This window comes from Henckelia pumila, chromosome 4, assembly GCF_033568475.1.
Source record: "Henckelia pumila isolate YLH828 chromosome 4, ASM3356847v2, whole genome shotgun sequence".
NCBI classification, from domain to species: domain Eukaryota; kingdom Viridiplantae; phylum Streptophyta; class Magnoliopsida; order Lamiales; family Gesneriaceae; genus Henckelia; species Henckelia pumila.
The window spans coordinates 3,342,889-3,470,707 of record NC_133123.1 but is presented as its reverse complement, the minus strand read 5'-3'; the positions used below and the strand labels follow the sequence as shown (position 1 = coordinate 3,470,707).

General features: G+C 33.6%; 18 protein-coding genes and 1 long non-coding RNA gene across 32 annotated transcripts; 9 read left to right on the top strand and 10 right to left on the bottom strand.

Annotated features, from left to right (window-relative positions):
- Positions 1-21,460: 21,460 nt before the first annotated feature.
- On the top strand, positions 21,461-23,441 carry LOC140865288 (GDSL esterase/lipase At4g26790). The gene is made up of 3 exons (XM_073269882.1): positions 21,461-22,124; positions 22,289-22,778; positions 23,031-23,441. The coding sequence occupies exons 1-3, from the start codon at positions 21,765-21,767 to the stop codon at positions 23,222-23,224; spliced, it is 1,044 nt and encodes a 347-aa protein (XP_073125983.1). The 5' UTR covers positions 21,461-21,764; the 3' UTR covers positions 23,225-23,441.
- Positions 23,442-23,726: 285 nt separating this feature from the next.
- On the bottom strand, positions 23,727-24,864 carry LOC140865289 (upstream activation factor subunit UAF30). Its single transcript, XM_073269883.1, has 2 exons — positions 24,669-24,864; positions 23,727-24,145 (listed from the first exon to the last, which is right to left on the bottom strand). Exons 1-2 carry the CDS (start codon positions 24,840-24,842, stop codon positions 24,017-24,019), a joined length of 303 nt encoding a protein of 100 aa, XP_073125984.1. The 5' UTR covers positions 24,843-24,864; the 3' UTR covers positions 23,727-24,016.
- Positions 24,865-25,480: 616 nt separating this feature from the next.
- On the bottom strand, positions 25,481-29,094 carry LOC140864515 (EH domain-containing protein 1-like). The gene is made up of 16 exons (XM_073268746.1): positions 28,884-29,094; positions 28,698-28,777; positions 28,495-28,563; positions 28,367-28,424; positions 28,229-28,284; positions 28,117-28,147; positions 27,988-28,049; positions 27,606-27,719; positions 27,379-27,481; positions 27,238-27,287; positions 26,901-27,029; positions 26,573-26,824; positions 26,382-26,461; positions 26,110-26,236; positions 25,875-26,018; positions 25,481-25,794 (listed from the first exon to the last, which is right to left on the bottom strand). Exons 1-16 carry the CDS (start codon positions 28,966-28,968, stop codon positions 25,609-25,611), a joined length of 1,626 nt encoding a protein of 541 aa, XP_073124847.1. The 5' UTR covers positions 28,969-29,094; the 3' UTR covers positions 25,481-25,608.
- A 413-nt stretch (positions 29,095-29,507) lies between these two features.
- On the bottom strand, positions 29,508-30,068 carry LOC140894463 (uncharacterized). The gene has a single exon (XM_073302968.1). The coding sequence runs from the start codon at positions 30,066-30,068 to the stop codon at positions 29,508-29,510; it is 561 nt and encodes a 186-aa protein (XP_073159069.1).
- Positions 30,069-36,524: 6,456 nt separating this feature from the next.
- Positions 36,525-39,738, top strand: LOC140865979 (uncharacterized). Its single transcript, XM_073270831.1, has 6 exons — positions 36,525-37,141; positions 37,699-37,810; positions 37,880-38,051; positions 38,138-38,325; positions 38,826-38,977; positions 39,486-39,738. The coding sequence occupies exons 1-5, from the start codon at positions 36,705-36,707 to the stop codon at positions 38,949-38,951; spliced, it is 1,035 nt and encodes a 344-aa protein (XP_073126932.1). The 5' UTR covers positions 36,525-36,704; the 3' UTR covers positions 38,952-38,977; positions 39,486-39,738.
- A 1,437-nt stretch (positions 39,739-41,175) lies between these two features.
- On the top strand, positions 41,176-44,679 carry LOC140864391 (glycerophosphodiester phosphodiesterase GDPDL3-like). Of its 2 annotated transcripts, none has more exons than XM_073268548.1 (10): positions 41,176-41,284; positions 41,465-41,650; positions 41,732-42,025; positions 42,119-42,231; positions 42,351-42,855; positions 42,923-42,961; positions 43,040-43,321; positions 43,407-43,564; positions 43,635-44,115; positions 44,228-44,679. In XM_073268548.1, exons 2-10 carry the CDS (start codon positions 41,512-41,514, stop codon positions 44,521-44,523), a joined length of 2,307 nt encoding a protein of 768 aa, XP_073124649.1. In that variant the 5' UTR covers positions 41,176-41,284; positions 41,465-41,511; the 3' UTR covers positions 44,524-44,679. The 2 variants fall into 2 exon arrangements, with proteins under 2 accessions (XP_073124649.1, XP_073124650.1); XM_073268549.1 differs by lacking the exon at positions 41,176-41,284 and having other exon boundaries at positions 41,297-41,650; positions 43,635-43,786; positions 43,953-44,115; positions 44,228-44,435.
- Positions 44,680-44,745: 66 nt separating this feature from the next.
- Positions 44,746-45,348, top strand: LOC140864392 (uncharacterized). Its single transcript, XM_073268550.1, has one exon. It carries the CDS (start codon positions 44,773-44,775, stop codon positions 45,232-45,234), a length of 462 nt encoding a protein of 153 aa, XP_073124651.1. The 5' UTR covers positions 44,746-44,772; the 3' UTR covers positions 45,235-45,348.
- A 3,666-nt stretch (positions 45,349-49,014) lies between these two features.
- LOC140865806 (pirin-like protein) lies at positions 49,015-50,800 on the top strand. The gene is made up of 6 exons (XM_073270580.1): positions 49,015-49,206; positions 49,304-49,353; positions 49,462-49,500; positions 49,582-49,610; positions 49,758-49,924; positions 50,132-50,800. The coding sequence occupies exons 1-6, from the start codon at positions 49,103-49,105 to the stop codon at positions 50,634-50,636; spliced, it is 894 nt and encodes a 297-aa protein (XP_073126681.1). The 5' UTR covers positions 49,015-49,102; the 3' UTR covers positions 50,637-50,800.
- Positions 50,801-52,225: 1,425 nt separating this feature from the next.
- Positions 52,226-54,623, top strand: LOC140861562 (putative MO25-like protein At5g47540). Its single transcript, XM_073264585.1, has 11 exons — positions 52,226-52,543; positions 52,657-52,818; positions 52,933-53,051; positions 53,160-53,234; positions 53,313-53,406; positions 53,509-53,568; positions 53,661-53,729; positions 53,825-53,923; positions 54,015-54,059; positions 54,136-54,238; positions 54,357-54,623. Exons 1-11 carry the CDS (start codon positions 52,286-52,288, stop codon positions 54,467-54,469), a joined length of 1,197 nt encoding a protein of 398 aa, XP_073120686.1. The 5' UTR covers positions 52,226-52,285; the 3' UTR covers positions 54,470-54,623.
- Positions 54,624-54,704: 81 nt separating this feature from the next.
- Positions 54,705-56,483, bottom strand: LOC140861563 (small ribosomal subunit protein eS8y-like). The gene is made up of 5 exons (XM_073264586.1): positions 56,402-56,483; positions 56,218-56,290; positions 55,511-55,844; positions 55,164-55,336; positions 54,705-54,976 (listed from the first exon to the last, which is right to left on the bottom strand). The coding sequence occupies exons 1-5, from the start codon at positions 56,403-56,405 to the stop codon at positions 54,895-54,897; spliced, it is 666 nt and encodes a 221-aa protein (XP_073120687.1). The 5' UTR covers positions 56,406-56,483; the 3' UTR covers positions 54,705-54,894.
- Positions 56,484-57,423: 940 nt separating this feature from the next.
- On the bottom strand, positions 57,424-63,162 carry LOC140864455 (kinesin-like protein KIN-12F). The gene is made up of 16 exons (XM_073268647.1): positions 62,793-63,162; positions 62,487-62,621; positions 62,229-62,312; positions 62,004-62,129; positions 61,870-61,929; positions 61,740-61,793; positions 61,542-61,634; positions 61,352-61,447; positions 61,022-61,170; positions 60,535-60,684; positions 60,272-60,401; positions 59,178-60,191; positions 58,981-59,079; positions 58,770-58,898; positions 57,895-58,692; positions 57,424-57,812 (listed from the first exon to the last, which is right to left on the bottom strand). The coding sequence occupies exons 1-16, from the start codon at positions 63,075-63,077 to the stop codon at positions 57,552-57,554; spliced, it is 3,663 nt and encodes a 1,220-aa protein (XP_073124748.1). The 5' UTR covers positions 63,078-63,162; the 3' UTR covers positions 57,424-57,551.
- A 16,843-nt stretch (positions 63,163-80,005) lies between these two features.
- On the top strand, positions 80,006-82,639 carry LOC140863961 (uncharacterized). Of its 6 annotated transcripts, none has more exons than XM_073267784.1 (2): positions 80,006-80,025; positions 81,100-82,639. In XM_073267784.1, exon 2 carries the CDS (start codon positions 81,116-81,118, stop codon positions 82,430-82,432), a length of 1,317 nt encoding a protein of 438 aa, XP_073123885.1. In that variant the 5' UTR covers positions 80,006-80,025; positions 81,100-81,115; the 3' UTR covers positions 82,433-82,639. The 6 variants fall into 6 exon arrangements, with proteins under 6 accessions (XP_073123885.1, XP_073123881.1, XP_073123880.1 ...); XM_073267780.1 differs by lacking the exon at positions 80,006-80,025 and adding an exon at positions 80,097-80,239; XM_073267779.1 differs by lacking the exon at positions 80,006-80,025 and adding an exon at positions 80,246-80,407.
- Positions 82,640-85,083: 2,444 nt separating this feature from the next.
- On the bottom strand, positions 85,084-88,479 carry LOC140860160 (heterogeneous nuclear ribonucleoprotein 1-like). Of its 5 annotated transcripts, none has more exons than XR_012143613.1 (7): positions 88,279-88,479; positions 87,979-88,098; positions 87,448-87,674; positions 86,025-87,201; positions 85,863-85,946; positions 85,607-85,649; positions 85,084-85,508 (listed from the first exon to the last, which is right to left on the bottom strand). XR_012143613.1 is itself a non-coding variant. In XM_073263003.1 (6 exons), the coding sequence occupies exons 3-5, from the start codon at positions 87,667-87,669 to the stop codon at positions 85,636-85,638; spliced, it is 1,413 nt and encodes a 470-aa protein (XP_073119104.1). In that variant the 5' UTR covers positions 87,670-87,674; positions 87,960-88,098; positions 88,279-88,479; the 3' UTR covers positions 85,084-85,508; positions 85,607-85,635. The 5 variants fall into 5 exon arrangements, 3 of the variants coding, with proteins under 3 accessions (XP_073119104.1, XP_073119103.1, XP_073119105.1); XR_012143614.1 differs by having other exon boundaries at positions 85,611-85,649; XM_073263003.1 differs by lacking the exon at positions 85,863-85,946 and having other exon boundaries at positions 87,960-88,098.
- A 2,369-nt stretch (positions 88,480-90,848) lies between these two features.
- On the bottom strand, positions 90,849-92,537 carry LOC140863245 (probable serine/threonine-protein kinase WNK11). 2 transcript variants are annotated; one of them, XM_073266534.1, is made up of 3 exons: positions 92,370-92,537; positions 92,174-92,209; positions 90,849-91,916 (listed from the first exon to the last, which is right to left on the bottom strand). In XM_073266534.1, exon 3 carries the CDS (start codon positions 91,900-91,902, stop codon positions 91,024-91,026), a length of 879 nt encoding a protein of 292 aa, XP_073122635.1. In that variant the 5' UTR covers positions 91,903-91,916; positions 92,174-92,209; positions 92,370-92,537; the 3' UTR covers positions 90,849-91,023. The 2 variants fall into 2 exon arrangements, with proteins under 2 accessions (XP_073122635.1, XP_073122634.1); XM_073266533.1 differs by having other exon boundaries at positions 92,178-92,209.
- A 1,032-nt stretch (positions 92,538-93,569) lies between these two features.
- On the bottom strand, positions 93,570-99,624 carry LOC140863244 (putative DUF21 domain-containing protein At3g13070, chloroplastic). Its single transcript, XM_073266532.1, has 14 exons — positions 98,919-99,624; positions 98,373-98,470; positions 98,189-98,282; positions 97,075-97,152; positions 96,795-96,898; positions 96,203-96,284; positions 95,991-96,130; positions 95,844-95,922; positions 95,669-95,732; positions 95,488-95,579; positions 95,296-95,361; positions 94,553-94,669; positions 94,156-94,335; positions 93,570-94,062 (listed from the first exon to the last, which is right to left on the bottom strand). Exons 1-14 carry the CDS (start codon positions 99,477-99,479, stop codon positions 93,805-93,807), a joined length of 2,013 nt encoding a protein of 670 aa, XP_073122633.1. The 5' UTR covers positions 99,480-99,624; the 3' UTR covers positions 93,570-93,804.
- Positions 99,625-102,009: 2,385 nt separating this feature from the next.
- LOC140894460 (pectinesterase QRT1-like) lies at positions 102,010-103,816 on the top strand. The gene is made up of 5 exons (XM_073302966.1): positions 102,010-102,302; positions 102,527-102,722; positions 102,811-103,017; positions 103,089-103,321; positions 103,430-103,816. The coding sequence occupies exons 1-5, from the start codon at positions 102,010-102,012 to the stop codon at positions 103,575-103,577; spliced, it is 1,077 nt and encodes a 358-aa protein (XP_073159067.1). The 3' UTR covers positions 103,578-103,816.
- A 123-nt stretch (positions 103,817-103,939) lies between these two features.
- LOC140863434 (zinc transporter 11) lies at positions 103,940-105,522 on the bottom strand. Its single transcript, XM_073266864.1, has 3 exons — positions 104,927-105,522; positions 104,622-104,686; positions 103,940-104,525 (listed from the first exon to the last, which is right to left on the bottom strand). The coding sequence occupies exons 1-3, from the start codon at positions 105,378-105,380 to the stop codon at positions 104,016-104,018; spliced, it is 1,029 nt and encodes a 342-aa protein (XP_073122965.1). The 5' UTR covers positions 105,381-105,522; the 3' UTR covers positions 103,940-104,015.
- Positions 105,523-110,262: 4,740 nt separating this feature from the next.
- Positions 110,263-117,274, bottom strand: LOC140865125 (meiotic recombination protein SPO11-1). Of its 3 annotated transcripts, none has more exons than XM_073269643.1 (17): positions 117,100-117,274; positions 116,910-117,009; positions 116,624-116,697; positions 116,426-116,527; positions 116,217-116,290; positions 115,860-115,876; positions 115,304-115,373; positions 115,196-115,232; positions 115,046-115,096; positions 114,872-114,919; positions 114,723-114,781; positions 114,622-114,653; positions 114,429-114,534; positions 114,007-114,070; positions 113,732-113,910; positions 112,829-112,904; positions 110,263-110,848 (listed from the first exon to the last, which is right to left on the bottom strand). In XM_073269643.1, exons 1-15 carry the CDS (start codon positions 117,173-117,175, stop codon positions 113,876-113,878), a joined length of 945 nt encoding a protein of 314 aa, XP_073125744.1. In that variant the 5' UTR covers positions 117,176-117,274; the 3' UTR covers positions 110,263-110,848; positions 112,829-112,904; positions 113,732-113,875. The 3 variants fall into 3 exon arrangements, with proteins under 3 accessions (XP_073125744.1, XP_073125742.1, XP_073125743.1); XM_073269641.1 differs by lacking the exon at positions 110,263-110,848 and adding an exon at positions 114,147-114,267 and having other exon boundaries at positions 112,658-112,904; XM_073269642.1 differs by lacking the exons at positions 110,263-110,848; positions 115,046-115,096 and adding an exon at positions 114,147-114,267 and having other exon boundaries at positions 112,660-112,904.
- A 4,026-nt stretch (positions 117,275-121,300) lies between these two features.
- On the top strand, positions 121,301-122,211 carry LOC140894489 (uncharacterized). The gene is made up of 3 exons (XR_012153842.1): positions 121,301-121,699; positions 121,825-121,906; positions 121,997-122,211. It is a non-coding gene; the product is annotated as an uncharacterized lncRNA (long non-coding RNA).
- Positions 122,212-127,819: the final 5,608 nt, after the last annotated feature.

Genomic DNA, 127,819 nt, shown 5'->3' with positions numbered 1-127,819 from the left:
ATATAGTATTAAGACTTTGGGTTATCCTTGTAGGATGGATGAGATCTTGTAAAGGGTGATGATGCGGCGATTAGGTTGCCCGAAGACTATCATCATCGGCAGGATTTCTAAAGATTTTGGCTTATGGGATTCCAGCAAGTGCGGACATGAGAGATGGATCGTGTTCGAGTTTTCAAGACTTCTAGTCATATGGATCCTAGCTTTGGATCGAGTACCGGATACCAGAGGCAGTGGCAGAGGGTTGGAAGGTACGCACTTGATGCTTGCATCTGCATCATCCGTACCATGATGACACTACTCTGAAGATTCTCCAGTCGTAGTTGGAGAGATTATCATGCAGAACATGGTTTTTCGAGTATGCTTGTATCGATGCGTTCGGTAGACACACGGGAAACTTCATGTTCAAAAGCATGATATGAATACAAGAAAAAGGCTGATGGTAGATCGTGAGCAGAAGAGGTCGATTGACATGCAATAACGCAGAACATAGCTGGTTAGCGAGCTTGAGTTACTTCTCCGGAAGTCTTGTCAGGACGAGATACCGAGAGGATTGGTCGGGAGTATGCTTGTATCGATGCGTGTGTCGATTAGAAGCTTCATGCTCAAGAAACGAAGACTAGTACGATGATTTAAATACTGTATTGTTGTAGTTGTAAACAATATTTCAGTTGTAAATGAATCATCATACTTTTGTTATATTATTTCAAGTTCGGTTGTACATTTCATTGTATTTTCGGAATACTGTAACTGTATTACATGGGATTGTAATAAAGAGAATTGTACATAAACTTGAAATAAATGATAAATGTATTTATCCAGCAATTTGTGAATAATTGCGAGTGATCTTGCTAATGTTAGGCTTGGTTTTAGTTGATTAGTGTTCAACTATTTTAGCTCATGGGATTTGAGTGGATCGACTGTAATTGTTTGACTGTGGTTAGTCTAGGCGTTTTTCCTAGGATTGACCTAGTTAGTCAAATGGACTAAGATAGTGTCGGGGATGAGTGGACTCATCTAGAGGCATTAAGGGTATTGTTCAGTTTAGAACATTGGGCGTTGTTCTAGGTTGTTTCCTTAGAACAGTAGGCGGTTGAACCTTTCTAGGTTGTGTCATCGTGAAGATGGTTTTCATTGGGATACCAGGTCCAGTATATGCCAAGAGTTATGGACTATGACCATGACTAGACGTGATGGGGCGCGACCCTATGCCAGCGTTACCTGGGAGCCTTTGTGCTTCAGAAGATGGCGGTGGGAAGGCTACTCAGTCTAGGGATTTGGCAACAGTCACAACAGGGTATGGCCTTGGATTAGATATCAGGTTTGATATCGATGGTTCGATATCGTCTGGTGTGCCAGAGATATAGGTTGAGTATTCTGCTGTGAGAATTAGTCTTGGGGGGATTTTCTTGACGAGTGTGTACTCTGAGCAGATAGGTTTTGACCTTTGGGTTTCTGCTAGACGTGTGGATATAGTAGGTGGACGGATTTCTACCGGAAATGACTATGGGTTGTCATCAAAGTGCGGTTAGAGTTTTCCTGTGACAGGAGTCATCCGAGAGCTTGGATGGGATGTTGTTTTAAGACTTCAACTCGAATGCGAGGATTACTCCATGATGATTGATTTTATCTGTGATGGATTATATCAGATGTTAAGAATTGTACAGAACTATTTGAGATGAGAGGGAAGCGTGGCCTATACTCGTGAAGCCTTGGTGATTGTCCAGGAGGGTTATCATAGTAAGCTACCTTAGTCTTGAATTTTTGCACAATCTTAACAAGAAATATAATCAGGAGCGTGTCCGGAGTTTGTAAGAATCTTTGGGATTTTTTAGTATTGTTGGACTTGACGAGCCGTGATGTTCATCCCGAATGAACAAGGCAAGGATAGTGAGTCCAGTAGGTTGCGCTAAGTACTGTCTGACATTTTCAGAGGTGGAGCGTAGGATTTTTCATGGGATGGAAATGGTCTAGGTTGATAGATCGCCATGCGAATCTTGGGCTTAGTTCATCTTGGTGTTCGACTTGGGTGAACAAGATAGCGATTGGTAGTGCTAAGGTGGCACGGGATATGTGCTAATGGCTACTAGTGGCTTTTGGTTAACTCTGTCGGAGTTAGGTTGATTAAGTTCAGTGTACGAGACAACTATCAGTAGTACGGCACGAGATTGTGTCGATAGGCTACTAATAGCTATTTTCTGGTTATCAAGTATGAGTGAGTTGAAACCAGAGCGATTTGGGTATTCCAAGCGTTTGGAAATAGTTCTTTGTGGCAGCTGAGTCATGGTTATTGATTGAGCCACGTAGGTTTAAGATGATCAGTGGTTGTCTGATCGAATGAATACGAGCGCCAGTAGATCGACGAGTTTGATTGGTTGAGCCAATCAGTGATGATCGAGGTGTAACAATCGAGAAATACTTGGGATAGTATTTTGTCGCTTAGTGCTTGGGAGATGAGTACTTGGTACAGTCTCGAGCAGTTAATGATTTGGAATTTCTAGATTGCCAGAGACGACTAGTTGGGATTGATGTAAACAGGAACGATTGCAATTGGACTTGTATTATCAAGTTAGACGCTAACTTGACAATAGAGACAAGCAAAGGAATTGGTAGTTCCAAGATAGAGTTTTCGTGTTTAGGAGAAGCCAAAATTGATTCAATCAATTGCTTAGTGATAGCAATGGTTAGAAAAGGATCACGTTGTTGTTGCACGTGAGAGTTGTCCACTGAAAAGAAATTGAGGATTTGAACAGGACATTTTGGTGAAGTGTTCCTGTGAAGACATCTATGGATATCGTTGTGTTTGGATCCGACGAGTAGTTGAAAATGCTAATGGACATTAGCTGGGATCTAGTTCTCGAGAGTCAGCAGAGTGTGTCGCTAATTTTCCAACGTGTAGTGCGCGATGTCATTAAGATGACTGAGGCAGTCGATGATCGACTTAGTAACCAATGAGGTTTGCCTTTGGGCATCGAAATTTCGCAAGATCGCGATGGATCGAATTTGTTCTTTTGATTCAGTAAGTCACATACGTGCAGACTGTTTGTCAAGGATGTTGCACTTTAGCAATGGACGATAGTCGGATGTGTGTAAGGTGACAAGAAATTTGGTAGCAAGCGAATTACAATATTCCAAGGATGACATGTTCATCAGGAATCTTGTCTTTTCAGTGTTAAGGCTGATGCGTTCATCAAAAGAACGATTTGACTGTTGAGAATCCGTTGGGATTTAGTTTCCAGGGTATTTTTGTTCCACCTTGGTAGGTTGGGACGAGTGATGATGGTATCATCAGAGACTCCGAGGTGAATTATACCAGGCGCATGTAACTTTCGAGTTTCGAGACGGAATAGGAAGCGTTTCCATATGTCTGTGCACTGTGGAATGTCCCAGTCGAGCATATTGGTGGGAGCTTGCCTTAGTCTTGATGTGTGTACAGAGATTGCGGGTATGTATAACTATCAGGAGGATGTCTATCGATCGAATTCATAGGTTAATAACCTATGGTTGAGGTGGTGTGGATCATCAGAGGCGTGATGAATTCTATTGCAGTGTATGCGTGGCTTCGCAGGCCAATGGCTAGGAGATGACTTGGCATAATTTTGGCGAACGATGATAATTTTCATCAGGGCACAGTGCTGAGCTATACTAAGAAACATGAACTGTGATTGGTACTAGATTGGATGGTCTAAGTTCCCAGTGATTGCTTGGGAAGCTCGTTCGCTTCGGTAGGGCATGGGAAGGATGACCAGTATGGAATCATGTTAATCAGTTACGTTGGAATATAGCTTTGTGTCAACTAGATTCTCTTGGGAAGAATTAGGATTTTGATGTGCCAGCACAGTGTTGGGAATGGTGTTTCTGTCTAGGGGTGTTGTGTACAGAGAATTTTGGAAGCATTGGATGGTTAGATCTAGTTTCGATTAGTAGTTTGACGAATGTCTTAAGCCAGTCAGGTTATGACTTGGTCTTCGTCAGTATAAGATTTCCTTTGGGACGATGATCTTGATCAAGCGGGTATTGTATCCTTCGTGATCAGAGATATCGTGGTTAGTATAGGAGATGTATCAGTGTTGTGATATGCTAGCGCCATAGGAGTTCGACTGTCGAGCCGGAGCGCAGTAATTTTAAGCTGGGAGAATTTTAATGCGGTTCAGCATTAATGGAGCTTGCAGGGAATTCGACAAGAGTATGATTGTGTCGGAAGTTATTTCGACTATACACTTGAGCAAGGGTCTTTAGTATGTTCTCGAGGTTCTACCCTAGATTTCGATGGCGAAATCTTTTAAGGGGGGGAGAATGTAGTAATCCGTATCCGTAATTAACGATTAATGAGTATATTAATCGTTTGATCATGTTTAGATTTAGTAAAACATGATTAAGGAAGTTTCTGTTGGATTAACGGACTTCGGAAATGGATTTAGAAGGGTCGAAAATGGCCGAAAAGGTCAGGCAGAACGGAAGCAATGTCCAGGGAACGGAAGCAACGTTCATACCTTCTGAAATGCGTCACTGCTTACGTACTTGACGGAACGTTGGCACCATCGGAAGCAACGATGAGGAACGGAAGCAACGTTCGTCGGCCGAACGGAAACAACGTTCCGCGTCTATAAATAGGGGGTCCGAGGCTCATTTGTAACTCGCACCTTTCCTCTCTTCTCTCTCGATTCCTTAGCCTTCTAACTCAGATCTAGGGAGTTCTGGGCATCCTATTGGGAATCCGGAAGTGGCATAGCGATCCAGGCGTCGTAGCGGAGCTGTGGCCTAGTTTTGAGGCAATTGTCATCAGCGGGCTGACGACGGACGCAGGTATAGCTATGGTCTCCTTAAATTATTTAGGAGTATGCAATAGCTTAGTTAAGGCTTTTAGAGCTTAATGAATGATGCATGGGTATTTGCATTGTAGAGTATATGGTAGGCTTGGAACCTAGAGTGGGACTACTAGGACTGCCTGTAGAAAGGTACGTAAGTACTGACTGAGATTGTCAGCGGGTTTTGCATGCTTATATGTTGCATTTGTATGTTATATTATTATGCAGCATGTGCATATCATATTGTGTCTTTCCATCTTTTGAGATGAGCCATGTAGGGCCGCTCAGCCCTGTTTGGACGATTGATGTCTAGTGCCCAGGGACCGACGGGTTATGGGTTACTAACATCTGGGGGACACGGTCCACGTCCAGTAGGAATGAGCAGCATACGCAGGGTTTGCTCCTCGGGTTGTACCACTCATGTCTTAGGCGCCATTACTGAGCAATTGTATACAGTTATCCCAGATATAGATACCCTGTCATTTGCATGCATCATATTTGTATGTTTTACCCGTGCTTTCGTATTGAGCTTAGAGCTCACGTCAATATTTTCTGTGTATCTGGACACCCCATTCGACGGGGCAGGTTTAGGTGCAGGACTGAGCACCAGGAGCTTGGAGTAGCCAGTGACCAGTGAAGGCAGCAAGATTAGCTGTAGGTTTTTGCCCTTTAAGGCTTATTATTCGATTGGGTTGTATAATCGAATTATTTAACCGGTTGTATTCTGCCGGTCTGCTTTTATTTAAGTCTTCCGCAGCGATTTATTTTATGCATTCTTAATTATGCTTTTAACTCTGATTAGGTAGTGGATCCGGGTTGGGTCACTACACTCAGAGTGCTTATTTGTCTTACGAGCTCTCTTCTGGCAAAATCTACGTCTCGCGTCATGTTGTCTTTCTCGAGTCTGAATTTCCCTTTGCCAGTGGTGGTTCTGGTGTTGGCTTGACTCTGAATGTGCCGTCTGGTGTGCCGATGGAGGACTCCCTAGTTGCTAATCTTTCACTAGATTTTCCCTCTGAGCCATGCCCAGCGCCCCCTCATCTGCACCCCTGCTACCCCAATCCCGACCCCTTCTTCTATCCCGTCTGAACTACCACCCCTGCCATACCCCACGATCGAGCCACCTACCCATACATCCCCCACTCACCCTATGATTACCCGGTCCAAAAACAAAATCTTCAAACCAAGCCCACGGTTTGCCCTTGCGGTCATTCCTGACTCCACTGCATCTGAACCCACCACTTATATTTCTGCGCTCAAGTACCCGCGCTGGCGTGCTGCCATGTCTAATGAGTTTGATGCTCATATTCGCAATCACACATGGGATCTTGTTCCCTCTGATGTCTCTGAAAAATTGGTCGGTTGCAAATGTGTGTTTCGGATTAAATGAAAATCGGATGGCTCTGTTGATCGCTACAAGGTTCTCCTTGTTGCGAAGGGTTTTCATACGCGTCCTGGTCTTGATTACTCGGACACTTTTAGTCCTGTGGAAAAACCCACTACTGTTCGCATTATCCTATCTCTGGCTATCTCCAATGGGTGGTCTCTTTGTCAAATGGATGTTAATAATGCATTTCTGCAGGGTGATCTGGCCAATTGTGTTAACATGGCGCAACCGCCTGGTTTTGTTGATACTTCGCTCCCCTCCTATGTTTGTAAACTGGACAAGGCAATCTATGGTCTCAAACAGGCACCGCGCGCTTGGTACACGATGCTTCGTCAGTTTGTACTCAGTGTTGGCTTCACTTGATCTCTTGCTGACACCTCTCTATTTGTTTTTTGCTCTGGCAGCATTACTATGTATCTTCTTGTCTACGTTGATGATCTCATTCTCACATAAAATAATTCTGGTGCTCTCCAGGCCTTCATTGATCGTCTCAGAAGTCGTTTCTCTGTCAAGGATCTGAGTTTCTTATCTTATTTTTTAGGTGTGGAGGTTGCTCCCTATGAAGGGGGCCTTTGTCTTTCGCTTGCCACGTCGACGTCTCTGCACCTGCTGGACGGTTCTCCATCTGCTGATGCTACAATGTATCGTCAAACGATGGGCAGTCTGCAGTATCTATCTTTTAATCGTCCTGACATTGCCTTTGCTGTTAACAAGTTGTCACAGTTCATGCACTCGCCTTCTTCCATTCACTGGGGTGCAGTTAAACGTCTCCTGCGCTACTTAAATGGTACACGCTCCTATGGTTTACTTCTTCGGAAAAGTTCCTCTCTGCTTTTGCATGCCTACTGTGATGCGGATTGGGCTGGTGATCTTGATGATCGCACTTCTACTGGTGCATATATTGTGTTCTTGGGCTTTACTCCTATCTCATGGAGTTCCAAAAAGCAAGGAACTGTTGCTCGCTCTTCTACTTAGGCTGAATATCGTGCCATTGCATCTACAGCTGCCGAAATTCAATGGGTTCGATCGCTTCTTAAAGAACTTGGGGTTGATGTTGGGTCCTCCCCCGTTTCTATATACTGTGACAACATTGGAGCTATGTATCTCTTTGCTAATCCCGTTTTTCACTCCCGCATGAACAGGGGCGGATAGGGGTGGCAGGCCTGGGCTATAAAATATATGTATACATTATATATATATTAAAAATATATTATGCCCTAGCCCAAATAAATTGTAGCCCAGCCCAATACTAATTTTCCACGATTCCACTCCACTACAACACTACGAGTCTACGACAAAAGCTGGTCACTATCTTTTTTTTTCTTATTTCTCCTTCACGGCTCACGATGACCCGATCTGCTTTTCCCCCCTTATTTCTTTCACAAATCGGAAGGTGCAAGAGGGTTTCATGAATTGAGGAGTTGAAGTACTTCATATTATAAGGTAATAAAATACTAATTATAAGATTAATAAATTAAAGGGAAAATAAGTTTTTTGGTCCATTAACTTGTCCATGTTTTGGTTTTGGTCCATTAACTTTTTCGATGTGGGTTTTGGTACACTAACTTTGCATTTTCAGTGTTTTTTGGTCTAACTGCATATGTGTCAATTTCTGATTGGTCCATAATGATGACGTGAACCAATCAGAAGCTGACATGTATGCAGTTGGACCAAAAAACATTAAAAATGCAAAGTTAGTGTACCAAAACCCACATCAAAAAAGTTAATGGACCAAAATCCAAATGGAGTAAAGTTATTGGACTAAAAAAATTATTTTTTCTAAATTAAATATAAGTAAAATTAGATTTATTGCTCCCAATTTTCTCGTTTTTTTGACTTCCAATTTTCTGTTTTAGAGGTTAAGAGGTATTGTTTTCAATTGTGTATTATGCTAGTTTATGTTGTTGTTTTCAATAATCAATATCAATTGCATCCTATTACAGCCTATTATGCTAAATTGCTAATTTAATAATTTATGTTGCTAGTTTTCGGTAAATATTTTATTTTGATGAGTTGATGTTGGTTTCTCTTTTTTTTTTTTTTTTGCGTGTAATTGTGTAATGTGTATAGTGTATTCAATTGTGTATTAGATATGATTCATATTTTATAAATATTGTAAATAACTAAATTTATATGAGAAATTGAGAAAATATTGTAAATTGATATGAGACTCCTCAGCCTCTTGAGTCTTGTCGTCTCCTGTAATCTGAAGCCTCAAACTTGAACTTTGATATGGTCTACTTTGTACATAAAGAAACTAACCATTTACCATTTTTTCTGTTATTTTTCAAGGATGGTAATATAAATCTGTAGATGAACTAGTAGATTATTTTTATAAAGATGAATATTTGTATGACTTTGATTTTTTATTACTATTTGTTATTTACATAATTATCAAGATTTTTGGTTGAATCTTCATTCTCTTTATAATTGTATTACTTATTTCTAGCAGTGTTTGAGATTATGTAACTGCTTGCAATTTAATTAGTTTCTTAATACGAGTTGAAAGAGCTTTTTCAGCAATGAAACATGTCAAAACTGCAATTCGTAACAAGATAGAGGATGGTTTTCTTGTTGATTGTATAATCATTTACATCGAGCGAAAATTTGCAATGAATATAGATATAGATTCTATCATTGACGAATATTATGCTATAAAACATCGTCGGACACCACTTAAATAGGTGATTTGATTTATTAATTTTTTACATGTTCTATGAATTTTATTTATATATGACTTTTCATAACTTTTAGCCATCCTTTGATTAATTCCTGGCTCCACCCCTGCGCATAAAACATATTGTCTTGGATTACCACTTTGTTCGAGAGCTGGTTCATAGTAATCAAATTCGATGTTCTCATATCTCTTCTTTTGATCAACTGGCTGATGCTCTGACAAAGCCGTTTTTCAGTACACGACTGCGTCTACTTTGTTCCAAGATTGGTGTTTCTATGAGCTCACCATCTTGAGGGGGCCTATTGGAATATATTTTATATCTTGAAATATATTTTATATTATCTTTTGTATATTTTGTAATTATATTTTTCTTTTTATCTCTTAGGTATTCTAGTTGTATATAAACATTCTTGTAAATATTATTTCATCCGTCTCTACAGTATTTAGACGACGTAAGGGATGACACAACAAAATTTATAAAATTTGGGTCGATGTTACAATTGGTACTAACGATATGAGAGGCAAATAGCTAACCGGCTGAATAGAGATGCTAAAAGTTTGAAAAGATAAAGAGTTTTTTAAGTTGAAATCATTGGAGAAGAAAATCTTTCAACTTATAATGTAAATGCAGGAGATCTAACTAACTTGTCTATAAATTAAAACGAAGGATACCCAGTTTATTCTTTTTCTCCCACTGTTCAAGAAAACCCAGTTTACAGTTCAAGAAAACCCACACAGTTTAATTTTTTTCTCTCCCACGGTTCAAAACACAGATTGCAAGCAATGGGGAAACGACACGAAGAATTCACCACTAAAACCCAAGATGACAAGGAATATGGCCTAGTGATGAGATCACTAGGCCATAAATCAAAGTGTGGAAGAACAAGGCGACCGTACTTACTTACTGAGTGGTCGACTCTCGCACCGGCGAGTGCAAATCCAAGATGGGGACATCATACTCTTCCAAGAAGGAGACTTGCTGATGATCCTATTCGGAATTCCAATTCACAAAAAGGCCTACATAGTGTGAAGTACATCGATCAAGAAATTCAAGCTCTATTATCGGGTGATCAGTTTCGACATGAAGATTTTGCATGGCTACTATAGAATAAATAAATTTTCTTGGGGTTTTTTAATGGTTTTCTTGTGCGTAAAAAAACTTTATAATTCCACATGGATTTCTATTTTTTTGGCTCGAATTAATTGCATCATCTCAAAGATTAATTTTGCAGCTACTTTAGTTTTCTCAATTTTTTGTATATTACAACTTTTAGGAAATTCAAGAAAATTGATCTAAGGAATATTAATAGGGTATAGATCAGTATTGATGGTTTGTTAATTAGTGTATATGTATATCTATGTAAATCTCAAATAACACTCATATTGAGCGTATTTAAACTCATGGGAATAACACTCACGTTGAACTTATTTAAACTCGTGAGAATGTCTATTCTCACCTACCATTCTTATTTTTTGTAATCATGAGAATAACACTCATGTTGAGAGTATTTAAACTCATGGGAATGTCAATTCTCACCTACCATTCTTATTTTTGTACACAATTTTTTTAGATGTTTAGGTAGTATTTTGTAAAACTTCTAGAAAACAGTAGAAGCTCTATCAAACTTCTAGAAAACAGTACACAATTATATAATAAATAGTCATTATTTAATATATATATCATTTTCAATTTGATTTATTTATTTATCTATCTTTAATAATTATTATATATAAAAATATTAATTAAAATTACCATTTTTAATTAATGATAATTAATAATTTATTATTTATTATTAATGATTAATGTTTTTTTTATTATCATAATAAAATTAATATTATTAAAATATATAATATTTTTAAACAACAGATTTATAAAAATCTAAATTTTTTTTTTCCGATATTAAAAGTATATATCTAAATACCGAAATCTCGAAATACCATAAAATTTTAAAATAATAGATATGCTAGTACACTGTCAATATTAAAATTTACCGTAATTTTCGATATAAATGACATTTACGGTAGAGCCGTCAATTTGGGTTAGGCCCGACGGGTTGGCCCGGCCCACCACACAATTTAAGTGGGTTGGGTAAAAAAAATTTCAACCCAACAAAAGGTGGGCCTAGATGGCCAACCCGCCTAGGCCCGCGACCCGCGCGGGTTGGCCTGCGGGCCTGGAAAATTAATAATTTATTTTTATTTTTATTATTATATATGTATTTTTTTAATAAAAGTTGTGATTTTTTTTTGTATTAATTAATTTTTATAAATTTTACTCACATTAAATCAATAATTAAAAGTTTTATTAATATGTTTCTATTAATATTTATTTATGAAATAATATCTATAATTAATTATAATATTTTTTATTTATTTTTATTTGTCGTGATCCAACCCGCGGGCCGGCTTGCCTAACCCACAACCCACCTTGGGTTGAGGATTTTCAGCCGGCAGGATGGTGGGTCGGCCCGCCAAAAGGTGGGTTTTTGGTGGGCCGGCCCGTCCCGCTATGGGTTGGCCCGTTTGACAGCTCTAATTTTCGGTACGGTACGATATATCAACGCTAACGGTATCAACTGGATATATATAAACAATTTTAACATTGAAAAATCAAAATGTTATATGTACAAATGAGATTACAAATTTTAACTTTTAAGGGCCATTTATTTATATATTTAATTGTTTAAAAATATTAATTATATACTACTAATTTTTTTTTTTTACTTTTGGCCCCCCGGTCCTATAGTGGATTCGCCCCTGATTGATATGATAAGATTGAAATATGGATAAATAATATAGCAAAAAAAACGTGAGATTAGATAAGATTATTAATACATAGATTAATAATCAATAACTTCAAACGGACCCTTATTAGTCAATTCGCAATGTTAATCCTTTAATTTATCGTTTTTTCGTGTTTAATTATTTTTCATTCTGAGTGCTGATGTAGCTTAATAATGATATCACCGAAAATTACTAATGTAGTGTGGCGTGTTTTTTTTATTCATCGGATGGTGTCCATTCCGCAATCCGATGGATAATGACTAAATTATTATTATTTTAATACATTAGTGTAATAAGTCTGTAAATTGACTTTAACCTGACTGAATTTTAAAAAAGAAAAAAACATGCAACTTATCAGACCATCAATGTAATTTTTCTTAATTTCTATGCAAGTAAATATAAATTAAAATCCCTCAAAAAAATAAAAATAAATTAAAATCTTAAAAAACCTTTTTAAAAAAATTGGATCTGCATAATGGGCCAATAAAGTACGGCCCAACCTTGTTTTCAAAGGCCCGTTAATGATAGCAGATATTTCTAGTCTAGCTGACTCGTTACTCTATGTTTGGGCCTTACTAGTAACTAGTACATGACGTGTTGCGTGTGTAATATAATAAATAGATATTATATATGACATAAATGTAATGTATTTATATTTTTATAACATTTTCATATAAATGATGTTTAAGATTAAAGTATAAATATTCAAAAATATTATATTTTTGTAAAGCTCCTAGATTTGATATCAAAATAAAAATGTTAAAAATTATTTTTTTTAAAAAAATCCTGACCATTCGCATGTCCATTGATCGTTTACAAATTCCCACTATTTTTGGAATTTCTCCAGGATCACGTTATTTAAATTTTAAATTAATCCGCTAATCATTATACAACTGGACGGTTTGTAGTTTTAGACAAGAAATAAGTCACCAAATTTCTAAATTTATCCCCAATGACAATTGATTAAGTTTAATAATGACAACACTATTTTTGGAATCACCAAAATTTGATTGTTTATAATAGGCTCATGTTTTATAAAATAGTAAAAAATTATTGTTTTCGTGAATGTGCTTAAATTGTTATTTTGGATGTGACTTTTATAACAAACTTTTTAAAAACCGTCTCATACAAAACCTAATCTTATACTTGACACAAACAACTCGATAAAAACTTATTCTATTTCAATATGTGTAATAAATAATTGGTGTCCACTTAATATTTGGTTTAAAAACGATCTCACAACATAAAAAAGTAGAAGCCTCATTATAAAATTATTATTAAAAATTTGATCGCTATCATTCAATCAATTCACCCTAAAATTAACGTTCAACCAATTATACTTTTCACGCTAAAGAGATGCCACCTCTCTGAACAAGTGTAAAAATTATAACATAAAAGGAAGGTAAATGCCAAAAGCAAAAAGTAGGTGGAAGGTGAATACAAATTACCTATATTATATAAGTACACAAGAAGCAACTAAATACTAAAACACAATAATAAAAATAATAAAACACAATAACGACTCTTACTTTTTTGTTCGATAAGCCTTATTAAAATAAAATAATTTTTACACACTTGACACTACTCATCAATCAATGTCAGCATCCTTTTCTCCTTGGTTTTTCTCCCCAAGGTCAAGAGAAAAAAATAGAATATTTGGATCACTATGTAGGAGATGAAGAACACGGCCGAGTGAAAAAGGCTCTAGGGGGAAAAAGGTTTTACGTAAAACTTCTTTGCACTAGCGAAGTATATAACTGCAACATGAGACCTAGGCAAGGGCCTGCCCGCCATAGGGCAGGGCCGCCCTGATGAAAGATAATACGTTGGAGTGGATAAATGTGGGAGACTTCGTAGTAATACAATTCGGAATACCTCCAAAGAATAAGGCATATATTCTTGAGAAATTAGAAAAGAAAGTAACTTATTAAGATGTACGATCATGTCAGCTTCGTAATAATTTTCTTGATTAATATTGGATTCTTGTGTAATTTTTAATGATATATTTTTGGATTATATTCTGATGATCACCACTAAAACCCAAGGCAACCGTACTTACTTATTGAGTGGTCGACTCTCGCACTGGCGAGTGCAAATCCAAGATGGGGACATCATACTCTTCCAAGAAGGAGACTTGCTGATGGAAACCTTTCCCCCGGGTTAGCATAACACCGCCTAGTGGAGGTTTCATGCCAGGCAACGAACATGTTAGAAGATCTGTGCCTAAAGAGGAAAACCGGCACGTGGTGTTGTCTCTTAATCAGGATGAGGAGAATACGACTATCATGTTGAAGAATATACCATATGAATGCCCGTATGTACTCTTGATCCTATTCGGATTTCCAACTCACAAAAAGGCCTACATAGTGCGAAGTACGTCGATCAAAAAATTCAAGCTCTACTATCACAGGGTCAGTTTCGACATGAAAATTTTGAATGGCTACTATAGACTTAAATAATTTTTCTTGGGTTTTTTTAATGGTTTTCTTGTGCGTAAAAACTTTATAATTCCACATGGATTTCTATTTTTTTTGGCTCGAATTAATTGCATCATCTCGAAGATTAATTTTGAGGCTATTTAGTTTTCTCAGATTTTTGTATAACACAACTTTTAGGAAATTCAAGCAAATTGATCTAAGGAATATTAAGAGGGTATAGATCAGTATTGATGGCTTGTTAATTAATGTATATGTATATCTATGTAAATCTCAAATAACACTCATATTGAGTGTATTTAAACTCATGGGAATAACACTCACGTTGAGCGTATTTAAACTTATGAAAATGTCTATTCTCACCTACCATTCTTATTTTTGTACTCATGAGAATAACACTCATATTGAGAGTATTTAAACTCATGGGAATGTCAACTCTCACCTACCAGTCTTTATTTTTGTACAAAATTTTTTTCGATGTTTAGATAGTATTTGTAAAACTTCTAGAAAACAGTAGAAGACTCTGGCTTAGTTTATTTCAAATAATTTACAAATATATAATAATAATAGTTTATTATAACAGTGTATATGAAATTATAAATGATTACATAATATTTTTTATTATATAATAAATAGTCATTATTTAATATAAATATCATTTCAACTTGATTTATTTATTTATCTATCTTTAATAATTATTATTTATAAAAATATTAATTAAAATTACCATTTTTCATTATTGATAATTAATAATTATTTATTTATTATTATTATTAATTATTATTGTAATTTTTATTTTTATTATCATAATAAAATTATTATATTAAAATATATAATATTTTTAAACAACAGATTCATAAAAATCTAAAAGATTTTTTTTTCGATATTAAAAGTATATATCTAAATACCGAAATTTCGAAATACCATAAAATTTCAAAATAATCGATATGCTAGTACACTGTCAATATTAAAATTTACCGTAATTTCCGATATGAATGCCATTTTTGGTACGGTACGATATATCAACGCTAACGTTATCAACTGGACATATATAAACAATTTTAACATTGAAAAATGAAAATGCTATATATACAAATGAGATTACAAATTTTAACTTTTATAAAGCAAATTATATTTCCAAAAAAAAGTGAAAAGAAAAAAGAAAAGGAATGACATGAAGGGATATAGCTGGATGAGGAGATACAGTCTTCATTGACGGAGAGTGCGAACTTGCTGGCTAAGGACATCTTGTCCGTAAATTAGATCATACTTATATAAGTATTGAAACATTTGAATGTGTAGATTTATTAATACATGTGGTATCCACTATTTTTTCAGTAGACCTCGTACATATTGATAAATTTTCTCCCTTAGATGCACGGTAAAGTACAACGCTTGTACATGTAAGATACAGGTAGAATGAAATTTTCCCAGCTGGTCCTTTCGAGACGTACATAAATTTTTAGTTTCCCCGCCAAGATAGTTTTTTCATTCAACATAATTTAATTTCCATATAAATATATAATCATCATATTATTACGAAGAATTTTTTATTTTTTATGCAATTACAATTGATAGAAATTTAATAGAAATATTAATATTGATATGATACAAAATATGTAAAATATTTCATTAATTTATATAAATGGAGTATGTTTTGGGAATAAAAAAGACTAGCGGCATTAGAAATATTCAAAACATCCACCAAATAGGAAAGCAACAAAGGAATTTGTTATACATTACTCGATTTAAATTTCGCATGGACCAATGGATATCTGACTCATACGAAAGGAAGAGGGAAATGACGGAACTACGACCGTGAAGGCCCCCACGCCACCGACCGAAAAACTCTGTTAGCGACTTAGGTGTCGGGAAACAAACACTTGAGAACTTTCAATTTTCTTTCCCGCATGTTGTAAGAGACGAAAACATAATCGCATGTCAGGGGCGGAGACACCTTTGTGCAGGGGTGGGCTTCAACCCCATCCATTTTTTCAAAAAAAAAAAAACATTTTTTAGTAGTTTTAAATTAAAAAAATAAAATAAAATTCAGCCCCATGTAAAAAATTAAAAATAAAACAATCCATTATATTATTTTGTTAATTTATTGTCCGTAGGTTTTGAAATTATGTGATTTGAGATAAATTCGAAAACTCTAAAATTTTATCGAATATTTAATTGTGATAATATTGATTTATGATACATATGAATTTTCAAGTTTGAAGTTTTATCCTAAAAACTATTGTTTCGAAATTTAGAAAAAATAATCAATTGGTTAAAAATTGAAATATTTGAGATCTTATTGACTTTGTAATTATTATTGAGATTGCATTGCGATTATTCGTAGTTAGAAAAAACTGAAAAATTCAATAATTATGAGATTTGAAAAATGACTGTTTATTATAAATTTTTGAGATGATTGAAATTTTCTAACTAGGTATTTAAGTAAATGAAGAAAATAAAATTTCAAAAGTTATTTTTAAACCGAAAGAGCATATATCGACAAATCAGGGTCATACATCAATTACAGTCTAGATGAGCAGAAATATCAATTTCAATCAAAATAACCTATCGAGTTGAATTCATCTAAAAAATCGATTCAGTTTATTCAAAATTTTGGTTTTATATTTTAAAAATATTGGTTAGGTCCTTTGGTTTCGATTTTTAACGTAATAGTTTTGTTTACTGAACAAACCTAATATTTATTAAAAAAATTAATATTGTTAAATTTTCTAATAAAATTTTATTGGACAATAGAACTAAATTTGAAAATATAATTTTAATAAATAATTTAAATTTATATAATTCAATTTTTAACTATAATTTTTGAATTAGAACTTGATTTTTTTAAAAAAAAATTTAAAAAATCGAGATCGTTTAACTTGATTACTGATCAAAATAATAGATTTTTTCATTTTTTTGGTGTTCATAGTAAATTTCGATCGATTCGTTTTATTGAAAAAAATTTAATTCAATTTTAAAAAGTTCGATTCAATTTTAACTGATTTTTCATACATATATATTGTCTAACACGGGGCAGAGCCAACCCCAGGTAATTTTCAATCCTGGCTCCGCCCTTGTCACATGTAGATAATATGTACATAAAATTATATTGAGATCATTATCCAAAAAACCATGCTTTTTTTAAGCACGTGAAATCAAGAGAACTATCCATTAAATCAAGAAAACCACACAACTAACTGCACAAGATCGAAGTCATGCATGCAAAGCAGAAACACCACCACCATCTGCCATATGTACATAAAATAATTAAATTGAGATCATTATCAAGAAAACCATGCATTTCTTAAGCACGTGAAATCAAGAGAAACACATTAAATCAAGAAAACCACACCACTAATTGCACAAGATCGACGCCATGCATTCAAAGCAGAAACACCACCACCATCTGCCATATATACATAAAATTATCAAGAAAAACATGCATGAAATTTAGAAATTAAACCAGTAAAAGTGCACAAGGGTATGGATGAAATCAAGAATACGCACGCATAGGAGAATGAAAACCACGCATGCAATTCTGACGCAGAATGAATGAAGAAAACCTATAGAAGTGCACAAAAGTATGAAATAAAGAAAGCCATATATGCATTAACAGTTCTTATGACTGTACGAAGACGAAATCTCCCTCTTCTATACCATCCTTCCGATATGACACATGTTCCGTAAGAGAACAATTGTACTCTTCTCCCGTGTGAAGATGCACCCAAAATCATATCTTCCTCCAAGCATTTTCACGACTCTTCCGCACTCTTCCTCCCCTACAAAATGCTTTCCAGATTCCATTTCTAATTATTTTATTTTCTTTGACTGGTTGCTTCGGGAAGCTAAGTCTGGTGGTGAGATTATATATATATACTTAGACTTAATTCTGAAGCCATCATATTTATTTATTTATTTTCATAATTTTTAAATATTAAACATATATAATAATATTTAATTAAAAAAATTAATAAGTTTTTTAATGATAAAAAAATTAATAAAAATAAAATCATAAACGTGACGCTAGCTATCGTTGTTGTGACGTAGTATAATGAATTATTAATTTCATATCAAATCAAAGTAACCAAATATTAGACTAAAATTTAAATATTCGTAATATATAAATATAGTATTACTAACATAAATTAGATATTTATCCAAATTAAATAAAATTTTTATTATATAAAATTTACCATTTTTATGATTGGTAAAATAAATTTACACATCAAACACAAAAATATACTAAAAGAGAGATGTGGAATATGAGTATTTTAGGATTTTCAAATAAAGTAAGGCTATAACATAAAATTTTGAGTAAACAAGCTATTTTTATAAAATAAAAGTTGTAAAAGGGTCATTATAACTAATGGCTTTTGTTTTATACACTAGCTTATTAATTTTCTCGGTTTTGGTTAATCAATTTTTCAAATTTTAGTTTCAATATACTAATTTTAATTTTTTCCTATTTGATCAACTTGTTGACGTAACATCAAAAAATATTAACGTGATATCAAAAAATAATGAAATGATTTTACTATCTTGTCAAATTTCCACTAAGAAATTGAAAATTAAGATTTAGGAAAAACTTCATAATAAAATTAATAATAATAAAGGAATGGAACAGAGTGCAGTTGAGTTGGGCGGTGTGTCAGGGACTTAGTCCTTCTAAGATCATGTGCGACTTTTGCTCCTTGATTTCGCCCTCACGAGTACTAGCAAATCAGTCTTTGTTGCGCAAATGTGGGCAAGTGTTTGAGTAAGAACACAAAAAAGCTTGAAGAATGCTTTTGTATTGCTTTCAAACTTGGTGGTTTACAAATAAGGACTTGCACCCTTTTTATAGTTGAGCATCCTATAATCTACACGATTCTAGATTCTTTCATCTACACAAATCTAGAATCTTATTTTTACAAGTTTCTATAAAAGTCATTTATATATAAGTGTATTCAAGAGTGTTCTAGATAAGCCATATCATGAATATTGTAAAGTCCCTACAAACTATCAAATCGCATCATGCCATTAAAATTAAAGAAAATGGCATTAAGCTATGAAATTATTGTGTAAGCCCAAATCATATTCAGAGAAAACATAAATTGTATTTCCCATAAATCAGAATGAAAACAAAAAGAAAAGACGATAAAATAAATAAGAATAAAAACAAAAACAAAAACAAAAACGAATCTGAGAGACGAAAAATTTTACTCATCTTTACTGCCGACGGATAACTCTATATATTCCTATAAAGGGTTTTACTTCCAAATTTGCGAGACAATTCTCAATGCACGGTCAAGTGCGTACGTACGTGAATATATATATAGTCAGAAGGAAGGAGTTTGCATAGAATAGTTGTTTGCAACTTTTAAAAATAAGTGATTATGGAGATTTTTTTCATAAATTTGTTAAAAGAATCTTTATAATTACTTATTTTCAAAGGTTACGAACACTACCTAGAAAGACAGGGATTCTATTATATTGGATTAACTCATTCTTATTATTAATTAAGGGTACGAGTGAATAATAATTGAATTTTAGTGATTTTTTAATATATTAATGCTCTTAATTAGTTTTTTTCTTAACAAATTGATTAAATTTTTTTTCACAAATCCTCTTTATTTTTTAATTTTTTTGACAAATATCTAGAAAACAAAAACAAATTTAAAACAAAACGAATTCTGAGAGGCTAGTTATCTATACTATATTAAAAATGTTGAGTCTCTTAGAAGGAGGACACCAACTTTTTTTTTCGAAATTGCCCTTTCAATTCATATATATAAATTTAAATTTATTTGTATATATTCTTATAAGTAAAGATTTTATTTCAGTATATTTTTATACTATAGTTATTTATTAAAATTAAAGCTTCTTTCCTAAATTTGGTAAAACTTTTTCTTAATTCCCAAAACAAATTCTGGGGGACTAGTTATCTTACTATCTTACTATTTTATAAAACTTGAGCCACTTTTAAAAACCGCTTTGGTACGTTTTGATGATATCAAAATATATTTACCATTTAATCCTAGATAGTTATTTAAAATTTAATATATTTAAATTGAAAAAATGGTAAAAATAGGTGCAAAACAAAAACAAAAAAACTGTTTTGCATTTTGAAAACTGCATTCTACACATTATTAATAACTACACCCACTTCTCCTATGTTGAAGAAAACTGAAATGAATTTGGTTTATATTATATTGACCACACACGCGTAGCGTGTGCACTTTTACTAGTTATTTATTAAAATTAAAGCTTCTTTACTAAATTTGGTAAAACTTTTTCTTTATTCCCAAAACGTCATCTAATTATACAATAGATATACTAAATTTTTCTTTATACTTTATTTTTCTCTTCTATCGATCGTTTCAATTTTTTTTTTAAATACAATTTTCATTTTCAAATTAAAACCTCTACTTCATTATCTACATTTTTTTATGAAGCACGCGTATCAAATAAATATGAAGTAAGATAGTTAATTGAAAAACTATTCAATTAGAACCTAAACTAAATTTCCAAATCCCCAAAACTGGAACGGACATTAAGCTAATTTGTCCAAAGTTGGGGGACATGATGTATCTTTTACTGTTAATTAAATTTGACCACCTTATAAAAACTGTTTGTTGGTGTCTTGGTCGTCTGTTTTTCAAATGTCCAAAAATATCCTTTACACCCACATTCTTTTTCAACTACTTTCTTCTATCAAAATTCCTACCACAATTTTGACTATCTCAAAATTGGCTATGCTGATTTTTATGTCATTTTAATTTTTCCACCTCTTACATCTTCCACTTTTGAGTGTGCCAGAATTTCCACTTTTTTGTTCATTACACACGCAATGTGTGTGCCGCTATTGCTAGTTATTTTTACGTTTGCATTATTATTATTATTATTATTATTGTTATTATTATGTCAAAGGTATTATTTTGATTGTAGATTTGGATCGGATTACTGAAAAAAAGTTAATATGGATCATAGATAATATGACTAAAAAATAAAAATATATGAAATTAAAATGTAAATTCAGACTAAAAAATAAAAATATATGGACATTAAATTTTGGAAAATAAATTTGAGGTGAAATCTCAATAGGTGGTGTTAAAAAAGTTGGTTGAGAATTGAAAGGTACACATGCATCACATAAACCATAAAGTTGCAAAAGAATTACCATGCTGAGTTGTCCCTCGCCAACTAAGAACCCCACATCACATGTTATTCTGATAATTTCATGAAACCACTCCTAAATTTCACCTCATACAAATCCACATTTATACAAATATATTACATTACTATAAATATCACAAGATATTCGATGATAACATCATCGATATGACTCAAATCCTATAAATTAACTACATTCAAATCATTTAGACCATTATGTTATCGAGGACGACGAAACAAAAGGAAGACGCCACTGTCAGCTACACAAAAGCGGAGCGTTAGCTATGGAGAATAGAATTCATAATTCCCACAAGTTATGTTTTGGTTGTATCAAATACTTCCACCACGTGAGAGTGGAAATCTTGTTTACAGTTAAAAAGCATAAAATTTTTCCATCATTGACAATAAATATCCTATCTTCGTAAATGCAACCCACAACTAACCATTACCACACTATTTAATAAAATTTGGTGTTTCATAGCCAAAAAGGACAAAACTTGTTCCGGCAAGAAGCCAGCAATATGGAAATGGTTTCGCTTTTTTTAGTCCTCCTGTTTCTCCAGCAAATATCTGAACTTGATGCTAAAGTTTCAGCCATTATCGTGTTTGGGGATTCTACGGTAGATTCTGGAAACAATAATTACATTCCCACAGTTCTGAAAAGCAACTTCAAGCCTTATGGTCGGGATTTCGAAGGAGGTAAAGCCACTGGTCGATTTTCCAATGGCAGGGTTCCAACAGATTTCATAGCAGAGGCTTTTGGGATAAAGAAAACCGTACCAGCTTACTTGGATCCAGCGTACAATATCAAGGATTTCGTGACGGGTGTCTGCTTTGCTTCAGCTGGAACTGGTTATGATAATCTCACATCTAATGTTCTTGTAAGTGCCCTGTGTAGAATTAGATGCTTCTCCATCTGTTTACAAGGAAGAACTTAGCATAAGTTTGAACATAAAGTGATGATTGCATGCTTATCACACACACATTCACACACACATATACAGACGACCCTTTAGTTTAACATGAATAATAACTCAAATTGCAGTCAGTAATTCCTCTATGGAAGGAAATAGATTACTACAAACAGTACCAACAGTGGCTAAGAGACTATGTGGGTAAAGTTAAGGCAGACGAGGTCATAAGTGAAGCTCTGTACATTATCAGCATTGGGACAAATGATTTCTTGGAGAATTATTATTTGCTTCCTCATAGACCATCAAAGTACTCTGTTGAAGAGTACCAGAAATTTTTGGCAGGTATAGCTTCAACTTTCATCACTCAGATTTACCAGCTCGGAGCACGGAAGATATCCATAACTGGGCTTCCTCCAATGGGTTGTTTGCCTCTGGAAAGAACAACAAATCTAGCATCCGGAGGAGGTTGTATCGAAAAATACAATAATGTGTCCCTGGATTTCAACAAGAAGTTGCAAGTACTGGTCGAAACACTGAACAAGGAGCTTTCTGGAATTCAGCTGGTGCTCACCGATCCATATGCAATTCTTTATGAAATGATTCGAAACCCTCATTCTTTTGGTAAGTTGAACCTAACTATTTCAGCTCAATCAAAGTGCACGAGAGAAACATGTTTATGTCATGATAATTCATTCTATAATAGGTAAACTCGGTACACAATGGAATATTTTCTTGGTTTAGCATGTGGAATCATGCCTTTTACGAGTGGTTCACTTACAATTACCAGAAATACGTTCCATCAACCTACACAGATTGTTTCCCCATCAAATAGGCGTGAATGAAAAGTTCTGACTTAATGAAGTTTTTGCACAGGTTTTGAAAATACCGCTGTTGCATGTTGTGGAACTGGAATGGTTGAGATGAGCTATTTGTGTAACGAACACAATCCCTACACATGTTCAGATGCAAACAAATATGTGTTTTGGGATTCATTCCACCCCACTGAGAAAACAAACGCCATAATAGCAGAGTATGCTGTCCAAACATCTCTCGCGGTATTTCATTAGTACGTCTACAGAGAAAACAGACTCATAGGCAGATGACATTCGAGTATCTCTAACAAACAAGTGTTCCATTAGCAAGTTTCCTCTTACTGTACAATACATTTATGGTCACAATAAGGCATTTAATTCATTTACAGATGTATGCAATAGTAATACATTCTTCGATATATGTTTGCTCACATGTATAACACGCCAGCATACTCTTCTTCAGATTTGGTGTGGGCTAGTTAACCCTATCCCAAGGAATTAATGGTTAATCTGTTCAGTGGGGGTGGGGGGGCATTGCAAATTGATGGATGAGAAAGTGGTGAGCCTTTCCTTGTTTTCCATATTTCATGAGTTTTGATCTGGCTTGATAATAAGATATCAATTAATTGCATACAAGGGTATGATACGGATATGTGTAATACTAAAAAATCTCAACTACTTCTGGTCCAGTTTTTCAGAGGTTAGCTGAAACAACGAAAAAACAATACAGAGAATTAATCAATAATCAATTGCTACCCATCCTATATGCTGACATCAATTAAAGCCTGTATATTATCACTTTCAAGAAAATTAAAACAGCCACCAGGAGCAAGCATAACAAAGAAAATACAAGTTCTTTTCTTGATGACAGTGGCCAGAAGATGAATTACTATGACGATTGCCTCAGCACTCCATGCAGGACTTGTCTTATAACTTGCATCATTGAAAAAAATGAACAGTTATCTTGACAAGGAGTCCATTATTGAGTGCATTTGGATTTAGGAGGTACACGATGCACACTTGACAATTTTAATGAACTTTCAAGGATCACTTGGGCTGCTTTGGGAAATGCAACCTGATCAACATGGGAAGTTCCGTAAGTTCGACCTTAGACTTGCCCGACAGAATGTTCTTCAGCTTTTGATCACAATTCACAATGTTCTTATTGCTTGGATCCTGGAAAAGGGTAAAGACAACAAGCGAGCTTGATTAGATGCCGATTGGAGAGCCAAACCAACTCAAATATATAGTTTTGCAGAGCACTGACTACAAAGCCCAAAAAGTCGTGCCTGCCCCATTTCTTCCCAACCAAGGCCATACAGTAAAAATTGTCACCTCTAATCACTACCGACGAAGATGGAACATGCGAATTACTGCTGTTTACAAGAAAAGCACCGGAACCTAAAGTGTCATTGCACCTCAGCAGACTCATAGTGACTCATAGTTACTATGTGATTTTTCTACACTTATCAAGAAACGTAAATTTCCTTAAAAATAGTTACTCCCCCACCCAACCAGAAAATTTTACATGAAGTCTAAGCCGCCGACTCCATAAATCCTTCTAGAGTCTAGAATAAGAATTACAGCCAAATTAATATAAGGATGAGGAAGGACCATTTTAACTAAAAAAAGGTAAAGAATTTGAGAAAATGAAAGTTGATAAAACCAAACATAGCACCAAAAAAGAAAGAGCACTCGCCTGAAGATTGTTAAGCTTGATATACGACCACACATGCCTGAAGCAGTTCAATTGGGAACTCTGAGATTGACCCATGAACTCTCTGAGTGTCGAAGGCAGATTAACAAGGTCGATCAAATTCGCAACCTTCTTAGGGTTGTCTGTAATAGCCTTCTTCATTCCCTGCGGCAACATTTTCAATCCGAAGAAGATGACGCTTTTGGGCGGAGCCTCGAGTTTAGAAACGGAGCCCCGTTTTCCTGAAGTTGAAGACATTTGAACCGGGCCTCCTCGTTGTTGGACTGGACTACAGGGCCCAATTGAAACCAAACCACCACCTCTGAAAGGTCTCTATCTAAGGCCCATAATAAGCCCCGTTTACACAACAATTCAGTCAATTCTTGTTCCGTATTCTTTTTGAAGATTAATTATTTTTACATTTTATTTTATTTCTATTTATTATTATTATTATTATCATTTTTACCATGGAACTACCTACCTTTCGATGTGTACGGATAAATTCTTAGACGGATACACAAACATGCAAATACATATTTGGGACTTATAAGTTATAAATAACGAAAAATATTATAGAAATCTTGGTCAAACTTAATTTTAATAACGACATTGTGTTTTGACCAAAGAATTCAAGTAAACATTCGATAAAGTTTATACACAATAAATATTAATACAAATAATTTCCATAAACTAAGAAAAATTCAAATTTGAAACAGAAATTTTTTTTTTCCATCACAAACTCGCAACTAATAGTTCTAGGTATTTTGTAATTATGAGTCTTTTTTCATCGATTTTAAAATATGATAGCTCAAATATACGTTTTTCAGTTTTATTCCACAATATATAATTCAAAAACCCAAAACAGATGTGACGAAGCATACAAAACCCGAGATAGTATTCAAATTAGTTCCCTTTGTAGTTCCAGCCTACAACATTTTCATCTTTAATCATAAGGATTGCTAAAATTCTTCAGAAGGTTGGGAACGTCATATCCAAGCATGTCATCAACAGATTGTATCATTTTAGGCTTCAACTTCTCGAACTTATCTATGTTGTAGGAGCTCAAAATGTCCCTAAATTCTTCCACGTTTGGGAAATCCCCAGGTGGTAGATGGTGTTCCTTCTGGATCTGAAATTTCGAGTAGAAAACGATAAGCCTTGGTTCGTGCTGCTGCACATGCATGTAGGTAGAGGGGATAGTGAACCAACCTTAGTGAATTCATCTGCCAGATTGTCGATGAGTTTCTGTTGTGTCTTGGCTTTGCCCATCATTGCAGGCATTTCTTTCTTCAGATGACCGATGATATAGGCGTGTATCTTCGCAGCCCTGGCTCGTTTTACAAATTCGTTTATCTGCACGATGTTTTAACAAAAAACATCAGTAAGATCATCTACCAGCCGTGTTATGTTATGTACCACCAACATGCATAAAAATCAGACTCACACGACGAGCACAAGCTTTCTTTGGTATGTCTTTCAGATCAGAAAGAAGGTCGTCCTGTTCTCTCTCGAAAAGCACTTTACCTACAGGACCAGCTGTGGCCTCGTTTATAGGCTTGTCATTGAAAGAACTGAAAAGAGATGTCATCCATCAGTTTGTCCACAAAAAACGAGACGGCTCGACATACAAATACTGGAGGCCTCTGAGATTTCAAACTCACAGTTCATCCTGATCAGACCATTTTTGCACAATAAATATGGAAGAAGAGAATGTACCCTATGTAAACACGCATGACTTCAGGAGTATTGAGAACTTTCCCGAGCGACCACATCAATGCTCCATATACGCGCATAAGCTGCAAGAAAAGAAGAAGCAGTGGACTCAGAGGGTATATAACTTTTCTTGCTACAGGTGAGTAACATACAAACAACATTAAAGTCTTGAAAATTTTGTTACTGATTCATACTTGTTGCGTGTCAACTTGGTCAGCCTTGTTCAAAACCACACGTATTTTATCATCATGACCGCGTAAAGCTCCGATGACTCGTTTGAACTCATCGCTTATATCAAGTTTGTGGGGGTCGAATAGAAGCAGGATGAGATCACACTTTGCAGCAAACCAGGATGTTACACCGGTGAAGTCGTAGCTTCTCTGTGTTCGTTGCTTTTCTCCTGATAAAACTCCAGGAGTGTCCACGAATGTTATGTGCTCCAGCAGCTGTTACCATCAAAACTATAGAAATTAAACAGAAAAAAGGCATCAAGAAAATCTCAAAGAAAAGTATGTGACTCACAGGATGTGGCATCTGTGAGCATTCAAATTTTGACAAAAATGCAGTTCCAAAAGTTGTCAAGCCATTGAACGGCATATCTGCTTGAACAGCAACTGTGTTCCCTGGAACACTTCTCTCATCAGGTCCATTCTGGATGTTAAAACATCAATAACTGATGCACCGAAACAATCGTCGAAACAACAGAAGATCCATACAAGTAGAAAAATCAACAAAACAAGAAACTAATATGCATTCAGCGACGGGAGGTACGAACCAAATAACATATATATGTGAGATTTAAATGCAGCAGCTCAAATACACTGTAACAGTGGATTGAGGAAAAATGACAAAAACTTACCATGACAACCACAAATCTATCTGTTGTGGGCTCTGGTCCAATGTGGGATCCTGAGATGTGAAGTTATTTAATTGATAATAACTTCAGAAAACAAATAGCAAATGAAGATAGATGAATGCTCCAAAGAAGGTAGTCAAATACCTGGATAACTACTCTGAAGCAAATGCTTGATGAACGTTGTTTTCCCTGTCGAGTATTGACCCAGAAGCATCACCATTGGTTTAGCATCAAAGTCGCTGTTTGTCTTCCAACAGACAACAAATATAAGAGAGGTATAGGTCATTTAGAAGTAACGTCTAGTCACTAGCTCGATCTAATGCCCAATTTTTTTTCATAACGCATTGAACTGATTGATGAAAAAATCTTACCAGCAAGGGAGAAACAAAGTCATTGAACCGATAGGTCACTTCCAGGGGCTTCACCTTCTTTTCATACAGTTTCTTCAAGCCATCAATTATGGAAGTTACAGAGTTTGAAGATTCCTAAAAGCATAACTGAGCTACGTAAGCATATCTTTGCAAACCATAAGAGATTGAAGACACGAGGATTCATACATACATCAAAGTATTTTAAAGATGATTGTAAGATTGATGGAAATGCAAGCAGTTCAAATTCATGGATACTAGTACGTTACATGTTACTCTTGATGAGAAAACAAAACTAGCTGAAAATTTTGGAAGCAATTTTGAGAGAGTGATGAATCATTAAACAAACAAAAGTTTCTAAAGTATCTATGACACGTCAAGTAACCTTCTTTGAAGACTTTGATGTAAACCAAGTAGCAGATGGAGAAGCGTTCACCTTCGGACCACCTGAATCATTACGAACTCAGTATAAATAGATCTACTACTCGTGGAAGCACAATTTCCAGAATCTCACCATTGTGTTTCGAAAGTTTACGCTTCATTTTCTGCATTTCATACCAAAAGACCTCCGCGTTAGTATTGCTACATTATGCCAAATATAAAGAAGAAGAATGGCATTTACTTACATCAACGCATACATCCAGACCTTCCATGGCAGGAGGATGCAAGTTTTCAAAGTCAACTGCATGTGATTAGCACCTTATGTTATCTTATAATAACTGCAAAACTCGGAGAATGAATGAATCTGAGACTCTAATACTTACCTTCAGCATTTAGAATGTCACTGGTGAGAGTACGTCCAGCTTGCGCCAAAGAGATCAACTGCAGATCAAAATATTACAAAAGGCCAATATCCCATCTTTGATCTAAGTACGTAGGGAAAAATCGGAACCTGCATTGCCGTGACGAACTCTTTCAACCCAAGAAATCCTTGCCTCTTTGTATCTGCGATTGCCCAGACCTTGTGGAAAGAAATTTATGAACAAAAAAATGACCGACATATCAACACTCCATGTAAAATTTAAATTCGGGTGAAATTTTTTTCAAAATGTGAAATCGAACAAAGAAAGAGGGGAATAAGAAGAAAATAATCACCAGCTTGAGATCTTCACGGGACAAATTGGACATGGAAAAGAATTTGGTGGCATCGGCTCCCGTAAGACGCCCATCTCCATCTGATCACAACATGAAATTAGTGCTTTCGAAAAAAAAAAATTAATAATTTTATCCATGCCAGTTGGAATTCAAGCCCTGCGAACAATAAATTACATTAATAGTTACCTGAATCGGCGAAAGCAAACCAATCTTGATATATCTTCTGGTGCTCCTTGGAACACCGAGTTATCGGGGCGAAATCAATCTCCATCTTCTGCGATTTTTCAGACTTTTGAATTAGGTTTGAAAACGCTCGAAAATGATCGGTTTCGCCTCGAAGATTCTGTTTCAAATTTATTTAATTATATATATACTGTTCGCTATCAGATTCTGTCAATCCGGGCAAAAACAAATTTTGCCGAATATGTTTCAAGACTAACAGAGCGCAGCAAATTTGCTAACGCTTACCGCAATTTCCTGAACCTCTAATATTCCCTCCAATTTTCACCATTCAAATATATATACATACATTCTCCTGTTACTGTTTGGAACACGAATTTTAAGTGGAACCATCAGTTCTTTCTTTAAAAAGAGAAAATGGCTTAGAAAAGAAAAGATTAATAATATTAACCACACATTCATAATCATAATACAAATAAATCGGTAGTCTTTCTCAATACAAATGGATCTGGAGTGAAGCTATCACTATAATTTACTACAAGAAGAAAAGGGGTTGCATCAAAGATTCCAAATTTCATGACATCTTCTAACTTAAAAACATAAAAATCAAATCTTTATCCAAATTCAAGACTACAATTTAGTTCTGTAATGGCATGTCTGGCTAGCAAGAGCTTGAGTAAGGACATGGATCTCCAGATCGCAAGTAGCGTAGGCTACAACATGAATATTGAATATCAACCGGGCTTTTCCAGGAAGCCTGATGTAAGTCTGGAAAGGCAACTTGCCGGAGATGGCATCGATATAGAAATCAGGGTCGCCGGCGAGACGATCGGCAAATAACGTGAGCGTGATATTCATATCCCTCGAATCTCGGGCGCCGATTTTCCCCGCGGGTATGAGCCCCTGTCCAACCTCGAGGCCTCTGTATCGGAGGAAGGCGGTGCTGTCGGCGTGCTGGAAGCCGACCCGGTTCGGGTTTTTGACGGTGACGGCGGTGTTGATGGTGACGTTTACGTAGACTCTGAGGTTGTGGATGGAGAAATGCAGGCCAGAGAGTGCTACGGAATCGACGTTGATGATGGGGTCCTTGGGCTTGAATACAGTGAGTCCCAAGATTAGGAATAGCAGGAGCAAGCCGATCACTGTGGCCGCCGTTGCGGATAAACATATACATCTTCTTCTTGATTTCATCGGGGGATTTCTTGCTGAGCCTTCTGCATGTACTGCGTGAAGGGGAAGGGGAGAGTAGCAAGATTGATGAATTGATCAAATGGCCGCGATCGATGATGCATGCGAAGTTCGAAATGTCAATGGGGAGATGGATATGCCGTGTACGTAGCGGCGGCGGCGGAAAAATGTGACCAGTGATTTGGCTTTGATACAAGGAGATGTTGCTTAAGTCTACGATGGTGACCGATGGATGGATATATGGCTGGCTTTAATCGATGCTTCGTCTTCTTCAGAACTGTATGATACAGTTTTCTGGCTCGTTTATCACATTTTCAAAATGTCATATTTATAAACTTTTAAAACTCTTCTCAAAAAAAATTAAACTAATAATGTGTTTGGATCGACAAGAATTGGAATGTAGAATTAGATTTAGATTTTTAAATTCGTAGAATTAAAATTCGATTTTGGAATTTAGATAAATGGTATTTTGTAAAATTTGCAATGAAGACTTGAAATCTATGATTAAGTTATATAAATATATTTTTTAAAAAACTCAAATCCTATAAAATTTCGCAAAATCCGACCAATTTCATAAAAATTTCATTTACATAAATGAAATCCTATCAAATATCAATCTTGTTTCGAAATCTCATTTTACCAAACACTAAAATAGTATTTGTAATTTCAAATCGCATCACATGAAAATTCTTCATTCCAAACACACATTTCAATAGAAAAAGGAAAAAAATTTAAACTAATTAATTACAAATTTGATACTGTTTTTGTTATTTGTTTTGTGGAATTTAATTCTTACTTCGTATATGTGATTTTGTGACAATTTTAGTTATTCTTTTATGTAAATATAATTATGTGACATTAGTATAGGGCTGACACCACTAATGACAACTAGAGTCTAGAGATGTTCTAAGAATGTTAAACATACGAGTGAATTGAATGTAATTTCATTATAAATTTATATATATATATATATATATATATATATATCTTTACTATATTTAATATCTATTTCTATTTATTTATTAAAGTTGAGGCCCATTACGCGTTTAGCCTCTTTGGTATGTCTATTTTCGCCTCTTTGGTGTGTCCCCACTTCTCCTTACTCACACGTTCCCGCCCATCAAATGGAGGAAGTAATATAGTTTTTTTTCCACCACTATCACAACATTTAGTTTCTCTTCCAATCTCATAACCGAATGTTATCGATTCAAACACAACAAACAAAGGTTTGCTTTCTCCCCTTTCTTAATCAAGGTTTGTTTTTTCCCCTTTCTTAATTATGTTTGTGTCGGCACCGATTATGCTCCGCTTGGCGTATCTTCTTCGTTTCTTATTTCTGATGCGTAATACTTTTGAGATTCATGCTTCCGTTGATTGATTTATTTACTTTTGGTTGAAAATTCAATCAGGTGGCACGATGCGGGGACGTATGACGTGAATACGAAGACCGGAGGTCCCAACGGTTCCATTCGAAATGAGGAGTACTTTTTTAGTTAAAAGTTTATTTATTTTTGATTAAATTTTCTTGCCTAATTCTGGTATGATAGTGAATGTGGTGGGCCAAGGTAGTTGCTGTCAAAGGCTTGGGGAGAATGAAATTGAAAGTTAAGTAAACGTATATTATTTAGGGAATCATCTACATTATTTAGGGAATTACATACATTGAATTTGAAGTTAATTATATTCGTTTAAATACATTAATTGATAGTGACGATAGGCTTCACTCTGTACATAAGTTTGTATTTGGGGGAGGATGAGGAACATCCAGCAACAGCAGCCACGAGATGGGTGGTGTCGGTGTGCGGCGGTGCCGCCTTACGCAGGAGACGATGTCTCTGAGCATAAGGCAACCAACAATTACCAACTGGTCGAGGCAAGGAAATTGGGGAATGCTACTGCTGATGAGGCGTAAACTTGGGCAAGGAAGTTGCTACAGTTTTCTTCCACCCCGGTCACAATATGAAACTCCCCTTCCAATCTCATAACTGCACTCATCTTCTGGGTTCAAACACAACAAACAAAGGTTTACTTTTTCTATCCTTCATTTTGTTAACCGTTTGGAATTTAGTTAATTTGCTTCTGCCTAATTCTGGTCTTTGGTTAAAATGGATTTTTTTTGGAAACCGAGCTTCTGGTCTTTGGTTAAAGTGGCTGAGAAATACGAGAAAAAGGGCCGGATATTGGGAAGGGATCAAGGAGAAGGTGGCGATCTCGAAGTTCTTAAACTTGAGGGAAAAGGAAATGGTAGAACAAAGAGGCAGAGAAGACATAATAGGAATAAGGGAAACATAATGGAACTGAAATGAGTGGATTCAAACTTAATGAAGCGAAATTATAATTAAATGAGTGGATTCAAACATAATTACGGTTCATCATCAAACCCACAACCGAAATGAGAAACATTAAATTAGTTCTCTTTTTGAATTTATTTGGGATGGTGAGATGATTGTAAAATGTTGTTCAAAGAATTAGTTTTGTCAAATGTTTTTACTTGCTTCAATTTGCTGCTCAAAAAATGTGACCAATGTTTTGAAATTGTTATTGCTTAAGTGTGTTGAAGTTTCATACATTTGTTGGAATTCCACGGTACGAGTTGTGGAAATTTTATATACAACTCATAGGTGCCTCAAAGTTAATTTTATATATTTTTCGTTGCGTATCATATTCTAACTACTTTTATTAAGTGCGTGTCCTATTCTAACTACTTTTGGTGTTATGGTTTGTTTTTCCAATTTTTTTCTTTTGTACCCCTACACTCTTTTCTCTCCAACTCACTTATCTCACATTTTCTCTCAACTGCTCACATCCTCTAATTCTTTTATCATATCTTTTTACATCAATTTAAAACTAAATTTCATTCCTGACTAATTTTTTTATATTTGAAAATAAATAAATAAATAAACAAGTACTTTAAAATTAACAAATTATTCAATATACAATACATTATATTTTATATAATATTTACACACGCAACACGTGTGCTACGTTACTAGTATATATTAATGGTTGAGATGTTACTAGTGATGATTTACTATTATATAAAACTGAGTACATTTATATCTTATTAAAAATCAAGATGGTTAATGTATTAAAAAAAATTTAGGGTTAATATATTAAATTCATGATAGGTTTTCTGTGATAAACGATCTCGATATGGTCCTATGGATCGACTTGCTCCATAACTAAAAAAAAAAAATTTAATATTTTTGTCATAATAAGTTGGGGTCGTTGGAAGACCATCTGTAAAATTGAATTATAAGACAATTTTATAAGCGTTTTTGTGTTTGAATTCATTTCACATACATGGTTATAATTTAATTTTTTTTAGGTTGGATCATGAATAAGAGCTCGTTTGGTTCCATATATTTTTTTAAAAATAAGTGTTAAGCTCTAATTTTGGACTTTTGAAAAAGTTTTATTTTTAAATTAAATAAATTCTTTTTAAGGCCTTAAAAAGCCAATCCAAACACAATACAAACTAGAAAATCATTTTTTTTAAAAAAATGTGTTTTTTTTTTGTTTGGCTTTTGATACCAAACGGGGCCTAAATTACTTATCGTGTCCGAAGAGCCTAACACCATCTTAATTTGATTTTGTTAAAAATTAGTTGATTTGGTTGTTTAAATTAAAAAAAAATATCATTTCCCGGAAACTAAATTATATATTTGAATTGTGAAGTTTTGGGGATGTTTTTGTACACATTATATTTTTTCTTCTTCTTCATTTTTTGCGATGAAGTCATGAAACAAATAAGTTGATTTTTTTTTGGAATAAATAAAGGTATATATATATATATATATATATATATATATATATATATATGTATATATATATATATATATATATATATGTATATATATATATATATATGTATGTTATGTTATAATATTATAGAATAAGTACATATATAGTTGTTTGTGAGATAATAGCATAGATCTATATCGAAAGATAATACTCTCGTTCCGTATTTAAGGTGGAAAAAATATTTTTAAGATACAAATAATATTTTTCATAGAAAAATCCTTTGTTATATAATTCTAACGAAATTAGTTGATTATGATTAATTTCTATCGACCATTTTTTTTAATTGCTAGTTCCAGATCATCAAGACTAAACTATCCTTTGATACTTGAAACTTAATAACATTTCATTGCAACACAAAAATTGTTATAAGATGGTTTCATAGTTAAATTTTATGAGATGCGTTTCTTAATTGGTCATACATAATAAAATATTATTTTTATTATTTTATATGAAAAATGTTAATTTTATTGTGATTAAAATTTTGTTCATGAGACCATATTACCAATAATGATATACTCCTCGCACAATTACTCACTTTAATAATTAATTACTATTTTTGGGACATTAATTAAGAAGTTTGAAGTACGATCGAGTCCAATTAATATTGTATTTCGAATTATTATAGAGCATGTAAATGAATACTCTAGAAAATTAATTAAATTAAAGGGTGTGACATGGTTGGACTTAATTTGTAAATTTAAAGGTTTGGGTTTGAACCCACCAAATTTTATTTTTATTTTGAAAAACGTCTAATTACATTGTATCTATAAAATGATTTCAATTTCAGAAACCAATTAATACACGCAGTACTACTGCATCGATCACAATGGTTTCAATAAATTTTTCAAGACTTCAATCATGTACATCAATGTCTTATAAAATAAACAATTCAACGTGATGTTAAATGAATTGTTTTGAGTAATCACGTTGAATTGCTAAAAGAATTGTTTTAGTAATATTATCTATTGCTAACAAATCTTTTTCTATCTTATCTATCACTATAATCTTCTATTATTTCAATTTCAAAAAATTGATCGTATCATTTCAACTTAAAATTTGATGAATTTCAATTTTAAAAAAAATTAAAAAAATTCATTTTATTTTTAAACAGACCACACGCAAAATTTCGTGTCCCATGACTGAGTAGTTTATATTATAAATGCTTATATGAATAAATGAATAAATTACAAAAGTATAAGTAGTATAATGATAATTTTGTTGTTTGCTTTAAATGAATTTTTCAATAGATCGCAGCAGAATTGTAGACATGCCTCTTTATAGACAAATTGTTTTTTTTTTTGGAGAGATTTATAGACATTTTTACAGTGACATTTATTTATTTATATATTTACTTTCTTGAAATATTCCACACATTTCATGTGCTGGGATTCTTTAAAAACATCATGTACGATTCTCTATCCATTTCTATTCTATTATAATAATACCAGTTTGGTCTACAACTTTCTAGAATCAAGTTATTTGATATCTTTTTAACTTGTAAGATTATCTTTCTATTTTATCTACAATTCTACATCCATTTCTATTATATTGTCTATAATACTAGTTTGGTCTACAATTTGCTAGAAATAAGTTATTTTATATGTTTTTTTTAATTTGTAAGATTATTTTGTTTATTTTTATAATATTTCAACATCCTCACAAAAAAATTTCATATCATAATTATAGTACAATCATCATGTGAGAACAGAAATGTTTAATGCAATCTAAAAATAATTTCATAACGAGTCAATTGATGAAATTAAAATGAACAAAAAAATAGCTAAACATGAGATTAGTAAAAAAAAAAAAAAAAAAAAAATCTCATGTTGCAACTCATCAAGTGCACGAAATGATACCTAAATCTGAGTTTAATATAGTTATATAGACAAATCAATATCATTGTGAATGTTTTTAATCACCAAAATAAGTTTGTTTACATGACAAATTAACTTCATGTAAATATTTATATTAAAAAAAAACTCCATCTCCAAAATAGCCCTATTTTTTTCATTTTGGCATTTATAAAATCGATTATTAATTTTAAAATTTTAATTTCTAATTTTTAGCATGATTTGCGAGGTTTCCCATTTAAAAACCTTACTGACAGTAAGAAAAAATCAAATTTGATTTTAAATTTAATTTATTTTCTAGTAAACATATGTACACTATGCGTGCATATAAATTAAATATTTTAATTTAAAATATAGTTTTATATTTGTGCATAACAATTTTTATATGAAGTAAAATAAGATTTGAGTAATTTATATTTAATGTTATGTTTTTTGATTAATTATTAATTTTTATATCATTATTTTATTTAAAAATAATTATGATCGTCAGAGTCGGTCCTTGCTATCTAGCTCGAAACGTGATATCAGAACTGTGGTATAATTTAAAATATTACAGGTTAACAAATTATATTTTTTAGTAAATCGATCTGTGTTGCGAATGATAATGAATGAATCAAAAATACAAAATGAATTGGAATAAAAAACTATAATTTTTGGAAAATCATGAATACAAAATGAGTTGGGATCATAAATTATTTGCTTGCTGAACCCGTTGAGTGGATCGATCATGGATAACTTATCCCAATCCACTATAAAAAGACTTTGAATCGACAAGGGCATTTCTCTCACGCAAATCCCACCCCCACCCCCACCCCTCATAAACGTGTCAGTGTATCATTGGCTGAATTGTGTTCTTAGGAGAGGGGCGATTTGGTCATTCAATACAAGTGCTGGAGAGGACAGTTAATTTCTGTTATATTTTCGGGTGTAGAAAGGGTGCAGGAGCAGCAGCAGCCGCCGTGCCGGAGGGATTTCTTGGTGATTAATGAGTGAGACAGGTGCAGCAGTTACGCCGCCGGAAATGGCGGTGACGGAGCAGCAAATAGTGGAGGCGCTGACGTCCCTCCTCCGTGACGTCAACGCATTCACCTCTTTAAACGGCGTCGTTCAGCAGCTGGAGACGAAATTGGGGGTGGATTTGAGTCAGAAAATCGACTTCATTCGTAGCCAGATCCACCATTTCCTTCTACTGCAGTCGCAACCTCATAACCAGCAGCTGGACAGTTTCGCCCTCCACCAAACCCCTAAATTTAATCCCGTTTCGTCGCCACACTTTGCCCCAAATTTTGTCGTTCACCAGTCGACAGTGGATTACGGTTTTGGTTCGCCGCTTCCATCTCCGACACTTCCCTCGCAGCTTCCACCACCTCAGTTGGTGAAGACACCTAGTGTTCCAGCTGCCAACACCTCCGCCAAAGAAAGGTGGGTTTTTTAACTTCTGAAATATTTTCTTTTTTAAAAAAAAAAGAATATATTTTTACGGTGAAGAAGTTTTCTAGGTAACGAAATTCGTTTTGCCTTTGTTGGAATCGGCTCCCTGTACTTCGCACTAACCAAATGGGCATTTCATCATTTTTTCCCTTCCGTTTTAGTTTTACGTCGTTATTTTTCTTTGTTGGTAGGGTTTCTTTTTTTATTCAAGCTGGTTCTTTCGTGATGAATTTGAATTCAGTCATAAAAAAATTAGGGTTTGTTTCGTACGTAGTACAATCGAAACTGCATCTCGTGTTGCTTTGAACATTTGGCCGTAAAGCCTCTGTTTTTATCTTTCCTTAAAAGAAGGGTTTTTGAGTATGTGAACCGAATTGAACTGCAGAGACAGGGAATGATATGGTTTTATGCGTACAAACACGCCAGTACATGGACCTGTGCACTCCTAGAGAGCAATGGATTCCAATAATCATTTAAATCTTCTTTTGACATTGCTTATTTGCAACTTCTTTTGATAGCAGTAGGATTTTTGTCTTCTATATGTACAGTGTTCCAGTCGTGCGAAAAAGAAGAGGTGGTCCAGGTGGCTTAAACAAACTGTGCGGTGTTTCTCCTGAGCTTCAAGTCATTGTTGGACAACCTACCTTGCCAAGGACCGAGGTTTTTTTATACCTGTTATTTCCATAACAAAATCCATATTACCCATCCTATAACAGGAGCATTTTGTAGATCGTGAAACAGTTATGGGCTTACATAAGGAAACACAGCCTTCAAGATCCCAACAACAAAAGAAAGATAATTTGCAATGACGAGCTCCGATTGGTATTTGATACGGATTGTACTGACATGTTCAAGATGAATAAATTGCTAGCTAAGCATATAATCCCGCTTGAGCCAACAAGTATGGATCTGATTGTGAATTAGTTTTGTGTTTTCATTTTGGCAAATTTAATATCGCAATAATATATGATTTTGTCACTCTTTCAGAACAGAAAGCACGATATGCTAAGATACCCAAGGCTGAAGTGGAATCTGGGAGTAAAAGTGATGACCCTGTTCCTATTGTACTGATATCTGAGGCTCTTGCCAGTTTCTTTGGATCTGATGAGCGGGAAATGTCACAAGCAGAAGTATTGAGGCAGATGTGGGAGTACATAAAGCTTAACCAACTCGAAGTACGTAGCAAGATAAAACGATATGATTTGTTTCTCATTTGCTTTATCATGGGATTTGTCCTTATAATTTTTTCTTGGTATGGTGATTGAAAAGCAATTTAGAATGATGCTCAGATTAAGTTATCAGTGATTATCAATGATGTCGCAAAAGATCAATCATAGAATTGTGATGCACTCACAGACCTTTCAGTGTGGTAGAGTACAAAATATAGCCCTTCATTTTTGTTAGCTGTGGATTTCATGCTTAGCAAGGATGACAAGTGGGGCAAACTGTTCGAGTGATCGTCTGGTTTCGGAGAGTGGCTAATGCCTGTGTGAGTCTTGATAGGTTATAAATCGCACTTTTTGTCCATATCCTTCAAACTGCTAGAGTCCTATGCGCTGGCACCACTTTTGGGCACATGATTTCTTTTGATAGTTGTTCACCGTTCCCGTTCGCAGTTACTAACAGAGAAGTACTTGTAACTTTTATTCTTCAAAACGTGCTATTTTACTCATAGGATCCTTCGAATGCGATGGTGATCACATGTGATGGAAAATTACAAGGTCTTCTTGGATGTGAAAGCATTTCAGCCCTGGGGATACCTGAGACATTGTCTCGGCTTCACTTATCTAAGAAATCATGATGGCTACACTGACTGCTAATTAAAAGGTAGTGATTGCATTTGTGACTCTTAATTGCTGGTTCATTTAGATTATTATCTGTAAAACCACATAGCAATAGCAAAACTTGAAAAATAGTTGCATGCATGATGCCTATTCTCCTATTTATTTTACATTGATTTGTATTAACTCTCCATTGTTCTGCGCATTCCACGTGTTTTAACTGATTACCCTTTTTACCTCTTTTTCTCATACAAGCATAGTCATTTGCATTTGTTTATGTTCTTTCCCTTCTGCTCTTCTCTAAACATCCAATTGATTCAATGTTTTGTGAGTTTGGTTCAATAAGCGAGAACTTTTCATTCGCAATATGTTCCTTCACCGAATGCACAAAACTTTACCTCCAATTGGGTCATAAGTGGAAATGCTTTAAACAAAAATCGTGCACGTCTAGTCTACTCATCAATTTAGTGCAGAAATGGAATGTGCTATTTTCTTGGCTGACAGTTTGAAATTCAAGGTCAAGTTACTATGGTCAATATTATGTTTTGATACAGGGTGTTGATTTTAACCAGCGATGTTTTGACATAATCTTAGTCTCAAATATGTAATGCGAAGCTGCTTGGAAGGTTAAATAGCTTCTTCGGTTCGCAGTTTAATTGTGTTTTAACTTATGGAGTGAAACTAATACTAATCTGCATTTAATGTAAATATGCTGACAGTTGGAGATCGGGTGTAAAAACAGAGTATGAGCAAATTATTTTTAGTTTATTCTATTTGTGTGAAAGTATATTATATTTTTCTGCTTTACGTATGTTATTATGACGTTTCCGTATGCATGATTCTACTTTTTTTTTTTTTTTTTATGGAATTTGGTATCGGTTAATTTTAAATTCTCTCTTCAGTGAGAAAATTCATTCCATCTGAATTTTTTTCTTAAAATGTATTATCTCTGGATTAGTGATTGATGTCGATAAATTGTTAAGAAAAGTTATCTTAGAAAGACATAATCCATACATATTATTAAATATAATTGGTTTTAAAACGAATTTAGATCCCCTAGGCAGTCTTCGGATTCCCAACTTCCCAAGCACGGCCCTTATCGAGAGATATCAGAGCACCGAAACCAGAACCCCCGGTGCATGAAAAAATAATTTTTCAAATATATTTTATAAGAATTTTATCCAAACATATATTTTAAGTTTTTTTAATTATAAAACACTAAAAATGTTTTTGAAGTACATGTTCAAATGAATTGTAAATTTTGTTCATATATATATACATTCTAATAGATACAGTCTTATTCTCTCCCTTAAAAAAAGAATGTTTTTACTTTTCAAATTTCCCATGCTATATAAAGGTTCCGTCGATGCTGATTTCAAGACAAAATCAATGATTCGAATCATTTTTTGCAGATCAAATCAATTGATTTGTGAAAAAAAAACTGGACCGTTCGATCCCACCCAAACGCTGTTCGAGTAGGGTAGAGTGCCCAGGTGGGTAGATGGATCGAAACGATGTTAGGAGAAAAAATTCTAATCTATCCCATGGATATTACCCCATGGAACAGATGGATATATTTTATATGTTTAAATCATGTGGGCCCCATATTATTCAGTGGGATACACATAATTTGAACCAACTGATGATTACCAACTACCCCATAAGATAATACCCATAGAGTAGGATCGAAACTACCGGTTAGGAGGGGTTCATAACAAATGGATTACAATTACATAAATCATGGTCGTTGCGCGTGTAATTAATTATTAATTATTACTTTATGTGTCTGTCAGAGATTACCATTTGGCCTTTTGTTAAGAATCGGAAACACGTATAACATTTGGTCCCTGCCATTGGCAATTAAAACCTAGTCAAAAATATATGCAAGTCCATATCAAGTCAATATCAGATGTATGGGAATGAAACAAGAAGTCATTATCCAGTAAAAGTAAAAGAAAAAAGAAGGTAGTAAAATTCATTGGATTTTTTTTAAGGAAATGATTGTAACTTTATTCATGAATAACTTTATCGTTTTCAACAAACTTTATTTAAACATAATAATTCATTTGTTCTTTAATTGTCATGTCTCAAATGTATAAACTAAACATTATAGTGCGTTACTACAAATGTAATATGTAGAGATGGGTTGAGTTGACGCTACCCGCAGGATAATGTCTTGTGGGTGACGTGGCAGCTCATGATTAATTAAAATCAATGGATCCCGCAAGATAGTGTTCTGCGGACGGCATGTACTAAACCGTAGAGATGTACTGGGCTAGTTTCAGCTGAAAACTCCAATAACCCACTGGCGCAAGCTACCAAGAAGCCTAGCCACTTGAGGAAAATCAAAGCTGTAAGTAAACATTTCGAAATTCAACCCCTTCTTCTATTTTTAACCCTGCATTTATTTTCAACTGATCACATGTAATTTATCAAGTTGAATGTATATCACTAACCCCACACTACAAACCTCATGCAACTCATAATAACCTGAAACACCCTTTTTCTCTTCGTCCCTTATACCGAGATTTAGTGCTGCTGAATCGTTGCTTATAATTTGCTGGAGAAAAAGAAGGCAATATGCAGATGACACTGCAAGACATGTGGGAGCTACGGCCAAACTTCATCTTGTTCTCGCTTCTGTTTCTTTGCACATGCGTGGTGTTAGTGTCTGCTCCCGAATCCAGAGCAAAAGGCGAAAAATGGCTAACACTTAGCGGTATAATGGCATATGTTTGAAAGTATGTGTACTCGCATGATATAAATATTCATGGCTGATCATAACCTTCTCGTTTTGTAGGAGATGCACCTTTGGTGTTAGCAAGAGGTGGATTTTCGGGGATATTTCCAGATTCCAGTTTTAATGCGTATGCGTTTGCAGTGGGGACTGGCTTACCTAATCTGCATGTGTGGTGCGACGTTCAGCTTACAAAAGACGGAGCTGGAATTTGCTTGCCGGACATTAGGCTCGATTATTATTCTGGCATTGCCTACTTTTACGCATACAATCGGAGCACCTATGCTCTGAATGGAATCCCTGTCACAGGATGGTTCTCTCTGGATTTCACCCTCCACGAATTAGCTGACGTCCGTTGTGAGTTTGCTTTTCTTGGTCATTTGAGTTCAAAAAAAAAAAAAGATGAAATTTGTGATGTACTACTAATCCCATAATTGTTGCTCGGGACAGTGAAACAGAGGATTGGTTCTCGGACACAAAGGTTTGATGGCTCCTCGAAAATTCTTACTGTGGATGAAGTTGTTGAACTTGCGAAGCCACCAGGGTTATGGTTAAACATTAAGGTTGTATGAATTTTCATATTTCATCATCGTATGTTAAAATTTCCCTTACCGCTACTATCTGTCTCGTCCTTACTATATGTCTCCTTCCTTATTATGGCTGTTGTTTTCTTTCAAAACAGTACGATGGGTTTTACAGCCAACACAATCTGAGTATGAAGAGTTTCGTTGTTTCGGTATCCAAACGCGTTCTAGTGAACTACGTTTCCTCGCCTGAAGTGGGATTCCTCACAAGTATTGTTGAACCATTCCGGACCAGCCATACCAAGCTCGTGTTTCGATTTCTAGAAGCCGGAGTCTTGGAACCTTCGACCAACCAAACATACGGTTCACTTCTGAGTAACCTTACATTTATCAGAACTTTTGCCGCTGGAATTGTTGTTCCCAAATCTTACATATGGCCTGTGGACAAAGATCAGTATCTGAAGAATCACACCTCTCTCGTGTTCGATGCTCATACAGTTGGTCTAGAAGTTTTTGCAGCCGGTTTTGCAAATGATGATGCCTCGTTCCCCTATGATTACAGCAATGATCATGTGGTTGAATATCTCGCTTTCATCGACAACGACGGATTTTCTGTCGATGGAGTTATATCAGACTTCCCATTGACTCCATCTGCAACCATTGGTAAGCTTCGGCTTCTTTGACACTCACTTTTTCGTTTTCCTGCTCATAATATTTTTCATTATTGCAGATTGCTTTTCGCACATGGGCAAGAATGAGAAGAAGCAAGGTAGTCTATAATAATTAGAGAAACTTGATCATATAGTTCTGTTTCTTTTCATGATTCTTTTCTTCTCCTATTATTCAGTAAATCTTTCGATTTTTTCATCTGAGGGAGCAAGCGGGGACTATCCTGGCTGTACAGACAAGGCATATATAAAAGCTGTGTCGGATGGCGTAGACATTCTCGACTGTCCGGTCCAAATTACCAAGGATGGAGTTCCATTTTGCTTAGGTTCCATCAACCTTAGAGATAGAATAAATGCTGCTGGTGCTGAATGGGAATTCTCGTCCTCGAATCCTGATCTCAATATTGTAAATGGAATCTTTGCCTACGATCTGACATGGAGCGACATTCTGAAGTTGCGACGTAAATGAAATTTGAAACATAAACTGTGGTGGTTTAATGTTTTTAGAAGAAATTTTTGTTTACTTGCGTTTTGATATCATTGCAGCCGCTATGTACCAGCCATACGACCAGCCATACGCCAACCATTACACACTGTTAAGAAATCCGAAAGCCAGAAATGATGGGAACTTCATGCAGCTATCTGATTTTTTGGCGTTAGCAAATAATGCTACGTCGGTGTCTGGAATCTTGATCAGTATAGAGGTTGCCATAACTTTAGCTCAATCTTTTAAATGTACAATTTATTTCTTGATCTAATTAGTGAATTTTGCAGAATGCTGCCTACCTAGCTGAGAAACGAGGACTGGATGTAACCTATTTGGTTATGGATGCTATAGCGAGTTACTACGACAAAGAAATCTCCAAGAAGATTGTGATAAAATCTAGTGAAAGTGCGGTGCTGTTGAATTTTAAAATTTACACCAAGTATGAGCTTTGGTACCTGGTAGATAAGGACATCAGTGACATCTTAAACTCGACTATTTCATTGATAAAATCATTTGCCAACTCTGTAGTTGTCTCCAAAAGATCAGTCTTTCCTTCAGATCGCTTATTTCTCACAGGTAAAACAAATGTGGTACCAAAACTGCAGGCCTTTAATCTCACTGTTTACGTGCAATTGTTCCGGAACGAGTTTGTTTCCCAAGCATGGGACTACTTCACTGATGCATATATGGAGATTAACTCCCATGTCTCCTCTATGGCAATCAATGGTGTCATCACAGACTTCCCTGCAACAGCTGCTAGATACAGAAGTAAGTGGCACTAGCAGATGCCTTTCAAAGGCCTTGGCATATTTGAGTTATGTTTTCACTATCAACTATCCACGTTTTTTGAAAGATATTTCTCCTTTCATTATGTACGCAGCCAACAGATGTTTGGGATATAAAAATGTGCCCCATTACATGTCTCCTGTCGAGCCTGGTGTGCTTATCCGGTTAATGGATTCTCCGCCTCTGCCTGAGTTTCCGATCCCACGGATTCTGACTGATAGTGATGTGATTGCGTATGGCGGAAAGCCTACACTCGTTGCTAGCACGTACTGCGCCAGTGTCGCGATTCTTTGCCGCTCTTGTTCTACTTCTTTGATGGGACTGTCATGTTACTACACATTTAACTACGGCAATTGTCGCATGATATGTTCTATTTCTAGCATTGTATAGTCGTTGTTATTTCGTGTTTTGAATCTAGTTAGACGAACAAATCAATGTGAATCTTGGCCATCTTCATTGCCATTATCTACGAGCACACGGTAGAAGACAAATGGCCATTGTTTTTACCGCCATTTCTTCTTAATCTTCCCCAATTTAATCCCTTTATATACATGCATCTTGAAATTTACTTTCAAGCAACAATCTTTTCATTGTATAGAAGAATACCATTCGTTTAGCATTCCCAACATTTATTAAGAAATGGCTTCACCAGCGTTAACTCTACCAGCTCCACCCTTCGCCGCCGCAAACCTCCGACGTACTGCCGCCTCACCGAAACCCACCATCGCCGCTTTTCACAGCACTTCGAGATCTTTAGGGATGAGGCTCGCGCCTAAAATTAACCGAACCCCATTAACTAATTCAACTGGTCGTGTCGAAAAATTAAGAATTTCATGCGCCGTTGCGCAGCCCGAGACTCTGCAGATCGTTCAGAGCACGATCGCGAAGCAACTGCAGGTGGAGGAGGGGACGGTGACGGCGGACACGAAATTCTCCGATCTGGGTGCTGATTCGTTGGACACGGTGGAGATCATGATGGCCCTAGAGGAGCAATTCGATGTTTCGATCGGAGAAGGCGGAGCAGAGAACATTGCTACTGTTCAAGATGCTGCGGATTTGATCGAGAAAGTGAAGGCGGCTGCTGCTGCTGCTGCTGCTTAAAGAACTCAATTAAGCCACATAATTATGTTTTGTTCCTATTTTTTTTCAACAATTTAAATAATAAAATATTTTTAAGGTTTGCATGCAAGATCCTAATTACAATGGCTCAGCATCGTTCTTAAACGAGATTCATACGTGTTTATGCGTTAAAAAAATCATTGTAAAATATAGTTTTAATTATCGCAAGCAAATTAATAAGATGTCCCGAATTTAGTGAACTTTTTAGAAAATTGATTTGAGTTTTTACGCGTACTATTAAAGGTTGAATGTCTAACTCTAATTCTTGTCGCAGATATTAGAAGAGTTTTGGCCCAACACAACAACATATCTTCAAGCCGTTGTATGACAAATGCGAATACGGGTGGCACACTGGCTAGTTTTTTTTGTTATTTCTTCTCGGTCCTCCTTAGTGTATAATGGAAAAGAATTTTTTTTTTTAGTTAATAAATCTTGTGATTAAAGATATTTCTCCACATTAATAAAATTACGAGTTTAATTGTCAAATTATCTAGCAGCCGTGAGATTCGCACGAGCTAAATTATGGATATTTGGTTCTTGGATTGATTAATTCAATATGATGAAGTAACATGCTTCATAAATTTTTTAACTTCAAAAAAAAAAAAAACATGCTTCATAATATTTTTAATTCCAATAATTTTATGTCGATTCTAATGTAATCTTATTAATTATTACGAGATAAAATTTTACATAATTTTATTTTTTTATAACGTGAGAACCCGCATTCGTTAACTTTCGGTGTGCACTTGGTAAACCATCGGACTAACGCAATAGTCTGCAGACTACGTTAGCCAGGTAAATCACACTAGGCAAGCTCTGTATGATAAACTAGTCCAAAAAGGTGTTGATAGAGAAAATTGAACTCCTGACTTTTGGTCTAAAGTTTATCTACTTCACCAACTTAAACAAGCTCATGAAGCAAAATGTTACACAATTTTAACTATGCGCTCATCACGAGTCCACGACCCTCACATGTAAAAGAAAAAAAATGTGCACATATCTCACGAATTAATTCATCCCATTAAATTAATTTTTATTCCACAAAATATATACGACATAAAATAAAATTAGTTAAAACCTATAAAAGACTAATAATATTAACCTGTCCATATAGCATGATGAATGATGATATATGTATTACGAAAGATTGATGCAATCTCCAATCCATGAATCCAAATTAAATGGCTTCGGGGGAAAAAAAAAGTCTAACCCGCATTTGCATTCCCACTGAACTTTCCATATTTAATGTGTGTTGCTCCTCATCCCGCATTTAAATAATTTATCATACACCTCTTGTTTGGTGCGAAAGAGATATACTAATTATATATTTTTATTTAATCAAATATTTGAGTCAAGTTGTAAAAAATGATTAGAGTTATAAATTATTATCTTATCCATGATATTAAATTACCATCATTAAATACAAAAAAAATCATAATTATTACAAAATATTGATAATTGGATCTATATTTCGGACAATGTGATATGAAGATATGTTGAAGTTAAACTCCACCATGGTATTTTATTTTTAAGGGATTTCTTTTACTCCCCCACGGCAATAAATGGGGTTGCGATAAGTCAAACCCGAATTTCAAATTCCCATCAAACTTTACAAATTTAACGTGTGACGCAAATTTGTTGGTCGTGTATGAAAGTCCTAATCAATTTATTTATACACACTAGAACATTTGTAAATTTTATTTTTTTAAAAAAAAAACTGTATGAATAAAAGCATACTCCCACTGTCCTGATACAAGTTTTGTTTGTTTTTCATGTAGATTAACAAAATAATTGAAAAACCAATATTTAAAAACAAATTTCCTATTTATCCTTATTTAATTAATTAAAAATTAACCCATGTTTTCACTGTTTGATAGTAAATTAAAAAAAACAAATAAAAATGCAATTAAATTTAAAACTAGACTATATATTTAAAAAACCTGTAAAAATAATCGAAACGAAATGAGTATTTTTTTGATCGCCGGGAAGTTGGACGCATATTGCACCTTCAACTCAGTTGGGTGGTCCGCCTTCTATATCATGCAAGTGTAGTTGACACCGATGATATCTTCAAGACTTCAACTACTGGAAAACAAATTAATAATAAATAAATTTATTTCCCTCATGCTTTTGTAATAATGACGTCATGGGAAGCTTCTTTTGTTCTTGGAATCAATGTTTGTTGATGATGTCCCAGTCCCATTAAGTGAATTTTATTGTGAGTGATCGCAATTGTTGGTTGGTTGCTGCGCATTTCAGTTTTTTTTTATTCATTGATCCAAACACTTTCATATTAATTAATCAATATATTCTATGATATCGAACTTGAGATATCCAAATTTACTTTTCATCATTTTATAATTCAAGAGTATAATTGTTTTTTTTAAGAATTAATTCGATCTAAGATTACCAATTTTCTTGATCCGGTGAATGTATAAATCCCTATGTGTGGGGTTTCATAAGGTCTCGGAGCTAAAACCCTCTATTAGGAGTGCTTTGGTACCACTTAGGCTAGCAAATTTAAGACATAAAATTAATGCATTATATGTGAGTACGTCTCTTAAGAAACGATCTCATAGATTTATTTCCGTGAGACAGATCATAAACTAAACTTATATATACAATGAAAATTAATATTTTTGTCATGAAAAACAATATTTTCATAAAAGAAAATATAGGCAAAATGGTCTAATAAGTTTGCTCATTTTGTGTTTTAGTCCTCTAAGTATTTAATTTTGGATTTTGGTCCTATAAATTAAGTTATAATTGTTTTTTAGTCCTTTCTTCATACAATGTTGATGTGACATCAGAAAATGCTTACGTGACAGCTAAAAATGCTTAAGTGACATTAAAAATGATGATGTGTCTGTTGTGATATTAACAATTAAATGTAATGTTTTGATAACCGGAATGTACCGATCGGTTCAACCGGTTTGACCCGAAATCGGTCACTGATTTGATCCGAAACACTCCCAAAATTCGTTTTAACGGTTGAACCGACAGAACTGATCATCAAGAACCGAAAAATTGGTTTTTCGATTTTTTGTTTGAAAAATTAGTTTTTTTATTTTAAAATCTAAATTTAATATTTATTATATATATACATTATTATTTGAAATTTTGTTCTTCAATAAAATATTATTTATTAATATTAGAGTTTATATATTTTTTGAATATATTTATATATTTCTATTTATATAAAATTTTTAGGTGTATATAATTTAAAATATATTATTAATTATATAATATTATATAAACGGTTTTTCGATCTGATCATCTGGTTAAAACAATCCAACCAGTTGGACCTTTTTTTTTTAAGTTAGATCGGTTTAATTACCGGTTCGGTTATAAAAACATTGCTTAAATTAAAAGAACTAAAAATCAAAATATAACTAAAATTACAGAACCAAAACCCAAAATTGAATACTTACATAACCAAAATACAAAACAAGCTATTTTGGCTATTATCCCTTTTGATAAATCAAGTCAAAGATGTCTCTCAAAATTGACAAGTAAACCGTGTCGTAAAGGAATTTTTTTTTTTAGTACAAAAACGAGGGAGTATTTTTCAAATTCACCTCACATATGGAACTCATGTGACATTTGATAATTGACGTCAGAATGGCGTCAGGCTGAAGCTGCCAAAAGGTGGAAATAAACAGAACGAGTCCCCTGGATCTCAAGGAACCTAACAAAGGACCTACATGCATAAAACCTTAGACTCTCAAAAGGACTTCCAATTAAGTTTCCTCATATCTCCGCTATATAAACTAGAAACAGAGCATAAACAAGAATCCATAAAAATCCCCAAGATTCAACCCTTTCAAACACAAGATTTGATTTTTCGGACATGTCCAATAATGTTGTGAGACAGCCGCGGCCACTCGTCAGAAAACTCCACGCCAGACCTCAACAAGAAGGCGTCGGGGCCACTGTAAGAAGAAGCATCGGGAGGTCAAGAATATTATATATAATTGTTTGGTTTTCAGGAAATGATTTTTTTTTTCCCAGATTTAAATAAAATTTGTTTTGATCTGTTATTTCTTCTCAGGTCTGAGCTCAAATATTTTGACCCCTTCCTTGTTCTGGATGAATTCTCAGGTCCTTAATAATTCCCCCTCTATCCATCTTTCATATATATACAACCTTAAAATTCAATTCTTGGTCTGATATTGATGAATGTCATGTGTTGGCTTCATGATCTTACAGTTACTGCTCCAGCTGGATTCCCTGATCACCCACACAGAGGTTTTAATATTTCAAGTCATTTCATCACATATTTCGAGTTCATGTTAAGTATTAGCTAATGATCATTTGTATTTTTACCAGGATTCGAGACTGTCACCTACATGCTTCAGGTAATATATATATAGCTAGTCAAGTTATTCTTCTTCGAAGATCATCGAAAGTTCCGACTTTTCTTTGCATTATATATGCTCAACTCAAGTAGATGTGATTGTGTACTGCAGCTAGCAATATAATATTAATCATTTGTGGTACTGCAGGGAGCGGTGATACATGAAGATTTTGAAGGACACAAAGGGATAATAGAAGCTGGAGAGTTGCAGTGGATGACTGCAGGGAGAGGAATAGTCCACTCAGAAATGCCTGTTCCTGAGGGAACTCAAAAGGGTTTACAGTTGTGGATCAATCTCCCTTCCAAGTATAAAATGTAAGGCAAATTTAATTTAACTTGTTGAAAATGACACCTCTTTCTTTTGTCTCTAATTTGCAAATTAAAGATTCTGGTTAATTCACTTTCACAAAGTATACTCAAAAGTTGACCTTTTTGTGCCAGTGGGGATTTGAAAAATTAACTCCAAAAACTCATCCAATCATTGCTCCATTTCTTCAATTTTTATTTGTTAATCCACTGCAGGTGTGAGCCACGTTACCAAGAAATGAACAAAGAGGATATTTCTGAAGCCACAAAAGATGGTGTCAAGGTCCGAGTTATAGCTGGAGAGGCACTAGGAGTCCGGTCTCCGATATACACTGTCACCCCTACAATGTATCTGGATTTCACCCTCAATCCCGGGGCTCGAATTCGGCAACCCGTACCTTATTCTTGGAATGCATTTGTGTACGTGTTGGAGGGTGAGGGAGTATTCGGAAGCTCGCGATCTTCGCCTTTGTTGGCCCATAACCTTGTTCTTCTAGGCTCGGGTGATGGCTTGGATGCATGGAACAAATCCACCAAGTCCCTTAGGTTCATTTTGGTTGGAGGTGAGCCATTGGAAGAGCCAGTTGTGCAATATGGACCATTTGTGATGAATACTCAAGAACAAATTGACGAAGCTATTGAAGATTTTGAGAATTACACCAATGGATTTGAGAAAGCCAGATATTGGAGGTCTGAATCCTCGTCTGGTTTTGGCCATTGATTAATGTGTAGCTCTATTTTGTGTCATTTATAATTTCGAATAAAAAATAGACAATATGTTTCATTATGTAAGTTACTTTGCATGTATGGCCACAACTGACTTTTTCATTGTGAAAGTCACTTGAAGTTTGCGAAGAATCTGATTATTTGGCATATATAGTTTAAATTATGAAAAGACAGCAAAATATTAGAAGTGCATGTAGATTTTATAAAATTCAAGCTGATATAATATTTCATTCATATTATAATATAATGAATGTGTAAAATAAGATCTCACCAATTTTGGAAATGTTATTTACACTCTAACGACTGTTAATTTTCTTTTCTTTTTTTTAAAGACAAATGCCTTGTTTTTAATGTTTACGTAATTACTCATTTTGTTTCCATTTGACAAAAAAAATTTATCCATTGAAAATTTCATTATTTCTTGAAATGATGTGTGAATAACCAAACTATACTTCAATTTTATGGCAAAGTGATATCAATGCATAATTATACAACAAATCATATGGGATTTTCTTATTTAGGATTAAGAGAATATATATACATTATACATAAGTATTATAAAATTATATTCGTGTGATTGATATTTATACATATCATTCGGTTGTTTATTACCTATGTGTTTGTGTTTGTGTTTGTGTATACACCAAATGAAAATTATCAAATATTACTAGCTAGATCCCACACGTAGGGAAAAAAATCACATTATACGGTTTCCAAGTGTATTCATTCGAGAAAATTGATCAAATATCATATAAAATTATTTTGTTGATCAATATCTCCATACAAAACATATATGCATGCATATGTATTAGTTTAAAATTATAACAATATTTTTTTATTCACAGTAACTTTATTGTATAACATGGTAACGTTGTTGTAATTATTTCTTTTCAAATTTGTATTTGAATTTTTTCAAAAGAAAAAAAAATGGTTAGATTTTGAATAGGTGTGGTCCGTGTGGATCGGAGAAAGAATGCTAGCTTTAGTTAAACTGTTCTCACTGGACGCCGGATACTATTTTTATTTTCCAATCTCTATCATGTATCTAAAATGTCTATATCTAAATATACAAGGGTAACACTAATATGTTAATATATAATGCTAATGTCACAGAGGATTAATTAGATTTAAGATTAGGAATATTGACTCCCTCCTTTAGATTCTTAAATTAAAATATTAATTATTATATGACTCTCTTCTTCTTCTTTTTTTTTTTTTTTGAGGGTTTATTATATATGCTCTTTTGGTTAAAAAAAAAACTTGTCTTTGAAAAAATAATAATAAAATAAACCAACATTAATTTCCAAAACAGCTTTGACCTGGTTTTAAGGGAACACGCGAAAAACCGTACAAATTACTACAAAAACCGGAGACGATACTAAGTCCAAGGATTTAGGAAACTACAGTCCTCGATCAATAAATCAGACAAATACACGTACGTACGTATGCCATTTCATACAACCTTTGAAAACCCAAAAAAAAAAATTAATTTCCCACGATTCCTATGAATTCGGAGTTCCCACACAAAACCCAACCACAGAATCCATATATGGATTCGATGATCAATCCACATGATCGACTGGATCATATTCCTCCAATATATATTAATTTTGGGTTCTTTAATTCTAAAATATTATTCCAATCATGCCGGCGGAATCTCATTCCCTTTCCCAGGGGAAGGAGATTAATGCGAAGAAAGATGGCAAGCCTATGAAGAGGTCCGGTTCTTCTATGAATTTTAAGAAGCTCGTTCCCAGGATTCTACGCACCGCTTCCATGAAGAATCTGTTCAAATCCAAGAAACCTCGGACTCCTGTCGATGTCGTCCGTAACACCAGGTCTCTTCTCTTGTATCTTGAATCTGCCACCGATGCCGCCGGCAAGCCTAAACGAGATGAAAAGGTTGCTAGCTAGCTAGCTCTTTTATTCATCGATCCCTTTTTAATTTACGTACGTGTGCATGCATGCATGGGATATTTACAATCTATCTTTTTTTTTTTGTTTCTTGTTTTCAGATGGAGCAATTAGATGCCCACATCAGGGAGCTGAAGTCGATTCTGTACGGTGTTGATGATTCTGAACCAGTCGCAGAAGCCTGTGCCCAATTGACTCAAGAGTTCTTCCACGAAGACACCCTTCGTCTCCTCATTCACACTCTCCCAAAATTCAACTTTGAGGTACGCAACAGAAAATGTTATTAATTGATTCATTCTGTTACTCGTTCCGTTTAATTCAGATCGAATAACATTTTGGTTCTTGAACTTGATGATGGTTTCGTTTTCTTTGCCTAGGCGCGCAAAGAAGCGACTCAAATCGTCGCAAATTTGCAGAGACAACCGGTTCAGTCACGGTTGATTGCTTCTGACTACTTGGAAGCCAATCTTGATCTTATGGATCTGCTGATAACTGGGTGAGTTTCCTTTGATTATTTTGGTAATGATTTTCCATTCATATTTTTTGTTTCTTATTATATAATATATATTGATGATTAATTCCCTAATTTCCATTTTCCATATAGTTATGAGGATCCTGTAAATGCCTTGCATTTTGGAGCAATGTTGAGGGAGTCGATACGGCATCAAGTCGTCGCCAGGTAACACCTCCAGTACCATCAATCTTTAATCTTTGCAAGAAACTCTCTTGATTTGTGACATATATATATTCTCTGCAGATATGTTTTGAAATCTGAGCATTTGAAGAAGTTTTTCGACTACGTGCAACTTCCGAATTTCGATGTTGCTTCAGATGCCGCAGCAACCTTTAAGGTATATACGTACGTGTAGTTGTATGCACATCATGAAAGTCCTAGATTTATGAATCTTTAAACAGAATAAGATGTCTATTTATAACGTAGCTACACATAACAGGAGCTTCTTACAAGGCATAAGTCCACAGTTTCAGAATTTCTAACCATAAACTACCGCTGGGTATGTTCTTTCCTCACCATGCAACATAAAAAAAAAAAACAAAACGAAATTCCAAACAATTTTGATGTTTCCATGTCTGTATGTTCCTGCAGTTTTTCGTTGACTTCAATTCTAAGTTGCTGGAGTCCACAAATTACATGACAAGAAGATATGCTATCAAGGTATAAACTTTGGATATCTAATGTTTATGCACGATGTTTTTGTCTGAATTCATTGATGATGATTTGCCAGTACTTTTTTTTTTTTTTTTTTGCAGCTCCTGGGAGATATTTTGCTGGATCGTTCGAACTCTAACGTGATGATACGTTATGTCAGCTCGAAAGAGAACATGAGGGTCCAAATGAATCTTTTGAGGGTACATAAAAGCATTTATGGGATCATTTACAAGTTACAAGAAGACACCAATGCGATATATCATGTAACTAAGCGAGAATTTGATGTTGCAGGAATCACAGAAGAACATACAGATTGATGCCTTCCATGTTTTCAAGGTAATTCCCACTGAAAAAACAAAATGAAAAGGAAACTTTCCATTTGGAGTTCTAAATCATCAAGTCCATCTTGCAGCTCTTCGTGGCTAACCAGTGTAAACCCGCTGATATTGTCAACATTCTGTGCGCAAACAAAAGTAAGCTTATACGCTTCTTCGATGGCTTTACCATTGAAAAAGGTAATGAATCACTTGTCTTTTTCTTTTTTTTTCCCAGTATGGTTGGCAAGTAACTCTGTGGATCAGTTGTAGGATTCTAATTTCTAATTTTTAAGAGAGTTTGATTTTGTTTTTGCAGAGGATGAGATGTTTGAATCAGACAAAGCTCAAATCATTAAAGAGATTGAAGAACTTCAGCCAACAACACCAATTACGTGTTCGGGGGAATTGTGCAAACCCATTGCAGTATAACTATTTAGTGACATGGTTTTTTATTTCCACCTGTTAATTTCATTTATCATCAAAAGTGGGGTGTGATTGTTAGCTGTTTTTTCTCCAACAATTTTCTACTTCCATGAATTGAAGGAATAAAAACATTCATGGAGTTAATAAAAATAAAAGATATTTTGTTCCAGGCACGCACCAAGTGTACCAATATTACCAAGTGCTCCTCGGTTGCCGCAAAACATAAGACAGACAAAGCAACTGCAGCTTAAATAACAGTGTACTAAACAAAATTCTCAGTCAAGAATCATCAGTATGACAAGGAATATGTTGATAACTATCAAAAACTAAGGTAAATCTTTGATAAGGTAAATCTCTGTTAATAAAATTGAAGAGGCATAATAACAAATTGATAAAATAAGAGTGATGTTCGATTGGAAAATTTTGTGGATTTAGGCACCACCTGCACCCTTTCCTTTCTTTTTCTGGATTTTCTTCATGTAAAACTCCAATTCCTTGCCCTCCAAAATATACCTATTAAAAAAGATCGAACAAATTGATGAACATTAAAACCAATACAATCACTTCCAAAAAAAAAATTTACTTATACTACAGCTATAGTAAGTTGCTGTGTGTAAAACAGCGTGAACATGGAAATTAGCCCACTATAAGAATTGTGTATTCTGGCCAAAAGAGTAAGCGGAAAAATATGATTGTATACCCATCTGCGCGTCCACACTGGCCAGGACGCGAGGAGATTGCGGCCAACAAACGGCCAGTGCTGAATTCTTCTTCAAGATGTGGGTCAACCTTGCGATCCTCTTGCCTCTTTGCAACTTTTCTTTGAACATTGTTACTCTTCTTTACCTCTTCAGTCGCGACGGCGTCAGTTTCCTAAAGCCACAACCAGTACAACAATAAAAAACTATCAATGGAGTTACAAATAATCAAGATACAACGACAAATACTGCATCAAAATATTGTTTTAAAGAAACCTATTCTATGCAATTGACATAGAAAAATAGCCGTGCTGTTCAAAGATCAAAGGAAAAAACAAAGCACATATACCTCTCCTTCCTTCTTCACAGGAGTCTTCTTTTTGCGACCCATGTCAACTCCATAATGCTGGAGATACCACTGCTTAAATGGTGCGGCATCCACTTGAATAATCGCACCCTTCACCAAAGTCTTTGTCCTAACCAACTCGTTGTTTGATGCATTGTAAACAACACCCAACATGCGCGTCTTTCGGGTCACAGCTTCGCTACCCCATGAGTAGTTTCCTGTAAGCAGCCTCAAAGCACGCCATTTGACATTACCTCCTCGAACTCTCACTCTACGCACTGTCTTAATCCCACCTTCTAGCAACTTTGTGTTTGCTGGTTGTCTTCCAAGCTCATACCTAATAGCAGGTGATATAATTAACCATATCAAGTGGTAATCTCATAGATCTAGCTCATAGTTCCGTAATAAGACATAGAGGAAGCATGACTTAGTATGTGGGTTAAAATTCCGATATCCTTTGCCAGCTTAAAGGACAGCATAAACACTATTTTATTAATTTCAAATGCACAATGAATAACACATTCAAATAAGATTCAGATAAGCTGAATGTTTGGTCTAAATTAGAGGGATGAATACTGTTAGCTTAACGCCAGCCCCTCGATTATGAAGTGATTCCATATTCCATATTCAAACTCTACAGAATAAACACGTGTATGATGATGGTTACAAAAAAACCCACGAAACTAATAAAAATTTAGTGAGAGGAATACTTTCGCTTCTTCCTCCAGGCCTTCTTCTTTCCTCCGGTGGCGCGCCTCTTATGCATCGAATCCCGTGAAATGCCTACGAACGAACGAACAAACAAAAATTTCAGCAACAAAAAACAATCGAAACAACTTCTGTTCAATCAGGACACGCTGAGATATATGAAAATTCTGCAAATTCATCTTGTACCCATGATTGCCGGCGGGAGATTACAAGTTCTCCGATGGCTGCCGAACGGAAGAACAAAACTACTGCATCCACCGAGGGTTGTGAAACAAAGAGTGAGTTGGCATGGCTTTTATTTAAAAACCCTAGTCAATGACTTTGCCAAAACGTTTGGGCCAAAGGCCATACAAATGGCCCATTCGGTATTGACCCAATTTTCATTTCATATTGTTGACCCAAATCCAATTTTTACTTTTCCTTTTTAAACACCGTTGACTCAAATTTCAAATGAGGTTTCGTTTTCCAGTAATAATAAATTCTTCTTGTGATTATAAATTTTTTGCGTACACCTCAAAATTAATAATTAAGCTCTCCCAAAACACTTCATTCACGAGACTCAAAATATTGGGAATTTTAATTAAGAATGTTGTCATATATAATCCCCATGTAATTTTTATACGGTAGTTGCATTGTTTTTTAATCAAGAAACAATAATGTCATCATATGCACAAAAGTGAAATCTCAATGCGCTTATTTGAATCAATTGTGCATGATATTTTAACTTGTCCAAACTCGTCAAATGTTTATTTGGATGATTGCCCTAGATTCATCAAGGTCTCTTCAAATTTCACTTATGTGGGTACTTGTTGGATTAGATAAAAATTTGCTCCACAAATTTTTTTATTTTTTTGTGACGTGAAAACCCGCAACCGCTATCTTCGGTGCGCATTGGGTAGACTAACGCAATAGCCTGCAAACTACGTTAGCCTAGGCAAGTCTTGTGTGACAGGCTAGTCCAAAAAAATGTTGACAGGGAGAATCGAACTCCTGACATCTGGTCAAGAATTCACCTACTCCACCAACTTGGACACCCCATAGAGGTCTCCACCAAAATTTCTTATTCTTATACATTGTGACTTTGATCTAAATTGTAATGAATATTGTTTAGAATAGGTTTATCTTTAATAAGTTTTTCGGTTGAAAGTATAGTTTTCAAGTTAGTCGAATAGATCCAGGCATATTAGAAACTTTTACATATGTTATTCCGTTCAAGTCACTCCAAAAATAATGCCACCAATAAACTTCAAAAGCAGAAAACATCATATACTTTACTACTACATAAAGTCTTAGGTTATGTGTAGCATGATACCCAAGTAGGGGACCATGCTCAAAATCAATTAAAACCAGAGTAGTGATCTTGGTAAATTGCACCAAATTCTGCTCTCCAAGCCTGATCATCATCATCATATACTTTATCATTGTGCGGTACATCCGAGTCTTCACGATACAGGGGATGTTGTAATGCAGCTTCAGGCAGCCTGCTCTCTGCAAGATACTGTTTCATTGTAATAATCTCCATCTTGTGCTTTCTTTTCAGTTTCTCCATTTGTTTTTTTAACTTTTCATTCTCTTCCTCCATCCTTGTGTGCTTCTCCTGCAAAACAAAGCGCGCAAAAGAGTTATGTAAATGTGGCTTTGCCAGAAACTAGAAAGAATGTGTGTTGAGTATGAATTACCTCAGCTACTGAAGCTGCTTCCTCTGCTTCTTTCAACCTAACAAGAAGTTCACCTGCGGCGTGCACAGCTTCTGCGGTATCTTTGAGTTGGATTTTAAGACTTTGATTCTCCTTCTTCAGAAACTCCCTTTCCCTCTCCCTTTCCGCCCTCGAAGAGGAAAGCTCTGCTGCAAAGGCCTTGGCAAAACGAGAGCCATGGCGACCCTTGGATCCTGCTTTAGAAGCTGCCCTTTTCACCTCTGCTACGCTTTCCATAATCGCTCGATGCTTTAATACTATGTCATTGTATGTCTCTTGAAGCTCCACATAATGCTCGATCATTCTAGCTTGCCCTATGACAGATCTTTTGAGGGCATCATCCAACTCTTCCGTGCACTTCTTCTCTAGTCTCAACTCCAACTCAACTTGTTCTGCTCGATGACGATTAATTTCTATATCGATTCTTAATTCGTCAGTTAGTGATATCCAGTCACTCTCCATTTCCATCCACTTCTGCCTTTCCTTCTCAAATTCTTCTCCACTAATAATGCCTTGAGAATTGGTGCAACTTTTTCTAAACTGGATCGATTGAGACAGCAAAGAAGATCTGAGCTTGTCCGTTGATCTTCTTGTTGGTGTGTCGGTGTACATATGCAGTTTGGCTTTTAGTGTTTCAATTTCTTTAATAAGCGCCTCTTTTTCTTCCGCACTGAAGGATTTCTTCATAGAATTATTCAAGTCTTCCTGGACTTCTTTAATTTCACACTGCTCCTTCACAACTTCTGAATCAAGATTTTCATCACCATGAAATGCCACAAGCTAGAAGGAACAACAGCATCCGTAAGGACACGTATATAGCAGGGCATATTCTAAAAATTCAGCAAACAAAGACCCACCTGATTTTGGCACTTATCATGTTCATCCTCGCTGATAGGTGGCAGCTGCTTCTTCATTTCACTGAAACTGGAAGAATTGTTGGCCCCTCTGACATCAGCCTGATTAGCCTCGAACATGTACTGCTCTAGCTGCAGTGAAATATAGGTTGTTAGCATGTTTCTCGGATAAACATTCCTCACATTTACATCAGAAAAGAAAAAATCCAATCACCAGTTTCCTTAGACGGTCAATTTCAGCTGCTTGCTCATTGCATTTGATGCCGAGCTCCTTCTCTCTTTCATCAGACAGTGCTAAATCTTTGTCTACATCCTGAGCACAAAGACAAAGTGAGATATAAACAAGAAAAAGAAAGAAATTCCGATTTTATTGGCATTGGAAGTTTAGAATTAAGCAGCTTTAGACCCAACCTTGGTCACTAGAATCCCCAATCTATTTGAATTTGCTGATTCATCCACTGTTATAATCTGTGTCTTCAAATTAACCTCAATCTCTTGACTTTGACATTTCATGCAAACAAAGGAAGCAGATGAAGGATCTGAAGATTGGCCATTTCCTGGCAAGGTTTGAACAAAAGTGCTGCCCTTGTCAACGGAGAGGCACGGTTTGAGTGCCAAGTGTTCAAATGAGAAGGAGGCGGATGATCTAGTTGTTGTGGAGTTCTTTTGGTGATAGTCAATTATCTGTAATCCTCTGTGAAGGCTAGCTGCCAAGGACTCAGTAGCGCCAGGAAAAATTGTGCTGGATCTTAGGGACGAATTACCGTGATCAGATTGTTGGTGTGATTGACGTAACACCTCCAGACTTTTGGAAGTCTGTACTGCATCTTCCTGATTCGAGAGATGATTCGATAAGAAAATTAAGCTTTTCCTCTGGGAACTCTTAATTTTAGGCGACTCAGAAAAAACAGGATCTTGTAGGTCTCCAGTCTGATGGAATCCACTGATGGACAGATTATTCATTACCAGAGGATCCGTCACAATCGAGTTCTTAGAAACTTGATCAAGTTCTGCCACCTGAGTAGCATTTTTCAGGTGTGGCAGTTCTAAATGAGTTTCACTGGAATTGATTTCTTCGATCTCACCGTCTTCTGAGCAACTCAAATAGTGTTCACAGGAGGTGAAGCCTGTTTCACAGCCTTCAGCAGAGTACAAGAGTGCACAACTCTCTCCATTGTCAGAATCTTCTCTTAAATTTTCTTCATGAGAAACTCGGATATTGTCAATCTGATTTTTTAGTTCTTTTACATCATCCTCGTTGATAAATAAATCTGTTTCAGAGTCCTTGTCTATACTTGGTAAGATTATTGAACGATTGAGGCTGCGTCTCAAAAGGTTCAAGCTTTCACGCACATTTCCTCCTCTGAAGTGTCCGCCACTGCTGAGTGAGTTGCATGTGCTGGATTTAGCTCTCATGAGTTCTTCCTGCATTCATTCAATTCTATTCAAGACATCTAGCAAAAGACTTTGTAAAACTCTTCACTTAGTTGCGCTAGTAATAAGACCTTTAGTTGCCGAATCTGATCGCTCAGGTCATTAACATCATCTTCTGTTATCTCATTTATCACGGGTTCATTCTTTACAAACTTTGCTCGTAGTCCAAATCTGAGTGTACTCAGAGTTTCGCTTTTACTTCTGCTCATAAATAGAGGACAAATCATAAGAAATATAACAAGCTAAAGAATCAACGACGGTAGGTAAAATATATAAAAATCAACAGAAAAACTATTTTGAAATTTATCTAGAAAAATTCAATGGTTTTTAGTACTTGTTGTCTGGAGAAATGGCACATATAATGGAGAGCTTAGCGTTGCCACCAAATGAGTCTCTCAAAAGATGAGTAAGACTTGAACTTCTATATGAAGCATCTTCAATTTTCCCTGATTGAGTTCCATCAGCGAGAATATTTACCAAATTCCTGCACATTTACCCAGAGTCCAATTAAAGAAAACAATATCCAATCTGATGTCGGATTATTCAAGTTAAGTTAGTACGGTGTAAGTTAGAAATTGGAACATCTACGTCTTGACCAGAACATTTCCTCAACTGATTTGTATAAAAATGGGTGATCTAAATCTCCAAAGAAACATAAAGAGCTGAACATTCTGCTATCCAGGTAATGAATTAAGTTTGCATTGGGGGGAAATATTTATTTCAGATGCAAGGGATTTTGTTTTGAAAAAGATGTTTGAACTAGATTTCAATTAACACTTATTTTGGATGCATTCAAAATCCATTACAACTATTGTACATACCCTAGCTGTGACATTGTCTTCTTTATATATTTTCTTTCTTTGACGTGCTGTCGATTAGAATCCTCAGGTGCGCTTCTCTCGAATCCAGCAAGGTCGACTAGACTGATTCTACTGGTCTTTGAACTACCAAAGCACTTCGATGAAGTTTCCTGAGAGATCGATTATTGAATCAAGTTATGAAACTGAAGTCACTAAAATAACTACAGCAAAGAAACAATTATCATGTTACAATCTTCGTCAAATGCACTTTTGCACTATCATGTCTGAAATTCATGTGCTAATGAACGTGATTTGGTATTGCCACAAAATTAACAGATTTTCTTTCCTTACCTTGCACCAGGACTCAATAATGCATGTGAACATGATGTGGGATCTCGAGCTCTTAGAATTTACGTTTGTTGCTCCAATTTTTCTGTTTGACAAACCCTGGAGCATGTAGTAGAATCACAGTAAAGTAATAGTCAATTAGTATAGATAGGAATATTTTATGTTTACACCAACATAGTCATTGTTGATATACCTTAATCAAAATTTGGGTGACATCCTCATAGTTGTTCACATACTCCTCACTTAAATTCTCCACATAAAACCCATTTTTGGGATCATCTTTTATCTGAAAAGGTCCAATAACAACTCAGTTAGCCATCGGTTAATCATAAAAACTTAATGATGGACTATGGACAGAATAACATTATGATATAGCCACTGGTGAATTTACCTCCAGATTTCGTTGAATAGGATGCAGTAGATCTCCAATTTTCTCACCATATACCTGCAGCAACAATCTATAGGTGATTAGGTGCTTCATTAGAAACCAAGCCAAGAACCAATGGCCCTGAAACAATCACCTCGAGAAACGAGCACCGACATTGATAGTTTGTCTGCCTGCCACCATTGTTCTCTTGCTCCTACGCGATAATTATGATTACATACGATCAGTCCAAATTACATCACCAACTCACGTTTCAATTTTTTGTTCTACCTTTTGAATCTCGGAGAAAAGATTCTTGAAAATGCGGGGCACAATACCCTGAAAACCACTTGATGATGGACCTTCAAACATTGCACTTGGGGGTCCCCACATAGTATAAGTCTTCCCACTTCCAGTCTAGTATTAATAGTAAATCAGACAATACCTCGTGTTCATAAAAATGCAAACTTTATTAAACGGCGTCTAATTTAGACTCTGATCGGCCAAAAAAGTTACCTTTCCATATGCCACAATCGTTGTGTTATAACCTGATAGAGCATCCTTGACCAAAGGAGCACCAATCAATCGGTAGACGTCCTCCTGTGAAAACAAAACCACTTAATTGTTCACTAAGATTCTTATATTTACCTAAAGAAACCACCAAAAAGTCTTTAATGGAACCAAATAAAATATGATTTGTTAAGGAGAAACTAAAATACTACGGTCTCATTTCCACTTGTGAAATATATAGAATTCTTCAAAAACTCTTCAAACCTGAGTTGAATTTGAGTCCATCACCGAGTCAAATGTATACTTGCTTTCAGCAATAGTGACTGATTCCTCTGAAACTTTTCTGACCAAAGTATCTCCAATTCCAAGACCATTCACCGGCCTAATCCTTACCACAACCTATTGACATAACAGATACTACGTAATTCAAAATTGTGACATATGATAAAGTAAAAAAATTCCTACAATAATCACTATATAGGTTATGAAGAAATAAATCTATATTAAATTGAGTAATGTAAATATTATTTCACAAAACTGGAGGGGGACAAAAAACTCATTTTCCAGTACCTTGACCGGTGCATCTGGAGCTTCAGACACAGTTTCTCGGATCACAGATGCGGTGGATTCTCTGGGTTTTTTGAAAAATGGGATTGAAGGGGACAGTGGAGGATCGCAGATCTGAATGTTGGGATCAGCCGGGGCAACGTTTTCACCATCAGATCTGAATTTATGGCGGCGCATTGGCATTGTCTTTACTTTCGATTTCTGAAGCAAATTTCTGAAAGGAGCCGAGGCTGTTATGCTTTCAAAGAATCTGTTGCTCTCCTGGACCTCGGAATTGGCCTTCGCCATTAATAGATTGAACAAGAAAGCTGTGTATAATCCGATCGAATCTGGAAATCGCTTGTTTATGAGCTAAAATTCTGAATGGAACAGAAGAAATAGGGTTTAGTGCGTGTAAGAAATAATGGTTTGATTCAAATGTTAAAAGGAGAAGAAAGACGTTAGAATTGTCGTGATATGACCGTTGAAATGCCTTGCGCCTGTGGTGGCGTTTGAAAGTTTAAAATTGATGACCAAAATAGCCGTTTCCATTGGTCTGGGCCTTGGTTGAGGCCCCTGATTCCATATTTCCAGCCCATAACAATATGGCCCACATCTAGAATTAGCCATTTAAATATATCTGTGGACTCCCATTGAGTCCACACTAGACATCTATTGATTCATTTAGGCCCATGACATAAATATGAACGAGTCATGCGTATTTGTTAAATTAATTATAGTTCAGTAATTATGTTCCGACGATCAATTTTGATAATTCTTTTTCAAAATATTTTTTTTTTTTTGAAATTTTCAAAATCATGTTATTAAACGACTAATATCAGTGTTATTTTTTTATATTTATATTTTAAAACACACATGCAAGTCGGGAGGTATTTATCAACCGCACAATAAAAAAAAATTAACATTTGACATTGATTTTTTAAACACGTGATTTTATGATTAAAATCGAAGATAGTTACTTGGTTATAATTGATTTAACGAAATGGTCAGAATTAAAAATATCACACTTGAATGCACAGAAGATTAAAATTGAAATTTTCTTCCAATAACTAACCAGTTAAATTGGTATTAAAGATTTCTTATTTGAGTTTTTGGCAACAAGGAGAATAATAATGGGCTTCATGCGAGTGACAGTATTGTTTATAATGCATTTTCCTTACCGCCTTTTCGCATCAAAATTAATGGGTCAACCTTTTTAAAAAAAAAAAAAAAATGAAGAAGAAGAAGAATTAATGGGTGGACTTGGGTAGGGGTTGTTGCTTGAATTTTGCTAGAACAACAATAATATCACCTGTTATAACGAAAATACCACTTATTTTTTCTCTCTTTTTTTATCATTATACTCAAAGTCGATATCTTTCAATATGCACTAGAGTAATTTACTAGCCGAATTAATAACCAAAACTAATGTAAAAAAAAAAAAAGTATTATAATATTATGAATGTTAAAGATTTGGGTGATTGAAGAAAATCATAATCAAATTTTCGGGAGATGGTAAAGAATCAAGATAATATCACTTCTTTGTAGTAGCATAGTTACCATATCCGATAATTTCTTGTACCTTAGGTCACTCATGTAATACTTTTCATATATTAAATTATTTGTTCTTTGCATAATATTATTTGGTTAGTTTCTCCTTTATTTTACAATAAAAAGGATTATTTTCACACACAATACAAATATTTATGTGCGCACAGACAATTTTGTTTATCTTCTAAAATTAAATAAATTCAATAATAACAAGAGCCAAGAGGACTACTCGTGAAATTAGTCGAGTTGAAATCGAGAGGCACAGCATTTCATCAACAAATATTATTATGTTACTGACTCAAAATAGTCGCAAATTTGCATAGACAACCAACAATTTTCCATTCATAATTACATATATTTGAGCTTGAGCATTCAGTCAATTATATTCAAGACATCAAACATAAAACTTTGTTAAACTCTTCACTTAGTTGCGCTAGTAATAAGACCTTTTAGGCCCTGTTTGATAGGAGTCACAAGTTTAAGATTAGCTATTTAGTCTCGCGTTCGACTGGTTTTTAAGCACAAAAGTGATATTTAAACCTTCAGCCTATAAATTTTTTTTGAACTTTGCTCTTCTATGTTGGTTGAGACCCCCGAATTCCATGTTCCAGCCCATATCAATTGGGCCCAGATCTAGAATTAGCCATTTGAATATATCTACGGACTCCCATTGAGCCCACACTAGATATCAATGGATTCATTTAGCCCTCACAGACGTACGAATGAGCAATTAGTGCATCAGCAACAGAAAAATTAATGTGACTCACTGTGGTTTCACCGTAAATAATAATAATAATAATAATAATAATATTATTATAAAGTGTAGAATTTGATATATTTTGAGTTTTGGAGTTTTTACTTTTTACCATAAATTTTTACTTTTTCACAACACGTTATCAGCACGATCGCTCGAAGGTTCTCTATAATTTCCAACGCTCCAAAATACAAGAAGAAGTCAAAAATATTCAACAGGTAAGAATTTTTATTTTTTATATATTTTTATTGTGTATATATTAATATATAATATCATGTTATGAAAAAAAATAAGTCTTTTTTCAAAACTTGTTATAAATCCTGGGAGGATGCTAAGACGACATCCCACACTCTCGGTAAGGGATACGACAAGTATAAAAGACTCTAAGGTTCTTAAACAATATAATCATATTTGTATAATTTTATGTTATTATATAAAAGGTTGTCTATGGCACCGATCTTATAATAATGTGATATGATATACTATACCTAACTTGATATTAACTATCACTACAAGAAAAAAAGGCTATAATGACATTCATAAATGTCATTATATTCCACTTTTGGTGACATTAAAGTTTTAGTGACATCTTCAAAAGATGTCCTCTATTCTAATGTCGTCTTAGCCTTGGTGATATTATGTAATGTCATTAGATGGTATTAATGTCAACTCCATAGGTGTCACAAAAATAATAATATAATGACAATATGCAATGTCAGAAAAACCCATGTTTTAACGACACTTATATTTGTCCTGTTATAATGATAATAATGACAAGTTTATGTGTCCTTTAAAATCATTAATAAGGACATTTACAAGTATCATGTATTTTACTTATAGTGACAATAAAAAATGTCACTATATATAGCTTATAAAGTCAATTTAAAATGCCACATTATGTAATTTATGGTGACACTTATAAATGTCAATTATACTTACCTATAAAGACATTAAAGTTAGTCATTCATAGTTATTTATAATGACTTTTGAAATGTCATCATATGAGTTTTACTATGACATTTTTATATACATGATTTTATATGCTATTGTGACATAAAGAATTTTCATACACTATAATGTCGTCAAATTTCAAAATTTTCATTATATAATTCACGCATATAACAAATTAACATAAATATAAATAAAATTTTTAAAATAAAAATCAAATGACATTCATCTTGCATTAATCAATAATGTGCGATACTAATGACAAATTTTATCACATCAAAAAATATCTATACAACAACAAATGTATCTAAACTATTTAGTTTAAGAACAAATAAAAAAACTAAGTCTCATAAAGAAAAACATCAGCAAACTTGTAGTGCGTCTTCAACCATCTCATCTTAAACACAATCCAATAATCTTGTCACCTATAAAAAAAAAATTCATATATTTGTTAAATATAATGTATAAAATATTCACATAAATAAAAAAATTTAAATTCAAACTAATGAATATCGTACCAAATGAGAAATTGACAACCTATCATTTATCCAAATGCAACTAGTAAAAGTCTTTTTCATTAACTTTCAACTGCAAATACAATTGATATTGTTTTAAAAAGACAATAACATGACGAGTATATACAATAAATAATTAACTGAAAATTCGAATATCATACCAGATGATAAGGCCAAACAACATTTCCTCTAATCGCATCTCCAAACTTTTGTAAAAGATCATATGACCTAATGAAACTCTCTTCTTGTTCTAGGACAACTAAAACTTTTATTTCACACCAATCTGGTCCCAACATCTGTCTCCTTACTTCAGTATTAGCATCCATGCATTGAACAACTTCTTTTGCCACAATTTTCGTCAAATCAAATAGACTTTTTATCGAGACAGAACATCCAATATACATGAAAATGCAAAAGAAAGGATTTGATGAAAACAAATATGGTACTAGGAATGAATCACAAGGAATAAAGGTCAAAGTAATCAGTATGTTCCCAACAAATTGAAAACAAATATTGATTGACTGCTAGTTAATTGATTGGCAGTGAATATGATATGCTTATTGAGTTAAATTTTTTTAAAATAAATTTAAGGACACAAAACAATTTTAAATAAAACACATTAACCACCACCTTCTTGTCCCATATTCTTCAGTTTCAAATATCATGCGGAAGCGCATACCAAGAGATATTTGATTACTGCAAACTGATCTCTAGTACTTCGCTATAGGGATGAAAAATTCTGATGAACAAGCTCTGCATGAAAATGAAAAAGTGATATATCAAGTAAACAAGTCAAAACACTCCATCAAAAAAATCTTTACAGAAATATGTAACGACTAGTCACTGACCTGGGGTTGTAAAATACGGTGAAAGGGCTATTGTTTGTAGTAGCATGGGCTGCAGCTAGAATTCCGATATACATGTTATCACTCGATAAAACAGATGACGATAAGTTGGTTTGTTGTCGGTTAGCCCGTCTTATACCCAGGAGAAGCTGTTTCTTTTCATCCTTTTAGAAAATTACCTGTAACTCTAATCATGAATGTTACAACAACATTTTTCTTTGAAGTAAAGCATAAGAAATTTGTAAAATAAAAAAATCTGGTTTTCTCAAAATGTTCAAGTGTCAGAAATTATATGTGTATACTAACTTTAATATTTTTTTAAATAAAATAGATAATAACCAAATTGAAATAATCGAGTATCCAATAGAAATGTGGAATCATATAATCGTTTAAATAACACAAAATTGTCAGGTTTGTGCATGGTGTTGGTACCAAACTTTTTCCTGAAATTTTTTTGGTTTGGTGCATATCTAAAAATGACTAAAATTAATTTGAATTGATTGCCCAAGCCAAAACACCACTTGGTTTCGTAGTAACTAATTAAATATGTTTTATCTCATGCTCTATTTGGTATACACAGTAGCAACTAATATGTTCACTTAAAATGTATTGAGCAAAAAAGTCATCACTATTTAAGAAATAGGCAATCTTACCTAATGAACGAGACCGAGTCTCCTGTTAACAATCGCTTTCCACCAACAAAAAGGCACCATCCAGTCGTAAGCAAATGACATTTTGGTTGTCCTATATGTAATAAAAAAACCATAAACTCTATTCATGCCCTAACCCACATGTATTTTTTTGAAGATTTGAAAATAAATCTATCGAACTCATTTTGTAGTGTCTTGCATGAGAAAGTACCACACCAAATTAGAATGGACACGTAAGAGGCAGAATGATATCAGCTATGGACTGAGGAAACTTACATAATTTTACAGAAACCAAATTCAATAAAATGGGACATAATTTCCAGAACAACATGCTTTGCTCCAGCAACTGAAAAGAACCAGAAAAAATGGCAGTCAATTCAAAACCAGAGGTATTCATCCCTTTTATCCTCAAAAAAGACATTGAGAAAAAATAAAAAAAATAACATACTACAAATTAAAGAACCGTAGCAAGACTAATGGAGGAACAAAGTCTTTCATTAACATTACTCAAGAAGCTGAATCAAACTCATCGCTTCGAAGTTCTAACTATGTTAGTGAGACTCAAAACTCCCTAGGACCCAAGACTTCATTTTACAGTTATGGAAAGTTATTAGTTTTATCCTTCAGTTGAAAACAAAAAAAAAGTCAAATTTTTTTGTATAAAATCTAAGTTTCAGTTTTTCCTCAAATTGAAATTTTTTTGGTGCATACATTCGCTTAAAAAAAATACTCCAAACAATCAGTAGAGTTATGGGTCTGGTCTACTTGATCGCATTGGATGAAATCAAGTCAAACTAGGGCAGAGCAGTTCTTGATAAAATTAATCAGACTTTGAAGAAAATAGCACCAACAAAAACTTACTTGGCATCCTTCTAAAGAAATGAAAAGGTACTGGAAACGACTTTAACACTTAATTAAACTAAACAAAATCAAGAACATATTCACATTTTCCTCAAATTGAAATTTGTTTTGCGCATACAACCACTTATAATCGTACTCTAAACAATCGGTACATTATGGGTTTTGACTACTTGATCGGATTGAATCGAGTCGAACTAGGGCAGTGCGGTTCTTGATAAAATTAGTTCGAGTTTGAAAACATAGCACCAATAAAACCGTACTTGGCAGCCTTGTAAATAAATGAAAAGGTACTGTAATCAACTTTAACACTTCACCATGACCAAACAAAATCAAGAACATACCCAAGCAAGATGGTTGAATGGCACGGTGCTGAAAAACTCAAGTCCAGCTCGAAAAAAATTGTGCTTTGTCAAAATCGAAACGTTTTTACCACCATAAATCAAATAAATCAACAATAAAACACTCGAACATAGAGCACAAAACTTGCGACCCGGACCAGATTGCGAGAGAAGGGAGAAGAAATAAGAACCTCGGCGGGGGCAGATGCTGAGGTTGGCGGTGCTGCTGACAGATGGTGCAAGAGCCGATGATGAGTGAAGATTCGGGTGTGGGGAGGGTCAAGGGAAGATGGGATTCCAATTGACAGAATGGAATTGTTGGAGCTAGCGGCGGAAAATATTAGGGCGCTCCATAAAAATTTTGGGGATTTTAGGCGCGGGATCGGGAGGGAGGGGTAGAAAAAATGATTTTTTTTTTGAAAAAGAGAAAAAAAAAATTATTAGGCGTGAAAAGGGCCATATTTTTAGTGACACTTTGTAAAAATGTCATGATAATATACTTAATAGGATTTTTATTTTATTAAATTTCTTATTTTTAATTAATGTCATTATATGTATATATATAATGACACTTTTTAAAAAATGTCATTAAGAAAGTGTCACTGTAGGTCTTTTTTCTTGTAGTGTATATTGGTATAATTTCACAATATTATATAAAAGGTTGTCTACGACATTGACCTTATAATAATGTGATGTGATATACATAATTATTTAATTATGATTATCATTATATGCATTGCATCATTATCACGAATTATTATTCAACATATACTCGATTTTTTTTACCCTCAATGATCACAAACGGCTAGTTTTTGGCCTATAAATATGTTCACTCAAACTCATTTTCAATCACACCAAAATTCACTCTTTCTCTCAAAATATTTTCTCCTCGGTTTTTTCGAAGATGAAGATGATGGCATTTCTAAGGCTATTTTTCATAACAATTATGATCATCATGCTCACGAGTCTTGTACTCACCAGAGATTTTCCACCACATACTTTTTCTCTATTTGTATACGCACTTGTAATCTTCGTTCTTCCATTATTTTGTATTGTCATATTAATGGAAATTAACTAATAAAATACATTGTTATTTTTCTAGTACCACCATGTCAAATTTGGCAAAGATTGAATTTGTTGCTCTCGATATCACTAGAAAAGAACAAAGAATTGTTAATGAGAAATCATAAATCTCGACCCAATGTATCTACGGCGTTTCCAGAAGAAAATGTCGTAAGTAAAAATAAAAACCAAAATCAAAAGGCATAAACTAGATTTTGGTTGAGGTCGAGGATGTGGTCATGAACGTGGACGTAGAAATGATCGCGATCGTGGTCACGGCCGTGAATATGAAAATAATCGAGATAGTTACTTCAATAACTAATCTCAAAAGAACGTCACGAATCACCCAAAAATGCAGCATGAAAATATGAGTGAAAATAAAAATCACTCAAAAAGATATGAAAGTGCTTGTTATAAATGTGGCACTCCAAGACATTGGTCACGTACCCCTGAGCATTTATGTAAGCTCTTTAAAGTATCGATAAATGGGAAAGAAAAAGAGACCAATTTTGTTGAAAACAGTAACCATTTAAGTGGTTCAACTTATTTCAATGCTGTCGATTTTTTCAAATGATTTCGAGAACATTGATTAATATATTGGTGGGACTGAAATGTAACATGCTATATTTTTCATGCATTCTTATGAAACATGCTATATTTTGCATATATATATATATTGTCCTTGATTTTTTTTATTGCATTTTTTTGAAGTATGGAAAATGCTATGAGCAAAGATAAACCCATGGAAGTTTGCATACCCGATAGTGGTACAACGCACACCATTTCCTGAGATAAAAGATATTTCTTGGAATTAAAACCAACAAAAACAATGGTGAATACAATATCAGGTCATGTAGACTTGATTGAAGGTTGTGGAAAAACACATTTTTTGTTACCTAAGGGTACAAATTTTTTTATAAATGATGTTTTATATTCACCAGGATCAAAAAGAAATTTGTTGAGTTTTAATGACATATATTCTCATGGGTATGATACTGAGACGATAACTGATGGAAATCAGAAATATATGTGTCTTACCACATATAAATCAGGAAAGAAATATGTGGTTGAAAAATTATCAATGCTCCCTATTGGATTATATTATACACATATAAGGTCAATCGAATCAAATATGGTGGTTAATAGTTCTTCAATATTAATCAATTGGCATGATCGATTGGGACATCCTGGTTCAATAATGATGCGAAAAATTATTGAAAATACGCATGGTCATTCATTGAAAGACCAGCAGATCTTTCAGAATAATAAGTTTCAATGTAAATCATGTTCTCTTGGAAAACTTATTATAAGACCATCGCCAGCTAAAATCCAAACAGAATCACCCATATTTCTTGAATGTATTCAGGGTGATATTTGTTGGCCAATTAATCCACCATGTGGACCATTTCGATATTTTATGGTATTGATCGATGTCTCCAGCAGATGGTCACATGTATGCTTATTGTCAACTCGGAATGTGGCATTTGCAAAACTAATGGCTCAAATAATAAAATTGCGGAATCAATTTCCCGATTATACAATCAAGAAAATAAGACTTGATAATGCTGGAGAATTTACTTCCCAAACTTTCAATGACTATTGTATGTCAATGGGAATTACTGTTGAACATCTTGTTGCTCATGTTCATACACAGAATGGATTAGCTGAATCATTGATTAAACGTCTACAACTGATTAGGGGTGGCAAATTTTACAAAAATTCCGACCCGTCCCGATTCCCAACCCGTTCCCGTCCCAAATTTTTCCCGTCCCGAACTTTTCCCGACCCGAGTGTTCGGAATTTTTCCCGACTCGATCAATGTCGGGATCGGGATCGGGATCGGGATAGGAAACCCTTCCCGACGGGATTCCCGACCCGACCCGAATATAAAAATAATATTTTTTAATAATATTTTTTAATTAAAAAAATGATTTTTTTTTAATTTTATGTTTTAATATTAATGTTTTATAATTATATATCATATAATTTTTTTATATTTATCTTTTTTAATATTAACATTGAGTTATAACTTTTTATTTTGTTTTTTTTATTATTATGAATAATTATATGTTTTTTTATTAATCAAGTAGTTGTTTTAGTTTATTTGTAATGTACTAAAAAAATGTTTTAGTTTTTTAATGGTTATATATAAAGAAATTTTAATTTATTTGTAATGTATTAAGAAATTGTTTGATTTTTTTCATAAATTTTTTTCAAAAAAATATTTTCATAGATTTTTTTTTTAAAAAAAATATTATTCGGGATTACCCTCTCCCGATCCGACGGGATCCCGAACATTCGGGTCCCGACACATCTCGGATGTGGGATCGGGAGAAAAAAAAATCCCAATTCCTATCGGGATGGGAATCGGGTAAGGGGGTTACGGGACGGGTCCCGACCCGATTCCACCCCTACAACTGATTGCTAGACCAATGATTATGAGAACAAAACTCCCTATTTCTATATGGGGACATGCAATTTTACATGCTGCGGCATTAATTCGTATCAAACCAAGTGCATATCATAAATTTTCCCCATTGCAGCTTGCATTTAGTAAAGAACCAAATATTTCTCATCTGAGAATTTTTGGATGTATGGTGTATGTGCCTATTGCACCACCTCAACGATAAAAAATGGGTCCTCAAAGAAAAATCGGTATTTATATCGGTTATGATAGCCCATCAATAATTCGATATCTTGAGCCTCAGAAAGGCGATGTGTTTACAACACGTTTTGCTGATTGTCATTTTAATGAAGAAATATTTCCAATGTTAGGGGGAGAAAAGAAACACATCGAAAAAGAAATCACATGGTATGTACCATCATTGTTACATTTGGATCCAAGGACCAAACAATGTGAGAAAGATGTGCAGCAAATTGTGCACTTGCAAAGAATTGCAAATCAAATGCCAGATGCATTTGCAGACACAAAAAGGGTAACAAAATCATATATACATGCTGTAAATGCCCCTGCTCGAATTGAAATTCCAAAGAAATAAATTGAAGACACTCGTGATGTCATAAAATGCTCGAAGCATGGAAGGCCAATCGGTTCCAAGGATAAAAATCCTCGGAAAAGAAAAGGCATAGAGAAACACGATGATCATAAAATAGAAAATGTTGTTGCAGAAAAAACACTTGATGATGAAAATGTTCTGTCAGAACCACAAACTGACGAGAATCGTAAAATCTTTATCAATTATATTAATACTGAAAAAATATGGAACCGAAGAGATATAGAAGATATTGATGAGATATTTTCTTATAATGTGGCATGTGACATCATAAATGAAAACGAGGATCATGAACCAAAATCTTTTGGTGAATGTAAAACTCGTCATGATTGGGCAAAATGGAAAGATACCATCCAGGTTGAATTGGATTCGCTAAATAAACGCAATGTTTTTGGACCTATAGTCCTCACACCTGAAGGTGTAAAAACCTGTTGGATACAAATGAGTTTTTATTCGAAAGCAAAATGAGAAAAATGAAATAATAAGATATAAAGCTAGACTTGTTGCACAAGGTTTTTCTCAAAGGTCTGGAATTGATTATGAAGAAACGTATTCTTCTGTTATGGATGCAATTACGTTTCGATATTTGATTAGTTTGGCAGTGTCTGAAAATTTGGAAATGTGTCTGATGGATGTTGTTACAGCTTACTTATACGGATCACTTGATAGTGATATATACATGAAAATCTCTGAAGGATTTAAGATGCCTGAAGCACAAAGTTCAAAACCCAGAGAATTTTATTCTGTAAAATTGCAAAGATCATTATATGGGTTAAAGCAATCCGGCCGAATGTGATATAATCGGCTAAGTGAGCACTTGATAAAAAAGGGATATGTAAATGATCCAATATGCCCTTGTGTTTTCATCAAGAAAACAACATCTGGATGTGTAATTATTGCTGTATATGTTGATGATTTAAACATCATTGGAACGAATAAAGAAATTCAAGAAGTTATGATGTACTTGAAGGAAGAATTCGAAATGAAGAATCTTGGAAAAACTAAGTATTGTCTGGGTTTGTAAATCGAACAAAAAGAATGTGGAATTTTTGTTCACCAGGCAAATTATACAGAAAAGATCCTTAAACATTTTAATATGGATAAATCAAATCCATTAAGTACTCCAATGGTTGTAAGATCATTAAACATAGAAAAGGATCCATTCCGTTCATGTGAAGATGATGAAGTTATTCTTGGTCCAGAAGTACCATATCTAAGTGTCATTGGTGCCCTTATGTATCTTGCAAATTGCACTAGACCTGATATATTTTTTGCTGTAAATTTATTGGCAAAATTTAGTTCATATCCAACAAAGAGGCACTTGAACGGAATTAAACATATATTTCGTTATTTACGAGGAACGACAGATTTGAGACTTTTGTACTCAAAAGACACCAATCAAAGTATCATTTGTTATGCCGATGCTGGATATTTATCTGATCCACATAAGGCACGTTCCCAAACCGGATGTGTGTTTACTCGTGGAGGCACCGCAATTTCTTGGCGTTCACAGGAACAAACACTCGTAACAATTTCATCAAATCACGCTGAGATTATTGCGCTACATGAAGCAAGCCGTGAATGTGTTTGGCTAAAATCAATGACACAGCATATCCAAACTTCTTGTGAATTATCAGTAGACAAGAAGTCTGTGACGTTGTATGAAGACAATGCTGCATGTATTGCTCAAATAAAACAAGGATACATCAAAAGTGACAGAACAAAACATATACCCCCAAAGTTCTTTGCCTACACTCAAGAGCTTGAGAAAAATAAAGATATTGATATCTGTTATATTCAATCAAGTGAGAACTCATCAGATCTCTTCACAAAGGCACTTCCCACGACGATATTCAGAAAGCATATATACAACATTGGGATGCGCATTCTGCGGAATATGTGAAGAATCACTCATGTTAACATGAGGGGGAGTTTACGTGGCTGCATTCTTTTTTCCTTACTATGGTTTTTATCCCACTGGGTTTTTTCTAGTAAGGTTTTTAACGAGGCAGTATAAAACACGTAATGAAGACAGTCATCATATCATGATCATCATCACAAGGGGGAGTGTTGAAAAATATATTATTATTATTAATATTATGTTGAATATTGAATGTTGAATGTTGAATATTGAGTTGTAAAATGTGAAAAATTAGTGTGTGATGATGTAGATGATGATGTATTTATTTTTGGACTAATCTCAAATGTGGATCTATAAATAGGTCTTCATTTGTGATGAAAAATACAATTGAGTTGAGAGAAAAATATTATAAAGTGTAGAGTTTGATATATTTTGAGTTTTGGAGTTTTTAATTTTTACCATAAATTTTTACTTTTTCACAACAAATAATAATTTTTTGGAAATTGGATTAATATAAAATGTGATTTTATAAAAGTACGATGCCAAATTTTAGTCATATATAATCGTTGTGATATTCTTAGTCATGTTTTGAAGGTGGTATTTTTAGCATGCATTGGTGGTGACATTTTAAGTTGTGTATATTTGTTGAATCTTTTATAGTCCAATAACTAATTTTCGACTATAAATTTTGGTCTTCTCTTTAAATCATGTTATTAAACTAATAGTATCATTGTTAATTTTTATATTTATTTATATATTTTAAAACAAACATATATGTCGCGAGGTATTTATCAACCACATAAAAAACTTAACGATGACATTGGCAATTTAATCACATGATTTGATCGGAAGGAGAAGGAGTAAATCGATTGTCAAAATATAGTTGGTTATAATTGCATTAACGAGATTTACATGAATAAAATATCGAGCTAATTGCATTAATCTTTCCTACGAAAATTCTAAAAGTTGTAAAACTCCTTAAGAGATATTGATAGGCTAATGCATTTTTTATTTTTTTTAAAATATAGCACATTTCACCTTCTATGTTCTACAAATTCTCTCACATTTATTCAATCTGATGGGGGTTTAATGTTAAGTTTTTGAAAACATATGGTTTAACACACTATTAATTTTAGATATAGATTTTTTTTTTAATTTTTAACAAGGGATGATGATGCAAATATAGCCCCCAAAATGTCACATACATAGACACATACAAGATTAGAATTGAAATTTTCTTCCATAAACAAACCAACTAAATTGGTAACGTTAATGATTTCTTATTTGAGTTTTTGGCAACAAGGAGAACAATAATGGGCTCCTATGGAAGAAGAAACATCGTGCGTGTGAGAGCAATTTGGTGGATGTGAAAATGGCAATGGGCCAATATAAACACTTAATAAATGCCAACCAGCCGTATTCAAAGAGTACCAAATAGTCAAATATTTACGTATATTTTATTTATATAATAATAATAATAATAATAATAATAATAATAATAATAATAATAATAATAATAATTTTAATTTTTAGTGATGTGTTTATTTATTTATTTTTTAAAAAAGATTGATCTATTTTTCTCCTCGACCAGAAGTTTCCAATTGGAAAGTATTCCTTGTAATGCATTTTCATTAACGCCATTTCACATCAAAACTAACGGGTCAATTTTTTTTATTTTTTTTTTAAAAATAGAAATCAATGGGTCGATTTGGGCAGAGTATAGTTGCCTGAATTTTGCCGGAACGAAGACAATAATATCACACGTATAATGAAATTATTATTTTTTTACAATGATTGAATTCACAATTGTTATCTCTCAACACACACTAAATTAATTTATGAAATGATGCACGTATAATGAAATTATTATTTTTTTACGCTGATTGAATTCACAATTGTTATCTCTCAACACACACTAAATTAATTTATGAAATGATGCAGTAGCCAATAAATCACGTTTGCAAAATAATATCATTTTCTTGCTTTAAAATCAAGCAGTTATTTATTAGATTTCTTTTTCCACATTAGTCAAAATAGGTGTCCTAGAAAGTCAACGACATTTAATAGTGTCATTAAATTAATGTCAAAACAAATATCATGATGTCATATATGTTGTTTTTTTTTTAATTTTCACATAAATTAAAAAAAATTTATTGGAAAAATAAATTTTATATAAACTTTTTATTTTATCCCTATTTAATGTATTAAAAATGATTGCACAATTTTCAAGGTATAGTTAATAGGGATATATTAATAAAGAAGTGTAAACAAATATTACTAAATATGGTGTATGACTATATATTTGGGACAAACAAAAAAGAAAACGTGGACAATATAATTAACACATAATAAGTATTATTTTCTCACACAATACAAATAATTTTTGCACACGCTCAATTTTCTTAAATAAAAGAAATTCGAGAATAACAAGAGTCCAAATGTCATGACTGCTCGTAAAATTAATAGAGTTTAAATCGAGAGGTACACCATTTCATCAACAAATATTGTGGGAGTAATAATCAGGGGTTGAGTCATGTTATTCCTTTCGAGTCTGTCTTCTCATATATATCTAGCGGTTTAAATTTTGTATGGGTCAGTGTGTCTCTGACTCATGCATGCATAAGTTTCTTTTGAGGGTCAATTTTATTTAAATATTATTATTTGAACAATCGAAACTCCGGTTAGAGGTTTTCGATTATTTTGTTATCTCAAAAATTTCAAAATTAGTTACATTTCAAAAGGTTAAAGGTCTGATTGAGATGTGAGAATTCAAAAATGTAGGGAATATAACTTATGAAAAGTGGGAATAAAATGTCTTTTTTCCCAACTCGTCAAATCTTAATAGGCCCCCCTTGAAAAAAAGTGAGGAAAAGGCAAAATCGGGGTGATATTTTTGTCAAATAAATTGACTAGTCAAACTATTGTGTAAAATAAATTTGAATTTTAACGAGATCGTTAAATTTTTAAAGAAGAAAAATGTGCAACCTAAAATTTGTTCAAGTCAACAATAAAACCCATTTAACGCCATAAATAATCCTTAACAAATTTAATATAAAATTTAGGCGGATGGCTCTAAGAGTTGGGAAAAATTATTTTGTATCTCTACACGTGCCATATATTTAGGTTTATTTATATTTATATTTTCATATGGATTTATTAAATAACTGAAAAAAGTCTACATAAAAAATTTTAATTTTAATTTTGTATAATGAGTGTTTTAAGTTGTGTATTGAATTTTGGCGAATTGGATTTATATATATTGTAATGCGTGCACTTTAATTCACCCCTAGGCTTAGACCATCAAATATCATAGCCAACTTTTTTTGGTAGGCAAGTTCATTCGTGATGATGTACAAATTAAGAGGGTTATGAATGCTAAAAAGGTTGCATAATTGTTGTTAGCGCAACTCAAATCAGAAAAAGAAAAAAAAAAGAAAAAAGAAAAAAGAAAGGAATATGAACTGGTGGAACTAATAATTATGCATATATTAGAGCCCGAAAATCATGATGATAATAATAGTCAGAAAAAAAATAGAACATAGATTTTATATTGAGATATCATGATGAGATGACATTTAATGGAGATATGAGCATAAAATATTGTGTCTTAAATTGAATCAATAATTCAATGTCACATTTATTTGAGAAAATATGCAGACTACATGTTTATTTAAGTGAAAAAGTCTACGTTACATTTTGAATGTTTGCTTCTATTTCTTCGTGTTATCAAGTTTCGAATTATTTGACGTGAACTTTTCTTTGAAATATGAATGTCTCACGTTATATAGTTTTAGGGTATGGATAGACCAACTCCAAGAACCAAGTGAAACACAATAGATAATTAAAAAAATAATATTCTTTAAACAATTTTTTGAAATCGATAACGTTGGATTTCAAATTCACGATCAAATAAAAATCGTTTTGTCAAATGTTCTGGACTAACTTGCCAAAAGTGTCAAAACACATTTCTAGATATTATATCGCCAATTTGTATGGACACTATAAAAAATCAAAACATTGAAGACTATAACTTAGGTCTCTCAACTATACCATACCAAGTCTCGACATTTGACTGTTTAAAAAAAAAAAAAGTCTCGACATTTGGTGGTCACCAAAGCTATTAAATGCTTTGAACGGATGGAAATTAACACTGTAAAGCATTATTTCTCACACGCTTATCATTGTAGTCAAATTAAAGTTGAATTCGTTCCTATTTTATTCATATTTAAAAAAATTGTGCTATAAACATGAATATTTTACATCTAATATTTAAGTAGATTTATTATGTTAATTCAATAGATCTTTTTATAATGATGGAAATAATGAAACAAGCTCCATCAATTAAAAAAAATTATTTTTTAAATATTAATACATATACATATATAATTGATTTCATTTTTTTTAAAGTCAATAATTGATTTCATTAATGAGGGGAGTGAAGCTATAATTAGCAAAACAAAATAGTAATAAATGAGTAGGTGTGAAAGCAATCCGCAAATGTAGGAATAATAGCTGAAAATGGCGACATAGAGTCGCATAGCACTTTGGAGTTTTCAAATGATAGAGGAGATATTAGCATATGTATAATATCCAAATCATACATCCAACAGTTATTGTTTTTACATATAGGTGTAATTAATTATATATTATTGACATGATAAATCATGGAACATGATATCTATTATTAAGATATTACCCATATATGACAGGGTGAAATTTAACTTTTCAAACACATCGAGAAGCACGTGATTCCCACGCTCCGATTGTGCCTGAACCCAATTTGCAAATGTGCATCGCACTCAAACGCTTTCTGATTGGATTGCCTTTCTTTATCGCGTGACCCTAATGCAAATTCACGGTAAAGCTGACAAAAAAAGGCCAAAAAAGGCTGATAATAATAATAATAATAATAATTTTTATGAAAAGAATTACAAAAAAAATCTCATTTTACTTTTATATGTCACCGCACGATGCCCCAAAGTTCATAATCTTCTCCAAGATTACATTTTGTCTACTGTAACTAGCACCTTGCTTCCTCGAATCGCCTGTAATCGTTTGGATTTTAGCATCAGGTTCAGTGGAAAGTCGACTTGGCTTTTGGAGTTCTTTGTTTGTTTACTTCTTTGAAATTATTCGTTTTTTTTGCTTTGATTGATTTCGTCTTTTGCTTTTTCTCGATTTGTTTTTTCATGGGTTCTTTCAAGATGATGTTTTGGTATGCTTTTATGCTTGCGTGAGAGGTGTGTGTCTTTCTTTGTTACTGTTATGTTGATATATGAGAAAAAGTTGGTGACTTTATTGGTGTGTGGTGAAATCTTGATCTGAACTGCTGGTGAGTTTTGTCTATTTTTGAGATTCTGGTGTTTGGCTTTTCAGTGGAACATGGGTATTGAAGATATTGGGGAAAATACGTCTTTCGTTTTTCCTTTAACGTTGGTTTTACTTCATGAATTTCGCTTAACTACTCCTTAATTTGGATCCGGGTTTCGGATTTTAGGCTGGTTACATCTGGTGAATTGTTATTTTCTTGCCCATCTTTCGCAAGTTCTTTTGCTACTGAATGTTCTTGTACTTTGCTGTTCTTAGTTATAAATATATTAGACAGGTCCAATCCTTAGTGAATTCCCTACTTTTCGTCTTTTCCCCACTGGTTTTGTTTCTCACTTACTTAGAGGCTGTCTTCTTGTCTTTGGATCCATATCTTACAGTTGATTTTGGTGCTGGGTATCAAATTTGGGTTTTCGGGTTTAACTAGTTTACTGCCTTGAACTATCTCGAAAACATTACATTTTGTGGTTTTGTTAAATTTTTCTTGTTTTCTTATTTAAAGAATGGGGGGTTGTTTTGTTTGGAGAAAACCGGTGAATGGTGGGGGTTGCACTTGACATATGTGTCTTCTGATTCATAGTTATGCTGGTTAATTGCTTTGCAGGTTTTGGATCATACTAATGGATTCTCCTCAATCAGTGGTGTCACCGTTCAAGGGTTCTTACGCTTATGTCGAGCCTGAGAAACAAAATGCTAATGTTGCTTTAGAAAACTCCAGATTCACGCCAAAGGAGATCGATTTTCAAGGAAAGGAAGCCTCAATGGATAATTTAGACGAAGTTGTGGGTGTTTTGAAGGTCTACATACATGAAGCTAGGGACATCCACAACATATGCATCTACCAAAAGCAAGATGTTTATGCTAAATTATGTCTGACTAATGATCCTGAAGATGCGGTTTCCACCAAAATCGTTAACGGTGGTGGGAGAAATCCAGTATTCAACGAGAATCTTCGTCTCAATGTTCGGAAAGTTGATTCCTCCCTCAAGTGTGAGATATGGATGCTTAGCAGGGTGAGGAATTATCTTGAAGATCAGTTGCTCGGATTTGCTTTGGTTCCAGTTTCTGACATTCTCTTGCACAATGGCAAGCTGGAAAAGGAGTTTTCTCTATCCTCGACCGATCTATTCCACTCGCCAGCAGGATTTGTGCAGTTATCTATCTCGTTTGATGGAGCTCCACCTGAAGTTATTCCGATTTCTGCACCACCAAAGTCTGTGGTGAATGATTCTACTGTGCAGGACACCGAGATTGTCGAGTCTATTCCTTGTGACCTGGAGAAGATTGAGTTTCCTGATCCAAAGATCGCAAACGAAAATGATAAGATGGTTGAAGAGTATTTTGCGATGCCCTGTACCACGTTGGACTCTCAAAATTCAGACAATGCGGTCAGTTCTGACAGCGAAAATCAAGTTACATCGGAGGTTGAGATCAAGCATGAGCACGGGAATTGTTTGTCGGTGGCCACTCCAAGTTTAAGGCCTGCTCCAAAGATTCATTCCCCTTCAAGCAGTGTGTCAGCAAATGGAACTTCAACTGCAACTCTTCCTGTGAGTTCTCAGTCTTCCATCCCTCCCAAGGATTCAAAATCTTTGAATGAGGAAAACCCTCTACCTCCTAAAGATGATGCAAAGGAAAAAAATCTCAACAATTTAAGGTCTGAGAGTAATGCATCAATTGAGGTGTCTGATGATGCACTTGTAAAACCTGTTGTTACTGTGAACATCGAACCAGAGCAGAAGGTGGATCAGCAGGAGATTGTGGATATGTACATGAAGAGCATGCAGCAATTCACCGAGTCATTAGCCAAAATGAAGCTTCCGGTAGACTTTGAAAGCGGGCCTGCTAGCTCCGAGAACTCGAGTTCAGATCTGAAATCACCGGCATCAAAGAACTCTGGATCTCGGGTGTTCTACGGCAGTAGAGCTTTCTTCTAAGCATTTCACTGAAAGATTCCAGAGTACACAGTGACTTTAGGTACTTAGAATGGAGACTGATGCTGATGTATTGTTGCCTGACCTGGCATTAATATATTGTATGTGTAATGTTTTAAGCTATGGAAAAGTTCTCGGCTTACTATGTTGTTAATGTACCTCGTACCAGTAATAATATTCTGATATCTTTGCTATTAATCAGTAGCATTAGCCATTATGTGTCTCTCAAATTCGCAATACGTCTTCTCTTGGTCATTCCTAAAGCTTAGTGAAGCAGGAAACATCGTCTTCCGACGAGTTAACATGTATTGATGGAGAACTTCTCGGTTTCTTCTGGTAACTAGGGATATTGCATTGATCCCTTTTCACATTATTGTTGGAGAATGGAGAATAATGGAATAAAATCAGGAAAATGCAAGTTGCGTCTCAGTAAACAAACTGGATGCAACTTTGTGAGTTTTTAGTTTCTTGGAAGCAATATTCTTTAGAATCCATTGAACGTCTTTCAAGTCCTACTTATTCAGTTATTTGTAGTATCTTGAATGTTTACTTTCACAAAAATTCTCGGACTAGAGATTGTGTTTAGATAATATTGAAGATCTTTCAAGTCTTACTTTTTTTTTTAACAAAGTTTTTCTATAATCGTTTTTTTAACATTTGCAAACCTTTTATATATTTATATTTTTTTGCTAGCTCATTGACATGATGATCTATTTTTTTTATAAATAAAAGATATATATTTTTTCTCAAATAACGAATATACTATATATATTTAACAAAAAAATATCATCAAACATTTTTTTTAATAGTAAATTTGCATCTTAGATATATGCATAATATCTAATATAACTTTCTTAGCTTTATTTATCTTTTCATTTTTTAAATTAACAATCATATATCTCATACCATAAAAATTTATTTTAAACAATGTTTAAAAAATTTAAATTTCATATAATTTTCCAAATTCACAAAAAAAAAAATTTGAAACCAAATTTTTTTAATATGCATACATACATAATGTGCGAAGGAACACATTAAACAATAATAAATTAATAATACTTGAACACCACAGTTGTCAAATCAAATTTTCTTTCAACAGTTTTATATAATATTTGTTATGAATTTTCGTACTTCTCTTCAATTTTATATTAAAAACTTTCTCCACTTTAATTTCAGGAAAAAAAAAAAAAAAACAAAGAAAAGATTGTTTAGAGCAAACTTTGGTGACACGGCTTGATTGAATTCTAGTTTTCTCCACTTTAAATATTTAAGAAAAAAAAAAAAAAACAAACAAACTCCTCAATCAGCGGACAATCTTGTAAGAGCTTCATTGCTGTCGATTCTCTCAATTTTTAACATGAAAGTGGGAATCCCAATTCCCAACGTGAAAATGGAGTTAGTCTCTTTTTTGGACTTTCAAGCTCTTCACCAACATTTCTCCCCCTTTTCTATTCAAACAACCCTAATAACACGGACAAGGGAAAACAATTTTCAGTGTCTCAAACTTTGACAATATAAACTACTTCCGATACTCATCTCTTTTTTTTTTCTTTAAAAAATATAAGAATAAAATGGTTAATTTATATAATCAAAATTTACCCCAATGTGTTTATTTAAGATAAATAAATAATCTGCCATGAAGTTCGTATCACAAAAGAATTATTGAGTTACCCTCTTGAAATTATACATGTGGGGAATAAATAAATACACGAATAATGGGCAAAGGGAGGCTGGGCCAGCTGGACCCTGGCGGGCTCTTATGGTCCTAACGGGCCTAATATTTCTAATCGAAATTCATAGGTCCAAAATCACGTCTACTATTCTCCGCTTCCGGAATTGGAATGTTCTCTAGTCCCCGACCTTTTTCATAATTTGCGGTTTCTGTTTTTCATCTTTCTTTCTTTTTCTTTTTAAATTTTCCTGACCCTTTTAAGGAAGTGTATGTAAGGATACATTCGAATAAGTTAACAAGGAACGTGGCATCGAGAGTAATATAATCATTCGTCCCAAAAAAAACACAAATTTTCATACATACTAAAAAATATAATGGAAAAAACAATATTTACAAACAAAGTTTCTATTTTATCCTCGTTTTAATCTATTTATTTTATACAATATTTACAAACAAACTTTCTATTTTATCCTCAGTTTAATCCATTTATTTTATAAAAATTATGAAAAAAGACAGAAAGTCTCTATGATTGAGATATTAAATGAACTCTAAGCCACCGTTTTTTTCACCGTATTACTAATATATATATAAGTCATCTCATCCCATCTCACGTTCTTCTCATCATATTATTTATCCATATATTAACTATTTATTTTACATCAATCAAATCATTAATTATTTATTTCACATCAATCAAATTATTAGATTCAAATTACTATATTACCCTTTATAAATAATATAAATTTTATTTTATTTATTATTAAAAGGACAAAATAGTCATTTAATATTTTATATAAAATTTAATCAATCAAATCAAATAAACCATAATCTATCGATCAAATCCAATATTATTTTAACTATCATTTCTTATTTATTTTTATACTACTTATCTATATATTACTTATTATACCATACCTCAAACCAAACGGTGCCTAAAGAAATTAAAATTTTCAACAAACAATTTTATTACATTAAATTCACGTTCACATATATCAAAGATACATAGCCTCTACTAAATGAATGTATCATATTGACTGTTTTGTTTTTAGGTATCTCAAAGAGGAACCTGGTAATTAGGTTGCCCTTCTTATAGTTCATGCTAATCAAGCAAGCATAAAAACCTCACAATTAAAACTTGAGAAAAATCATGAGTCTCAAGACAAAAAGGGAAATAAAAACTTAGCCAGCAAATGGTGAAAAAACCAAAGAAGCTAACTCTAGTTTTCCAATGGCACTCTCTTCTTTTGAAGAATCGCAACCACAAAATAAAGCGGAAATCGTCTTCAAGAATACATCCCGCAATCTGATTCACAGTTTAATCAAAATGCCGTAAAATAAAGCCTCAAACCTTTTCCCTTGAAATGGTATACTTCCATTTCAGACCCCTGGCCCCGTTGCATCTGCATCCTGCAAGAGAACGAAAGCACGACAAGTCAGACACATTTGCATACCATGGATACATGCAAAGTTGAACGATCCATGTGTTTCTGCAAAGGATTCCTCACCTACATTATCATCAGAAAACCGAAACTTCCTAAGCAGCAATTCCTGAAAAGTAGTCATGGGAAAAAAATTTAGACCATCATGTGTCTTTTGTTTTCAATTCCAATATCTTTTTGCCATGCTAGCTACTAAAATGATATCAACTTTAACGATACTTTATATATGAACTAATGTGATAGTTAGTTCCATATATTATCATGCTTTTAGTAAAAGAAAAAAAGAAGCAATGAAGGTAATAGAAAAGAAAAGATTCATTACACGAGTTGAGTAGCTGTTTTAACATCTAGAAAAACATTTGCATCAAGAAGACATTCATCTCAATCATCCACTCCAGCCTTTAACCTACAATATAGCTAACATGTTTTGGTCTCTTGAAATAACAATAGTTTTGAATTTTGTACAAGAGTGGGAAAGTATTACCTCTACCGGATCGGCTATTTGGGATGCTATAGCCAACCCTGTAATCAGAATCTCTAGCAATGTCCTCTTCTGAATGTCCAAGCCCATAACCAAAAGAATCGGAACTATTCAGCTCCGAAGATGCAGTTTGCCAAGTTGAATCACCATATTTAGATCCACCTTGGTAAAAGTCCCGATAAGATCCCTCAAAACCTCCACCTGGTGCAGCAAACAAAGATGTTGTTGCCGATCCCATTCCACCATTTCTTCCAAGTCCTACTGTTCCAAGTGCACTGCTGTTTTCTCCACCCCTGTATCCTGAGGAGCTTCCACCGAACAATGTGGCAATAGGAGAACCACCCCAATTTTCTCTACTGTTTCCAAAGACTCCAAAATTGCTGGTCTCAGAACCAGAGTATGGAACAGAGTTAACATTATTTGGAGACGTATTAAGGCCAGCATTTCCCCACGTGTTCATTGATAATGAGTGCAAAAACGAGTCACTGCGGCTGTTGTTTGCATTATAACCAATAGGAGCGTTATATCTGCCCTGGCTATTGTTGAAATACGGATTCACAGCACGACCATAACCTATGTCGTTGCTTGAACTGGGACTGGCCCCTGCAAAGCCAGCATTCATCCCTTGCTCGGCGCCTAAACTAATTCCATACGTGGGAGAACCTAAATTTGAGAAACCTGCACGAGCACTAGCTAATGGACTGAATCTACCATCCATCCTGATTCCATATGCTCCAAGTGAGCCAAGATTATATCCCGGGGCATGGTTGGTGAGTAAGTGGTTGGTTCTACTAAAACCATAGTTGTAACCAGTAACTGGACTCCTGCTCGGCCCAGGAGACAATTCTTTTGGAACCGCTCGTTTTACCTCCACCATCTTCCCATTGAGTTCATGAAAGGTTTTGTGCAACACCCTATCCACAGCATCCTCCGAATCATATGTTATGAATCCGAAACCTCTCGGCCTTTGAGTGATGTGATCGTACATCACTACTACATCTGTTATATTACCAAAATGATTGAAGTAATTTTTGAAGTCGCTCTCAGTAACAGAAGATGCCAATCCTCCTACAAAAATCTTTTTCGTTCGTCCAGGTCCAGGAGATCCCTGAATGCTGTTGCCAAGGTTTCGAGTTATCAGGTATTGATCATCTCTTGGAACAGCTTTCTTGGCTTCCACCTGCACCATAAAAGAAACACGTGACGACAATGGTGCATTTATCATTGTAAGAATAATTAAACTCAAACAACATCCATTAGCAGCTACAAAGCAGAGGATGTTATCTTCTTCTCCTCATTATTAGGACATAGTACATTTGAAAATTAAAAACAATGGATTTTAGCACCACCGAATACCTATTATCGGCAATACAAAATGTAGCATTTTGAGTGCATTTTGATCACATAAGACATATAATGAACTTACAGTCCGTCCATCAATCACGTGCTTCTCCTTGACTACTCTCTCAGCAGCCATCGGATCGGCGAACACTACAAAACCAAAGCCTCGAGCACGTCCAGTAGAACGATCCCTCATAATTACTGCCTCCACCACTTCTCCATACGTTCCAAAATATTCTTTAAGGCGATCCTCGTTGGTGTCCCAAGAAATTCCACCAACAAAAAGCTTACCTTGATCCACCTCCATCTTTCCTGTAATTTCAAATCCCATTGTCTGAAGTTTTAGTGATAATCCATCGAAACAGAAGCCAAAAATTCAAAAAAAAGACAGCAATATAAACATTGACAGAATCGGCAAGGACTCCAAGCATCTGTGAATCGACTATGCAATGAGATGACTAATTCAACTACTAAAACATAAGCTGAATCCCATTAATAACAGATTACTGGTGCATAAACACGAAAGCAATAAAATTTCCCGACCAGCAATCATCAAAAGACAAATCCGACAGATCGAAATCTGATCAGTAAGCTAACCTAAAGACAAGAACAATACCAATCCAAGAAAATCAGGCAGGAACCCAGTAGCAGCAAGCAATCAACATAAAGTGGGGATTACTGGATTTGTTTAAACAATCGGATCCTCCATTCATCGATGAAGAATCGATTCTTGAACCTGGGAAAACAAAATCTTTTCAGATCAAACAGACCCACAATCTGAAAAACTACAATCCGTAATGTTAGCATGAAGTCAGTTTGAAGGACTCATGTGGAAGAACATATGAAACCAAGATCTAACAAAAGAAAAACACATATGCATAAATGAAGAATATAGAGGCCAAGTTCATCCTCTCACTTTCTTTTCAGTTTCTCCAAAGGTCATTCCTTTATTTTGTTTTTGTTGTTGTTATTCCACTTGTTGTGAACAAAATCAATGAAATGGAATTCTTAGCTTAGTTGAGAAGAGATGTAAATTTTGTATTTATAAAAATTTGTTTAAGGGAGAGAGAAAGAGAAATGGAGAGAGTTTAGGCAAAATCTCTGGTGTGGTGTTAGAATATTTGGAGTCCTAGGTGGATGACTGACTCTAGATGCTCAGCAAATTTACCTTTAAAAAAAATAATAGAAATTTTATTGAAATTATAACTATTAATCATAAACGAAATTGGAAGAGAAACGCAAACAGTTGGTTTAAATATGCGGTAATTTTGATTAATCTATTTGTATTGTATTTTAATTAATGTTAAAGACTTACAGTAAATCAAGTGTTAATGTATTAAATAGTTGTGTTAGTTTTTCAAAAGAAAATGGAAACAGTAACATTTGCTATTCCGTGGACTTGACCAGAAATTTTTTTATCTGGCTGGTAAATTTAATGCGAAAATAATAATAATAATAATAATAATAATAATAATAATAATAATAATAATAATACATACATACATACATACATACATACATACATACATACATACATACATACATACATGCATACATACATACATACATATACATACACATACACACACGTATTTAAGTGACAGTCACACCAGAAATTGGAAATATTCATGTTATAAAAAAAAAAAGAAATTTCAAATATATTAATACAGTGGTGCTTGCTTCTCCTAAAATTCAAATACGATTTTGTGACTTTGCAATTATAAGTTGCTTCAGAAGGTCAATTTCGGCCACAGTTCAATTAGAATCTGATCCACAATATTGTATAATAATTTGTAACGTTTTTTTAGGTCAACAATTTATATGGGCTTTGAAGCCTTGTAAATCATAGAATATATCTAACTATCTACCAATTTTCGAATGAAATTAAAACAAGGATTTGTTATTGTTTTTTTAAAAAAAAATTATAACAAAGAAGAACTTTAAACAAAACCCTTTTTAATATAGTTTTTTTTTAAAAAAAACTAATTTATATATTTTAAATAATATTGATAAATGATAATAAATTTTATTGCTTTTATCTTGGTACCTATCTTAGTCCAATTGCATATGGACCACTAAAATTATTACCACCAAAGATAAATGTTGCTTCTTTCCGGTATGCATCAAAGATAAAATGTCACATATCATTCCCTATTTGCAAAGCATATAAATAAATACTTGGAGGAGATAAAGGCTACAAATTCAGACGATGAATATATAATACATTATTAAATATTGTTGATAGTGCAAGCCTACAATGCTATACCATTCAACATTAACACATACTTGGTGCAATTTGCTCCTACCAAATTTGAAAAACAACATAAAATTCATAATGTAAACATATATATTATTTATTACTATTACAAAGTGAAGGAAATCTTTATCTTTATTATTTTTTTAAAAAATAAATTCCGAATGAAATTGAGGTGGTTTTTTTGTTCGTATTTGACCTCTCTAGCTACCTCGACCTCTTCACAATTTCCGTAGTATTCCATTTTTTTTTCCTAAATTAATCTCGAAACTAATATAGCGTTATACGTGCATATGTGATATAACAAATCAATATAGAAAAATAAAATATCCATTGTTTTTACAGGAGAGCCAAAATGTGATCTAGTATTTGGCTAATATTGTAAAGTTAGGTTAGAATTTTCCAAATCTTTTTTTTACCGGTTCACCAATTACCCATGTGATAAAACGGCCTAATAATACAGCATGTATCATCATCATGAAGTAATTTGCCAGCTAAATCACAAAAACCAAATAATTAGGAACTTTTCAAAACTACAACTGTCACAAGCTAATTGTTGTAGTTGTTATTATTATTATTTTACCCCAATATATAAAAATAAATAATAGTCCACTCTCATCAATTCTCAATTTGGTCGTCCAGCCCATAAATAGAAGCCACCAACCAATTGCCATGTTCATTTACTGAATCAATTAGCCACTGTAATCAAATGAGTCACAGTATGCAAATCAAGAAGTTGGCAGCTACCTTTCGAGACATGTCCACATTTCATACATTGAGTTGACATGTAATTGTCTCAGGTGTCCAGGCTGCATGTAGATTCGAACTCGAGATCTCGTAAAAAATTTGAGATTCGGTGATTGTCACAACGAATAAATAAATTATTGAAAATGTCTAAATTTTGTGTTTGTGTATATATATATGTACCTTTACATAGTAGGATGAAAATGCGTGAAACTCATGGTTAATGTACCTTTCTCGAGTCTTCGTACCCATGTTTTCTTTACCGCATAAAACGTTGAAAAAAAAAGCCCCAAATTCGTCGTTTAATAACTTGTATGTTTGTTTTAGTCATATTATAGTAAAATACGTCCGTAGCACTGAAAAGTGCTTCCATGCCAACAAAAAATGTCTATTTATACGACATGTTAATTAAAATTTCCAAAAATTATAAAAAACTAGGTAATCAGGCCAACTCCTCTTTTCCCAACAAAGATATGAGGGGCCACGACTATGTGACAATCGGATAAATCCAATTTCCACAAACTCTAAATAATTCATAAAATAAAATTAAAATAAGCAGTAAAATAGAAAATGATATTTAATTTGTGCGTGAATATATATGCATTGACCATCCCAAGCAATATGTACATCAACTACCAAGATGAGTTATGTGACTCTCTTGTGTCACATATCAGGGTCATCGTTTTCGTCGTCGTCGTTGATTCCATCGAAAAACGGATCTCCGAGGAGATCAATAGCCGAGGGCCTGGCTTCGGCGGGAGCCAGGCACTTGTCTATGATGGCTCGAACCTCGGAGTCGTCGACATTGTCCAACGCTTGGGGCCTCACCCCAGCCACCACGTTTCTGTAAACGGCGACGATACTTCTGCATTCCTTGTATGGAACCTCAAGAGTGACCATTTCCAACAAACACATCCCGAACGAATACACGTCCACCAGCTCCGTGTAGTTCTCCTCGTACAGCTCCGGCGCCATGAATTCCGGGGTCCCCAGAACCGAATGCACCGCACCCTTCCTCTCTACGATCGCCGCTAGCCCAAAATCACCAATCTTTAACTGGCCAGTGTTGCCATTAATGAAGACATTGCTGCAGTTAAGATCCCTGTGAATGACGCAGGGGAGATGAGCGTGCAAATACTCCAATCCTTTGAGAATCTGCCAAGCCCATTTCTTGATGGCATTCAAAGAAACATGCTTGTGTTTGAACCTGTACTCTCTCAGGTTCCCGGAAGTGCATGCCTCGGTGATGAAATTGAGCGTATTTTTTCTCTTGTCATCGCGCCAAACAGAGTGTAAAGAGAGGATATACTTGTTATCGAGGCCACCCAATAAAAGAACCTCGGAATGCAACCGGCTTATCATTACGGGATTGTCGCTGAAGCTCCCTAGCTTTACCTGGTTCCACGCCACTTCCAGCCCTTCTTCTTGGTCGAATGCGCGGTACACTTTCTTCACGGCTCCGGCTCCCAGAAGCTCCGAATAGCGCCCGTATCGGCCCGTCGGGCTCAGTTCCACGAACGGTTCTGTTTCTTCATCCGCCATATATATATATATACCTACACATACAGTTAATCTTCTACTCTAAGAAGATGCACACACACAATACTTCTTGGATGAAAAGAAGATAACAAAGAGATTCGATGTTCAAATTAACAAAAAAAATTCAAACACATAGTTTTCTGGAGATATTTTTCCTCTGGAAACCAAACCTGTAAATCTTTGGAGTACATATATATATATATATATGGGCAAGATTCCTAATGAAAAACCAACACCATGAAAACAAAGAAAGGAGAAAACTTTAAACGCTTACGTACGGTGTATGCCTTCAACAAGATCAAATTAGTTCCTGCCACTCAAAAAGAAACAAAAAGAATTAAAAACGAAAACAAATTAGCACAAAAAGTTTCAATGATCAGTATTTCTTTTTTCCTCCTCTAATATATATATAGACTGCAGAGCAGAGCAGAGCAGAACAAAACAACGATTGTTAGGGGTGAGAGATATACATGCAGGAAGGGAAGGGATCCATTAGGATTTGAGGTGCGATTGAAGCTCAAAGGAGTTGTAGGAGTACTGTTGGAATCCCATTTTCATCGGTTTATAATTAATATTCCAATCCCCCTCGCTCGCTATGGATCCATCGGATCTTTGTTTCAGATTTTCCCTCATCTCATTATCTTCACATTACTCGATAAGATCGTTTTTTTTTTTTTAAAAAAAAGAAAAAATTTCATAAGATTGTGGATGACGTCATAATTTATAATTTTGATTTTTTTTAAATTTTAAAATAATTATATATTTTGAATCATATCATATGCTTATATTTGAATATAAACACGTGAAAAGGATAATTGGTTGGGCCTTTGGGGTGAATTGATTGAATGATAGCGATCAAATTTTAATAACAATTTTATAATGAGACTTCTACCTTTATGTTGTGACATTTTTTTTTAAACCAAATATTAATTGGATACCATTGATTTATTCCGCATAATAAAATAAAGTAAGTTTTTTTTTGTGATGAGAAGATTTAATAGGCTAATTTTTGTAGTGAAAAATAATATTTTTTTAATGAGTCGGACACGAAAATTTATCATGAGTTTTTGTGATTCAAATATTTATCCATAGAGCCTGTCAAAAAAATATTTATCCATAGATACTTTACTAATATGATTGTGTGTTTATGCGTGTGTCATTTATAAAAATAGATTTCTTATGAGAAGATTTTTAAAGAGTTTATAAAACTCACATCCCAAATGACAATTTAAGAACATTCGCGAAAACAATAAATTACTTAAAAGGCCCAGACATAAGAGTAACGAGTCAGCTAGACTAACAGTATTTGCTATCATTAATGGGCCTCCGAAAACAGGGTTAGGCCGTGCTTTATTGGCCCATTATGAAGATCCGATTTTTTTCAAAGGTTTTAAGATTTTAATTTATATTTACTTACATAGAAATTAAGAAAAATTACATTGATGGTCTCATAAGTTGCATATATATTTTTTTAAGTCGGTCATGTTAAAGTCAATTTACAGACTTAATACACTTATTTATAAAAACAATAATAATTTAGTCAATATCCAACGGAGTGCGGACGTGACATCATCTATGAATAAAAAATGCTCCACACTACATAGTAATTTCCGGTGATATCATTATTTTCATGAGTCACATCAGCACTCAAAATGAAAAAGAAAAATAACTAAACACGAAAAACCAATAAATTAAAGGACTAACACTGTAAATTGACTTACAAGAGGAAAAAGATGTATGTGCATAAATGAGCAATCAAGTTTGCGGGCTCTACACATTCCTATAGCGCATCATGTGACAAATATGATGATGTGACAAAATTCAAGCATCCTAAAGGAAAGGTGTAATAAGTTGAGGGGCAAATGAGAAATATTAATTTAATTCATGTCTGATGAAAAGAATGGTCTACCGTTTTCTTGCTTCATCAAAACTGTCCTCCTTTACATGATCATCATCAGACGAGCCCATATAATCACCTATTCCTTCAGAAGGAACCTCATCAATCTCTGTCCTACTATCTAATTCGTCGTCGCTGCTGCTCCATTTCCTTCTCGTGATTTTGGGAACCAAACGCGCAAACTCTTTCATACTTAACGATGAATCATCATTGGTTATCCGTTCAAATCGAATGGAACCAACCTTTCTGGCATTCCCTTCTAATATCTGCGTTGAGATAATCTATGGTTGGTTACAAAAAGTTGCCACATCCGAGCATCATGTTTTGATTCTTAAATTACAAGAACAAGAAAAACAAACCTCAAGCTTAAAAATCTGAGTCTTCTGGTTTTCATCTTGTCGATCAGATTCTGATGCATCGTATTCACCATGTTCTTCTCGATTCGCCCTTTCCAGGATAACTTTTGTTGTCTCACCAGTCCTCGGGATGTACCCAAACGCTTCACATACAAAGCCTGACACGGTTTCGTACTGATGACCCTGAACATGCAAAAACAAAAATGTCTGTCAGCAAGCATCAATGGAGCTGGAGACACTATTGAAACCTGAAATCCATAAAATTGTAACATATACTACAATTATTTTATCTAAAACAATGAGGAACATATAACAATCTCATATATGTTGCACTCAACATATTTTGTAGGATGACGAGTTTGCTACCGTAAGTTGTAACCAGAGGAAAAATGAAATGTACCTCCGGCATTTTAATGTTAAGGTCGTCAGATAGCTGCCCAATGGTAGTATTAGCGTCCACATCATATATACCATCGGCACGCATGACAATATAACCAGTCTTTTTCTGGATTTCTTCCTGCCATACAGTTAATTACAGTAGAAGCGGACTCAGAAATTATGTTATTTTTCAATGATCCTCCACCAATATCGACAGAACTTGTATCGCTACTAGCATAATAAATGCAAAACATAACGCACGCAGCCAGAAAAATAGTAAAAAATTTCACGCCGGCATGTAAACGAAAACCACCTTTTGCTACACAATGGGACTTGGTGGACGTACGACGCTGGGGTCCTCAATAAGCAATGACGTGCAATCAAATGGATTCAAACAATTCTACAGCAAGTATGAATTCCAGAGAAACGTTACTGTAGCCTAACAAAATCCTAAAATCTCAACGGGGGATGAAGAATCAACCGATGGTTTACAGCTAGGTTCCTCCAAAATTCTAATATCCTCAGGCTATTATGCAAGAGCAAACTAAAAAATCTTTTTGAGTTAACAAGTATTCAGTTTATATCATCTCATTGATCACCTGTCAAATGCCATATCTTGTAGCTTTTCAGTACAATATCGACACCACAGACATATAATAAATCAAAAGGCAGCCAGAGAATGAAAATTTTATGCTTGTGATAGGACATGCATCTGAAATTAGTGATTGAGACAGTCAAGAACTTGGTATCATCAATTGACCTTACTTTTGAATCATTTTCATCAAAAATTTCACCAACAATTTCTTCCACTACGTCTTCAAGGGTCACTATCTGTTGTAGAATAAGAGAGAGTAACATTAAATAACAACCCAAAACTTGATTGGTCCAGTATTGGGCCAACAGATATCCATATCAAGGTGGTGTAAAATATATCCACAAAGGTGAGGAATAGCTTACGCCAACAGTTCCGCCATATTCATTTAGAACTACAGCCATGTGTACCTTCCTGATCCGGAACTCTCTTAGAAGATTCCATACGAACATTGAATCTGCAACATACAAACACACACATACACTATCTCACACACACACTGACACATCCAAATATTAATGTCATAATCTAAAACTTGAAAATTACCAGGAACAAAGTAGGCTGGTTTATGAGCGATGTCTTGCACAGCAGAATTTTCGAGAAGTTCCCCCTTCAAGATAAAAAGAAAATAATCTGAGTGCTATGAGAATATTTCGTGCATGAGAAGAAAATATGAAAGGACAACATTCTGGATAATATGAGTATTCTGAGATGAGTCAACCTTCTGGACGTAATCCAAAAGATCCATTGCATATGCAATACCAACAATATTGTCAATGCGCTCCACAAAGACAGGTACCCTACAAGCATAAATGGAAGCTTTTTGAACTGAACACAATCCAACCATGAATAGAAAAGCAAATCATACCTGGAATATTGATGATCAACCCATGAATTATGGAAATCAACCAGTGTTGCGCTGGCATTTATGGCAACAACATCAACAAGAGGTGTCATTACCTCTCTAACATGGGTTTCTTTTATTTCTAAGACGTTTTCAATCATATCCTGTCAAATATCAACCAATATCAAGCTCTCAAATTTTCAAATGGTGAGTAGGATATGTGGAACAAAGTTCACCTGTTCTTCCTCCTCGATTGCTCCACTCAATTCTGCTCCACGCAACATCAGTTTTAGTTCATCTTCAGTTACATAAGGTTCGCTAACACATCAAGATGACCAAGTAAAGATCGATGTTATGGGGTAGCCGGAAAAAATAAGGTGCGAAGATCTAGTGACATGGTGGAAGCAAATAAATATCGGCCCACCAAACAAGAGGATTGATCAATAGCATTTATAATGGATGCACAATTAGCAAGGCTAGTAGTTATCCTTCTGTAATAGATAGGTTTACTCTAATTAACCAGCAATATTAGAATTTACGATTATCCCTAAAACGAGCAATTTTCTAAAACCTGCTCAGGCACTCCCATTTCAAACTGAAACATACCAAACAAAATGAGCATTATTCCCAAGCAATATCTCATTGTTCTTTAATGATCTACGACATGTTGCACAAATTTCTTTAAAGAATCTCACATCTCATAGCTTGATCAGCAATTGTCCATTGAGAAACTAAAGATTCAGACATCCCACATAAGAGAATTAATTATATGCGTGGCAAAGATTATAAATGACATAAGAGAGAAATACTAATTGAGGTATACCTCACCTTCTGCCTTTCAAACCCATAAGTTTTAGCATTCCCATCGACAAATATGTAACAACTCTGCCCACGGGATATAATACAAGAGAAAGCCATGCCACTGGCCTCACCTAAAGACATCACAATCACAATATAAAAAATATATGAGGCATACACAACACTATAAATGTCTTAATTTTCTTTAATCTAAATCCTTTAAGAAGAGCGCATCAGATAATTAAAACCACCGTCTACCATCTGTCAAAGTCATAAATCAAATCCAACCAATTATAAGTTTGAAACTTACCACAAATCTAGCAACCTCAGTGGCATTGTGAACGGCTATACTTTTTGGAGTAATCTCGGTAAGGAGCAAAATTGCAACCTGGTGTTATTGACAGTTTCAGGCTAAGTATGCTTAAATGGAAAACTGATGCAAACTGGATTTTTAAATATGTAAAGGAAGATAGAAACTCAAGCAGAAATGCAATAAAAACTGATAATTGTGCTGTAATGGAAATAAAAGTGGCAATATCTCATAGTTCTCCTCAGCACAATATCCTCTCAACCCTCACCCTAGCATCGGCTAGTAAAAGACACATGAACAAAATAACAGAATGAATAACTACTCTCTCTCACTCCCTTTTTGATTCCCCACTACCTCACTTGGGCCTTCTCTTACTTTTTCTAGAGTAAACATGCTTGATAATGGGCTCATCATTATTAATGCTCTAGTGATTATTGCTAGTGGCAAAGCTGATAATATTACATCCTATAAAGCCAATTAAGATAGGGCTTATGATTAAATAACAAGGATCGGATTATTTTTTATCATCACAAAATACAGGGACATTAGCATACACCTAATTGCATTAACACAATAAACTTTAAACTGCATGAGACAGGAAGTTTACTTTAAAGGGAAAGCAACTGATCTTAAAAGAACATGGAATCCCAGGAGCCAACATGGATTCTCAAAAAATTTTAAAATATAGCAGAACTCCTTCAATATGCACTAGGGTTCGGTTAATGATCACATCGACATAATTAGAAAGTTAGGGTGAATTTTTTTCTAAAGGATAACAATGGCACGTCTAAATGAGAATGTTTGATTTGATCTTGGAATTTCTGAGACAGGACCCAACTAAAAGCTATTTTTCTCAAGTTTTTACACCTGTTTGGACATCAAAATGCAATTCAGGGATGAAAATAAATGGCATGAATGGTGCAAAAGTTTTCATTAAGAGTTAAAAGAGACACATGTCCACGTGCAACTTTCAGCTTAAACACATGTTGTTACATAAGCATTATCGTTGATGTGGTTCTAGAGACTTGACCTTATTCCTACTAAAGTGAAAGCAAAGTAAGTAACATGGCTCTTTAGTTCCAATCTGGAAGACCAAAAATGACTATAGTCGTACCGTCATAACTCCAGTAGCTGCGCTGACACCAGCTTCTCCAAACATTGCAGTTGCAGCTTCAGTAACCAATGCTGTAGCACCAATATTTACCACTCTGGGAAAATTAAATATTTAAACTAACAAAGCACGTTGAAAACCAAAAGAAGAAGAAAAAGAGGCTAATTGATTATAAGAGGAGCAATACGTGGTGCCTATAAGGATAGTCGTCAGGAAGCGAGTAACATCATTCCTCAGCATTTTAAAGACACCATTTTCTGACTCTTTCTCCGCCAATTCCCGCACCTAAAATCCATCACATGCCTTTGTAAGGTTAGTTCTTGTTTTTATTTTATTTTTTCAGAAGAAAAGAGAAACCAACTGAAAAAGAGATTTGATTTTCTCTAAATTGAGAAATTATCCTAAAACCACAAAAGCCCTTATAAAATGCAACAGATATGATAATCATGCAAACATAGTTGAGCGCTACTTCAAATAATTAAAAACAATTCAGTGCGTTTAAATTACTACAATATCAAAACTTTGGACCCTGCCAAAGAAATTGAACCCGAGCTTAACATTTGATGCTCAATGCGGATGTAACGAATAATTAGATAGTTTCAAATTTAACAAAGATTCGTGCAAGATAGACCTCTTTCAGTTTCAACTAACACCGGAAGAGTTTCAATTCAGCTCAATCCAAGATGTCGAACGAAAGTATATCAATGCAATCCCAACAACATTTCATCACTACCTTCCAAGGCCATAGAGTGGTAATGGAAGTCTCGGCCATGGAGAAAAATGCGGAGAGCCCTAAAAGGAGAGCAAGAACCAAACCCTGCTCTTTGATAAGCGTCAGAACCTGCAAAATCTTCGGCCACGAGCTCCTCAACGCCGAAAAAGTCCGCTCCCAGACCCCATATCCCGTACTCATGACCCCCTCCAACGCCAGTGCCCTCCGGCAACCCAGTACCACGAATACCCCAATCGTCACAGCAACAATCGAGAGTAACTTTCTGGCCAAAACTTGTCCGAAATCCTCGGCAATCCCCACGTCACCAATCTCACCTTTCCTACAGAAACTGGGTTTACTCGTACCTGAATACAGGGGAGCTTTTCTAAAAGAGCTGAAAACGAAAGCTTGAGAAGAAGCACGCTGCGTAGTACACAAACGGACCCTTTCGGGAATGACCTTCGGGGGTAGTTTCCAAGGATTTCGGAGAAGTCTAAACGAGGGACTACAGTAAGCGACGAAATTGGAGCGATTGAAGAGCAAAGTTTCAGGCACGGCTGCGGCAGCCGCAGCTGCACCCATGAAATCACTCCGTAAACAAAGGAAATGGAAATGATTAATCTAGTAATTTAACTGCAGTGATTTTTGAAGCTTAAATCTTGTGTCGCCCATGAGCTGCTCATCATGTCCGTTCTTCCCTGAAGAGCAGAGAGCTCTTCGGTTCGGATTTTCCTGCGACACAGAAAAAAAAAAAAATTATTTATTTATATCAAAATTATTATTTTATGAAACTCGATATCACTATAATAAGGACCTGTTTGGTGGGGTGATAAATGTATTACTATCTATTTATATTGAGTTTCTTTGTATTAAGAAGGCAGAAGAAGGGAAACAATGTTTTTTTTAAAAAAAAAATGTTTTTATTGTTTTAGATATGTTTGGATAGATTTGTAGTTCTTTTAAAACATTTATTTAACACAAAATAAGTGTTTTTTAAAAGTTTATTTTTATAGTTTTTCAAATATTTTTTACAACTCAAATAAAAAAATTATTTCAATCAATTTATCTAAACATAAAATTATTACAGCTTTTGCTTAAAAAAATATTTTTAAAACCAACTTTAAAAAAATACTTTTTAAAACAAAATACTTCTGTAACCATGATATATTAAAGAAGAACGTCATATTCATTAAATCTTAATAAAAATTACGATTTTAACATCACTTAATATGTTAATAAAATTATACCGTCAAAAAAAATATATATATTAATAAAATCAAGCAATTTAAAGTAAATAATTTTTTTTTGGTAATTTATCTATAAAATCGATGTTCTTTCTTAACATTGAAAAAAAATACAAATGACATAGCATCGGAGATATCAAAATATATCAAGTTCATTCTCTCGTATGATTGAGTTGACAATTTTTCAGATTTGTCAAAATGTCGGTTTAACCGGTCTTGCCATGTCAAATTAATTAGGCGCAAAATTGACTAGTCTCATCCCATCACTTAACATAGCTATAGGATTGCGTCGATAATTCTTGGAATTGTCCAAGTTATAACTTATTTTGACACAGAGTTACTAATTTAATTTACAACTCACATACTTGTACTAATTTTCTTTTCAAGAAAATAATTTATAACGAAATTCGATATCATGAAATTTGAATTGTATATTTTTTGGAAAAATAAAATAAGTAAGATAGAAGCATGAACAGAACAATATTTCAAACATGAGTCATGATTTGCTTTTAACAAGAGGAATTGGCTTCAGGTGCATCTTTCTTCTATGAGTGACACCAAGTTCCTCACTCAATTTCCAGCTCTTGAGCTCTCATTCCTTCACCCAAACATTTTGACAAGGCACCAATGAGCAAAAGGTCTCCCTTAAACGTCAAAATTTTGGTGGAGTTTGATGTGATGTGTATGCTTCTCAATGCACGTTTTGTTCAAAATTAATGGTATCAACATTATATTATATATCTTTATTATGCTAACATAAAAACTCATACGAAACTGCGCGCGATCAAAATAAGGCTTCTGGCATGACGGTATGAATATCGAATCCCTTCTTTTTTCCTGCATATCATTAAAATTAAATGCATTGTTTAAAATTTGATACCGCATAAAAAACATGTATATAACCTGATTTAGTTTTTATTATTTTTCTTAAAATTTTAATGATCAAAGTTACAAAATAAGGACTAAAAAAACATAATGAAAATGATGTAATTGAAAAATAAGTCCACAAAATTGGTAACTTACTTTGTTGTATGACAAATTTAGTATTTGTTTTAAGTTTATATGATATGATGTGAATTATCCAAATGTGTGTACTATATAATTTTACAAATTGAATATTATTTTTAATACAATTAGTACGGACTTCAAAATATATATATATATATATATATATATATATATATATATAAAAGTTTATTGTACATTGGTTTATGATTTTGAATTTTTCTAAGAATTAAATTAACACTAAATATATCTGTACAAAAATTGATTAAACTTAACATCTTAATAAACAAATTATGAAAAAAATTGTCCTTCATGTTATACTATATTACAAATTTAGTTCATACATACTTTTAGTTGCGTTTACTGATGAATAATGTATTCAAATGTATTATAATTGTTGTTTAGATAAGTAAAATCATAAGTTTCAAATCTATATAAATACCGATAATTAATAGATATAACTGATGCATAATAAGTAATTTGTTAGATATTTTTCTTCAAAGTTCTATAAACAAAGTATTATGAATATTACTCAATTAGTATAATCTAAATAAACAATCAGATTAGTAAAGAAATGGTCAAAACTTGAAAGTAAATTTTCTTAAAATTTTTATAAACAAAGTATCATGAATATTACTCACTCACATATAGAATATAGAATCTAATGCAATATCGTTCCGATTCTCCGAGTTTAATTCTTTAAAGCTGCGTTAAATCAAGCAAATATATACATATGCAAATATATCAAGCAAAATTAGTTTTCTTTTAAACTTCACGCGATTCAATGGAGTGAATTAAGTTGCTCCCGCTCCTGTATTTATTGTCTTCACTTCTTTCTCAATATCAAATTTAACTTTGTTCAAATGAATTTTGCTGGTTTCAGCGTTTGGTTTTTCTCTCTTTTGGTGCTGTGGGATGAAATTCAAGTTGGGTTTTCGCAAAATGACGGCGGTAGAAAAGATTATATTACGTGGGACGACTTGATCATAGAAGAGTACAGCTTCGATTTCAGAGAATATGTGGGCAAACAGCAGAAGGTGTTGTTGGTTGATAAAAATGGCCGCGGAGATTCTTTAACAGTGCAAGGTGCTGTCGATATGGTACCGGAAAATAATGCAGAGAGAGTTAAGATTCATATTCTTCCAGGAATTTACAGGTTTGAAAATCAGCAGTATATACGTAGTTGCATGTTTTCATATTTCGCATGCTGCGGTGCAGAAGAATTTGATTTCTGTGCATGCATTATTATCCAAAATTTGTGTACAATTTGGCAAATCTTATCAACTTTCATGATCCAGATAAGTTGCTGGATCTACCCCTGATTTTGTTGTTCTTGCTTCATACTTTTTATGCACTGCTGAAATCTGAAATCTGATGCAGGGAAAAGGTAAAGATTCCAGCGTCTAAGCCATACATTTCCCTTATAGGTAAGCAAGATCAAGTTTCTGAAACCATTATAACTTGGAATGACAAAGCTTCAGACAGAGACAAGAATGGCTTTTTTCTTGGAACATGGAATTCAGCCTCTGTCACAGTATTATCAGACTACTTTTGTGCATCGGGGATCACATTTGAGGCAAACATTTCACCTTATATGCATTTGTATCATGTCCTGTAATTGTAGAATTTCATTTCTTGACCCAAAATTGAACTTTCTATCGCAGAATTCAGTCGTCTCCCCTGGGGGCGGAGTCGACGGCTACCAAGCTGTGGCATTGAGGATATCAGGCGATAAAGCCATGTTTTACAAAGTCAGGTTTCTGGGAATACAGGACACACTTTTGGACCAAACTGGAACACATTATTTTTACCAGTGTTTCATCCTAGGATCCACGGATTTCATATTTGGCAATGCAAAATCCCTCTATCAGGTACTTATATTCCAACCATTATATAGATTTTTTTTACTTTTTGAGTAACAAAATTGAGCTATTATTCACAGGACTGCAGAATTAATGCCATAGGAGATGACTTCGCCATAGCTGCCCACCACAGGAAGTTCCTTAATGAGGATACCGGATTTTCTTTTTTGAATTGTACGGTTGACGGAACTGGATCCGTTTATTTAGGCAGAGCGTGGGGCATTTACTCGCGAATAATATATTCATATTGCAAATTCAATATTGACATAAGGCCCGGAGGATGGGAAAATTGGGGAATTCCATCAAGACAAAAGTATGTGACTTCTTGAAATCTGAGCATTTAAATTCCCTGATCAACAAGAAACTAAGGGAAAAAAACCCTTCAATTATTGACTTCTCTAATGCAAAATCGTGTATGCAGAACCGTTCTATTTGGAGAATATCAGTGTGGAGGAAGGGGAGCAGATAGAAGAGGTAGAGTGCCATGGTCTAAAGCCCTCGGGTATCTGGAAGCAAAGTCCTTTCTGGATACAACATTTATAAAGGGGGAGCAGTGGCTAAGACTATAGTTGCATAGACGGATCGAGCATCTGAAGGTATATATATGCTACTTTAGAAGGCAAATAGCATTCAAATCAAGGTCAAGAAATGTCTGCTATTCAAAGAGTCTGGATAAGATCCATTTATCAGAAGATGTATTACAATAGATGAGATACTCTCTTATGACCTAACATTTTTTATGATAAAGAAGAAATGAATGGTGTTAGTTGAGTATATTTCTTGAAAAACCATATTTTATGCCTGAAACATCTCACTTGACCATCTCAGTTACAAGATTCGTACCTAATAGTGCATTTCATCTCACTACTCCGTGTCAAACCTCTTACCTCTTGTTTCGACTCAAAGCAAGATCTAACTTAAGATTCCATCATGAAAAGTATAACTTATAACCATTAAAAATGAGAAGAGAGTCGGAAAATCTCGCATAAATAGTTTTTAGCTGCGAGCTAGGTATCCCATATCATTACAACTGCAATTACGCCAATGCCAAGGAAAACGGCGAGAAACTTGAAGAATGGTGTGTTGACCAAAACCTTCTTCTGAGGATTGTACCCTTTAGAAAGTAGGTGATTGATGGCCACATATACAAACACCCCACAAGCCAGACCCATTGATATTGCATATATCCAATCAGCCACAGAACCCTGCGTGGTGGCATCAATTATAATGCCAATAGCAACGCCAATTGGCGATGATATGGCGAATGCAAAGGCATAAGCCGCACATGATAAGAGAGGACGATCTGGAATCATTTTGAGAAGGGCTATCCCCATAGCAATGGCAGCAAATATCTTGTGTAAACAGACGGTCCACAGAGCTCGCCAAGCATCTGCCTCGGTTTCTGCCACTCCAATTGCAATGCCCTCGAACACGGAATGGAAACAAAGTGCAGCAATCAGCAAGATACTGTCACCAAGGGACGTGGCGCTTGGAAGTGAAGCATTTGTGGCATGGCCCTGATAAATCAAACACCTAAAATCGATCAGGCTCATTTAAAAAGGCCTCCCCTGCCTATGGATGGGAAAAGATACATTTTTGTGACAGAGATTTACCTGTAAATGTGAATTCGAATGGAACGGTGTTCCATTCTCTCGACCTTTATCATCTCGAGCATTTTCTGCAACAATGAAAGGCAGAATATGGAAAATCTTGATTCAATGGGAACAAATATGAAACCTAGTGAACAGAAGGTCGTAACGAAACAATGCAAGTGACATAGCAATGGCACAAATCAGACCCCAGAAATTTGACGATGTGAGTCTTATTATTCATTGTTTCTAAAGCAAGTAAATAAAAGAAACACAAACCAGATAAGAAACCATGAACAATATCTACAAGAAATTGAGAAAAGACAAACCTTGAAGCTCAAGATCAACATGATGAGCAGAAGCTGTAGTATCACTCTTTCCATACACATAAGAAACAACAGAATCTGCCGCCATAGTAAGCAAATATCCAGCACTCGCCAGCATAAACGCGAAGGGGTACTCCTTACTGGTCAAATCCTCGAAAGTGGAATTAGAATCACTCAAGAAATGCATCAGAGCTGTTCCCAGAAACACCCCACCTGCAAACTGCGTCCCAATCACCAAGAAACTCTCGTTCCACTTCATGAAATACGGGGACATACCCCCGGAAAAAGTGCCCACAAACACCAATATCAAGCACCATATTTTCACCAGTATCAGGGATCGGGACCTGAGATTGGGCTTCTCCGATGACGGCGAGTCAGAGCCCGCATCTCCGCCGTGTGCGGCGGCAGAGAGGAAGAGGACGCAGAGGAGAGAAAGGAAGAGATAATACCGCGCCATGGAGGGATCTTGGGAGCATTTCGTTGGCAATAAATGAACATTTACGTCGTAGTACAAAGATTAGTACGCAGTACAGAAAGCGACACGGCGGGAAGAAAACAAAAGAATAAGAATTAAGTGAGTGCGTGTACTTCACGCATCACAAAAATCCTCGTAATTTGGTGAAAAACACCAACAACAACATGGGATTCATCATTTCAAACTTCTTAAAAACTCAAAAATGTTTTTTTTTTAAAACAATCCCAAACACGGCCTGACTTAGCATATCCCGTCATTAGCTTAAAAGATAATTTGACTATATAAAATTATGTTATATTGTCGTAAATATGGATAAACTTTCAAAAACAAAGAAATATGGCCTAATCATTTTGACTTTGACTTGAAGCATTAAATGAGGACTTGCCATTTGGCATTTCGAATCGGAACCATAATTTTTTCTATCGTTTGGTTTGAATGGGTCAGCTATTTTCTAATAATAGGAATTATTTAACTAAATATATTATATTATTTATATAAATAAATAAACAATTTTCTTGAAGACCTTTTGAGTTGAATTTGAATTCAGTTTTGGGAAAAACAATTTAGATTTCATCGTTCTCTTTTGGCTTGACCAGGGTACGCTTTATAGGTTCTCAGTCAGAATATAGAAGAAAATTATAACCCTAATTGGTGTTCAAGCTGGTGGAGTAAGTGAACTTTTGACCAGAGGTCAGGAATTCGATTTCCTTATCAACACCTTCTTAGCCTATCATACATGATTTGCCTAGTGTGATTTACCTGGCTAACGTAGTTTGCAGGCTATTGCGTTAGTCTGGAGGTTGCCTAGTGTGATTTACCTGGCTAAGGTAGTTTGCAAGCTATTGCGTTAGTCCGATGGTTTACTCAGTGCGCACCGAAGATAGCGGTTGCGGGTTACCACATCACAAAAGAGAAAAATAGAAGAAAATTATATGCATTAACAAGTGGACAATTTTTTTTAAAAAAACATAAATTAGGGATTTTGAATTATTAAAAAAAAACTTTTGTGAGACGGTGTCACGAATCAAATTTACGAGACAGATCTTTTACAAAATTTTAAATTGTTTTATGCTCTGACAAATACAATTTTTATTTTTATTTTTTGAAAAACAATTATTTTTATATTTCAGTGTTTATGGTTTGGTATTTCGGTAGGTTACGATTTTGTTTTTTGATAATTTCAGATTTTCAATTCACTTTCAAAATTAAAAAGTATTAAACACCCAATCAACCATCATATATCTATACAAATATAATAAACAATGAAATATTAAAAAATAATTTTTCATTAGATTTTTTTTTTTGCCCTTTTGATGCTTCTAGGCCCTCAAGGTTATTGTTATTTTCATTATAAATTATTCAAGCCCGTGTTTTCTTTTGGCATATCCATGGTATTCCGTGTGATAAAACGAGTCCATCATTGAGTGTTTTTTTTTTTTTTTTTGAAAAAAATAATAATAATTTAAGCATGTCCTTGATTCTATTCGGAACATTCATGAAATGAGGAGAACTTAACGGAGGATATTAAATGGATGTTTTGTAAAATAAAACTAGCTAGAAACCTGAAGTTTGATTATGGATGCTTACGTGATTTGTTTTTTAAACTGCTTATTTTATTAAATTATGAAATTTTGTTGTTTTACATATTTAAAAGACCATTGAGATTTTTATATAATTCATCATTAGTAAAACATACAAATTGATAACTAAATTTATTTCTGCATAAACCAAATCCTAAGGTAAACAAATCAAACCAAACCGAAATAAAATAGTTTAGTTTGGATAAATAATTTGAAAAACCGAAGGAAATTTATTTAAATAAAACCGAACCAACTGTTGTTAATTCCTAAACATTTTCTTATAAATTTGTTTATGTTGTATATATATGTGTTTTGTAGTTGGGAGATATAATTTGTTACGATTACTCTTGAATCCGACAACGTCTTAGGTAGTGTTTGAGAGAGTTTATAAGAAACATATCTTAATTTTTTTTTAACAAAATTTTATGAAATTTTGTTAAAGAAAAATTGAGAAATATTTCTTAAAAATTCTACCAAAACACTATCTTAAAGTTGAGATTTTAGTTTCAGACGAGCGACAATAGGTCGGATTGTATAATTATTTTAGTAATATCATATATATCCATGTAGTAGTGGAATATTTTGAAACTTTTTTCTTGTGAATATGAATATATATAATGGAAAAAGGTCTATATAATGAGGCCTTCCATTTCCCTTTCTTCCCTTCTTCATCACACTTCCCAAATCTCCAAACTCTCATGAATTCCCCAATATTATATATATAATATAAATTAACCAAAATATATAAATTGCCATGAAAGAAATAATGGATGAGCAAAGAAGCTTGAGCAAATTCTTGAAGAAGACTATGGCTCAGTTATTACTCTCAATCTCTATATTTTCTTTCCTGTTTTCATACTACCACTCCTTGGTGGATTACTACTACCCTCGAAATCTCCACCATTTTTCTAAATTCTCAAGCCATGCAATATTGAACAAAAGCTACGTATTTCTCATCTGCAATGGCCTCTTGGTTTTTTTATCCAAGAACTCCGGTTTGGTCCGCTCTTCTCCGGGTTTCGACTTGCTGCAGAAGAGATCAGCTTATAACCGCGACATATGCTTGCAGATGTATGACGATTTCTTCGACACCAAAGAAGAATTAGTTTCCCAGCTTTCTGCTCCGATCAATAAGGAAGATCATAATTTGGACATTGAAGAGATGAAACAAGTTTCAATCTTTATCGCCGAAGAAGATGATGATAAGGAGGAGGAAGAAGAAGAAGAAGAAGAAGAAGAAGAAGAAGAGATGTTGAAGACTGAAGAATTGAATCACAAGTTTGAAGAATTCATTAGGAGGATGAAGGAGGATATTATGATTAATGAAGCTCGAGAATTAATTGTTTTCAAGTAATATTGTTATTATATATGATTTTACGTACTGAATGAAATTATATATATAATTTTTATACCGTCACAATATTTAATTCTCAAGTGCGGTATATTAATATATATCCATATTTTATATAACATTTTGTTCACTATCAGCAAAATAAATACCCCTAGCTAGCCTCTTATAACTATGAGTTTTGTAAAGATCGAAGTGAGACTCACAAGATTAATAACGAATTATATAATTAATAAGGATGACTGTTAATTTCATGGGTAATGTTATATGTACACAATAAGGATGACTGTTAATTTCATGGGTAATGTTATATGTATACTGAAGGTTACACGTTGGGTTACACATTGCACTTGAAATTACATGATTATCCCTGCACTTTATTTGAAAAAAAATCTCTTAAAAATGCATGTAGGATAATCATGTAATTTCAAGTATAATGTGTAACCGAACGTGTAACCCTCAGTGTACATGTAGCATTACCTTTCTTTCATTCATATGGGTACTCAAAAAAATTATGAACCTATGCACATGTAAGAATAAAATTCCAAATAAATTGAAATCTAGCTAGGACGAGGGGAGTGAACCATAATTATTATTTAACAAGTTTTCAACTTTAATGATCAAGAATAATAATTTGGCACATAAAATGTTGACAACAGATTTTAAACTTTTGATGGTCGTCGATTTAATTAGGCTAATTAAAAAATTTGAACCTTGGATATAAATTTTTTACTAATTAAAAAGGATTACATGCTATAATTAAATTCAAGAAATATGATTATTGCAGCCTCCGATCCTATGGGTAGCTGAGTTTGTTGAATGTCTGAAAATTAGGTTTAATGTCTCAAGTTCGGATCATTATGCAGTCGTACGTTTATCTGGTTTGAGTGGTTTGCAGAACTACTAAACATATGGATTACTCGTTGCAGTGCACGTTTCAAGAACTGAGAAAAATGGATATTGCAATCTCGAACGCCGTAGAACTTAATTAAGGTAGAAATGAAAGTTTTGTATGGTAGATATTCACGCATTGAGATTTTTGTACGGTAGATATTAATTCATTCATGAAATAAAAAGGAACACGACACATAAATGGTTTCTTATTATATATTTCGTATAAAATTTGATAATATGATATTGATATATGATACCTCAGTCACACTTAATTTAATTTTTTTTAATTACTTTTGATATATATGTATATATATATGGTTGTGGGTATTAATGATTGTGGAATTTGATTCTTCAATTTTAGGATCAATTATTAAAGCATTCATTCTTTTCTTTTATGGACGGTGTGAGATTCCTGAAAAATCCTCCTCCGATCGATCCACCTATCCACAAAGGCATTTATTTGATTCTTTTGTTTTTATTTTATTTTACTTGCAAAAAAATTGATTCTGTCCAACTTTAGAAATTTGGAACTGTGTGATCGATTCTATGCTTCCACTTTTCATCGAATAATTAATAATGTCTTAAATGATATATATGACTATAATTTAATTTATGCCTATGGACGAGGATTGACGACGTGTTTAAAATAAAAGGATTTCTATGAGATTTGGTTGGATTTCAAATTAAATTAAAACATATTTATAAATAAAGCTACTTTTGACTCATTTTTCATACTGAAAAGGGGCATCTTATTCTTCAGTAATTTAGGGGGGGAAAACATGGTTCTTTGGAATAATGAAAAGAAAACCAAGAGATATATAGCTTGGAAACGAAGAAGACGCAAACTTTAATTCGTGAATTACCACTAGTTCAACACACAAATTTAAATCCTAAAACACGTCGATCCAAAGTGGACATATTATTTGGACAAGTCTTCAAGTTTCTTGCATTTATCAAAGGCCGAAGGAATCTTCACAATCTTTTAGAAATAAAAGGGCCCAATCCTACATGCATAAAAATGCCTATCAAATTCAACTCCTGACAAGAAAAAATATTTAATTTCAACTCTTATTATTTATATATAAATATAAATGTAACACAAATACTGTATTATTATAAATTTATAATAAAGCCTGGACGCAGAACGCCATAAAAACTCAGACCTTATGAGACACACAATCAATTCAATTGTCATCAACTAAAGAAAAAGGCAACATAATAATTAATTGGTCACATAATGCTGCAAAAACTGATGGGTTCATCCTCGTACGGGTCATAATCTCTGGGCGAAAACGACGGTACGTACCTCGCGGGCGGTAAGGTCGACCCATGATGATAGTAGGGACGCTCGAACCTTAATCTCGACGAACACGGATAAGAATGATCCATCGGGTACTGTCTTCTATACCTATACGGGTCGTCGATCACTCCGTACCCGTATCCGTTACCATGATACCCATAACCGTTTGAGTAATAGCGCCGATTAATTTCTGGGTGTCGGAGGTTGACCCATTTTAACTCTGCATGGTGCCCGGTTCTCGTCAAGGCCCTCACGAGCATGTTTGGGTTCACCATACCGTACACTTTGACCAGCCCTTGTTCAGAATCTATGCTAACATCATATACCCCTACAAAATGTTGTGTCCACATTTTATTAATAGTAGCGACGGAGCACACGCGTTTGCGTATGTAAAATATTATATACAAATATAATGCACTAAAAACAGTTAGAATAGGCTACGCCCACTTAATAAAATAGTAAAAATAAAATATTATATACAAATATAATATATTGTATATTGAATAATTTGTTAATTTAAAAGTGTTTGTTTTTTTTTTCAAATATAAAAAAAGTTAGTCATGAATTAAATTCAGTTTTAATTGATAGAATGAGATATGATAAAAGAAGAGCAATTTGCTCAAAAATCCCCAAATGCAAACATGTTTTGCTTTGGGGTCCCTAGTCAAAAAATGTGGTACAAAACAATACAAGATGTGGTACAAAACCATACAAGATATGGTATAAATTAACAAAAATTATGGTACAAAAAAGTGTCTAGAGAGTGCAGAGCAAAACATGTTTGCATTGGGGATTTTTGAGCAATTTGCACATAAAAGAATAGATAATGCGAGCATTTGAGAAAAATGTGGGATAAGTGAGTTGGAGAGAGTGTGCAAGGTACAAAAAGAAAAAATTAGAGAAAACAGACCATGACACCAAAAACAATTAAAATAGGCTACGCACACTTAATAAAATAGTAAAGATAATCATGCGCAAGAGGCTATTATTTCTTTTCGGTCAAATGAAAAAATTAAATTAAATCTTTAGTGATTTTTATAAAAATTAAATTAAATCTTTAGTGATTTTTCTAAAAATTATAAGCTTTGAATTTTGATTTCAGAAATTCAAAACATAGACCTTTAATTTCAAAAAAAAATAATTCAAAACATAGTGCTGTGTATATATAATGGGTTGAAACTATTTAATTTGGAAATTTGATCATATTTTTTTTAAAACTGTCATGAACTTAAACTTCAAAGGGAACATTAATATAATACAAAGTGTACGTGATAGAAATCAGATCTATTTCACTCTTATTTTATTTTTATAGGGGGAAGATACTTCATTTAAAAAAAATTATGATCATCCTAACTTTAAGCTTTCGAATAATTTCAAGCTCTTAAAGTAAAAGAAAAATTTTAAGGGTAATTTCAAAAATCATTCTCATATGAAATCTGTCCAAAAAAGAAAAGTATTTTACACTAATATTTTATTAGAAATAATTTTTTTGCTCCAACAGATTTATATTTAAGTATTCTTTTTTATAAATACAAAATATTATTTGATGCTTTTTGCGCACATAAAATGCATGTCTTTTACGGTTTATTTTTATTTGAAACTAGAGAGTCCTTTACATCCATGCTTTGTCTAGCCAACTAAGTAAAACCTACAAATTTAATGGGGAAAATCGTTTTTGGTGTTGTACGTTTACTTTTTTATGATTTTGGTTATCTATGTCATTAGATTTCAGTTTTAATGTCATATCTTTAGATCTTTAATAATTTTAGTCATTTTTCATTAGAAGTGTTGAAATGACATCACACACATCAACGTCGCATTGGTGCCAAATATACACCATGTCAGAAAAATGACAACAATTACCAAAAAATTAAATTATCAAACTAAAACTTAATAACATGGAGAACAAACATTACAAAAAGCAAAAATATAAGACAAAAAATGCAATTTTTCCATTTCAATGTTCACCACTCAAAAAAATTCCATACCCTTTACCAAGATATAAGTAGAATGCTTGAAATAATTTTTAAGTCCCCGAGTGCCCACAAAACCGGCTCGATGTGCTTATGTGGTAGTGGTGCGTACTGCGTAAGATGCAGATGCTTGTTGAAAATGCTATATAAATGGAGTCATATAATCTATATATATAGATAAAGGGAACATTTCAAAGAAAATCAATGTTTCAAAAGAATTATATTATATATAAAAAATTTATTGATATCTCTATGCACCACTTCTCTGCCCTAAATAATTTGATAGTTCTCACATAAAACAAAAGAATAAAAAAGCATGTACTACTACTGTTTACCGCAAATTGAACCCAGAACCTCCAGCATCTTCATTTTGCAGGCCTGACAATGGACATTCACCTTCAGCTCGCAACTCTACAACACATGATTCATTCAAAAAGCCTCAGATTTACTGGCATATAAAGCAGGGATTCATATCAAGTGAAAAATTATTAAATACCGCTTCAGCATAAGGCTCCATCACAACGATATCAAAAGGCTGTATGCTCAATAACTCTGGATATGAAATATTGATTTCTTTTTGGTAGCGGTAGACACAAGTATTTAATCACATTTTGAGGCTTTATGAAAATGGAAAAATCAATCTTTCGAATGATTTTGTACATATCGTTTCCATATTTAATTAGGATAAGATTCTGAAGTACATACCAATTTTACGTAGTTGCCTGTTTTACATTGGGTCATATTGTGTGATATCTCCCAAATAATTAGAAAATATTAGGATCTTATCTAATTCTTTAAATACAGGGAAAATGTGATGACAGTATCAATTCCCTATAAGAATCACCCTTCCTAAAATTAAATAAAAATGGATTTGTTTCCTTCACTATCATAATCTTCATGAAAAAAAAAATGAAGTGTCCATATGAGAAACAATAACTAAACTGAATGGTTTTTTTGATAAGATAGGTATGTTATCGTCTACCTTTTTTCTATTTCAGTAAAAAAATTTATGATATTACTTACCACTTCATCAAAATTCACCAATGAACACAAGTGGCCCCACTAAATTACCCATCAAACAAGGGCCACCCGTTCAAGAGACAAAAAGATTGTAGTTTGAAGTTTAGACTCGAACTAATTTTCAGCATCCGATCAGACTGGGGCAACAGGCCATGAGACACTTATTCAAATACCTTTTTGGCACATGTTCAATCATCAATGGCAAAATATTCAAATACCTTTCCATTTAACCGGATCTTTTAGGAAAGGAAAAGAAGCAAAGCCAGCAGCTTAGATGTATGCTCCCTCTTGGATTTTAGATGGCAGATAACTCTCTGTCAAGAATGAAAGTGAGTTTGCCGACAATGCTTCAATCTCGAATTTCACTCCGTTGTCCAGCAGTAGATTGAGTTCGAACCTAAGATTGTAAAATATTGCACATGGATTGAGAAGTGTTTATTATAATGTCTGGTGGCAATAGGCTAAAAAATAACTACCAATCAAGAAGCTTTACCTCCAGTAGGGTACTTCACGTTCCATATAACACCTATGCAACATGCCTTTGAGCTTATGTTTATCTGATAAAACATTTAAAATTAGGTGGAAGAGATGACATTATATATAAACACATAAATTCAAGTTATGTTTCTTAACCATCATCCGTTAAAGGTAGGAGGCATTGTTGTGGGAGTTGATATGTTTTATGATCAGATGGAAAGGCTCCAAGCCAACGAATCTCTGGGAGACGTAGTGATTTGGCATCATAAGCCATTTGCTTGAAAATGTAGAGGAAGAATAGAGAATGAGAATCCTAATCTTTGAAACAGGGTATTATATCAACTCACATTAATTATGGGACTCCACAGACCAAAAGACATAAATTTACTCAGATGACTGTAAGTCTGTAAAAGATATGCCTCAGTGAGTAGACATTACCATGGAACCAAATCGGAAGGTCATCAATATATCAATGCCATATGGATCACAATCCACCAAGCAATATATGGGCAGGTGCAATGTTTTAGAAAGTAGACGCAAAAATCTGGACGAAAATGAGTGCGGATTCCAGTAAGTCGGCCAAAATAATACGTGGAAATTTGAAGACAGAACTGATAAACAAAGTCTTTACCTTCTTGTGGGAACATCAGGATATCCTCTACCCTGTGTAGAAATATTTACTGGAAGTGTTTCAAGAAAATTTAAACCAATAAAAATAAATACTTCTCATACAGTGATAACAATGCATCGGTTACGTTTGCAAAACTGGTCGTTTGCCAGCCTCTGAAATACTGCAGAATAGTCAAACCAAAACGATCTTAATCAGACATTGAACAGTTATAACTTATGAATCATCATACGAGATAAATGAATGGGCTTACCTGATTCTTTCTCCACAATCAAGATGTACTCAGCCACACTGATTATATCTAGCAATAAGTGTTATGGGAATTTATACATCTATAATCGGATTGCTTTGAGTTCAAGAGATTACACAAACAGTATACTGACTGAATCGCCATATCAACGGCAGGATAAACTGAATATTCCAATACCAGATAATCCTTGTTCTGGTTCCATTTTGAGCTGTAAATTCAACTCTATTACTGTAAAGGCCAAATCCATCTTATTTGTATATGGCACCTTACCAGGCAAGATTCAATCAAACACTACATTTATGTTATGCATCTTTGCCAAATGGATACCTTCTACGTCTTCTACATGCACAGGAATATGGTGCGCCTGTGGATAAAGCTAGCAAGAATTACATTTCTGAATGACAGAGCATAATCTCAAGTTTTTGTTCTTCTCACCATATTAGGGCAGTTAATGCAATCGAATTTCCTCCCAGCTTCTGTAAATCTCAGCCAGCCCATTACCAATCTTAAGCACGGATGAGATAATAATGACAGTTAGCCACCAAAATAAAGCGGTAATAAAAAGTGACAGCCATCACAGTTGATAGTCATTTGAATGATCTTTTAAGAAGTGTGTGCAAGGGATGACACAGCCATGTTTGTGGGAGCTAGATGTTAATATAAGACTTGTACTGAGCTCTATGTAAAATGATGATTAAGTTTTTGTGGTAATCCAACATATTCAACACTAATGAGACAAGATGTATGTGAATCAAATGCCAAGCATCGAGAAACTATCTTTTTGGCAACTGCAACCATTAATTAAGATCATATTCAGTTCATATAATCATGTCAGAATAATATAAGCAAGATCAAGAATGTAGATAAAGATTTCTACCATGCAAAACATTGAATCATAAAAGAATGAAGAGAATTGAAATGTCGGAAAAACCTCAGCACCTAGGAAATCTCCATCTCCATTAATTCAATGTAATACCACATATATACCTACCCATTTCCAGCAGATACCTGCAAATAGACGATATAGGGGAAAAAACATCAAAATTTGTAGTTCATTGTTGTGCATTTCTCTCAAGGAGGTTTGAAAGCTAATGAAACAAGGGACACGTGTGTGGTGCAAAAACGCAAAGACTCAATATGACTCCATACACCATATTACGTGTGTTTAACTGAGAAGGCGCCACAAATACTACCAAAGAGAACTTTCCCAGTCCAAACACTAAATTATAGCTTTGAGGAGTATAAAATGATTCACTGCAGTAGTTCTCTCGCTGGGTAACTTGTTTCCAATTCAACATCTTTCTTAAATTATAAAAAGAGCATAAATCATGAGCTGTTGAGAACGAACCACATTCAGGTTGTGCCGACTGCAGCGCAGAAGGATGCAAATATCATTTATAGCACGATCGACCACTGATTGCTCTGTTTTATCAAATTAAGGTGGACTGAAATATGAGAAAGTCATCATAACATATCACATTTCAAATGGTAATTCATGTATAATCATCGCAGACATTCATTTATACACAATGAAAACAGTTCTGATCGGGAAATCACCTCTAAAAATAGAAGGGTGCATGTAATATATATCTCTTTTTGAAACATGCTTGTTTTCTTGCAGGAGTTGCTGAACTATCAAGAGCACTCTTAGCAGAACATCTGAAAACCAGTAACAATATGGCTGAACTAGTAAATTGGTATACACCGTCCCCTGACATTAATTCACAAAAGATGGTCCACTAAAACTTCACACACCCAATCTACGCGCGTGACTTTCCCTTTGCAGCGTAAGAATCTCCTTTCCGTTGGGTAAATCAGATCTGCAGCAGCTATGAAAATACCCAACAAATTGAGCCAGACACTAATCAACTATCATATATCACTTCTCATAAAACGAAATCCAAGGCAAACTTGTGAATTATCTACATCCAGGAAATCATAAATACGGTCGCTTAGATCTTTAGTGCCTCCACCGCAATTAAAACTCCTGATTAAGCACAATTTATAACCAAACATAACTAAGATGATACGAAAATCTCACCAGTATCCAGAAGCTTCGACGCAGTAGGTACGGAATTTATCGATGCACAAGGTTGGTGATCGACGGCTAACAAGATCTTCGAGCAAGGATCGAGTGATGTCTGCAGAAATGTATGCTTGCTTTTTAACCCCCAAAAAAATCAAAATCGAAGAAGAATATTATGAACTGAATAAAGCACATGCATAAACACCTTCGATTTTCTTCAGCAAGAACAAGCGATCAAACTCGGAATCTTGATCTCCAACTTCTCCCCTTTCGTCTTCCATTTAAGCGTAAGAAGTTGAATTTTCTGAAGGTACATGAAACGCGGTCTTTGTGCCGCTAAATTTCAATTTAAACTACCGTAAACGCTCAGATTTGGTTTCTTTTTCATCAGCTAAGTAGCCACCGTTTGCTAAAGTACTGTTTGGTCAAGTTACACGATAAATGAGATTTGGATAAATTGTAAATTTAATAAATAAAAATAAATAAAAAATGATATTTAATAAATTAATTGATTTAATTGATATATTATAGTTGATTTGATTTGATTTTGATTTGATTTGATTGATTAAATTTTATATAAGAATGATAAATTAATATTTTATCTTTTTAAAAATAAATAAAATATAAATAATATTATTTATAGGGGTAATATAGTAATTTAAATTTAATGATTCGATTAATATAAGATAAATGATTAATGAATTGATTGATACAAAATAAATAATTAATATATAGATAAATAATATGATGAAAATAACGAGTGGTTGGATAAGATAAGTTATACATAGATTATTTATACTCGAGACAAACATTGTCTAAGAGTATTAATATTCAAAAGAATAGATTGTTTTATTCAATTTCATGTGAAACACGTTATATTATTTATTTATCTATTAATTTTTTTAATTAAATTAATCAAATTATTAATCATTTATATTACTTCGATCAAATCACTTTATTTAAATTACTATATTATATTTATAAATAATATTATTCATATTTTATTTATTTCTAATTTATCATTTTTATATAAAATTTAATCACTCAAATCAATTAAATCAAATAATAAATTAACTATTATTTTTTACTTATTTAATATTACATAATAATATAATATTAATTATTCATGTATTATTTATATCATCAATCGAATCAAACAGTGCATGAGTTTACAAAGAAGATGTCTGCTACAAAACAGATAGTGTCTTGGGAGCTTACAAGTGTTCAAAATAAGAAGATGTGTGGGAGATGAACATTTCTCAGTTTTTATTTCTCATAAAATTTCGAAATTTTACAAAAACTACCTAAGCTCGCTCCTATATCTTCAAATCTATTTTACAAGCTTATAATTTGTAAGAAATTATTTTAAAAATAAGTTGTTAAAATGTTTGGATAAACTTATTTTAAATAACTTGAAAATGTTGATATGTTTGATATTATAAAATCTTTTTATTGTCAAAATTAATATAAAAAAGTATAATTCTATGAAAATAATGTTTGTTATATATATATATATATATGTATATATACACACACACAAAAATAATTAGAATAAAACAATATTAAAAAATAAAACTATTTTCATATTTTTAATACAGAAAATTTTTTGTGATTTGGAATTTTTTTAAATAATATTTAATATTCTATATGTGGAAGATATGATGGAGATTTATGAAAATATTCATTGATATTTTAGAAATATAGAATGTTAAAATAAATTTTTTTTTCAAATAAGTAAGCTCATCCTTAATTTTTTTTAAAATAATGTTTAATAAAACTCTCAAACAGCTTATTTTGACAACTTATAAGCTATTTGAAAAAGTTTTTATCAAACAAAATTTAAAAACTTATAAGCTCCATTGAAAGCTTATAAACTCAGTCAAACGCTCTCTAAGTTATTTGACCGCTTATAAATTATTTTTAAAAATGTTAAGTGATCATAATTTTTGAAAAACGTCTTATTTTAAAATATTACTTCTCCAAAATATCCTCTATATTTTCACAAGTCTCAATTATGTCATTAACTCATTAAATATTAATATATTTTTTAAAAAAGAAATTTCAAATAATATCAATTTTTTCTAAATTAAAATATGATATAGTTTTGTTCTTTTTTAATATAGGTTTTACATTTATGATTAAATTTTAAAAAATTTTAAATAACCTTCATGGTATCATTTTTTTTTTTTTGTAATTCTGACAATAAAAAGATTTTATAATGTAAAACATATCAATATCTTTAATTTGTTTAAAATAAGTTTATTTAAACATTTCAACAACTTATTTTTAAAATTATGTTGTCACGGCTTAAAAGCTTATGAACCAGCTTATAAGCTAGTGTAGATAAGCTATTTTTAATAAATTAGTCAAACACCCTATAAGAATACTAATAATCATACCAATATCATGTTTACTTACTTTTTTGTTGAGCTCGTATTAACTCATAAAACATATTTACTTTAAATTTTAAATATTGACGATTTATCACCCAAAAAATAATATCTTTACTGTTTAATAATAAGTGAACCATTTATAAAGACTACGTACTTTGGTCTTAAATGTATATATCCTAACTAGCCCTCAAATTTATTCATTGTTGAATTTAACGGTGTTACGCCTTAAACGCATACAAATCTTTAGTTATGAGATTAATGTTTCTAATGCATTAACAAGTATCATAATATTATGTTTTGATGATTACAAAATTCGGTTAATTCTTACTAACTGTTTAAAGTGAGATTTTGCAGATTAGATATTTATTGATAATTAAATTATTGGAAGCTGTTTTGAAGTTTTATATGTATTTATGAAGTCTCGTATTGCTCCTATAATTGATGCAATGTTCTGTGGTTGGTACAGAACACTTTGACAATGGATATAAGGACAAGAAGAAGCAAAAGTATTGAACAGCAAAGTCCGAAAATTACTGGGCATTTTTTATACGTCTAAATTAGATCCCCACCAGTCATAATCAAGCTCAGGATGTTTTTAACCTTCTGACAATATTTCAGATTGATCCAACGGCTAGATTGTGATTTATGATTTTTTTTCAAGTATGCCGCGCAATACCTACTTCTGCAAGGAGCGAAAATATGAAGAATCAACTTCAGAAAATAACTAGTAATGTTTGAAACATCGAAATCCAATCTCCACAAATCTAAATCAAGATTAAGATGTTATAAAACTTCGGTCCAAATTTCAGCTCAATCCAATGGTTAGATAGCGAGATATGATTTTTTCAAAAGTGTCGCGCAGAACAAGAAGATAAAATATGATGAAGCGAATTCCGAAAATTACTGGACGTGTTTGAGTCCTTCAATGGATAGATTGTGAGATATGATTTTTCCAAATATTCCGCGCAGTTTAGTTTGGAAGCAGACCAAAAGCAACTCAAGCGACGCCGAACACTTTTTTGTCTTCCCGACACACGCTCCATGCGCCGAAAGGAGCTTCAGATCCCAGTCAAGTTTGCAAACTATAAATAGAGCCTTTCCAAGGTCATTTGATGCAATCCCAACTCATTTCTTCTCTCCTTTGCAAGCAATCTTCTCTCTATCAAAGTGTTCAATGTTTGTGCGATATATTAAAAAATAGAGAGTTGTTTGTAAAAATAGTTTGTGAGTTGGTTGTGCTATTGTTGTAAACACTTGAATGTGAAGCCAAGTGTGTTGTGCGATTGTTGTGGCTATCCTTGAAGCCCTTAACGCCAAGTGTGTTGAGTTGTATCGGCTATCCTTGGAGCCATCAAGGCCAAGAGATGCGGTGATCGTATTGTTATTCGAAGCTTTCGAAGTGCTAGTGGATCTTTGGTTAATCGATCTTAACCAAGAAGAGGAGACGTAGACGATTTATCGTCGAACTTTCATAAACATATCCTATCTCATTTATCAATTTATTTATTTTATGCATTTATTTACCGTATTTATTTTTTATTGTTTTAAGTCTTCCGTTTGCGTATTTGCATAATCGCTTTAAATTGCTAAATTTGTCAATAAAACCTAAATCCCCCCATTAGGTTCAAACAAGTGGTATGAGATCCACCTTTTTCAAAATATTTTAAAAAAGACTCTACGGCAAATCTAGCAAGCGATTATGCTCAAGGGCAATCAACCAATTTTTATCCATTTATAAGTATATATATATATATATTCATTTTTATCCAAAATAAGCCATTTTATTGACTTTTAAGGACTTTTAAAAATCCCTTAATATTATATTTCGGGATTTTCATTATGTTATCATATTTATATTTTTAATTATGAGTTTTAAATGTATTTTTATGGTATAATGATTTAGTTAGCTTAATTTATGTAATTAAACTTAATTATCTCCTAAAATTAAACCTAAAAATTTACCCTATCCCACGCCCAACCCCATTGAGCCGCCTCCATCATCCTTTCTTCATCTTCTTCAGCAAAAAACCAGCCCCATAGCCAAAATTTTTGTGAGTTTTAAGCAAGTTTCGAAGATCCGTTCGTCCCGGAGCACTGCCCGCGCGTTATAGGCGTTTATTTCGTAAATCTTCAACAAATGCATGTTAAATTCTCTCTTTTAACACCATATAAGCTACTTAAACCATTCTATGGTAGATCCATCATGTTTTGCATTGATATTATTGTGTTCATGCGGGATCTTGAATTTTATGTATGAATAACTCGTGAATATGGCTTCTTTTCATCTTATTCTCACGTTTTCTTGCATGGGAATGATTATGGTTGTTGGTCCATGGTTGGAGACGTGGGTGAGGGTCCATAGAGTCTGGTACTATTGGCATTCACTATGGACATGTCTTGATTCATTTCAGGGTATATATCTTTTGTGATACTACTATCAATTAGTTCATACTACATATTTCAAAATCGAAAATTATTTAAATCTTGATTGCTTAATATGTAACAAAATAGATGAAGATGAATTGATCACTGTGCAGGGGCATGCTGAGAGACTGAAGCAATGGATTTCAATGGGAGTTGTTTTACTAGCATTAGCCTGTATTCTACATTTCACAAATGGTAAAAAAATGTAGCATATTTTGCAATTTTCAGCCGATTACATGATCACATTCAAGAATTGAATAAAGTTTTTCATTATTTTGCTTTCAGCTATTCCTATCAACAAGCAGCTCTATAGTTTCAGCTATGATTGTTGGCTTGAGTGGTTCGAACCAGGAATGGGCAAGCAGGGGCAGAGCTAGGATCTTGGTTCAGTGTAGGCGACAATATAATATAATAAATAAAATAAAAAAAATCAATGGTTAATCGAATATCAGAATAATGTGTCATAAGCTTTGAATATAAGAATATAAGATACACGTGACCAAAAGCACCAGTTAGTTTTTGTGATAACACTGAAAAATGACGAAGAACAACACATTCAAAACCCACAACCAAAATAAACTTTGAAAAAATTTTATATACTCTACATTCTAAAAAAAAAAACATGAATTGATTATCGGTCACCATAAGGGCACAAAATTTAAAAAATAATTGAACGGTCGATGAATATTGAAAAAAAAAATGAACCTAAAATTTGGTGAAATTGAGTTTTGTAGAGAATATAGATGGTCAAAAAATATGTTTGCCAATTGGAATGTGTCAATCATATAGACCTGTATATTTTGAAAATAATAACATATAAAAATTTTAAAATTTGAACCTAAACATGGGTGTAAAAATTATAAAAAAATTCTTATATTTTTTAGTCCAATTTAATAAACTAGGGCAATAATAATAATAAGTAAAATTTAAAAAAATTATAAATAAATAAATATATATATATGCGTATGTATATATATATATATATATTGGGCCCAGTGTGGGCAAAAGCCCACACTAGGCATGAGCTACCTCCGCCCTTGTGGGCAAGACCGAGGCGACACCAGCTGGGGTCATTGTTGCACAGATCTAGGGTTATAGGGAAGAGGGCTCGGTTTGGGTTAGCCTGGCCGTGCACCTTCAGGGTTTTGGCTTGGTTAGGACCGCCCAGACGTGGGCTACGTCTGGGGGGTGGTGCTCCGGCCAGGGGAGGCCGGAGCCGGCCGATAGCAGGCCATGAAGGCTTGCTGCTCACGGCCGCGGGTGAGGGAAGGAGAGGGGGTCGGGTTTTAGGGTTAGGTGGGCCGGGCTGGGTCTTGGGGGTCCGGGTTGTGTCAGTCGGGTTATGGGTTAAGTTAGTTTGGTTCAAGTCCGGGTTATGTTAGTCGGGCTCGGGTATTTTTAATTTTAAATGATTATTAAGATTAAGTAATCTTTTTGGGATAAATTAAATGTTTAAAAATTATTTGGGCTTTTAAATATTTTAATTAAACCTTAATATATTTAATTAAGTAAGCACAATAATTTTCATGGGTTTGGGAGCTCATGAGAATTATTGGGTCATTCTGTGAAATTTTGGGTCTGTCAGTTATTAATGTTGGACTTAGTTAAGTTATTGGACTTAAATATTTTATTTGGGTCCAATTATATTTAAGTATTTTATTTGGGCCCATTTATGTCAGTTATTTTAAAATTTATAATGAACGTCGAGTTTTTTTAATATATAAATATTTTGTTCGAAACATACATTTGATGTTTAATTAGTTGAATATAACATATACTGTAATTTGTCTTTTCTATTTAAATCTTGTGTCTAGCTTGTAGGCGCCCCTCATAACCGAAATCCTGGATCCGCCCCTGGGTTAAATCAAGAAAAATCTCGATATTATGATGTTAAAAAAAGTTGGCAATACGACATTATAAAGATAAAATTACGTTAGCAACAGTTTTTTACAACACAATCTTTTTTTGATTATGAGTAACAAAGTTGGCATTACTATGTTAATAGAGTTTTAAATGTCCATCCCTTTACTTGAACTTACTACGCGTTAATCACTTCCAAAATATCCCAAAAATAAAATGACGTGATTCATTCCAGATAGCTTAATCAACCGGTTAATTATTTTTCAAGTACAAGTGCACACCAAAAATTTTGAACTGTGTACTAACATATGTACAGTAAGGATTTTGTCTATTAATTAAAATTAATAGAAATTGATTTGGTCAGATTAAGAAAGAATTCATAATTTGTGTGACATTTTTTTTTTCTGGTGATGCCAATCAAAATTCTTGAATGTTTTGGTATTACTTTATTTTTCAAACGCAAGTAAAATTTGGCCAACGTGTAATTCGATTAACAACTGAATTGAATTTTTATTTTTATGTCCTTGCCTTTTTGTTTAATTCGAGTAATATGCGATATTTTAGAAAATCAAATTAAACAAAATTTTAATTCAAATTTAAGACCATAAAAAATTGAAATTATTGATGGGATCTGGCTTTCTAATTTTATGTGCATATATACAGTGAAATCATTATATACCAAATATAACACAAATATCATCATACACTAAACATAACATTCAATTTAATTCTCATATGATTTTGAGATATTTAAGTAACAACAAATTCGCCGAACATGGCTAGATTTGATTTATTTCATGGACAACTTCCAAAAGATCATATGATTTTGAGTTGTTCAAGTAACAAGAACATGATTAAACATGACAGAAACTTGATTACCTTACAAGACGACGCATGTCTTATAATGTATCACAAATTTTTCCACGATATTATTAAGAGATTTTATCTATTAATTCAAATTCAAAACAAATCCTATAAAAGTTTGTAATGCAGTAAGGAAACAAGTAACGAGAGTCTCCCCTCCAAGATTCGGAAAATGCCTACAGCACCGCCAATAGATAAGCCCAATAATATTAATGGCTACAAGAACAAACACCGCCAAACAAATAAAAAGCTTTTTAATACACATCTCTTTTCGAAATGTTATTTTCTTTTTTCCTCTTATTTTCTCTCTTTTGTTTTCATTCTTCTCTCTCACATCCTATTTTGTTTTCTTATTTTCATTATCTTTTTTAATGTCACCAAATATCTAAATTATTATTATTATTTAACTAATAATAAATTATTTATTTATTTAAAATTTATTCTCTGAAATTATGTAAAACAAAATGACATTACAATAACAAATAAAAAAAATAACAAATTAATCAAAAAAACAATTTCAAATATCTAAAATATTTATATATTTATTGATATCCTTAAAATTTATGTTCTAAATTATACACTGTTTCATATATAATCATTTTTCAGATTTTTTTTTCCAAAATATATATACTTGTACGATAATTAATAATATTTTTTTTGGTTTTTTTCATTAATATGCAAAAAATAATTGATTAGAATTTTCATTAAATATATAGATTACTTTCAATAATTTTTTACGTCATATAAGTATTCATTAAATTAAACTTGAAAAGTTATTTATCAATTGACATTCCAAAAACATTTGTTGATATGTGTGAAAAAGATGTAAATATATATATATATATATATATATATATATATATATATATATATATATATTTGAAGATAGACATATATATATTTTTAAAGTAATAAAATAACATATTTGAAATACATAAAAGATGATGAGCAAATTAAATGGAGGATAATTTTTTCTTGGATGCATTGATGATATGTATTGAAAGAAAAATTGATAAAAATTGTATTGATGTTATCATCGAAACTTTAAAAATTCTAATGAACGTCGAGTTTCTTTCATATATAAATATTTTGTTCGAAACATACATTTGATGTTTAATTAGTTGAATATAACCGATACTGTAATTTGTCCTTTCTATTTAAATCTTGTGTCTAGTTTGTAGGCGACCCCCCCCATAACTGAAATCCTGGATCCGCCCCTGGATTAAATCAAGAAAAATCTCGATATTATGATGTTAAAAAAAGTTGGCAATACGGCATTATAAAGATAAAATTGTGTTAGCAACAGTTTATTACAACTCAATTTTTTTTGATTATGAGTAAGAAAGTTGGCATTACTATGTTAATAGAGTTTTAAACGTCCATTCCCTTACTTGAACTTACTACGCGTTAATCACTTCCAAAATATCCCAGAAATAAAAAGACGTGATTCATTCCAGATAGCTTAATCAACCGGTTAATTATTTTTCAAGTACAAGAACACACCAAAAATTTTGAACTGTGCACTAAAATATGTACAGTGAGGATTTTGTTTATTAATTAAAATTAATAGATTGATTTGGTCATATTAAGGAAAAATTCTGAATTTGTGTGACATTTTTCTCTAGTGATGCCAATCAAAATTCTTGAATGTTTTGGTACTATTTTATTCTTCAAACGCAAGTAAAATTTGGCCAACGTGTAATTCGATTCACAACTGAATTGAATTTTTATTTTTATTTCCTTGTCTTTGTTTAATTCGAGTGATATGCGATATTTTAGAAAATCAAATTAAACAAAATTTTAATTAAAAGTTAAGACCATAAAAAATCGAAAATATTGATGGCCGGGTTTTCTAATTTTACGTACATATATACAGAGAAATCATTATATACAAAATATAACACAAATATCATCATACACTAAACATAACATTCAATTTAATTCTCATATGATTTTGAGATACTTAGGTAACAACAAATTCGTCGAACATGGCTAGATTTAATTTATTTCATGGACAACTTCCAAAAGATCATATGATTTTGAGTTGTTCAAGTAACAAGAACTTGGTTAAACATGACAGAAACTTGATTAACTTACAAGACGACGCACGTCTTATAATGTATCACAAAATTTTATTATTAAGAGATTTTGTCTATTAATTCAAATTCAAAACAAATCCTATAAAAGTTTGTAATGCAGTAAGGAAACAAGTAACGAGAGTCTCCCCTCCAAGATTCGGAAAATGTCTGCGGCACCGCCAATAGATAAGCCCAATAATATTAATGGCTACAAACACAAACACCGCCAAACAAATAAAAAATTTTTTAATACACATCTCTTCTCTATTTTATTTTTTCCTCTTATTATCTCTCTTTTCTTTTATTTCTTCTCTCTCACATCCTATTTTGTTTTCTTATTTTCATTATATTTTTTAATGTCACCAAATATCTAAATTATTAGTATTATTTAACTAATAATAAATTATTTATTTATTTAAAATTTTAAAATATATTCTCTGAAATTTTGTAAAACAAAATGACATTACAATAACAAATAAAATAAAAAAATATAACATATTAATTGAAAAAATAATTTCAAATATCTAAAATATTTATATATTTATTGATATCTTTATAATTTATGTTCTAAAATTATACTCTGCGTCATATATAATCATTTTTCAGATTTTTTTCCGCAAATATATATACTTGTATGATAATTAATAATATTTTTTCGGTTTTTTTCATTAATATGCTCATATAATTAATTAGGCTTTTCATTAAATATATAGATTACTTTCAATAATTTTTTACTTCATATAAGTATTCATTAAATTAAACTTGAAAAGTTATTTATCAGTTGACATTCCAAAAATATTTTTTGTTTTGTGAAAAAGATGTAAATTTATATATATATATATATATATGAGACGAATTGAGTATAAAATAAAATGATATATATATATATATATATATATATATATTTGAAGATAGACATATATATATTTTTAAAGTAATAAAATAACATATTTGAAATACATAAAAGATCATGAGCAAATTAAATGGAGGATAATTTTCTCTTGGATGCATTGATGATATGTATTGAAAGAGAAATGGATAAAAAAATTTGTATTGATGTTATCATCGAAACTTTAAAAATTCTAATGAACGTTGAGTTTCTTTAATGTATAAATATTTTGTTCGAAACATACATTTGATGTTTAATTAGTTGAATATAACCGATACCGTAATTTGTCTTTCTATTTAAATCTTGTGTTTAGCTTGTAGGCGGCCCCCCCATAACCGAAATCCTGGATCCGCCCCTGGATTAAATCAAGAAAAATCTTGATATTATGATGTTAAAAAAAGTTGGCAATACGGAATT

Excerpts from the sequence above, each read along its gene's own strand:
- LOC140865288 (XM_073269882.1), top strand. The coding sequence starts at position 21,765 with ATGGAAATGGTTTCGCTTTTTTTAGTCCTCCTGTTTCTCCAGCAAATA. Across the intron at positions 22,125-22,288 it reads ATCTCACATCTAATGTTCTT|TCAGTAATTCCTCTATGGAA; the intron begins GTAAGTGCCCTG and ends CTCAAATTGCAG. Across the intron at positions 22,779-23,030 it reads TCGAAACCCTCATTCTTTTG|GTTTTGAAAATACCGCTGTT; the intron begins GTAAGTTGAACC and ends GTTTTTGCACAG.
- LOC140865289 (XM_073269883.1), bottom strand. The coding sequence starts at position 24,842 with ATGTTGCCGCAGGGAATGAAGAAGGCTATTACAGACAACCCTAAGAAG. Across the intron at positions 24,146-24,668 it reads TCAAGCTTAACAATCTTCAG|GATCCAAGCAATAAGAACAT; the intron begins GCGAGTGCTCTT and ends ACCCTTTTCCAG.
- LOC140864515 (XM_073268746.1), bottom strand. The coding sequence starts at position 28,968 with ATGGAGATTGATTTCGCCCCGATAACTCGGTGTTCCAAGGAGCACCAG. Across the intron at positions 28,148-28,228 it reads GTCTGGATGTATGCGTTGAT|AAAATGAAGCGTAAACTTTC; the intron begins GTAAGTAAATGC and ends TATGAAATGCAG. Across the intron at positions 26,825-26,900 it reads GCTCACAGATGCCACATCCT|CTGCTGGAGCACATAACATT; the intron begins GTGAGTCACATA and ends TGATGGTAACAG.
- LOC140894463 (XM_073302968.1), bottom strand. The coding sequence starts at position 30,068 with ATGAAATCAAGAAGAAGATGTATATGTTTATCCGCAACGGCGGCCACA.
- LOC140865979 (XM_073270831.1), top strand. The coding sequence starts at position 36,705 with ATGAGTGAGACAGGTGCAGCAGTTACGCCGCCGGAAATGGCGGTGACG. Across the intron at positions 38,052-38,137 it reads AATCCCGCTTGAGCCAACAA|AACAGAAAGCACGATATGCT; the intron begins GTATGGATCTGA and ends TCACTCTTTCAG. Across the intron at positions 38,326-38,825 it reads TAAAGCTTAACCAACTCGAA|GATCCTTCGAATGCGATGGT; the intron begins GTACGTAGCAAG and ends TTTTACTCATAG.
- LOC140864391 (XM_073268548.1), top strand. The coding sequence starts at position 41,512 with ATGCAGATGACACTGCAAGACATGTGGGAGCTACGGCCAAACTTCATC. Across the intron at positions 42,232-42,350 it reads GGTTATGGTTAAACATTAAG|TACGATGGGTTTTACAGCCA; the intron begins GTTGTATGAATT and ends CTTTCAAAACAG. Across the intron at positions 43,565-43,634 it reads GAATCTTGATCAGTATAGAG|AATGCTGCCTACCTAGCTGA; the intron begins GTTGCCATAACT and ends TGAATTTTGCAG.
- LOC140864392 (XM_073268550.1), top strand. The coding sequence starts at position 44,773 with ATGGCTTCACCAGCGTTAACTCTACCAGCTCCACCCTTCGCCGCCGCA.
- LOC140865806 (XM_073270580.1), top strand. The coding sequence starts at position 49,103 with ATGTCCAATAATGTTGTGAGACAGCCGCGGCCACTCGTCAGAAAACTC. Across the intron at positions 49,207-49,303 it reads GTAAGAAGAAGCATCGGGAG|GTCTGAGCTCAAATATTTTG; the intron begins GTCAAGAATATT and ends ATTTCTTCTCAG. Across the intron at positions 49,501-49,581 it reads CCCTGATCACCCACACAGAG|GATTCGAGACTGTCACCTAC; the intron begins GTTTTAATATTT and ends TATTTTTACCAG.
- LOC140861562 (XM_073264585.1), top strand. The coding sequence starts at position 52,286 with ATGCCGGCGGAATCTCATTCCCTTTCCCAGGGGAAGGAGATTAATGCG. Across the intron at positions 52,819-52,932 it reads TCCCAAAATTCAACTTTGAG|GCGCGCAAAGAAGCGACTCA; the intron begins GTACGCAACAGA and ends TTCTTTGCCTAG. Across the intron at positions 54,060-54,135 it reads ATGCCTTCCATGTTTTCAAG|CTCTTCGTGGCTAACCAGTG; the intron begins GTAATTCCCACT and ends TCCATCTTGCAG.
- LOC140861563 (XM_073264586.1), bottom strand. Across the intron at positions 55,337-55,510 it reads CTGTGAAGAAGGAAGGAGAG|GAAACTGACGCCGTCGCGAC; the intron begins GTATATGTGCTT and ends TTGTGGCTTTAG. Across the intron at positions 54,977-55,163 it reads CAGTGTGGACGCGCAGATGG|GTATATTTTGGAGGGCAAGG; the intron begins GTATACAATCAT and ends CTTTTTTAATAG.
- LOC140864455 (XM_073268647.1), bottom strand. The coding sequence starts at position 63,077 with ATGGCGAAGGCCAATTCCGAGGTCCAGGAGAGCAACAGATTCTTTGAA. Across the intron at positions 62,130-62,228 it reads CGATTGTGGCATATGGAAAG|ACTGGAAGTGGGAAGACTTA; the intron begins GTAACTTTTTTG and ends TATTAATACTAG. Across the intron at positions 58,693-58,769 it reads ATGATAAGTGCCAAAATCAG|CTTGTGGCATTTCATGGTGA; the intron begins GTGGGTCTTTGT and ends TGTTCCTTCTAG.
- LOC140863961 (XM_073267779.1), top strand. The coding sequence starts at position 80,385 with ATGCTTTTATGCTTGCGTGAGAG. Across the intron at positions 80,408-81,099 it reads CTTTTATGCTTGCGTGAGAG|GTTTTGGATCATACTAATGG; the intron begins GTGTGTGTCTTT and ends ATTGCTTTGCAG.
- LOC140860160 (XM_073263003.1), bottom strand. The coding sequence starts at position 87,669 with ATGGAGGTGGATCAAGGTAAGCTTTTTGTTGGTGGAATTTCTTGGGAC. Across the intron at positions 87,202-87,447 it reads ACGTGATTGATGGACGGACT|GTGGAAGCCAAGAAAGCTGT; the intron begins GTAAGTTCATTA and ends TTTATGGTGCAG.
- LOC140863245 (XM_073266534.1), bottom strand. The coding sequence starts at position 91,902 with ATGGCGGATGAAGAAACAGAACCGTTCGTGGAACTGAGCCCGACGGGC.
- LOC140863244 (XM_073266532.1), bottom strand. The coding sequence starts at position 99,479 with ATGGGTGCAGCTGCGGCTGCCGCAGCCGTGCCTGAAACTTTGCTCTTC. Across the intron at positions 97,153-98,188 it reads CAGCTACTGGAGTTATGACG|GTTGCAATTTTGCTCCTTAC; the intron begins GTACGACTATAG and ends CAATAACACCAG. Across the intron at positions 96,131-96,202 it reads CAATCGAGGAGGAAGAACAG|GATATGATTGAAAACGTCTT; the intron begins GTGAACTTTGTT and ends GATATTTGACAG.
- LOC140894460 (XM_073302966.1), top strand. The coding sequence starts at position 102,010 with ATGAATTTTGCTGGTTTCAGCGTTTGGTTTTTCTCTCTTTTGGTGCTG. Across the intron at positions 102,303-102,526 it reads ATTCTTCCAGGAATTTACAG|GGAAAAGGTAAAGATTCCAG; the intron begins GTTTGAAAATCA and ends AATCTGATGCAG. Across the intron at positions 103,018-103,088 it reads ATGCAAAATCCCTCTATCAG|GACTGCAGAATTAATGCCAT; the intron begins GTACTTATATTC and ends TATTATTCACAG.
- LOC140863434 (XM_073266864.1), bottom strand. The coding sequence starts at position 105,380 with ATGGCGCGGTATTATCTCTTCCTTTCTCTCCTCTGCGTCCTCTTCCTC. Across the intron at positions 104,687-104,926 it reads TGTTGATCTTGAGCTTCAAG|AAAATGCTCGAGATGATAAA; the intron begins GTTTGTCTTTTC and ends TCATTGTTGCAG. Across the intron at positions 104,526-104,621 it reads ATTCGAATTCACATTTACAG|GGCCATGCCACAAATGCTTC; the intron begins GTAAATCTCTGT and ends TTGATTTATCAG.
- LOC140865125 (XM_073269641.1), bottom strand. The coding sequence starts at position 117,175 with ATGGAAGACGAAAGGGGAGAAGTTGGAGATCAAGATTCCGAGTTTGAT. Across the intron at positions 115,097-115,195 it reads GCATGTAGAAGACGTAGAAG|TAATAGAGTTGAATTTACAG; the intron begins GTATCCATTTGG and ends TGGCCTTTACAG. Across the intron at positions 114,782-114,871 it reads GATTGTGGAGAAAGAATCAG|TATTTCAGAGGCTGGCAAAC; the intron begins GTAAGCCCATTC and ends ACTATTCTGCAG.